This window comes from Sus scrofa, chromosome 4 (genome assembly GCF_054392235.1).
Source record: "Sus scrofa isolate SSC_HxYL_T2T_F1_AM1 chromosome 4, Sscrofa_HxYL_maternal_Yorkshire_Landrace_v2.0, whole genome shotgun sequence".
NCBI lineage: Eukaryota > Metazoa > Chordata > Mammalia > Artiodactyla > Suidae > Sus > Sus scrofa.
The window spans coordinates 66196213-66340391 of record NC_139386.1 but is presented as its reverse complement, the minus strand read 5'-3'; the positions used below and the strand labels follow the sequence as shown (position 1 = coordinate 66340391).

The 144179-nt window shown below is 43.0% G+C and overlaps 3 protein-coding genes across 9 annotated transcripts; 2 read left to right on the top strand and 1 right to left on the bottom strand.

The window, feature by feature from the left end:
• Nucleotides 1–26023: 26023 nt before the first annotated feature.
• Nucleotides 26024–44143, bottom strand: ELOC (elongin C). 4 transcript variants are annotated; one of them, XM_001927321.7, is made up of 4 exons: nt 44089–44143; nt 31384–31436; nt 30892–31035; nt 26024–27903 (listed from the first exon to the last, which is right to left on the bottom strand). In XM_001927321.7, exons 2-4 carry the CDS (start codon nt 31385–31387, stop codon nt 27713–27715), a joined length of 339 nt encoding a protein of 112 aa, XP_001927356.3. In that variant the 5' UTR covers nt 31388–31436; nt 44089–44143; the 3' UTR covers nt 26024–27712. The 4 variants fall into 4 exon arrangements, with proteins under 4 accessions (XP_001927356.3, XP_003355080.1, XP_020944849.1 ...); XM_003355032.5 differs by lacking the exon at nt 44089–44143 and adding an exon at nt 43913–44002; XM_021089190.2 differs by lacking the exon at nt 44089–44143 and adding an exon at nt 43381–43821.
• A 5274-nt stretch (nt 44144–49417) lies between these two features.
• TMEM70 (transmembrane protein 70) lies at nt 49418–56370 on the top strand. 2 transcript variants are annotated; one of them, XM_005663024.4, is made up of 3 exons: nt 49418–49685; nt 51180–51285; nt 55841–56370. In XM_005663024.4, exons 1-3 carry the CDS (start codon nt 49512–49514, stop codon nt 56296–56298), a joined length of 738 nt encoding a protein of 245 aa, XP_005663081.2. In that variant the 5' UTR covers nt 49418–49511; the 3' UTR covers nt 56299–56370. The 2 variants fall into 2 exon arrangements, with proteins under 2 accessions (XP_005663081.2, XP_001927531.2); XM_001927496.5 differs by having other exon boundaries at nt 49418–49697.
• Nucleotides 56371–64788: 8418 nt separating this feature from the next.
• Nucleotides 64789–113133, top strand: LY96 (lymphocyte antigen 96). 3 transcript variants are annotated; one of them, XR_014842707.1, is made up of 7 exons: nt 64794–64992; nt 74440–74529; nt 75957–76085; nt 86688–86740; nt 88928–89036; nt 95285–95342; nt 95606–96563. XR_014842707.1 is itself a non-coding variant. In XM_085020151.1 (6 exons), the coding sequence occupies exons 1-5, from the start codon at nt 64881–64883 to the stop codon at nt 89024–89026; spliced, it is 483 nt and encodes a 160-aa protein (XP_084876277.1). In that variant the 5' UTR covers nt 64794–64880; the 3' UTR covers nt 89027–89036; nt 110472–113133.
• The last annotated feature ends 31046 nt before the right edge of the window (nt 113134–144179 follow it).

The window sequence follows — 144179 nt, the reverse complement described above, 5'->3', positions numbered from 1 at the left end:
GCAAGCTAGAGATAATGCAGAGTTAATCTTTATAAAACTGCAATCGCGGATGCCATCTTTGCCTGGGGAAAAAAACCCCACCAAACTCCTTGAATTTGGAAAAAAGGAGTATATTAAGTTGGGAAACCAGAAAACCAGGCATTGCCAAGTCAGGTAGCTGTAACACGGGTTAACAAACGCCTCCTGCCAAACTAAGGTTCCACTAAAGATCTGGGGAAGAAGGGTTGTAGCCTTACCGCGACCGCAAGGGTGGGGCAGTGTTAGGGGAAAAAAAAAAAAAAAGATTTGAAGGCGAGCTACCTCGGGAGGTATAGGGAGCTGGAGACTTATCTCCCGGGAAGACTGCAATATTTAGGCGGCAAATGATTTTGACGGACTAAGGGCAGCTGCGAGGAGAGTGAGAAAATGCGCTGCCGGGCGTACGTTCGTTGAGAGTACAGAGGCTGATAAAGGAAGATACCCATGGGGCAAAGGACTAAGAGTCAAAAGGAGAGCCGAGGGGCCAAGCAGACAGGGAGGCCCGGCGTGGGAGGCCTGAGCAGAGGCCTCGAAGCGCCCCTGCAGCCAGCCGCCTTCTCCGGGAACGCCTTTTCGGCTCCCCGACACTCAGCCCCTCTTAGGGCCGCCCCTGCCCCAACGACAACGGCGAGAGCAGCTGTTTCCGCCCAGCCGGGGACCGCGGAGGAAAACGCATCCCTGGGGCGGGAGGTGTGTGGGGGGGGAGGCCAGCGGCAGCCGTCGGTGTGAGCTGGAAGTAATTCCGAGACCACTGCCGCTGAGGCAACATCAAACTTCGCCCTTTCCTCCCCTTAGTCTCTTTTATCCCCCAACTTCCTAGCCGGCTTGTGTCCGCTTCGACCGACCGAGACTCCCCCTTCTCGCAGCCTCTCACCCCTCCCAACGCCCTGACTCTGGGGAAGGACCGGCCACGGAGCCGCTCCGGGACCCGCCCGGGTGCCCCAGAGTCCCAGACACCCAGCTCAAAGAAACACTCGCATCCTCTGCACGGCTCCAGAGCCCGCCCAGATGCTGCAAACTCCTCTTACCTGCATTGACGCCATGATGGAACCATCCCCCCTAGGCCGGCGAGGCCAGAGACGCAGGGGGCGGAGCTGCCGTGCTCGCGTCACGCCGCGGGGGCCCAGCATCCCGGGCGCTGGGGGCGGGGCCTCCGATGGGAAGGAGATGGCGTGAGGGGATTGGCTGGTGCTCTAGGCGCCCAGGGGGAAGGGCAAGCTGAGGCGCGGTGAATGGCGCTGTCTATACCTTCGGTCACGTCCAACTCTCTGGCCTCCACGACGAGCCCACTCGCTACCCGGATCGCTTAGGAAACGCTGGTCGGGTTCTGATTCGAGCCCCATGGTTGTTTTTTTCTATCTATAACATAAGATCCTGATGATGTCCACACCCGTGGGCTTTGTGGGGGGGGGGGGTTGTTTTGTTCTTCCAATCAGAGGTGTATAGTTTATAGATTTTTTTCTTTCCGATGCCCTCTCTACACCACAGTGCCCACTTTCACAGCTTGGGGCAAGATAAAACTTCCGCAGGGCAGCTTTCTGGTCTTTACGCACCTGGAAGACTTCTCATATTCCTAATTTGGGGATGAGAGACACTGATTTGCTTATACAACGGGATGAGGATTGAGAGCAGAACAGAACTTTGATATTTTAAAGGCAAGGGCAGATTTGTAGAGCTGAATCTTGCCTGAAGGGAAAGAGAATGTTTTGAAGTTTTTTTGTGCAATTTCCACCTCTTTACCGCAACCCCTCAGTTTTAAACTGCGCATGTATCTGTAATAGTTATGTTGTTATGGCACTGACACTTGTTTAGAGGTTTCATCCTAAGCATGAGATTGTTTAATGTACCAGTGTCACTTATACTTTCTATCACATCCAGACTTCTCTTCAGCCTGTTTCGTGGTGGGCAGTTTTGTGGTCATTCCACCTAGAGATATATTTGAAGAGGGAGAGCTGAGTACACAGAATTTATTCTGGGAATGCACCAGTTCTGCCAAGATGTATGAGAAGCCACGTTTTTAAAATCTATTCCAAAACCGAAGATGTTATTGGTTTATTCCAGGAAAACTGGAAGCCAAAAGTTCGCACCTCCTGTTCTATTTTTTTTTTTTTTTTTAATGTAGGTGGCTGACGTGTTGAGTAGAAGGCTTTTACATTATCGGAATGAAAGCTTAAAATCTGTCATTTTATTAACTTGGAGTTCTTTTTAGAAATTTATATAAGATTTAAATATAAGAGCCCTGTGGGATATCATCCTTCCCACTCTAAAGATAGATCATTATGTTCTCTGTGAAATTCCCGAATGTAAAATGTGTTCAAAAATGGAAAAAGATCCTTAAAATACACTAATTATTCTATGGTATAATATTAAACACCCTATTCTTCATCACTAGAGAGGAAGTTAAATTGGTAACTCAGACTTCCACTGATCGCCAGAAATGGGCTGATTTTCCCTGTGTTGTGCAAAATGACTGTGTCCTTGAGGAAGATTTGGAGGCTCTTGGCAACCAGGAATGACCCAGAAGCACATCAGGTGTCAGCCCAGTTTTGTTGCCTATATTTCAACTGAGTAAAGTCCATATATCAATGAAAGAGGAAAGCTTTTCCAGATATATTTTCTGCTGGTGATCTCTCTCCCTATAATCTCAGGAAATTGCTCCAGAAGATCAGGTTTTTTTTGTTTGTTTATCTTTTGTCTTTTTAGGGCCGCAACCACAGTACATGGAGGTTCCCAGGCTAGGGGTCGAATCAGAGCTGCAGCTGCTGGCCTACACCACAGCACATCACAGCCACAGCAACGCCGGATCCTTAACCCACTGAGCAGGGCCAAAGATTGAACCTGTGTCCTCATGGATACTAGTCTGGTTCGTTAACCACTGAGCCTAGATGGCAACTCCCAGAAGATAAGGTTTTACAATCTCAGGTTTACTTTATTTAAAGGCCAATTCTTCCCAAGGTATAAGTGACTTTAAATGACCCCACAAAGAAAGCTTTATGACATCATCAGGGTCAACAACCTGCCATGACAAATACTAATAAGGAAGAAAAGGGATTACAGGACTCTTAACATCTCTTACAGTAAAATCAGCCTCTGGTCCCTTGGGTGTGATATGTGCTAAAGAAGATCTTTATAGGAGGGAAAAGTTAGTACCAGACTTATCTTTCCAGGAAATGTAAGATAATACATAATTACCTCAACTGTCTCTCCCTGTTCTTTCATTGATACATAAAAGAAAGATTCTGATGTACTCAGTAGCTGAAACAGTGGCTTTTAGGTAGGGTCGGAGCACATAATCATCTCCAAGAAAATGAACTTTTTTATATCTGAAACTCTTGATTATACAGTGTTTGGAGACTAGGCTCAGACCTCATTTTTTCAGGTTTTGTTTTGCTGTTTTTTTACTCATCTCCTTTCTTTTTGGAGTGGGGCTTACTATCAGATAGGCAAAAGATACAATACCTGACAATCGCAAATGTGGGAGAGGAGGTAGAGCTCTCATAAAATATACAAGTGAAATTGGTATGATCTCTTCAGAAAACAGTTCAGCAACAGTAAAGTTTCCCTTACCCTTAAAGAATAGGGTTTTTTTAGGGCCCCACCTGTGGCATATGGAGGTTCCCAAGCTAGCAGTTGAGTCAGAGCTACAGCTGCTGGCCACAGCCACAGCCACATCAGATCTGAGCCACGTCTGTGACCTACACCACAGCTCAAGGCAACTCCAGATCGTTAACCCAATGAGCAGGACCAGGGATGGAAACTGCAACCTCATAGATATTAGTCAGGTTCATTACAGTTACCACTGAGCCACAACAGGAACTCTCAAGAATCTTTTTAATACCACCCTTCCCCATAAAAGATACTTGAGGCATATTAAACAAATACAACATGTTAACCTTCTTTCCATCCTGATGCAAACAAACCATTGGAAAAAGGATATTCTGGAGACTACTGGAGAACATTTAAATATAAAATAGAGGAGTTCCGATCGTGGCACAGCGGAAACGAATCTGACTAGGAACCATGAGGTTGTGGGTTCGATCCCTGACCTCACTCAGTGGGTTAAGGATCTGGCATTGCTGTGAGCTGTGGTATGCTGTGGTATAGGTTGCAGACACGGCTCAGACACTGTGTCTGTGGTGTAGGTTGGCAGCTGGAGCTCCAGTTTGACCCCTAGCCTGGGAACTTCCATATGCTGCATATGCCTCGGGTGTGGCCCCATAAAGCACAAACAAACAACCAAACAAAAAATCATAAACTAGATATCTGAGAAATATACATCTGAGGAGTTCCCATCATGGCTCAGCAGAATCAAATCTGAATATCCATGAGGACGCAGGTTTGATCCCTGGCCTTGGCTAGTGGGTTTGGTGTAGGTTGCAGGTGTGGCTCTGATCCTGAGTTGCTGTGGCTGTGGTGTAGGCTGGCAGCTGTAGCTTCGATTCAACTCCTAGCCTGGGAACTTCCATATGCCACAGGTACAGCCCTAAAAAGACAAAAAAAAAAAAAAAAAAAAAAAAAAAAAAAGAAAGAAAGAAAGAAAAGATATCTGATCGTATTAAGGAATAATTATTACTTTTGTTTTTGATTGTTTTTTTGTTTTTGTTTTTGTTGTTTTTTACAGCCACACCTGGGGCATATGGAAGTTCCCAGGCTGGTGGTTAAATAGGAGCTGCAGCTGAGGCCTAAATCACAGCCAAGGCAACACCTGATCCAAGACATATCTGCAACCCACGATGCAGCTTACAGCAATGCCAGATCCTTAACCACCTTAACCCATTGATTGAGGCTAGCAATGGAAACCTTATCCTCATAGAGACAACATTGGGTCCTTAACTTGTTAAACCACAACAGGAACTCATGCTTGTCATTTTTAAATTTCCGCAACAATTAGAAATGAACATCAGGTTCAAGGAGGTGATTCTCCATCTCACAAAATACCCTCACTTCCAGCTCCCTGCAAGAAGAAAATAATAATAATAACAAAAACCAGGGTGTATACAAGTGTGTATGTGCTTGAGGCCTTCCCTGCCAAGGAAAAGGCAGAGGCTGTGACACAGGAGACCAAAAGCAGTTGGCTTTTCTGGCAGAAAAAGGGAGGAAATATGGGAAAGCAAATAGTCTAATTACTTGCAGGGCCCACAAAAGGCTCACTGGACAAAGCCTTCAATGTTGATAATGTTTCGTGATTTATGAGTTCTTGAATTCTAGTGAATTCTTGAATTCTAGGCTGGTGAGTTAGGAATAGTCCTATGAGAATATGCTTGTTGGATCATGAAAAAGCAGAGTTGACAAGTCCTTGCTTGACTCTGTGTCTCCCCAGAGTGATTTATTCTTAGTTTCCCACTGCCTGATCTCATCAGAGAAATAGAGGCAGTTTAGCAACCAACAGTTTTTTTATCGGATTCTGGAAAAGGCACCAAGCCGGAAGTCTAAGATTTATATTCTTGACTTAGCCCTGTCATTAGCAAGCTTGGTCAAGGCTCTTAACCCCTCTGGATTTATTTCCTTATAAATAAAATGAGAAAATCTGACTTATAATCTTCAAAATTTCCTCCAGATTTCAAATTCTATGCACCTATCAAAATGAGTCAAAATTTTAAATGATTTGTCTAAAATACTATGTTTAGCCTGGGAACCTCCATATGCCACTGGTGTAGTCCTAAAAAGAAAAAAAAAAGTCTAAGATAATGCAATGGAAATGACATACTATTTTGAGGGTTTATTTATTTATTTATTTTTTTGTCTTTTTGCCATTTCTTGGGCTGCTCCGTGGCATATGGACGTTCCCAGGCTAGGGGTCCAATCAGAGCTGTAGCCACCAGCCTACGCCAGAGCCACAGCAACACGGGATCTGAGCCACGTCTGCAACCTACACCACAGCTCAAGGCAACGCCAGATCCTTAACCCACTGAACAAGGCCAGGGATCGAACCCGAAACCTCATGGTTCCTAGTCAGATTCATTGACCTCTGAGCCACGACAGGAACTCCGAGGGTTTTTTAAAAATCACTTTTAGGAGTTCCCTCTGTGGCACAGCCAGCTAAGCATCTTGTCTCTGTAATGGTTTGGGTCACTGCTGAGGTGCAGATTCGATCCCTGACCCAGGAATTTCCACATGTTGCAAGCATGGCCCCCCAAAAAGTCACTTTTATAAATATAATAAGGAATGACCTGGGCTTCACTGCAATGTTTGTAGAATACTGGTGTGCTTCAGTTAACAATTTTAAAATGCTAGTGTAAGCCAACTGAGCTATAAACGGGATTTCAAAAAGTATCAAACACTTCAAATTCACAATTTAGAGTGATACTTTAAGAAAAGCACACCTACAAAAGTATATTATTTTTGTAAGTGTGAACCAAAACTAGTCTTTTCATGTGATCTTCTACTAAGGGACAAAGAAAATTAACAAAATACTAGATGGTTTATATTCTTGACCAGCTTTGTGTGACTTATTCTACATGTCAAAACCAATTAATTTAAATAAATTTATATATCTGGTTTGTAAATGAGATTGTGAATCAGAGAACTTTGTTCTCACTTTGTCCCCTTCCCCTGCTCCTCTTTAGCAAGAATTCTCTCACCCAGGTCTGCAGACCTTGATAACATTCTTTGCTTGCTTCTCTCCTAGATCTCTTAGAAAGTTATCCTTTTTAAGGGGTGGGGAGGAGGGGGGGCTTTAAAACCCAAATGAGGACTTCCCGTTGTGGCTCTGAGGAAACAAGTCTGACTGGTATCCATGAGGACGCAGGTTCAATCCCTGGCCTTGCTCAATGCGTTAATGATCTGACGTTGTCATGAGCTGTGGTGTAGTTTGCAGATGTGGCTCAGATCTGGCGTTGCTGTGGCTATGGCGTAGGCCAGAAGCTGCAGCTCCAATTTGACCTGTAGCCTGGGAACTTCCATATACTGTGGGTGTGGCTCTAAAACAACAACAAAAAAAAACAATGAAAACCATGGACCCAGTCCATGGGGTAAGTCTCATATTCTTTACATTCTTTTTTCAGTGTTTTGTTTTTTTTTTTTTGTCTTTTTGCTATTTCTTTGGGCCGCTCCCGAGGCATATGGAGGTTCCCAGGCTAGGGGTCGAATCGGAGCTGTAGCCACTGGCCTATGCCAGAAACACAGCAACGCAGGATCCGAGTCGCGTCTGCAACCTACACCTCAGCTCACAGCAATGCCGGATCCTTAACCCACTGAACAAGGCCAGGGATCGTACCTGAAACCTCATGGTTCCTAGTCGGATTCGTTAACCACTGTGCCACGACGGCAACTCCCACTTGTTTTTTTTTCTGGTCTTTCTTAAAAAGCAAGATTCTGTGTGAAATACTCTAAATTGGGAACCAGAAGAGTTGATCACTTGCCCTGATCCTTCCTGGGGTGATACCAAACTTATTCAACAAAAGATATGGCTCTGATACCAAACATGCAGAACAGAAGCTGCTGGGTGCTGGGGAAAGAGCCTGGACACTCCCTGCCCACAGGCCGGGTATGTGTAATTAGATCATGAGGAGGTCTGAGAGATTCTGAAGCCATAAAAGGGAGATTCTTTGGGGGGGTTCTGAGGGCAGTGGATATTTACCAACCACTGTAGAAGTTATTTCAGTGATGTCTTTTGGGGGTGATAGAAATATTCTAAAACTGGATTATGGTGATGGTTGCCCAATGGTATAAATTTACTGAAAATTATTGAGTAATTGTTATGGATGAAATTTATGGTATGTGAATTAAACCCTACTAAAGCTGTTCGAAAACAGAACATTTCAATATTTTAACACAGTCTTGACAGTAAGTCCTGGCTGGCCTTCAGACTGGCTCTCCCATTAATGGTATGAGAACAAAGACTGGTCAGGTGTCTCCCTGAGTCTAGATTTTTTTTTGTTTGTAAAATGGAGAGTCAAAGGAAAGCTTCAAAGCTTTCCAGATAAATTCTTTTTTCCATAACCGTCTCATCATCATGCACATTGTCTTTTTTTTTTTTAGAGCTGCATCCGTGGCATATGGAGGTTCCCAGGCTAGAGGTCGAATCAGAGCTACAGTGGCTGGCCTACTCCACAGCTACAGCAACTCAAGATCCTAGCCGCATCTCTGACCTACACCACAGCTCATGGCAATGGCCCAATCCTTAACCCACTGAATGAGGCCAGGGATCAAACCCACATCTTAATGGATACTAGTTGGGTTCTTAATCCACTGAGCCACAACAGGAACTCCCGCGTTATCTTTTTTTTTTTTTTTTTTTTGCTTTTCAGAGCCACACCTGTCGCACATGGAAGTTCCCAAACTAGGGGCTGAATCGGAGCTGTAGCCACCAGCCTACATCACAGCCACAGCAACACTGGATCCCTGACCCACTGAGTCTGGCGAGGGATCAAGCCCACGTCCTCATGGGCACTAGTCAGATTTTTTACCTGCATATAAAGCCATCATTGCACAAGTACATATTTATCCTTCCACTGCTACTTAGGAGGGACAGCAGCCTTAGTGATTTTGACCCTACCAGACTAACCAGACCATTCTTTCTTATCCTATGATTTTACCGCCTGCCTACCATTCCCATCCCTTTTTTGTGTCCCTTTTGGTCTGATTTCCATTTACCACATGTTAAAAAAAGGCACTAGACTTGCACTTAAAAGGGCTAGATTTTTTTTAACTGCAAATTGTTTTTATTCTCTAGCTTGATGATCTTTATGGATAAATTAGAAGAAAAAATAGCATCAAACAAGCAGAATCCAAAGAAGAAAATTAAATTTCAGTGACACAACACTAACTACTATTAATATTTCTTTTTCTTTTTACTTCTTCTTCTTCTTCTTTTTTTTTTTTTTTTTTTTTTGTCTTTTAGGGCCGCATTCTCAGCATATGGAGAGGTTCTCAGGCTAGGGAGCAAATCGGAGCTGTAGCTGCTGGCCTACACCACAGCCATAGCAATGCCAGATCTGAGCCGCTTCTACAACCTACACCACAGCTCATGGCAACACTCGATCCTTAACCGATTGAGCGAGGACAGGGATCAAACCTACCTCTTCGTGGATGCTAGTCAGATTCGTTTCCACTGAGCGACGATGGGAATTCCACAATATTTCTTTAACTAAAACCACAAAAACATTTGGACATTAATCCCAAAGTAGTCAACAAACAGCCAAGACTCATTTTGGGAAAAAAGTAAAAAAAGTAACTCTGGCCAGAATTAACTGCAGGGGAGTTCCCTGGTAGTCTAGTGGTTAGGACTCGAGCTGTCACCACTGTGGCCCAGGTTCAATGCAATGGTAAAAGAGCTAGATTTTAATCCTAACTCAGCTACTTCTTAGTTCTGTGACCTTGGTTGGTCAATTAAATTTCTCTAAACTTTAGTTCTGTTATCTGTAAATTGTGGATTAAATGCCAACATGTGGCATTCCCATCATGGCTCGGCAGTTAACAAACCTGACTAGAATCCATGAGGACGTGGGTTCGATCCCACGTCAGTGGGTTAAGGATCCAACATTGCCATGAGCTGTGGTGTAGGTTGCAGACACGACTCGGATCCCGAGTTGCTGTGGCTGTGGTGTAGACTGGTGGCTACAGCTCCAATTGGACAAGCCAATGGTATGTTGAGGTTCCCAGGCCAGGGATCAAACTGTGCCACAGAAGTGACCCAAGCTACAGCAGTGACAACACCAGGTCCTTAACTGAGCCACTAGGGAATTCCCCAAATCCATTCTCTTAATGACCCATACCAGTGAGATTTTAAAATAAAAGTAGCTCTAATCAAATTGACTCACTTTAAACTATGAAAACTACAACAGCAAAAAAACCAATCAATCAATGGAAAAATGGGCAAAAGACCTGAATAGACATTTCTCCAAAGAAGACATACAGATGGCCAACAAACACATGAAAAAATGCTCAACATTGCTGATTATAAGAGAAATGCAAATCAAAACTACCATGAGATATCACCTCACACCAGTCAGAATGGCCGTCATTAATAAATCCACAAATAACAAGTGCTGGAGGGGCTGTGGAGAAAAGGGAACCCTCCTGCACTGTTGGTGGGAATGTAAACTGGTTCAGCCACTATGGAGAACAGTTTGGAGATACCTTACAAATCTATACATAGAACTTCCATATGACCCCGCAATCCCACTCTTGGGCATCTATCTGGACAAAACTCTATTTAAAAGAGACACATGCACCCGCATGTTCATTGCAGCACTATTCACAATAGCCAGGACATGGAAACAACACAAATGTCCATCGACAGATGATTGGATTCGGAAGAGGTGGTATATATACACAATGGAATACTACTCAGCCATAAAAAAGAATGACATAATGCCATTTGCAGCAACATGGATGGAACTAGAGAATCTCATACTGAGTGAAATGAGCCAGAAAGACAAAGACAAATACCATAGGATATCACTTATAACTGGAATCTAATATCCAGCACAAATGAACATCTCCTCAGAAAAGAAAATCATGGACTTGGAGAAGAGACTTGTGGCTGCCTGATGGGAGGGGGAGGGAGTGGGAGGGATCGGGAGCTTGGGCTTATCAGACACAACTTAGAATAGATTTACAAGGAGATCCTGCTGAATAGCATTGAGAACTTTGTCTAGATACTCATGTTGCAACAGAAGAAAGGGTGGGGGAAAAATGTAATTGTAATGTATACATGTAAGGATAACCTGACCCCCTTGCTGTACAGTGGGAAAATAAAAAATAAATAAATAAATAAATAAATAAAGTGAAAAAAAAAAAAAAGAAAACTAATAGGCAAGGTAGATTTTTACATTTTGCCAAGAATATCTGACGCCCCTAAATATATCTGAGTTAAAAAAATATGTGGCAATTTTGTCCCCAAAGCATATATTGAATGCCAGGCACTGGAGATACAAACATAGAGTCCCTTACATTGCTAACAAATCAAGAAAACAGGTGAGGGAAGTTCTCTTGTGACTCTGAGGAAATGAACCTGACTAGTATCCAGGATGTTGCAGGTTCGATCCCTTGCCTTACTCAGTGAGTTAAGGATCTGGCTGGCATTACTGCAAGCTGCAGTGTAGGTCAGCACCCATGGCACATGGAAGTTCCCAGGCTAAGGGTTGAATCAGAGCTGCAGCTGCTGGCCTACGCCACAGCCACAGCAATGTGGGCTCCAAGCCCCGTCGGCAACCTACACCACAGCTCATAGCAATGCCAGATCCTTAACCCACTGAGCGAGGCTAGGGATTGAACCAGTGTGCTCACTGGATACCAGCCAGATTCCTTACCTCTAGGCCAGAACAGAACTCCTCTGAATAACTGATAAGAAAATTCTCCAGAAGTCTTGGAGCCTTCCTGAGATTTTATCTAGGGCAAGAAAATCCCATGGAGCAGGTGTGAAGGGACAATGGGTGACAGCATCACATGGAGTCCAGCTTATTCAGCAAAATTATTACATTTGAAACCATGAAAATAAAGAGATCAAAAAATTATGGTAAAAATAAAAATCATTGTTAAAAAAACAAAAAGAGAGAGAGAGATCCCCCCAAGAGAGAGTTTAAGAGAAAAAAGAACATAATGCTGAGGTCAGTGGCTAAAGGAACACCAATATTGAAGAGAATGTGGCCTAGAAGCCAGAAGAGTCTTGAGGAAGGAGTAAGTCATCATCAATAATGTAAATTCATTCAAAGAGTTCCCGTGGTGGCTCAGTGGTTAGCAAATCCAACCAGTGTCCATGAGGATGAAGGTTCGATCCCTGCCCTCACTCCTTGGGTTAAGGATCTGGCATTGCCACGTGCTGTGGTGTAGGTCGCAGATGCGGCTCGGATCTGGCGTTGCTGTGGTTGTGACTTACTCCTGTGGCTGTAGCCCCTGATTCAACCCCTAGCCTGGGAACCTCCATATGCCATGGATATGGCCCTAAACATCAAAAAAAAAAAAAAAAAAAAAACGAAGAAAGGCTTGGCTGAGAAAAAGGGGGTAAAACTACACTTGTGACAAATGTAAGATAGAGTAGGGGGATGTTGGAACGATGGTTTTTTATTGTTGAGTTGTATGAGCTATGTGTATATTTTGGAAAGAAAGTTGGTTGCATCATTTGCAAATATTTCCTCTCAGTTATAGGCTGTCATTTTGTTTTGCTAGATCCCACGTCAAGCCACTGTATGCCTCGGCCAAAAATAAATACATAAAAAATTAATAATAATAATAATCTATCATGGAGATGCTAAATTATAGAAATACATTTACTGTTGCTGTTCACGTGTATAGTAGTGAGAGCAGAGGTTAATATTTTAAATATTAACTGCAAAACTATTTGATGATTTTTTTTTTTTTTTTGGTCTTTTTGCCTTTTCTAAAGCTGCTCCCGTAGCATATGGAAGTTCTCAGGCTAGGGGTCTAATCAGAGCTGTAGCCACCGGCCTGAGCCAGAGCCACAGCAACGTGGGATCTGAGCCACATCTGTGACCTACACCACAGCTCACGGCAACGCCGGATCGTTAACCCACTGAGCAAGGCCAGGGATCGAACCCGCAACCTCATGGTTCCTAGTCGGATTCGTTAACCACTACACCACGACAGGAACTGCTATTTGATTATTTTAAATAAGGAATTTAAAACGATAGGATTTCTAGCATAAGAATTCCTAGGAGTTGGAGTTCCTGTCATAGAGTAGCAGAAACCAATCTGACTAGGAACCATGAGGTTTCTGGTTCAACTTGACCCCTAGCCTGAGAACTTCCATATGCCACAGGCACAGCCCTAAAAGACAAAAAAGACCAAAAAAAAAAAAAAAAGAATTTCTAGGAGTTTCCCTGTGGCTCAGTGGGTTAAGGATCCATTGTTGTCACTGCTGTGGCTCTGGTTACTATCCTTGGCCTGGTAACTTCTGCATGCTGTGAGTGCAGCCACACACAAAAATCTACTGTGAGACTACTATATGCTAGGTACTCATATATATTTTGGCACTTAGTAATAAGCTAGCAAAGTGTTTAATTATTCTCGTTTTTCCGGTGGAGGAAACAGGCTGAGAGAAATTAAGTGACTTGGCTAAGATCACACAGTTTGTAAATGAGTGGTAGAGCCAGTATTCAATGCTGTATTTTCCCTTATTCTATAAAGCCCCATAGATATCCAGTTTTCAGAGTTCGACTTGGTAAAGCCAGTCGATGTTCATAAACTCTGCTATGCACAAAACCCAATACTAGGATTTATGGGGAATAAAAATATTGTTTAGGAGTTCCCACTGTGGCTCAGTGGGTTAAGAACCCGACTAGTATCAAATCAAGAGAATGCAAGTTTGGGGAGTTCCCGTCGTGGCTCTGGTTAATGAATCTGACTAGGAACCATGAGGTTGCAGGTTCGATCCCTGGCCTTGCTCAGTGGGTTGAGGATCCAGTGTTGCCATGACCTGTGGTGTAAGTCACAGACACAGCTGGGATCCTGCGTTGCTGTGGCTGTGGTGTAGGCCAGTGGCTACAGCTCCAATTTGACCCCAAGCCTGGGAACTTCCATGTGATGAGGGTGCAGCACTAAAAAAAAAAAAAGCAAACCCCCCCCCAGTGATATGGAAAATAAATTTATACCATGATGTGTGTCACAACAAAATCAGGGGTGGGAGTGGGAAAGAACTAGCCCCTCCTTCCCCGAAGAGGAGCAATTCAGCATCTTGCCAATTTCTTTTTTCTTCTCTGGCCGCCCCAAGGCATATGGATGTCGAAGGCAAGGGATCAGATCGGAGCTGCAGTTTCCACCTACACTGCAGCAGTAGCAATGCCAGATCCTTTTTTTTGGGGGGGGGGGGGTTAGGGCCACACCCTCAGTATATGGAGGTTCCCAGGCTATGGGTCGAATTGGAGCTACAGTTGCCGGCCTACGCCACAGCCACAGCCACAACACCAGATCCGAGCCTTATCTGCGACCTACACCACAGCTCATGGCAAGGCCAGATCCTTAACCCGCTAAGCAAGGTCAGGGATGGAATCTTTGTCCTCATGGATGCTAGTCAGATTTGTTTCTGCTGAGCCACAACGGGAACTACCCAGATCCTTAACCCACTGTGCCAGACTGGCGATGGAACCTGCATCCTGGTGCTCCAGAGATTCTGTCGATCCTGTTGCACTATAGCAGGAACTCCAGCCAATTATTGAATTTAAAAAAGCCTGAGATATCTCTACATGGTATCAGCCTCTTGTCTAGCTCTCTTATGTCCTCTTAAGGACTAAGTGGAAAGTTAAACCTCCACAAGGCCCGAAAAAAAACAGTGTTGGAAAAGGAGATGGCATGGGAAAAAATAAAAGGAAAATAGTTAAAACATATAGATGTACCCAAGACCTAGCAGGGAAGAATATAAAAAAGAGGTTATGGAGTTCCCATGGTGGTGCGGTGGTAACGAATGCAGGTTCGACCCCTGGTGTTGCTGTGGCTGTGGTGTAGGCCAGCAGTTGCAGCTCTGATTTGACCCCTAGCTTGGAACTTCCATGAACTATGGATGTGGCCCTAAAAAGACAAAAATTAAATTAAATTAAATTAAAATTTAAAAAAATAAAAAAAGAAAACAGAAGAAAGAGATTGTAATTGTCGTTTCTACAATTGGTGGTAAGGCTGAAGCAGAATTTTATGATATCCCTCTGCTGTTACCATGTTTTCTTTCCTTCAGCCAGTAAATCTCCTGCTGGAGTTTTTTTTTTTTTTTTTTTTTTTACCTTGTGGGATGGCTTAAAATTTACTCCTGAGGGATCTGAGTTCCTGGTGATCTTGTCTTGATGGAGTTGGCAGTAATCTTCCACTACCCTTGATGCTGAAGCGCTGGAGTTCCCAGGGATCCACTGGTACTCCTAGTCTGAAACAATAGCAGGTGACACGAGAATTACCTCTCCCCAGAGGGTATCTCTGGGTATAAGGGAGTCCCTGCTTCTTTACAGAAGGTGGTGGCAGATTGATTTAGCTGTAGAGGAAGCTCATGAATTGTTCAAAATGATCCCCCCTTTTTTCTTTTTAGAGTCACACCTGTGGCATATGGAAGTTCCCTGGCGAGGGGTCAAATCGGAGCTGCAGATGCCAGCCTGCACCACAGCCACAGCGACTCGGGATCTGAACCATGTCTGTGACCTACACCACAGATGCTGGAAATGCTGGATCTTTTTTTCTTTTTTCTTTTTTTTAGGACCGCATCCATGGCATATGGAGGTTCCCAGGCTAGGGGTCCAAGCAGAGCTGTAGCCGCCGGCCTATGTTACAACCACAGCAATGCAGGACCCTAGCCGCATCTGCGACCTACACCACAGCTCAAGCAACACCAGATCCTTAACCCACTGAGCGAGGCCAGGGATTGAACCCAAAATCTCATGGTTCCTAGTCAGATTCATGGAAATGCTGGATCTTTAACCCACTGAGTAAGGCCAAGTATTGAACCCGAATCCTCTCAAACACTGTGTTGGGTTCTTAACCCACTGAGCCAAAAATGGGAACTCTTCTATTTTGATTTCTGTAGGAGGATGTGAGGCTTCAGCTCCATCTGGATTTAGATAATGGGTATTTCCCTAACCCAGGATGGGGATTTTTATGCTGTGCAGCCAAAAAACAAAAGAAAAAATAACATCCCAGCAATGTTCACTGTATTTTATACTTATTTCTTTTATTTTTTTTTCTACTTCTTTCCTCTAGATTTCGGAATTTTTCTGTGAGTTTTGCATTGCCTGTAGATACATAATTTTTTCTTTTTAGGGCTGCACGGGCCCTTGGAAGTTCCCAAGCTGGGGGTTGAATTGGAGCTGCAGCTGTCAGCCTATGCCACAGCCACAGCAACACCAGATCCAAGCCACAGCTCAAGCAAACAGGGATTGTTAACCCACTGAGCAAGTCCAGGAATCAAACCCACATCCTCATGGATAATAGGTTCGTTACTGCTGAGTCACAATGGGAATTTGCCTGTAGATGTTTTTGTCTCTTCTTTTCCAGTATTTGTACTGAAAACATTTACAACATTATCTAGATATTTCTAAGAAATGCTAGAATAGGAGTTCCCATTGTGGCTTAGTGGTTAACGAATCCGACTAGGAACCATGAGGTTGAGGGTTCGATCTCTGCCCTTGCTCAGTGGGTTAAGGATCCAGCATTGCCGTGAGCTGTGGTGTAGGTCCCAGACTCGGCTTGGATCCTGCCTTGCTGTGGCTCTGGTGTAGGCCAGCAGCTACAGCTCCGATTAGACCCCTAACCTGGGAACCTCCTTATGCTGAGGGTACAGCCCTAGAAAAGACAAAAAAAAAAAAAAAAAAGCTAAAATAGTGTGTTGATAGCAAGTATTCTTATTTTTTTTTATTTTGAGGTTTAATTGACATATAACATTGTATTACTTTTGGGTGTAAAACATAATGAGTCAATATTTGTATATATTGCAATGTGATCACCACAGTAAATCCAGTTAACATACGTCACCATACACAGAGAAAAATTTTTTCTTCTGATGAGAATTTTTTTTTCTTTTTTGGCTATCCCATGGCATATGGAGTTCCCAGTCCAGGGATCAGATTTGAGTTGCAGCTGCAATGTAAGCCACAGCTACAGCAACACCAGATCCTTAACCCACTGTGCCAGGACAAGGATCGAACCTGTGTCCCAGTGCTTCCAAGATGCTGCTGATCCTGTTTTGCCACAGTGGGAACTCCTGATGAGAACTTTTAAGATTAACTCTCTTAGCAAGTTTCAAATATACAATATATATTATTAACTACAGGCACCATGTTGTACATTACACCCCCATGACTTATTTATTTTATAATTGGAAGTTTGTACCTTTTGACCCCTTCACCCAAGTTGCTCACCCCCTAACCCCTACCCTTTGGCAACCACCAATCTGCTCTTTGTATGTGTGAGCTTGTTGTTTTTTTTTTTTTTAACGTGTAATTGAGATCACATGGTATTTGTCTTTCTCTGACTTATGTCACTTAGCATAATGCTCTCAAGGTTCATCTATATTACAAATGGCAAGATTTTCTTTTTTCTTTTTTTGCTTTTTAGGGCCGCACCCGCTTTTTATGGAGGCTCCCAGTCTAGAGGTCCAATTGGAGCTACAGCTGCCAGCCTACGCCACAGCCACAGCAACGCAGGACCCTAGCCGCATCTGTGACCTACACCACAGCTCACAGCAACACCAGATCCTTAACCCACTGAGCAAGGACAGGGATCACACCCGAAACCTCATGGTTCCTAGTCGGATTCGTTTCCACTGCACCACGACAGGAACTCCAAGATTTTCTTTTTTTTTTTTTAAGGCTGAATAATATTTCATTGTGTTTATATAGCATCCTTTGGTGGACACAAATTGTCTTCATATCTTAGGGAATGTAATAATGCTGCAATGAGCATGGGCAGTGCATTTTTTCTTTTTTGAGTTAATGTTCTTATTTTGGATAAATACCCATGTGTGGAAGTGCTGGCTTATATGGTAGTTGTATTTTTTTTTTTTCTTTTTACATCAACACTTGTGGCACACGGAAGTTCCCTGGCTAGGGTAGAATCAGAGCTGCAGCAGCAGGCCTACGCCACATCCATAGCAACACCAGGACCAAGCAGTATCTGGGATCTACAATGAAGCTTGCAGCAACACCAGATCCTTAACCCACAGTAGCATCACCATTATACATCTCTACCTGCAGTGTTGTTGCAATTTTTACACATCTTGGCCAATATTTGTTAGCGTCCATTGTTTTAATTATAGCTATCCTACGGAGTTCCCGTCGTGGCGCAGTGGTTAACGCATCCAACTAGGAACCATGAGGTTGCAGGTTCGATCCCTGGCCTTGCTCAGTGGGTTAAGGCTCCAGCGTTGCTGTGAGCTGTGGTGTAGGTCGCAGATGAGGCTTGGATCCTGCGTTGCTGTTGCTCCGGTGTAGGCTGGTGTCTACAGCTTTGATTAGACCCCTAGCCTGGGAACCTCCATATGCCAAGAGAGCAACACAAGAAATGGCAAAAAGACCAAAAAAAAAAAAAAATTATAGCTGTCCTAATGGATGTGAGGTATCTTGCTGTGGTTTTGAGCATTTTTCTAATGCCAGCTGACTTGAGCAGATTTTCATGTATTGTTGGTCAATTGTACATATTCTTTGGAGAAATGTTTGTTCAGAGACGGTTTTTCATGGGAAAATGCCAGGAATCCAGATCAGCTACAATAACCTCAAACCTAGCTTTCCTTCATTCCTGTTCAGTGTTCTTCCTTGCAAAGGGCAGATTGGATGATGTGCAGACATCTCCAGTTAGGCTCAGACAAATACTTTATTTCAACATTAGTAAAGACATAAAACTTTTTCTTTTTTGCTTTCTTAGGGCCGCACCCGCGGCATATGGAGGTTCCCAGGATAGAGTCAAATCAAAGCTACAGCCACTAGCCTACACCACAACCACAGCAATGAGAGATCCGAGCCTTGTCTGCAACCTACACCACAGCTCACAGCAACACAGGATCATTAACCCATTGAGCGAAGACAGGGATCGACCCCACAACCTCATGGTTACTTGTTGGATTCATTTACCTGCACCGCAACGGGAACTCCAAGACGTAAAACTTAAGGATCCAGTGGAATATGACTGAGGTACTACCTTTATACACCAATGAGCTTGATTTAACTCAAAGTTTATTGAACACCTACCATGTTCAAAGCACCCTGCTAAGCTCTGGGAGAGAGAATGTGAGAACATCATCTTAAAATATGAAATAATTTCCCCCTTTATTCCTGTTGTTTTACAATCTAGATTTGAGAAGATATACATAAGGCAACAATTGCCACTAGGAAAACAACAAAAACATAGTTGCATTTAAGAATAAATCACACAACAAAAAAACAAACCACCCAATTGAAATATGGACAGAAGACCTAAATAGACATTTCTCAAGAAAGACACACAAATGGGAGTTCCCATCGTGGCTCAGTGGAAAAGAATCTGACTAGTATCCACGAGGATACCGGTTCAATCCCTGGCCTTGCTCACTGTGTCTGGGATCCAGTGTTGCCATGAGCTGTGGTGTAGGTTGCAGATATGGTTTGGATCCCAAGTTGCTGTGGCTGTGGTGTAGGCCGGCAGCTGCAGCTCTGATTTGACCCCTAGCCTGGGAACTACCATGTGCTATGGTGCAGGTGTTGGTGTATATGGGGGGGAACAGACATACCAATGGCCAACAGGCTCAGCATAGCTAATTATTAGAGAAATGCAAATCAAAACTACAATGAGGTACCACTGCACACTGGTCAGAATGGCCATCACTAAAAATCTACAAATAACAAATGCTAGAGAGGATGTGGAGAAAACAGAACACTCTTACCCTGTTGGTGGAAATGTAAATTGGTGCAGCCACTATTTAAAATAGTACGGAGTTTCCTCAAAAAACACTAAATATAGAATTACCATATCAAGAGTTCCCATGTGGCTTAGTGGGTTAAACATCTGGCATCGTCACTTCAGCGTCTGAGGTCATTGCTGTGGTATAAGTTTGATCCCTGGCCCAGGAATTTGCACATGCTGTAGGTGCAGCCAAAAATAAATAATAAATAAATAAATAAAATATGACACAAATGAACTTACCTAAGAAACAGCCACAGACACACAGAGAACACACTTGTGGTTGCCAAGAGAGTGGGGAGGGGGAGGGATGGATTGGGAGTTTGGGATTAGCAGATGCAAACTATTATATATAGAATGGAAAACAAGGTCCTACCGTATACAACAGGGAACTATATTCAGTATCCTATGGTAAACCGTAAAGGAAAAAATATGAAAAAGAATGTATATATAGATATAACTGAATCACTTTGCTGTACAGCAGAAATAAACACAACATTGTCAATTAACTACACTTCAAAACATTTTTTAAAAAAGAGAGCAAATCACATAACCTAAATTGTGGTTTTGGCGTTCCTATTGTGGCTCAGCGGAAAAGAATCTGACTAGTAGCCAAGGGGACCCAAGTTCAATCCCTGGCCTCGCTTAGTGGGTGAAGGGAGCTGTGGTGTAGGTCGCAGACGCAGTTTGGATCCCGAGTTGTAGTGGCTGTGGTGTAGGCTGGCAGCTGCTGCTGCATATTGACCCCAAGGCTGGGAATCTCCATATGCCACGAGTGTGGCCCTAAAAAGATGTAAGATTAAAAAAAAAAAGTGATTTCATTAGTTTCACAAGTTCTTGGCTTTTCATGACTTTAATATTGCCATTCCGCCAGTCAATGTAACTTCATCAACCTAACTCTTCAGGAATCTAAGTTTTCATTGGAGAGTTCCTTCAGTATTTATGGATGGAATGGTACTTTACAAGTAGATCATATTCTTGCTCATAACAGGAAAACTGTCTTTCAATATGATGTTGCAAAGAATCCCAAAAGCCAGAGGCACAATGCTTAAAACTTGCCTACTTTTAACAAAGTAACACAGATGATGTTTTGCACTGTAAGATAGCAATTTTAGGAGTTCCCGTTGTGGCGCAGTGGTTAACGAATCTGACCAGGAACCATGAAGTTGCGGGTTCGATCCCTGGCCTTGCTCAGTGGGTTAAGGATCCGGCGTTGCCATGGGCTGTGGTGTAGGTTGCAGACGTGGCTCGGATCCCGAGTTGCTGTGTCTCTGGCATAGGCCAGTGGCTACAGCTCCGATTAGACCCCTAGCCTCGGAACCTCCATGTGCCAAGGGAGTGGTCCAAGAAATGGCAAAAAGACAATAAATAAATAAATAAGATAGCAATTTTATAAAATCCATTTGAAATTAAGACTTTGACAAATCTTTTTTTTTTTTTTTTTTGGCAGCAGCGTGTAGCAGCCTGATGGGGGTTTTCACTTCCCAGGCCACGGATTGAACGCAGGCAGCAGGAGTGAAAGCACTGAATCCTAACCACTAGACCATCAGGGAACTCCCCTGCAGCTGCATGAGAAAGGTAACTCCAACTCCTTTAATTATATATCTTCTTCCTGATCTGACTTGGCGTATCATTTTTATTCAGTAGGTTTGGATCAAAAATATTTATTGACTGGACTTACTGTCATGGCACAGGGGAAACAAATCCGACAAGGAATGATGAGGTTTCAGGTTCGATCCCTGGCCTTGCTCAGGGAGTTGAGGATCTGGTGTTGCCATGAGCTGTGGTGTAGGTCGCAAACATAGCTCAGATCCTGTGTTGCTGTGGCTGTGGCATAGACCAGCAGCCATAGCTCCACTTGGACCCCTAGCTTGGGAACCTCCATATGTCACGCGTATGGCCATAAAAAGCTAAAAAAAGAAAAAAAAATTATTGACTGTTGCAAAACATTTAAAGAAAAGCATTTCCCACCACTGAGGCTATTCAAAAGAACATTTATTATAAGCTCTAAAGTCAGTTCCAGAAACATTTTTGAGCACAATAGCCCAACTAGTGAAGGATGATGTTCATTTGGATAGAAATGTTATATATTGTAAAAAGCATCTTTTTTTTTTTTTTGTCTTTTCTAGGACCGCTCCCAAGGCATATGGAGGTTCCCAGGCTAGGGGTTGAATCGGAGCTGTAGCCACTGGCCTATGCCAGAGTCACAGCAACATGGGATCCGAGCTGGTCTGCGACCTACACCACAGCTCATGGCAACGCCGGATCCTTAAGCCACTGAGCAAGGACAGGGATCGAACCTGCAACCTCATGGTTCCTAGTCAGATTCGTTAACCACCGCACCACCAAGGGATCTCCAAAAAGCGTCTATTGTTTTTAAAGCACATCTCACGTATTAACTCTACCCCATTCCACCACATCACTATCTTGTATATCATTTTCTTTAGAACTCTTGACAAACATGACTTCCTTCCCTGGATGTAGCATTCATAGGTTGTTTCTAGAATCTAAGCACCATGTTTGTTCTAATTTGAACTATAAACTGGATCTAGAATCTCACCACAAATTAGCTTAAATACAACTTTTGTTTTGGATCTTCATTAAAACAAAAACCAAATACAAAAAGGGATGTGTTGGCTGACTCAAATGGCAGTTGTAGGAGTTTCTGCTGTGATACAACCGGATCAGTGCCATCTCTGTAGCGCTGGGATGTAGGTTCGATCCCAGGCCTGGCACAGTGGGTTAAGGACCCTACATTGCTGCAGGTGCGGCATAGGTCACAACTGTGACCCAGATCTGACCTTCGGCCTGGAAGTCCGTATGCTGTGTGGTGGCCAAAAAAGATAAAGGAAAAAAAAAAAAAAAAAAGGCAGCTCTAAGAAACTAAGGAAACATGCATTTTCAAAAATAACTGAATGAAATTATGGAAAGACAAAAATTTTTGATGGTCTGAAGAAAATGAACTTTGCAATTCAAAATTATACTTGAGATAATTGCACAGGTTTTTTTTTTTTTTTTTTGGCAGCATCTATGGCATGTGGAAGTTCCAGGGCCAGGGACTGAACCCATGCCACAGCAACACCACCCACAGTGGTGACAATGCAGGATCCTTAAGCACTGAGCCGCCAGGGAACTGCAGATGCACAGACTCTTCAAGTTTTCTACAGCAGAAATGACACTATATTGATTCAAAAGGGGAAAAAATTGATGTCCACATCAAAATATAGTATGCCTATAGTTAAATTCCTATCAATGGATTAAAAAAAAATTTAGGGAGTTCCTGTCGTGGCGCAGTGGTTAACGAATCCGACTAGGAACCATGAGGTTGCGGGTTCGGTCCCTGCCCTTGCTCAGTGGGTTAACGATCCAGCGTTGCCGTGAGCTGTGTTGTAGGTTGCAGACGCGGCTCAGATCCCGCGTTGCTGTGGCTCTGGCGTAGGCTGGTGGCTACAGCTCCGATTCAACCCCTAGCCTGGGAACCTCCATATGCCGTGGGAGCGGCCCAAGAAATAGCAACAACAACAACAACAACAAAAAAGACAAAAAAAAAGAAAAAAAAAATTTAACAGTGGATCTAGGCCGGTTGGTAGTCATAGGCAGAATTAGTTACAAGCTGTACTTCATGATGTAAAAGGCAGCTCAAATTAAAATGTCTTAGACAGTTCTGTAGTTTCCCTTGTGGCTCAGTGGGAACGAATCTGGCTGATATACATGAGGATGTGGGTTCAATCCTTGGCTTTGCTCAGCGGGTTGATGATCCGGTGTTGCCATGAACTGTGGTGTAGGTTGCAGATGCAGTTGGGATCTGGTGTTGCTGTGGCTATGGTGTAGAGCAGCAGCTGTAGCTATTCGACCCCTAGCCTGGGAAACTCCATATGTCACAGGCATGCCCCTAAAAAGCAAAAAAAAAAAAAAGATCTTGAGACAATTCCAGTTGAATCGATGTCATCAAATTTTTTTTTTTTTTTTTTTTTTGTCTTTTGTCTTTTTGTTGTTGTTGTTGTTGTTGCTATTTCTTGGGCCGCTCCCGTGGCATATGGAGGTTCCCAGGCTAGGGGTTGAATTGGAGCTGTAGCCACTGGCCTACGCCAGAGCCACAGCAACGCGGGATCCGAGCCACGTCTGCATCCTACACCACAGCTCACGGCAACGCTGGATCATTAACCCACTGAGCAAGGGCAGGGACCGAACCCGCAACCTCATGGTTCCTAGTCGGATTCGTTAACCACTGCGCCACGATGGGAACTCCGATGTCATCAAATTTGAATTTTTCTTATCCTAAGCTGTCCTCTTATACCTGCTTCTCTAAATAATGAAGCGACAAATCCTATCACAAATAAAAGGTCTTAGCATATAAATATAATACATTTTTATATTAAAAATGACTGTAAACATCTAGTACTATAAAAACAATACTCATGCACCTGTGTCCTACATAAGAGTAGTAACATTAACACAAAACTTAGAGAACAATTTGGTGATTAAGACCATAAGTTCTACCTCAAAGCAACTTTAAAAATTTCCCGATTTGAAGTTCCCGTCGTGGTGCAGTGGTTAACGAATCCGACTAGGAACCATGAGGTTTCAGGTTCAATTCCTGGCCTTGCTCAGTGGGTTAAGGATCCGGTGTTGCCATGAGCTGTGGTGTAGGTCAGATGTGGCTCAGATCCTGTGTTGCTGTGGCTGTGGTGTAGGCTGGTGGCTACAGCTCCGATTTGACCCCTAGCCTGGGAACCTCCATATGCCGTGGGTGCAGCCCTAGTAAAGATGAAAAGACAAAAAAATATTCCCAGTTAAAAAAATATACAGCGTGTGCTGGGAGTTCCTTTTGTGGCACAGTGGTTAACGAATCTGACTGGGAACCATGAGGTTGCGGGTTCGATCCCTGGCGTTGCTCAGTGGGTTAAGGATCCGGCGTTGCTGTGAGCTGTGATGTGGGTCACAGACCCGGCTGGGATCTTGCGTTGTTGTGACTCTGGCGTAGGCCAGTGGCTACAACTCTGATTCAACCCCTAGCCTTGGAACCTCCATATGCCCTGGGATGGAGCGGCTCAAGAAAAGACAAAAAAAGAAAAAAAAAAAAATACAGTGTGTGCGTGTGTACCAACTAAGGGAAAGTGAAAAGTGGAAGCTAAATATTCCACGGGGCATTAAAAAAAGTCTTCAGAGTTCCTTGGTGGCTCAGCAGGTTAAGTATCCGGCATTGTCACTGCCATAGCGTGTGGGTTCCATCCCTGGTTCAGAAACTTCCATATGCCACAAGTGTGGCCAAAAATAAAAAGATGCAGCAAGAAAGAAATTTTCTCTCATTTATAATTATTCTAATCTCATTAGCTGTAAAGTTAAAATCTTAGATGTAAGCAACAACCACACATGATCTGGTTCATTTTTTTAAAATGTGGTAAACATCAACCTATTGATGCATGGTCTCCAAATTTCCTAGATGTGAAATTAAGACCCAGTTACTTTTGCAAAATTACGTGGCTTATTAGCAAGCACAAGATTTTAGACTTTTTAACTCTCCGCCTGGTGCTATAATATACCAAAATACTACTAGACTAATAAGTATTTGTTTAAACTAGCAAACCACTTGGTATAATATTTACTTTATTTTTTGTCTTTTTGCCATTTCTTGGGCTGCACCCGGGCATATGGAGGTTCCCAGGCTAGGGGTCAAATCGGAGCTGCAGCCACCCTCCTACGCCAGGGCCACAGCAACGCAGAATTGGAGCCTAGTCTGCGACCTACACCACAGCTGGCGGCAACGCCAGATCCCCAACCCACTGAGCAAGGTCAGGGATCGAACCTGCAACCTCATGGTTCCTAGTCGAATTCGTTAGCCACTGAGCCACAACGGGAACTCCACCATTTAGTATAATATTTAAACGTTAAGCCTAATAGGAATATAAAAAGCCTTAGCACAAATATGACGAGCCTGGAATTAAAACAGATTTATATATTGTAAATAATCCACTATATATAAAATCAATTGCATCTACTGATTTCCAGATCTTATGTGTTTTACCAAACTTGGACATAACTAAATAGAAGCTCAACTTAGCACTGCTAAGTTTAAATACATTCAAGCTTTGTTAATTTGTATGAATTTTCCTCTACATAGATAGGAATTACTGGGGTTAAATACTCTTCAATCTTTATCGGCAACTGTATTATTTCTCAGAATATCTGCTTTATTTTGAAAGAAGTGATAAATTTAGCAAAACAACTCACAGCTAAGATATGTAGTTCCACACACAGCAAGGTATCTCTAAATTTATCTTTTAACATGAGCTGAATTTAGTGTTTAAAGTAAATTGTATTTCTCAATAGTAACTCTTCAAAAGAAAAGTATCACCCAAAAATAACTGCAAGAAAAGATAAGCAATCTAAAAAGCAAAAAATAATCTAGACAATGTAAAAACGAAATATTTACTGAATAAAACAAAGGATTTTGTGGTAGTATTTTCTGTGCAGAAGAAAAATACTCAGATTTGCACATAATTTGAAAAGTATGCTAAATACCAAGTGTCAGAAAACTGTTAAGTTTTCATACTGGATAAAATCATCCCTGAAATTTAAGCAAATAGAATTTTTCTGCTATTCAATCGTATGGCAAGATGTCCTGAAGCAAATAGTTTCAAACATCCTCAGGAAAAGAGAAAATTAAAGCTAAAAAGATCAAACACCAAGTGTTCATCAAACCTTTCAGTCAATAATAGTCTTTATTAACATGCAGGTATCATTTGCCGCAAGATATACAAGTTTTCCTAATCTTTCAGTTCTATTTCAATATTTTAAACCTAAGGTTACTTCCGGACCTAACATATAAAGGAACCTACTAAAATGGATCAAGGTTAAACTTTGTTCTAGCTATCACCTTGACCTTTAAGATCACGATTTAGGTTTATAATTGGCACTATTTGTCACCAAGTAGCAGAATATAATTCTTGTACCTGATAATCTTCTATACTAAAATATGTACCAGTATGTCTTAGGAAGTTACTAAAATATACGCAATTAACACATATTTAATTACTTTCAATAAGCTGGAAAGTACAATGTTAGGTCTTCTAAGAGGAAAAATTATTTCATAGATCTTGGTTGTTTATGGTTTTTGTAGGTTCCAGAAAAAACTGGTCCATATTAAACCAGTCTTGTAGAAGTAAGCTGAAGACTTAAACTAATAGACCCTATAATAACAGCTTTGTTTTACTCTTAAGATAGGTAATAATCAACACAACTCTAGTGCTTCTTTTCCCCATGCCTAAGCAGAGATGCTCTGCGAAAGTTCCTCAAACTTTTCTTGTCTTGGTATAACCTGAATGACCTCTTTCTAAGTTTGATTTTTGGTAGAAGACCCAGATTATGGATATATTTATTGGGACATACTTTAATTAATAGAAGATAATTAATATACTATATCAAAGTGCATTATAGGATTTGCACTGCATCTCTCCACATGTTTCATATCTTATAACATTTCAGGTGGATGGAGGAAGACTGCAATAGTTCAGAAAGTCTTGCACTTAGGATCTAGATAAAATTCATAGTGAACCTTTTCAAACATTTAAATAATGAGAAGTATAATCACCACAAGGGACTATGTAAGAATGAATATTGCAAAGGAAACTTTATAGTCCATGAAAGTACAGTACTTTGGATTGGTGGAAATGCACACTGCACATGAAACCAAAGTCATGTAGTTCACTCGTTAACCATGTGGCTAGAGTTCAAAAGTCATTGCTCCAAAAGCTGTACCTAGTAATCGTCCAAAATTGATTTTAAATAAAGTTCTTAAATTGTAGCAATAAACAAAAAGACAAGATACACTTAAACAATGCTGCAGTTTATCAAAAGACACATAAGAAATTTCAACTCTTATGTCTTTGACAGTTATAAAAATCAATATTTTGGCTAAGTTATAAACATGTTTATAATGCAGTTATTTGCAATTATATGCAATTGCATAACTCTAGTAACACTAATGACAACTATAATATCAGAATAGGTTTTTAAAAAAACACTAAAAACATAAAAATATGTAGCCCCATTATTTACCTGTAGAACGTGTTCAATTTATGCCTAAGTTTCAACATTTACTGTATCACCACTGCTCTAATTTTAAAAATCACATCCAAAGGATAAGGCAAAACCACCTACGAATTGGCATATTTGTTTATTTCTCAGTTTGTGAAAATGTCCTTAATTTGTTGATGTAGCAAACAAATTTCAACTCTGATTGCTATGCAAAAGAACAGAAGATAATCTGCTTTGCAACGAACTTTAAAGTTCAATTGCACACAGGCAACATGCTATATATGAAAAAATTACTAACTGAACTACAGGTATTAAATACTGAAAAAAGTTAACAGTTTATTATAATTTATTTTATTTAACAATCTAGGAAGTTCGCAGCCATCAGCAGTTCCAGTGCAATTTCAGGTGCAATTGGGAATTCAGGAATCTCCGTGGAGCTGTTAGTGTAGCGAACCTTGTAGGTAAAATACATGCACACTTTTGATAGCACATGTGAAGGGATCTCTCTAAAATTGACTTCATTAGTTTCATTCTCAGCAAACTGACCTGAAAAAGAAAAGGAATGTTTGTCATATATGGGCCGAACTGTGTTCCTCCGAAATTCATACGTTTAAGATCTAAATTCCTAGTACTTTGGAATGTGACTATATTTGGAGAGAGGTAATTAAGGCAAAATGGGCTTATTAGGGTGGGTCCTAATCCAAGATGACTGGTATCCTTATCAGAATAGGAGACTAGGTTGCAGATACACAGAGCTAAGACAATATGAAGACACAGAGAAGAAAGTCATCTAAAAGGCAGAGAAAGAGGCCTCAGAGGAAACCAAATCTCTTCACAATTGTGAGAAAATAAATTTCTGTTTATTTATTTTTTGTCTTTTGGGGGCCACACCCATGGCATATAGAGGTTCCCTGGCTAGGGGTACAATCAGAGCTGTAGCTGCCGGCCTACACCACAGCCAGAGTAATGTGGGATCTGAGCTGCATCTGCAACCTACACCACAGTTCAAGGTGAGGGCAGGGATTGAACCTACATCCTCATGGATGCTAGTTGGGTTCATTAACCACTGAGCCACGACAGGAACTCCATGAATTTCCGTTTAAATCACCCAGTCAACTGTACTTTGTTATGGCAGCCCTTGCAAATTTATAATTAATGCAAAAATGAACCCAACTATCATTAAATGAAATATCTAGCTCTAACTTTCCCACTGAAATATTAAAAAAAAAAACCTCTTCATTAAGAATCAGGAGAACAGGAGTTCCTGTAGTGGCTCAGTGGTTAATGAATCTAAGAACCATCAAGTTGTGGATTCAATCCCTGGCCTTGCTCAGGGAGTTGAGGATCCCGTGTTGCCGTCAGCTGTGGTGTAAGTCACAGATGTGGCTCAGATCCAGCGTTGCTGTGGCTCTGGCACAGGCCGGCAGCTACAGCTCCGATTAGACCCCTAGCCTGGGAACCTCCAGATGTCTCGGGTGCAGCCCTATAAAGGACAAAAAAAAAAAAAAAAAAAAAAAAAAAAGATTAAGGAGAACAAAAAAGAAGATGATTCAGGAGGGGTTCCCTTGTGGTGAGCAGTTTAAGGATTCTTCAACAAAGAAGCCATGAATATAAAATGGGAAAAAGACAGTCTTTTCATTAAGTGGTGCTGGGAAAACTGGACAGCCGCATGTAAATCAATGAAACTGGAGGTACCTCCTCACAGCAGTCAGAATGGCTATCATTAACAAGTCAACAAATAACATATATCGCAACAGAACAATGGAAGGAAAAAGACTGTATACATGTATGTGTAACTTGGTCCCCATGCTGTACAACAGGAAAAAAAAATTGAATCAAATGATATCTAGCAAAATAAATAAATAAATAACAAATCCTGAAAAGGGTGTGGAGAAAAGGGTATCCTCCTACAGTCTTGGGGGGAATATAAATTGGTACAACCACTGTGGAGAGGTACCTCAGAAAACTAAATATAGAAACTATCATATGATCCAGCAACCCCACTCTTGGGCATTTATCCAGACAAAACTTTCATTCAAAAAGACACATGTGCTGAGGGGGAGGGAGTGGGGTGGATTAGGAGCTTGGAGTTAAAAGATGCAAACTCTTCGCTTTGGAATAGATTAGCAATGAGATCCTGCTGTGTAGCACTGGGAACTAAGTCCAGTCACTTATGATGGAGCATGATAATATGAGAAAATAGAATGTGTACATGTGTAACTGCGTCACCATGCTGTACAGTAGGGAAAAAAATTGTATTGGGGAAGTAACAATTAAAAAAATAATAATAAAAAGAGAAAAAAAAAAAAAAAAAAAAAAAAGACATATGCACCCATATGTTCACTGCAGCACTATTCACAATAGCCGAGACATGGAAACAACCTAAATGTCCATCGACAGATGAATGGATTAAGAAAATGTGGTATATATACACAATAGAATACTACTCAGCCATAAAAAAGAACAAAATAATGCTATTTGCAGCAACATGGATGGAATTAGAGACTCTCATATTAAATGAAGTCAGAAAGAGAAAAACAAATACCATGTGATGTCACTTATATCGAGAATCTAATATATGGCACAAATGAACCTTTCCATGAAAAGAAACTCATGGACTTAGAGAACAGGCTTGTGGTTGCCAAGGGGGTCGGGGGCAGGGATTGGAATGGACATGGAATTTGGGGGTTAATAGAAGCAAACTATTGCATTGCATTTGGAATGGATAAGCAATGAGATCCTAGAAAAAAAAAGATGGTGATTCAGGAAGAGTTCCCTTGTGGTACAGCAGGTTAAGGACCTGTTGTTGCCATTGCAGCAGTTCATGGTCACTGATGTGGCGCAGGTTCAATCCCTGCCTTGGGAACTTCTACATGGCTAGAGCCTGGCCAAAAAAAAAAAAGGATATTTGGGAGGCACTTAACTTCTACAGAAGAAAAACTTTATGTAATACTTTTGTAACCAGGAGCACAAATTACCAGAGTCCTGTGATGAAGAAAGTGACCATGGAAACTAACACAGGGAAATGATCCCTATTATAAAATACTCAATTTGGTTTTACTGAAACTATGGTAAATAACTGAAAACAGGAAATAGCAGAAACTATTTTTTCCCCAATGCAACGTAATCCTTCAGTAATTCATATTAGAACGGTTATCTGTCTTTCTTTTAATACCATGAGTGATTTAATTCAGTTTTAAAACATTAGATCAAACATTAAAAGTGAAAACAGGAGTTCCTGTCATGGCGCAGTGAAAATGAATCTGACTAGGAACCATGAGGTTATGGGTTTGATCCCTGGCCTCATTCACTGGGTTAAGGATCCAGCATTGCTGTGAGCTGTGGTGTAAATCGCAGACTCGGCTCGGATCCTGCATTGCTGTGGCTGTGGTGTAAGCCAGCAGCTGTAGCTCGACTGGACCCTTAGCCTGGGAACCTCCATATGTCATGGGTGCAGCCCTGAAAAAGCAAAATAAATAAATAAATAAATAAAAAGTGAAAATATGTTAAGAGGAAAAAAAGAAATGTACCTACCAGGGCCACTCAACATGGCTTTTATTGTTCCTGATGTTAGCGCGTGTTCTCTTTTTACAATAAATTCATGACCATCTGAAGATATCAATTTGACATACATGGCATCAGGGCCCTCACAGCCACCATAGGTTTTCTCTTCTCCATCTAAAGTAAAGTAAGTAGTAAAAGGATTTTTGAATCACAAAAATAAGAAGAATTATCAATTATTTAAATTTATACTTCTAGTATTTTTTTTGCAAGCCAAACCATTTTATATGTCTGCTGGGGTAGCCTTACTAATTTCTTAAGGTACAATTATGCCCTAGCAATCACAAAGTAAATCTGGCACAGTAGTGTTACCAATCTTGCCTTTCAGAAATATATAGTCTGTTGATTTAAACAACTAATTTCACTCTATTTTCTTACTTGCATTCATTAACTTTGAAGGTCTTTAAAAACAAAAACCACCTTCGACTAATTTAACTACAGAAGTTTTAGTTTTATATAACTTACCCATTATGTTCTTATGAAATTCTACTTTGCGTCCACAGGAACTTAGTAGCTTCCTAAAAATACAACAATGCTATATTGAGATTACTGCTAGAAAAACATGTTTTCACCCCTATTATTTAATATGTCCTTGGTGTTACAAGTGCAAGGACACTTGCTCTCTCTGCTATGCAAGGGTTGCCCAGCCACCACAATATGGAACAGTATCAAGTTTCTGAACATCTGAGACAAGATGATCATCTCCAGGTCAGTGAAGTCTAAATACAGATTTGCACCCCCGCCCCCACACACACAGGTCGTTAAAGAACCAGCATTGTCATTGCTGTAGCTTGGGTCATTGCTATGGCCCTGGTTTGATACCTGGCTCAGGAACTTCTGTATGCCGTGGGCATGGCCAAAAAATAAACAAAAACAATTCAAAAATAGAGATGTTGGGAGTTCCCATCATGGCTCAGTGGTTAACGAATCTGACTAGAAAGCATGAGGTTGCGGGTTTGCTCCCTGGCCTTACTCAGTGGGTTAAAGATCTGGCTGTGGTGTAGGTCGCAGACGCGGTTCAGACCCCAAGTTGCTGTGGCTCTGGTGTAGGCCGGCAGTTACAGCTCTGACTCAACCCCTAGCCTGGGAACCTCCACATGCCGCAGGAGCAGCCCTAGAAAAGGCAAAAAGACAAACAAATAAACAAACAAACAAAAAAAACAAAAATACAGATGTTGTTCCTTAGGAGCTGAAGTGAACTTGGAGACCCTTGGCTTTAATCATCTTTGTATACTTTATCTACTAGATACTGACAGATACCAAAGCAAGTATTTGCTAAATGAATGACATGAAAAATCCAAGGACATGAAGTAGCTTTCATGAGCATAAAAAACATAAGGTTTGCTGCCCCCATCTTGTAAGTAAGTGTGCACATCTATAATAAACTTTACGGTTCCATTCCTTCTGCATAGAGGCCACTAAAGTTCTGAGATTTAACCAATAAAGTGGTAAACATTTTAATTTTTGAAAAATCTTAAATTTTACAAAATCAATCATTGCTAAAGGAAAAGAGTTCATGTTTTCAGTAATTTGTCTTTCCTTCCTTCACTCCCTCCTTGTTTTTCTTTCTTTGGCTTTTCAGGGTTGTACCTGTGGCGTATAGGGGTGAATTGGAACTGCAGCTGCCAGCCTACTCCACAGCCACAACACCTCGGGATTCAAGCCAATTCTGCAAATTTCATCACAGCTCACGGCAACACCAGATCCTTAACCCACTGAGGCCAGAGATCAAATCCACATCCTCATGGATACTAGTTGGGTTCATAACCTGCTGAGCCACAATGGAAATGCCAATATTTGTATTTCAATAGCATTTCTTCAAAGGAGGATTTTACTTATACCAATACTATTTTTAACGTCATTATCAGAAAAGCAGCATATTCAAATTATCCCGTTCTCTAAGAAATTCCTGACCAATTAGCCTATGTAATCCCTCACCTTAAAAAAATGTTATCATGGAGTTCCCTTTGTGGCTCATTGGTTAACGAGCCTGACTAGGATCCATGAGGACGCAGGTTCAATCCCTAGCCTTGCTCAGTAGGTTAAGGATCTGGCGTTGCCGTGAGCTGTGGTACAGGTCACAGACATGGCTTGGATCCCGTGGTGCTGTGGCTATGGTGTAGGTTGGCAAATACAGCTCTGATTCGACTCCTAGCCTGGGAACTTCCATGTGCTGTGGGTATGGCCCAAAAAGGCAAAAAAAAAAAAAAAAAAGGATCGTTGATGTATAAAGAGGCTGAATGATTTGCTCTAGGCAATGATGGAGTGGTAGTAAAAATTAAATCTGTTAGTCTAGGATTAGGCTACTTCCTAAGCACAGAGGGAAACCTTAAAGTAGTAAGTCTAATGTGAGAGCAAGGCAGAGGGGCAATGTAACATCACCAACAATGAACGCCGAATAAGGGCAAACACTGCACTAAACATCTTACATACATTATTCTATTTTAAAACAACACTTCCACAGGGAAATTATCATTCCCATTTTAGAGATGAGGAAACATGAAGAGGCAGGTACCTGCTCAAGGTTTCTACAGCTTAAGTGGTAAATGTGAATTTAAACCTTGGGAGGTTTGCTTAGAGCCCACACTCCTTTCCATTACTCCACACCAGCATGGTAATAATCTGGCTCCTGTAAAAACTTCTTTTCACTACCACTGAGAGGTGCTGATATAACTCCTTAAGACAGTTATCTAAGATTTAAAAACAGTACTATTTCATTTTATGGTAATAATAGTAGGCAATTAAAAAATGTATCAGTCATTATTAAAAAAAAAGCAAAAATAAGCATCAGTCATTATTATTTTCTTCTGTTCTTACTGTTTTGTACTCATTCTTCTAAAAAACAAAAAAAAGGAAAAATGCTAGAAAAGCCAGAAGAAGAATTTCAAATGCTAACTGCTCTGGAAAATGTCCAGAGCAAAACATCTAGGATGTTTATTTAACTAGCAGTAACTAAGCAACCATGAAAAGTCACACCTTAGAAGCCCTTTGGGTAGCAACGGTTTTTCTACTGACTTCTTAATATAGTAAATCAATTGTATCATTTATACAAGGGTTAAAGGGTTGGGTGGGGGAGGGAACGCCCCACCACTAACAAAAGAAAGAGTAAGTCAACATTAACTGTTAAGAGTAAATCCTGATTCTTAGGGAGAAGTTAAAAATAAGGTTAAATTTGGTCTTAACTCTCAAATAATTTACACCAATCTAAGTTTGGGGTTATGCAATAATCTCAGTGTAGGAGTTCTCGTTGTGGCTCAGCAGAAATGAAACCAACAGGTATCCAGGAGGATGCAGGTTCAATCCCCAGCCTTGCTCAGTGGGTTAAGGATCTGGTGTTGCCCTGAGATGCGGTGTAGGTCACAGATGTGGCTTAGATCCCATGTTGCTGTGGCTGTGGCTGGCAGCAGCTGTGGCTCCAATTCAAGCCCTGGCCTGGGAACTTCCACATGCTGCAGGTTCCGCCCTAAAAAAGCAAAAACAAACAAACAAACAAACAAAAAACAATAAAAAACCAAACACCTCAGTGTAAACATTTGAACATCTATTCCATAATTGAGCTGGGTTCTGGAAATATGAACTAGGCAGTGATTGAACAGTTGGTTAGAACAGTTCTAGGCAGAAGACATGAACAAGGCCCAATGTCATCGTGCTTTCACAGTGTTATATATAAACATTATTCTTTTATAATTTTTTGGTAACAAATAGTTAGAAATTCAAGGGAAGCCTAGTGTCTACACTGAAATCAGTTTTTAACCTAGTATCATTAACACTGAAAAGATCTTTGAACAACCCATCCCTTTTGATTTGAAATGCCACCTTTATCATACATTGTATCATTACCTGGGCTTCTAGACTGTACTCTGTTCCATCTGTTTATACCTGACCAACATCCCCAGTTTTCATTACGACTGTGTGACAAATATGTTTTTGCTAAAGGTTGGTTAAGTCCCTACTTTTTTATTACACATTTCTTGTTGGGTTTACTTTTAGGTACTTCACAGATTATGAACGGGATCTGTTTTCCTATTACACTTTCGGAAAGGTTATTGCTGGTGTTTTAAACCTTTTAAATTAGGTAAGTTGATCTTGTATTCCATCATCTTCACAGATCTCTCTTACTAGTTTTCTAGTAGTTTTTCAGTTGACTTACTTGGATGATCTAAGCAGATGAGAGCAACAGCTGCAAATCTATTTTTTCTATCTTTTTGCCTTTTTTACATTGGCTATTTACCCAGAAAAAATCAGGTTCGATGTCTAACTGACATCACTCACAACACTACAGATTAAAGAACCAAATGTAAAAACCCCCAGTGAATTCTGAAAAAATAGAAGAAAAAACACAAATAGCTCACAGACCTGTAAAAAAATGCTTAATCTAATGGTAATACTGAAAACAAAAACTAAAACATTAACACCTGCTAAGAATCAAGTGCTGGAGGAGAGGGGAAATGGATGATACTCAACAAAAAAAACCCTGTATATTTATACTTAGAAAATAATGTAAGGCAGCGAAGAGGAATAAGTAAAATCTATGCATGCAATAACATGGAAATACCACCCAGATAAACTGTTAATTTTTTACTATTTCTTCCCCCTCCCCCCTTTTTTTTAGGGCTGCACCCTTGGCACATGGGGGTTCCCAGGGTATGGGTCCAATCAGAGCTGTAGCTGCTGGCCTATGCCACAGCTACAACAATGCCAGATCTGAACCGTGTCTGCGACCTACACCACAGCTCACAGCAACACCAGATCCTTAATCCACCGAGTGAGGCCAGGGATGGAACCTGCGTTCTCATGGATGCTAGTCGGATTCGTTTCCAAGGCACCATGAGGAGAACTCCCCTAGACTGTTAATTTTTTAAAAAGTAGATTAGGAAAGTAGGTACAGTCTGATGCCATTAATGTAAAATAAGGGGCTTCTGACATTCATCTCATGATTTCTGCAGGAAAAAAAGGATAAAAATAACCTTGAAGAGCCAAAACAATTCTGAGAAAGGCCAGACCTGAAGGTGTCATGTTCCCTGATCTCAAACTATACTACAAGCTACACTAATCCAAACAGCATGTAAAAACAGTCACATAGATCAATGGCACAGAACAGAGAGCCCAGAAATTGGCCCACACTTACATGGCCTATGATACAAGAGGCAAGAATATCCAATGGGGTAGTTTCCATTGCGGCACAGCAGGAATGAATCTGACTAGGAACCATGAGGTTGCGGGTTCGATCCCTGGCCACGCTCAGTGGGTTAAGGATCCAGTGTTGCCGTGAGCTGTGGTGTAGGTCGCAGATGCAGCTCGGATCCCGTGTGGCTGTGGCTGTGGTGTAGGCCAGTAGCTACCCTCTGATTAGACCTCTAGCCTGGGAACCTCCATATGCCACCAGTGCGGCCCTAAAAAGACAAAAGTAAAAAAAAAAGTGTAAAAAATAAAAATAAAAAAAAAGCATCCAGTAGGAAAAAGCCTCTTCAATAAATGCTGTTGGGAAAACTGGACAGCTACATGCAAAAGAATCAAATGGAACTACTTTCTTACACCTGATACAAAAATAAACTCAAAAAAAAAGGATCAAAGATTTAAATGTAATACCTGAAATCATAAAACTCCTTGAAGAAAACATAGGCAGTACATTCTCTGATATTCTTAGCAGTATTTTTGGGTCATGTCTCCTCAGGCAATGGAACAAATGGGACTATCTCAAACTAAATAAAAAGCCTTTGCATAGCAAATGAAACTATCAACAAAATTAGTGAATGCTAGGAAATGCCTGTAAACAATATGTACGGTAAGGGGTTAGAACCCTAAATATATAACACTAAAAAAACCCAAACCCAATTAAAGAATAAGTAGAGGACCTGAACAGACATTTTCCCCAGGACACACAGATGGCCAACAGATACATGAAAAGATGCTCAACATCACCAATCACCAGGAAAACGCAAACTGAAACGAGATACACCTCAGACTGTCAGAATGGCTACTGTCAAAAAGACAACAAATAGGAGTTCCCGTTGTGGCTCAGTGGAAACGAACTGGACTAGTATCCCTGAGGATGTGGGTTGGATCCCTGGCCTCGCTCAGTGGGTTAAGGACCCAGCATTGCTGTGAGCTATGGTGTAGGTTGCAGATGCAGCTCATTTCCAGTGTTGCTGTGGCTCTGGAGTAGGCCGGCAGCTACACCTCAGATTTGACCCCTAACCTGGGAACTTCCATATGCCACAGATGCGGCCCTTAAAAAAAAGAGAGAGAGAGAGAGAGAGAGAGAGTTCCCACGGTGGTGTAGTAGAGAGAGAGAGAGAGAGAGTTCCCACGGTGGTGTAGTAGGTTAATGATTTGGCTTGTCTCTGTGGAGGCACTGGTTTAACCCCAGCCAGGTGCAGTAGATTAAGGATCCAGTGTTGCTGCAGCTGTGGCATAGGTCACAGCTCTGGCTCAGATCCCTGAGGATGTAGAGAAAAGGGAACTCTTATGCACTGTTGGTGGGACTGTAAATTGTTGCAGCCACTATGGAAAATAGCATGGAAGTTCCTCAAAAATTGAAAATAGCACTATTACAGATGTAGCATTCCACTTGTGCATACTTTTTCTGAAGAAAACAAAAACACTAATTCAGAAAGATACAAGCACCCCTAAGTTCATGGAGGTATTATTTATAATAGTCAAGATAAGTTAGGGAGTTCTTGCTGTGGCACAGAGGGTTAGGGATGGGGTGTTGTTTCTGCATAGCAGCACAGGTCGCTGCTGAGGTGTGGGTTTGATCCTCAGCTGGCTGCAGTGGGTTAAGGATCTGGTGTTGCCACAGCAGCTGTGGCACAAGTTGCAGTTGCAGGTCGGATCTGATCCCTGGCTCAGGAACTTCCACATGCCACAGTGTGGCCAAAAAAAAAAAAAAGAGAGAGAGAGAGAGAGATAGAAACAACCTAAATGCCTATCAATAGATGAATGGATAATGATGTAACACACACACACACTGTCACTTATATAACAGAATATTACTCAGCCATAAAAAAGAACAAAATCTTGCCATTTGTGACAGCATGGGTATTATGGAAGTGAAATAAATCAGACAGTGAAAAAAAAATACCACATGATTTCACTTATATGTGGAATCTAAAAAAGATAAATGAGCAAACATGACAAAAGAGAACCAGATTCACAGATACAGAACAAACCAGTGGTTGCCACAGGGGAGGGGGGCGGGGAATGAGCAACACAGGCAAGGGAGATTAGGAGGCACAAACTTCCAGTTACAAAACAAATGAATCATGGGGATCAATGTAAAGCATGGGGAGTAGAGTCAATATTTTACTATCTTTGTACAGTAACAGATGGTACCAAACTTACTGCAGTGATCATTTTGTAATATATACAAGTACTGAATCACTGTGCTATGCACCTGAAACTAACATAGTGTTTCAGGTCAATTATACTTCAATTAAAAAAAAATGCATTTAGGAGTTCCCGTCATGGCTCAGTGGTTAACAAATCCGACTAGGAACCATGAGGTTGCGGGTTCGATCTCTGGCCTTGCTCAGGGCATTTAGGATCCAGCGTTGCCGTGAGCTGTGGTGTAGGTTGCAGACACGGCTCGGATCCCACGTTGCTGTAGCTGTGGTGTAGGCTGGCAGTTGCAGCTCCAATTTGACCCCTGGCCTGGGAACCTCCATATGCCGCAGGTGTGGACCTAAAAAGCAAAATAAATAAATGAATTAAAAAGGCATTCGGTGACAAGGACCTACTATATAGCTTGGGGGAAAGTCTATTCAATTGTCTATGAAGGCCTAAATGGGGAAAGAATCTGAAAAAGAATGTATGTATATATAAATATAAATGTACACGTAAGCCTAATTCACTTTGCTGTATACCAGAAACCATCACAACATCCTAAGTCACCTATATTCCAATAAAATTTATATTAAAAAAGCACAAAAATGTTTGAAAGTATACATGACCAGAAGCTTTTTTTTTTAGGGCTGCCCCCACAGCACACGGAAATTTCCAGGCTAGGGGTCGAATCGAAGATGCAGCTGCTGGCCTAGGCCACAGCCATGGCCTCGGCCACAGCCACATGGGATCTGAGCTGTGTCTGCAACCTACAGCACAGCTCACAGCAATGCCTGATCCTTAACCACCAAGTGAGGCCAGGGATTATACCCACATCCTCATGGATACTACTTGGGTTGGTTACCACTGTGCCACCAACAGGAACTCCTGGAAAGCTGTGATTTAAAAATGATTTCGAATTTGCAAGGGTGGGGAGCTTACCTACGGTATGTGGAAGTTCCCTGGCTAGGGACTGAACCTGCGCCAAAGCTATAACCAGAGCCACAGCAAGAACAATGCTGGATCTTAACCTGCAGAGCCATGAGGGAACTCCTAAAACTGATTTTTAAAAATAAATAAGTAATGGGAGTTCCCGTCTTGGTCCAGTGGAAACGAATCCAAATAGGAACCGTGAGGTTGTGGGTTCAATCCCTGGCCTTGCTCAGTGGGTTAAGGATCCGGCGTTGCCGTGAGCTGTGGTATAGGTTGCAGACATGGCTTGGTGGTGTTGCTGTGGCTCTGGCATAGGCTAGCAGCAACAGCTCTAATTAGACCCCTAGCCTGGGAACCTCCATATGCCGTGAGTGTGGCCCTAAAAAAGACAAATAAAATAAAAATAAAATAAAATAAAATAAAATAAAATAAAATAAAATAAAATAAAATAAACAAGTAAGTGTGTGGAACCAAACTGCTCATGAAGGAGACGATGGTCAGTCAGCCTGATTATTTAATTATATGTAAGAATATGATTAATTTGGAAAACAAAGTGAATTATATTAACCAAAAATTATCTAATGTTCAGGCCTATCTGAACAGGCAAGAAGAGAAGCACTGGCCATTGAATAACAAATTGACAAAAGTCACACAATTCCTATTTGCAATAAGCCATCAAAATATTCCATCGTGGAAACGAATCTGACTAGCATCCGTGAGGACACAGGTTGGATCCTTGGCCTCACTCAGTGGTTTAAGGATCCAGCTGTGCTATGGCTGTGGCGTAGGTCACACCATTTTGAATGGACTCGACCCCTGGCCTGGGAACCTTCATATGCTGAAGGTGGGGCCCTAAAACAAACACACTCACACACACACACACACACACACACACACACACACACACACACACACACACACACACATCTCATTCTGGCTCATCAACTTAGAAGAAGAATGTTCCTATAGTACTTCACTCTTGTGTGGGCAGTCTTAATTCTTTTAGCAAAGTAACTCAGCATCACTGGAAGTCCATATTTTAATTTCTACTCTCTGCATTTCTATCTTGAGACCCAGATAGGTTAAGTGATAAGACTTTTGTTCTTTATCTCCCAAATGAGGAAACTGGACTACATTGTGTCTCAAGTCCCTTCCAGCTTTATCATGCCATGATCAAACCCATTTGAAATGCACCTTCCTCTACAACAAATGCCCTAACTCCCAATTTCCCTCTTCATCAAGCAGTCACTCCCACACAGTACAAAACTTGGAGCACCAGAGTGCTAGGTTCCCACTGCATCTGTCTTCTCTCCCTCACCCCTGTACAATGATCTCCAAACTCCTTTGTTGTGGTTTAAAAAGAATGAAGAAATACTTCACTATACAGTGTGTATCTAATTATGGATTCTATCCGCTATATAATAAAAAGAACCTTTAAATGATGGGCTACAAATAACAAATTCTGCCCTTGCTTCATCCCACTGTGAAGAGTTCCTCAGGATTGGCACATGCATGCCTCACAGCCCTCAGACCCTGAACTCCCTGCCCTCACCTCTGGGGAGCTACCCACCCCAACCCCAATCCTGGCCAAACCCGATTCTCCACTCAGGCCTCGACCGAGCTGAATCGGGTGAAGCAAAGTCACAACCATTGTGACTGGTCTCAATTTTAAAATTGTGGCTACATACTTTAAACAGGCACTTGATGCCTTAGTGACCCTCTTACCTACCTAGCGAACTGGCCTTCCTACTCTTAGAAAATGTACAGTTTCTCCTAAACATCCAACACCCCTCTCCTCCCTACCCTTCATTTTACCGATAAAACAGAAGTAAAGCACCTCAACTGCCTTGTTTCCATCTTCTTCCTACCTGCATCCATATACCAGATACTCTGTCCACCGTCCTGTTTCAAAAGTTGAAGAAAAATCATCCTTCCTATCTAAGGCCAACGTTCCCACTTAAGCACTTTGTCCTGCCACTATTCCCATCAATGCATCAAAATGCTGGAAATCATCATTGTGATCCACTTCTCCGTAACCCAGGCTTTTTAGCTCACTAGTCCATTCAAAGCCCTCTTGTCAAATTTCAACTACTTTACTCCGTCACTGGGTCAATTTTTAATCTTCATCTTACTCTTAGGGTTTTACAGTTGACCCCACCCACCCTCTTTCCTTCACATTAGGCGCCACACCCTCCTGGCTCTTCTGCTTCCACCCATCTTTGCTCCTCTTCTGACTAGAATGCTCCTAGCTACCTGCCCTCTTCTGCATTAATACTCTTTCCTTGATGTCCTCTGGTCCATAGTTTTAAATATCACCTACAAAATATGACTGTCTCTGGCCCGACTTCTCCCCTGAGCAACAGTAGTGGATATCCCACTTGCCTACTGTACATTTTCTGAGCTGTAAAAGCCATCCAACTCAGTACACTCTATGCAGAACGCCTGCTTTATTCCTCAGAAACCAGTGTGCTCCTTCCAGTCTTCCTCATTTCAGGAAATGATACTACTGTCCAGGCAGATGCTCCCCAGCAAAACAGTTGAGTCCTCCAAATTCTTCTGTGCTGGAGTGAAAGTAAGAAGACCTATTTGGCTCAGTCTTCAAATGACATTCTAGCTCAGACCACGTCTCACTAAGTTCCAACTCTACAGCTCTAGTTCAAGCCACCATCTCAAGTGAACTACAAGGTTCCTCAGGAGCTGGTTTTTCCACTTTCCTCCAAATCAGTCAATTGGCCACTCAGCAGCTAGTCATCAAAAGCATAAACCAAATGTTACTCCCTTGCACAAAATCCTCTAATGGCTTCTCATTACGGGACAGAACAAGAACTATCTTATTTAGTCTTTGCTACCCACTCTGATCTCATCTCCCATCACTCTTCTTTCATTATGCTTTAGCCACACTGGCCTTCTAAGTATTCTAATAGGTTAGGTTCATTCCCCCTTAAGGTCTAGGCATTTGCGGTTACTGCTCTCTTAAAAGCTCTTCCTTCAGATCTTCATTATTTTGGTCTCCGGGCAAAATATCAACTCCTCAAAGAGGTAGGTCTCCCTCCCTCTCCCTTTCAGAATTCGACACCCCCACCCTAGTCACTCTAACTTAATCTAACTCTAATCTTGCTACAGTCATTTCACATTTACGCCACCTGAAACTAAATATTTTCTTACTTAACATATAGCCTGTTTCTTCAAGCTCCATGAGGGTAGGCGCATAGAGTGCCTAGCACATATAAGATGCTCAGTAAATATTTGAGTGAATGGCACTATTGTTTTCTTAGTCACCAAGCCTTGAAATTTCAAGCATTACTGGGTGGGCTTTTTCTGATCTTATTTAATAATGAAACAGTAAACATTTAGGACGGGCTAGCTAAAATGCATTAATGCATATCAATGTAAATACAAAGATTTCCCAGATTATTTTCAAGTACTGAAAAATCTACCAAAAAATCACAAACAAGCAATTTATAAAGTATAAATATTACTTTAGAACTAAACAGACTCACAGACATAGAGAACAGACTTGCGGTTGCCAAGGTGGAGGGGTTGGGAGTTTGGGATTAGCAGAGGCACACTATAACTGAATCACTTTGCCGTAGAGCAGAAATTAACACATCGTAAATCAACTATACTTCAATAAATTTTAAAACTATTACTTTAGAACCTGATACATAGGACTGACTGTAACTTCTGACTACAAACAATTGCCTAATTACATTACAGAATTACCATAAGGTAATGAAATCAGCATCCTCCATTTAAAATAAATTTATCCATGTATATTTTGGAATGGTAGAGAGTTACTATGTTATCTCATACTTAACGGAAAAAAGAACAGTCATTTAAAAATTAAACATGAATCCCAAACTATCACTGGCAATAAGTAATTAATAACCAAGGTGACAAGGAACCATAGTTGTCTCCTTGCCACTGTGTCTCCACAATGAATGAACCAACGTGTGAACCGTGGATTGTATTATGAATTATATTACATTTATAACATAAACGAGATTAGAGATGTATCATTTTAGTCCGCTAAACGAAAAAGGAAATTAGTCGGGGATCAAAAAGCAAATTTGGCAGTGTGAAAATTAGGTTTTAAAACCCTAAAAGGATTTCGGTTGTTTCTTATACTGAAGGCGATGCAGAGTAGAAATGCTCGCACTGAAAACTCGAACTAGTTCCATCAGAGTAACTTAATGGCCACTGTACTTTACACGAGATACCGCCTTTCAGATGAGCCTGGGAGGCAGATGCACGACAGCCCCAAATCACCACGTCAGGCTGAGATCACCCGACAAGTTGCCCAAAAGATGAACTTCTCCGGGTCCCGCAGCTGCAAAGAGTGAAGGACCCTCTCCTGTGACTAGGAGCTGACTCCAAGAAAAGGACGAAATCTTGAGTGCACCCGGGGAAAGCAAAAAGGAAAAGCGACAGGGCTGCCATGCTACTCACTCCACCCTCCCCGCTCACAACCCCGAGGAGGCCCAGTCTCGCCGGCCGCCGCCCCTCCTTTTCCCTCTTTTCCAAGCCCACGGATCTGCGCCAGGAAAGGTCCCGCCGCCCTCCTCTCCCCTCCCCCAAACCAGGAGCTGAAGACGCCAGGGGGAGGTTAAGAGCTTCCGTTCCTTCCCCGCCCAAATGGGAAGAGGTGGGAAGTGAGGTTGCAAGCGAGCCCAGTACGAGCTTCCCTTGTCCCCCACGCGAACCCGGAGCTCCGGTCCCACCCCAGCCCGAGACTCACTCGTCAGCCCCGCAGCCACCGCAGCCACCGCACCGGGTCCCCGCGCACCGCCACAGCCCCTACACCAGGGCCACCCCCCCACCCCCAGCCGCCTGCCGCCGTGGGTTCCGGGGCAGTTAGAGGAATCACTTCCGCTGGGTCACGGACGCTTTCTACGACGCGCGGGAGATTAGTACCTGGCGAGGCAGGGACGCGCTGAGTCCGTCGCTTGCCGGCGTCCACAGGAAGTGTGCAGCGCCCCCTCCCTTCACCCCCAGGCCAGCCTGGAAGGACGGCGGTCCTCGGCAAGTCTCAACCAATCCTATTCTGGGTATTCTGATTCCCAGCATGCAGCACCGACCCCGATCTGATTGCGGAGGGTTAGAGCATCCTCAAGAAGGTGGTGGGAGAGGAGAGGGGAGGGGGGTGGAGGGTGGAGGGGGGGGGGCCTGAGGCAGCACTGCATCTCGGGATTTGTAGTTTCCCTGGAGGGTACTGTCGTGATTGGCCGAGGCAGCACTGCATCCTGGGACTTGTAGTTCCTCACGCTGAGTTTTGCTCTTAGTTATTTTGGAGGTTGTCCCAGCTTCTCATTGGGGCTGCGCCTGGAGGTCGGAGACTACCTTTAGAGGAAAGGTTGCAGAGTGGGAGTGTAGTTTCTTTCCTAACAAGAACGTGTTCTTTATGGAACAGCTTCGCTCTTTTCTGAAAAGTTGTAGAGCTTGTTGAAGAGCATCTCAGCTCGCGAAATCGCTGGCCTCATTTCCTCTCTTCCCGGTATCTTTCAGTGTTTACCGAAAACTAACCACGCCCTCCACCCCCGCTCTGGGGCCTTTCCCCCACCCCCTGTCCACCTCCCAGCCACCGGGGTGCTCAGCTTCTGGATTCTGAAGTTACTCTGACACCAGCTTTGTCACTCCACGCCCCCTCTGCTTCTCCTTCCTCGAGCTCTCTGGGCGGTGCGCTCTCCCCTCAACACCCATTCGCCTATTCTCTTTACAGATTTTACCTCCACTTCAGATGGGATTATGTCTTGATAAACCCATGGGAAGTTGAAAATATTGTAAGTGGAAAATGCATTTAACAGGCCTAACATACCCAACATAGTTCAGCCTAGCCTACCTTAAAACGTGGTTAGAATGCTTACATTAATTTACAGTTAGGCAAAAATCATCTAATGCAAAGCTTTTTTATAACAGTGTTGATTATCTCATGTAATTTATTGATTATTGTACTGAAAAGGAAAAACAGAAGGGTTGTAAAGGTATTTTTTACCCTCTTGACTGGGTGGCCGATTAGGACCTTCAACATGGAGGGAGAGAGTATCATACTGCATATGGGTAACCCAAGAAAAGATGAAAATTCAAAACTATGTGTGGTTCCTACTAAGTATGTGTAGTTTTCATACCATCATCAAGTCGAAAAATCGTAGGTTGAACCACTTTAAGTCAGAGCCGTCTCTACTTGCTTTCCCGTGGTGAAATTCAGGCACCCTTCCAGGAAGGGTGAAACAGCTAAATAAAGTTCACCCTCTGTTTACCAGACAGTGGCACGAAAGGAATGTAGGGCCAAGACTCTCACCATTACAAGTTGCTCAACTAGGACTGTTGTGTAACAGTGTCCGCAAAAGGAAAACAGATATAGGCAATCCAAAGTTTATTGACCCAATTAACGCTTTGGGCCTGAAAGACATTTTTAGTTGATTGGGCAGATAAAAAGTATTCAAAGCTTTTGTAAAAATTATTAAACAGTTTTTTAGATTATGATAGTAGCTCAGAATAGAGTTTGGTGGGGAGAAGAGGAGGCTGTGGGCTCATTTTCTTTTTTCTTTTTTTTTTTGTCTTTTGTCTTTTTTTAAGGCTGCACTCACTGCCTGTGGAGGTTCTCAGGCTAGGGTTCCAATCAGAGCTGCACCTGCCAGCCTATGCCACAGCCATAGCAACACCAGATCTGGGCCACGTCTGTGACCTACACCACAGCTCACGGCAACACCAAATCCTTAACCCACTGAGTGAAGCCACAACCTCATGGTTCCTAGTCGGATTCATTTCCACTGCACCACGAGGGGAACTCCTTTGGGCTCTTTTTCAATTATACCTTTACTCCTTTATTCAGAAGTGTTGTTTTCTCTCCTTATAACTTCCCCTTTTCTTCTCTGCATTATTGCCTTCTTAAAAGATCTCTATAGTAATTGCTTAATGATAGAATTTTCCAGGTGAGGATACTGAGGCTAGCTAATCCCAGATTTAGGGTTAGAATGTAGTCTAGATGATTTTTTTGCTATGACCAAAAATTTTGGCCATACCTGAGGCTATGGAAATTCCTGGGCCAAGGAATCCAAACTGCAGCTTCAACCACATCTTTAACCCACTGGGCCAGGCTAGTGCAGAGACAAGCCTGGATCCTTAACCTGCTAGCCACAGTGGGAACTCTTGTTAATTATAGTTGATTTACAATGTTGTGTTAGTTTCGGGTTGTATACCAGAGTGATTCAGCTATGTGTGTATATATATTCTTTTTCACATTCTTTTCCATTGTAGATTATTACAGGATTTCGAATATAGTTCCATGTGCAATAGAGTAGGTCGCTGTTGTTTACCTGTTTTTTATATAGTAGGGTATATGTGTTAATCCTAAACTCCTAATTTATCCCTCCTTTCCTCCTTCCCCTTTGGTAACCATAAGTTTCTTTTCTATGTCTGTGGGTCTGTTTCTGGAAGTGATACCCATTCTCAATTTTTCCACCAGTCTCCATTTTTTCTTTTTTTTGGCAGAAGTTTCTGGGCCAGGTTTCAAACCTGAGACACAGCAGTGACAACACAGGATCCTTAACCTGCTGAGCTACGAGGAAACTGTCATCAACCTCCATTTTTATTTTTATTTTATTTTATTTATTGTATTTTTTTATGGCCACACCCAAGGCATATGGAAGTCCCTGGGCCAGGGATTGAATCTGAGACACAGCTGTGAACTATGCCGCAGCTGTGGGAATGCCAGATCTTAAAAACCACTGCAGCGAGCAGGGGATCAAACCTGCACCTCCAAAGCAACTATGCAAGCCGTTGCAGTTGGATTTTAAACCCAGTGGGCCACAGCAGGAGCTCCCACCCTCCATTTTTATTTTCTTTTTCTTTTTCTTTTTAGGGCCCACCCTCTATTTTTCAAGGGAACCTGTCAGATGATGTGAATGGGGAATCAAGGAAGGCTTCTAACAACCTTAGTATCATTACAAAATACCATGCAATAGTTTCTATTCAATAAAGGTCTCTAAATTACTAGAATTAGGAAATTATTTAATAAGCATGAGTAACAATTCCATGTAATTCAATAGCACAGTTCTCAGAATATGATCTCATTTTAGCTATTTAGTAACCTTGACAGGTAGACCAAATGTTATTATTTTCATTTGCTTACAGTTTGTGTAGGAAGAAACTAAGCTTAATAGAAGATAAAAATTCAGGCTTTCAGAGTTCCTGTCATGGCGCAGTGGTTAGCAAATCCAACTAGGAACCATGAGGTTTTAGGTTCGATCCCTGGCCTTGCTCAGTGGGTTAAGGATCCGGCGTTGCCGTGAGCCGTGGCTCCCGATTAGACCCCTGCCTGGGAACCTCCATATGCCACGGGAGCGGCCCTAGAAAAGACCCCCCAAAAAAAAAATTGCTTTCATAGCATATTTTTGCGTATTCATACGAGGCCATTAGACTGAGATGGCTCTGATGCCTTCATAGTTTAGTGAGCAAATGAAACCTAAGCCAAAGTCAATTCTTTTTGTATTTTTTTTTCTTTCTTCTTTTTTTTTTTTTAGGGCTGCACCTGTGGCACATGGAGGTGCCCAGGCTAGGGGTTGAATTGGAGCTGTAGCTGCCAGCCTGTGCCACAGCCACAGCAATGTGGGATCTGAGCCGCATCCTTGACCTACACCACAGCTTATGGCAACGCCAGATCCTTAACCCACTGAGCAAGGCCAGGGGTCAAACCCGCATCCTCATGGATACTAGTCGGGTTCGTTAACCGCTGAGCTATAACAGAACTCTCAAAGTCAATTCTTACAAATGCCTCAAAGATAGGGACAACCAGTCACAAAGAGCCAACTAGATTTTCTCAAATAATGCAACAGTATAAGCTATAACTAGTCAAATAATTTCCTTGCGATTCATGTTCATCTTCTCTGCAAAAACCTTGCATCTGTCCATGGAGTACTCCTCATCACTTCCAGTTTGGTGTTGCCTGATTCAAATAAATTTTTGCTTAAATAAACTCAATTTTAACATAATTCAGTTTATTTATTTATTTTTTTGACATTTATTTATTTATTTCACAGGATCTGAGCAGGGTCTGAGCCTTGTCTGTGACCTACACCACAGCTCATGGCAACGCTGGATCCTTAACCCACTGAGCAAGGCCAGAGATCAAACCTGCATCCTCATGATTACTAGTAGGTTTTGCTACTGCTGAGCCACAACGGGAACTCCTGTTTATCTTTTTAAAACTAATTAAAAAAAAAACCCGTTTATATGAACAGACCAATTTCAATTCATATCCATACAGTAAAGGATAATTGATGTTGTTTGTAACATGAGTAACACTAAAACGAATTTTTAAAAAGTAAGAGGGTGATAACTTGAAAGAGAAGTTATCCATAAAGAAGTGGTGTAATTTTACCCTTCTGGATACTAAGAAAAAAACAGGATTTAGATTTGCAAAGTTGATATTATTTTGGACTATTTGTTTCTCTCCTATGCAAATAATATTTTGAGTCAAAAACTGTTCTTAAATAGTAATCAGTAATAGTAAACTGTATTTACAAGCTGGATGCTCATCTCTCAAGATTCAGCTGAACCTGAAGCCTTTGGACGTTGAGGCCAACTTAATCATTTTATCTTTTGGGCTTCTGCAGCATTTTGAATTGGTATATTTTAATTATATTACAGCATTATATTTTAGCTTATTTTTAGGTGTTTCCTTCACTATGTAAGCACTGTGTAATATTGGATTCCCAATATTATCCAGTGTCTTTGTATCCTCTGCTTCCAGTTTAATCCTGACAATAGGCGAGGGGTCCAATGCCTTTATAACAAATGACGAACGAATGTATATATGGATGAAAATGATTTCCGATGACAAATTTGACAAGTATCAACATTACATGAACGAGTTCCACTTATTTTCTACTAAACCATTGCTTGGATTAAATTACCATTGATTTTCGTTCAAATGAATGATATATTATTCCTCTGTGCCAATAGATTAGAATCACTTTCCGTAAAGGAAATAGTTTTTTTTAGAAAATGAGGCCCACGAAAAGGAAAGATTTAACCCTGGCTTCCAGGCTTTGTCTTTCGCGCGTGGCTCAGCCCTCAGTCCTTCCAGTTAAAAAGAGCGCCAGACTCTTACTAGGGAAGCGGCGCGCAGGCTGGGCGTTTGCTAATTCCTGCTGTGCGGGGGGCGGGTTCACTCGGAGAGGTAGTGCGAGAGACCGGGTGGCTGCAGGCGGGCCGCACATTCTGCGCATGCGCGGGCTGCTGCGCGGCTCGTCCAGGCCTTGGTCGTGTGAGGAACCGCGCACCGGGGTACCCGGTTGCCGCAGCAGTGTGGTCCGCAGTATCTTATCACTTACGGGATGCTGTTTCTGGCGTTGGGCGGCCCGTGGGCTGCCGGATTGCGCCTCGGCGGGAAGAGGACGGTGCCGTGGGCGGCCACCATGCTCCGAAGCCCCAGGGCGGCCGTCTCGCGGGCGGCCTCCTGCAGCCGCTCCTCGGGGCTGTGGGGAGCCGCGTCGCTTCTGCCGTGTCGGGTGCGAGCGCAGGTCGGCGGTCCGAGGGCTTGCGGACCAGAGTGGGAGTGGGGGTGGGGGTGGGGTGGGAGTAGCGTGGGAGTAGCATCGGACCTGGGGATCACAGCTCTCCCACAGCTTCTGCCGGGCCTGCGCCGTGGCTCCTGTCCGACAGTAGCAGGCTTGGGCCTCGGGCACAGGTGGTGGTCTCGGGGTTCACGACACCCCGAGTCTGCAGTGTTTGTTGGAGAGTGGTTATTTTTTGGGCTGTTAACATTCACTTTCTAGGTGGTTGCAAATACAATGGGTTTGTAGGACTGTTTCTTTCTAACCGTGAGCGTGGCAGACTGAACTGAAAAAATTTGGAGATTCTGACTTGGAGTTTGTTCTGTTTTTTTTGTTTTTGTTTTTCGTTTTTTTTTTAATTAGGTGGTTCCCTTTTTAAGGAATTTTTTTGCCACCTGGAAAAAAAGGAATGGAGACGATATCCTCATTTTAATCTGGGTAAATCGTCTCCTAATCCTGCCCTGTAAAACATTAGGGGATTAGCAAACATGATTGAAACATGGAGGAAAGGCCAACATAGGAATTGGAATCTAATTACATTTAAACGTAAAGGAATTAGGCATGGCTTTAACATTTGAAGAGTATATGTTGTGAAAGTCATTTTCAGAGGTTCAGGGAACTCTTTGTTCCCGTGAAATTTGATTTTCAAGTAAAATATTTCAAGTAAAGGATTTCAAGTAAAATACTTTCAAGAAACAAGGAATGGATACAAGGTCTTTGGGAAGAAGTCATTTAAAAAATATCTCTAGTATAAATAGAAGTATTAAAAATGAACTGGACTTTTTTTTTTTTTTTTTTTGCTTTTTTAGGGCCACACCCGCAGCATATGGAAGTTCCCGGGCTAGGAGTCTAAGCCACCGGCCTAGGCAAGAGCTACAGCAACATCAGATCGAAGCTGCATCTGTGACCTACACCACAGCTCACAGCAACGCCAGATCCTCAACCCACTGAGTGAGGCCAGGGATCGAACCCACAACCTCACAGTTCCTAGTCAGATTCATTCTACTGCATCATGACGGGAACTCCGATCTGGACTTTAAACAATCTAAATTTGCAGTGTTTGACTTAGGTAATTAAAATTATTTTTTTGAAAAAGCTAATGCATTTAAATCTTGTGACAGTAGAACAAGAGTGATGAGGAATAGAAGAAACTGTTCCGTTAACCTTATATTTGTTTAAGTTCACACTTTATCTAAAAAGCTTCTAGCTGAGATGCAAACCTAGGTCTTTACATTCTAGTGTCTACTTGTGAATGGAATTAAGGAAAGCAGTTATTACTCAGTTTGATTTCTTTAGGTCTGAATTAGTTGGAGAAATTCCTAAGTCACCTCATATGATAAGTTCTCTTTTACTCTTTATTATATTTAACAAAAATAAGCTTAAAAAATTAAAAGTTGGTCTAAAATACAATTTATTATGTACTTACATTATTGTGGTCTGTTTCAATAGATACCTGTTTGTTGGGAAAGATGTGTTCGATGTTTACACACACAGCTTGAAAACCCAGAAGATGGAAGGCTGATTTATACTGGGAATCTGGCCCGAACAGTGTTTGGTGGGTAATCACAAGTGAGGATATTCCCCACCTCCCCCTTAATTGTAAAAAAGGCTCTTAACGTAAGTTTTTAGCACCTTGTAACTGCAAGAAAAGTTATAATTTTTTTCTTGTGGCTTGTTGCTGAAAGATTTAGAGGTTGAGACTTTTGCACATTTAGGAGATTTCTAAAAGTTTTTTTTCTTTGTTCATTTGTTTTTGCTTTGTAGGGCCACACCCGCGGCACATGGAGATTCCCGAGCTAGGGTTAGACGGGAGCTGCAGTTGTCAGCCTACACCACAGCCACAGCAATGCCAGATCCAAGCCGAGTCTGTGACCTACGGCACAGCTCACCGCAGCGCTGGATCCTCAACCCACTGAGTGAGGCCAGGAATCAAACCTGCATCCTCATGGATACTAGTCTAATTGTTTCCACTGAGTCATGATAGAGCTCTCCAAAAGGTTTTGGAATGACTTTGTGATGCTATGGCTGGGCACTCCAGATTCCATTCTTTGGTCACCTCTTGGGATGTTTAACAAGACACTAGAACAAAAAGTGTATATTTATGTAACGTTTAAATATGCAGGAGTTCCTATCGTGGCGCAGTAGAAACTAATCTGACTAGTATCCATGAGGGTGCAAGTTTGATCCCTGGCCTCACTCAGTGGGTTGAGGATCTGGTGTAGCTGTAGGTCACAGATTCGGCTTGGCTCCTGTGTTGCTGTGGCTGTGGTATAGGCTGGCAGTTGTAGCTCTGATTCAACCCCTAGCTTGGGAACTTTGATATGCTGCCCTAAAAAGCAGCAAAAAAAAAAAAAAAAAAAAAAAAAAAAAAAAGCAGAGAAAATCGTGGACTAATATCTCTTAGTACTTTGGGTAAGTAGACATTTACTCTATATGTTTTTAGATTTGGCAGTTAAAATGATTATGTAATACTTTTATAATTCAAAGGTATATTAATCTTATATTTTTAAAGTCATCTTAGAATTTTCAACAAACACCTTTACATAGTGGCTTTTCCAAGTGATAGTTAATCATGGAGAAGGAAAAGACAGTGTATTAAAAGCTACAAGTTTAGGGAGTTCCTGTCGTGGCTCAGTGGTTAGGAGTCTGACTAGGAACCATGAGGTTGCGGGTTCGATCCCTGGCCTTGCTCAGTGGGTTAACGATCCGGCATTGCCGTGAGCTGTGGTGTAGGTCACAGACATGGCTGGGATCCCGAGTTGCTGTGCCTCTGGCATAGGCCAGTGGCAACAGCTCCGATTAGACCTCTGGCCTGGGAACCTCCATATGCCGCAGAAGCGGCCCTAGAAATGGCAAAAAGACAAAAATAAAAAATAAAAATAAATAGTAATTAAAAAAGACGTTTGAAAGGACTTCTAGGTGACAGTTCTTGTTAATTCAGCAACAATAATTTATGATGTCATAGCGTTCTCATTTTACGATGAAGTGGAGTTTGAACATGAAGAGGTGTGAAAGAAGGGTGTCCCTGGCATGGAAGTAGTGCAAGCAAAGGCCTGAAGCTGAGGAAGCCCAGAATATGTTTAGAAAATAGCAATTACTTCAATCCAGGCAAAGTGAATTATTTGTATTAGTTTCCTAGGGCTCTTGCAATATGTTCCCACAAATTTGGTGGCTTAAAACAACAAAAATTTCTTCTCACAGTTCTGAAGGCTAGAAGTCTGAAATTGAGGCTTTAGGCATCAGCTTCTGGTGGCTCCAGAAGTCCTTTGTGTTCCTTGGCTTGTAACTGCATAACTCCACTCCCTGCCTCTTGCTTCACACGGCCTTTTCTGTGTTTCTACTTGTTCCGTGGTGTCCTTTTAAGGACACTCTCTTTGGATGTAGGGCCCACCCTAATCCAGCACGATCTCATTTCAACTTTCACTGCCTGCAAAGACCCTGTTTCCAAATAAGGTCACGTTCTGAAGTTCTGGGTTGACATGAATTTTTGGGAGGGGCATTATTCAGCCTACTCTAGTGTGCAAAGAGTAATGGAGAACAAAGAGGTAGTTGGAAGGGCTAAGGAGGCTTTTGTATAGAAAGCAGCTTGGTCCCCATTGACTCCCACGTGTACCGATGTCATAGTAACTACCTGTGGGAAGAAGGAATTATTTTTAAATTACTGATGCAAGATAATTAAGCCTTCAACCAACAGCAGTGTATGAGAGTGCTTTGTTACAGCCTCACCAACAGTGTAGGATGTCAGATTTTTGGTTCTTTCCAATTTGGGGAAAAATAGTATCTCACTGTGGTTTTAATTGCATGTTTCTTATTGAGTTTAGCGTCTTCTGTTAAAGGGACCATGGTGCATTTTTGTTTCATTGAACTGTCTGCTTATATTTCTTGCATGCTTGTTTATTGGGTTTTTGGTCTTTTTCTTCTCGTATATTAGAAACCTTTTATATAATAACCTTTGTGGCAGAAGATGCAAATATTTTCCTTGTCTCTTTGTTTATGGTATTTATGGTGCATTTTAACAATGTGATCAAATTTATTGACTTTCCCCTTGAGTGCCTCTGTATTTGGAGTCATAAGTAGAAAAGTTTCCCTATTTTTAGATTATACAGGAACTTCACTGATATTTTCTTATATCTTATTTTATACATTTAAATTTAGGATTATTTGAAATTTCCCTGGTGTAAGATAGTTGTCCCAGCACTACTTGTTTTAGATTACATCTTTAGGAGTTCCCTTTGTGGCGCAGTGGGAAGGAATCCGACTAGGAACCATGAGGTTTTGGGTTTGATCCCTGGCCTCGCCCAGTAGGTTAAGGATCTAGTGTTGCCATGAGCTGCGGTGTAGCCAGCAGCTGTAGCTACGATTCGACCCCTAGCCTGGGAACCTCCATATGCTGTGGGTGCAGCCCTAAAAAGCAAAAAAAAAAAAAAAGATTACATCTTTAGTCTGTACTACATTTTCATATGCAATTAGGTTTGTTTCTAGATTTTCCATTTTGTTCCATTGATCTGTTTATTTGTGAATCAGTACCACACTATTTTAATTAAGAGTCTTGTTTTAGTATTTAATTCCCTCTCCCCCTGACTTTTTTCCTCTCATCTATTTTTCCAAATTAACTTTGTAATCAACTCATCTAGGATCTTGTCTGTTTTCCAAACAGATGGTATTTGATCATTTTAAAATTATACATTCAAATGAAGAAAGTTTCCATTTTAAGTCATTTATTTGTTGTGGTAAAATAGACAACAAAATTTATCTTTTTTGTTGTTGTTGTTTTCTTTTGCGGGCGGCACCTGCAGCATATGAAAGTTCCTAGGCCAGGGATTGAATCAGAGCTGCAGCTGCTGGCCTATACCACAGCCACAGCAACTCAGGATTTGAGCCGTGTCTGGGACCTACACCACAGCTTGTGGCAATGCCTAATCCCTAACCCATGGAGAGGGACAAGGAATTGACCCACATCCTCATGGATTCTATTGGGTTCGTTGGGTTCATTTCTGCTGAGCCACAATGGGAACTCTCATTTTGACCATTTTTAAGTATGCAGTTCAGAAGTCACTGAGTTTTAATCATTTAATGTGATAAGTAAAAATATCTCCCGATTTTAACTTGATTGAATGTCTTTCCTTGGAAAAGAAGTCAATTACCTTTCCCATATTTTTCTTAACCGCTGGTGTTATTTTGTAGCAGCTTGATGTGAGATCTCAGTGACTGAACTCAGGCTGCAGTGCTCTTATTTTTTAATTCACACTTATTCTGATAAAGTTAGTCCTATATTTGGGCGATTTATGTTAGACACGTGGAAGTATTTGTTAATGGAAAGTTTTATTTGATTATCTTCTGGCTGAATTAACTTTTATAGAATCCATAAGGATTTTTAAGTAATATTAAATCTTACTGGGAACTGAAGTAGAAGCCAGCTAACCCTGGAGTTCCGTTGTGGCGCAGTGGTTAACGAATCTGACTAGGAACCATGAGGTTGTGGGTTCCGTCCCTGGCCTTGCTCGTTGGGTTAAGAATCCAGCGTTGCTGTGAGCTGTGGTGTAGGTTGCTGACTCGACCCGGATCCCGCATTGCTGTGGCTCTGGCGTAGGCCGATGGCTGCAGCTCCGATTAGACCCCTAGCCTGGGAACCTCCACATGCCATGGAAGCGGCCCTAGAAAAGGCAAAAAGACAAAAATAAATAAATAAATAAATAAATAAAGCCAGCTAACCCTAAAGTAGATTTCCTACCCAGAGAGGCAAGCAGTGCATTGTAATGGCCAACAGCCTGGACTCTAGAGTCAGATTGCCCAGATTTGAATCCCAACACAGCTACTTGGTAACTACGTGACACTGAGCAGGTGCCTTATATTTTCTCATCTTTTAAATGGGGGTGATGGGGATGATAATTACACATCTATCTCATAGGTCTTTTTTGTAGATTTCATGAATAAAACATGTAAAGTTCTTAAAATAGAGCCTGGAGTATAATAAGCACTATGTGTGTGTTCAGTTTTATTGTTTTAATGATGATATGGTAGGAAGAAAGGTGGAAGAATTAATTGGATAGATTGAATCTTTTGTAAACATTAAAAGTGTTAATCGTCTCCCATTTTTTTTTCCCATTTAGGTGTGAAGTGTTTCTCTTACTCTACCAGTGTGATCAGCCTTGTGTTTCTTCCATACATTTTTGCACAAAATAATATGCTGTTTGGAAATCTGCCTTTGCAGATCTTATTTTATGGCATCATAGGAAGCTTTACAGTGATCACTCCAGCACTGCTTCACTTTCTGACAAAAGGCTATGTCATTCGGTTGTACCATGAGGCCACAACAGACACTTACAAAGCCATCACTTACAGTGTTGTCCTTTCAGAAAAAAGTACAGTGTTTCACCAGAACGATGTGAAGGTTCCGAACAGCACACATGTGTTTACCACATTTTACGCTAAAACAAAATCACTGTTAGTTAATCCAGCGCTCTTTCCAAACCCTAAAGACTATGACCATCTAATGGGCTATGACAAACCATTCACTTTTGATATGGAAGAAGACAGTGAAAAGAAACAGCTTAAAGAAGACAAATGAATCTGTTGTTTTTGTGTATATACTCAGATGTTATTTATGTTCAATGTGTAATTACATTGCTTTTACTTTTGATTTCTGTTAGTGACTGTTAAAAATAACTTGGGCATGCTCTTGTGGTGCAGTGGGCTCATGATCCGGTGATGTCAGTTCAGCAACTCGGGTTTGATCCCTGGCCTGGGAGCTTCCACATGCCACAGGCACAGCCAGAAATAATAGTTTGGAACTTTATCAAACAACTTTTAATTTTCAAGGAATTATCTTCCTTTATAATAAAATATTTGAAAAAAAAATGTGATATTCTACCATTTGTGTTAAAGTATGAAGATGGATTTTTATGCTGCCATGTGCATGGATACTTTTATGTATAAGTGTTACTGCCTCTCAGCTGGGGATTGGATGTCAGAAGCAAATGGAAGAGCTATTTTTCCTGTCTATTTGGACTTTTCTAAGGATGTAGTACTACCTTTTCCCACATGAAAAGCTCTTTAAAAATTCATAAATTCTGGGAAGCAGTGTTCATCTGTTTTTGGTTTAGAATGCCTATCTTCTCTGCTGTGGTTGCCCATGATAAGGATCTCCAGGTCCAGGAGTTCCCATTGTGGCTCGGTGGAAATGAATCTGACTAGCATCCAGGATCTCTAGGTCCAGTGGAGTGTGGTTAGCTACAGGGGCAATGGTGACCTAGGTAGTGTCTTCAGTGGCTCCTTTTGTACCTCCATGTGCACTCCTTTGATAGATACCCTGTCACAGTAGAACTGCATGTGCTAAATAGAAGGTAATGCCTTTTATTAAAAAAAAGCTGTCTCCGGAGTTCTGTTGTGGCACAGCAGAAACAAATCCAACTAGGAACGGTGAGGTTGCAGGTTCGATCCCTGGCCTTGCTCAGTGGATTAAGGATCTGGCGTTGCTGTGATCTGTGGTGTAGGTCACAGATGTGGCTCAGATCTGATGTTGCGTGGCTGTGGTGTAGGCTGGCAGCTGTAGCTCCAATTCGACCCCTAGCCTGGGAACCTCCATGGGTGTGGCCCTAAAAAAAAAAAAAAAAAAAAAAAAAGCTGTCTCCATGCTAACTATCAAGTGTTGGCATTTAAAGATTTTTAGCTCTTTTTTTTTTTTTTTTTTTTTTTGGTCTTTCTACCTTTTCTAGGGCCGCTCCCACAGGATGTGGAGGTTCCCAGGCTAGGGGTCTAATGGGAGCTGTAGCCACCGGCCTACACCACGGCCACAGCAACACCAGATCCTTAATCCACTGAGCAAGGCCAGGGATCGAACCTGCAACCTCACCGTTCCTAGTTGGATTTGTTTCTGCTGTGCCACAACAGAACTCCGGAGACAGCTTTTTTTTAATAAAAGGCATTACCTTCTATTTAGCACATGCAGTTCTACTGTGACAGGGTATCTATCAAAGGAGTGCACATGGAGGTACAAAAGGAGCCACTGAAGACACTAGTCAGATTCGTTAACCACTGCACCACGATGGGAACTCCTAAAGATTTTTTCTACCTCGTTTGTAGAAAGAAAGTCGATCCTTATGCAGGATTTTCAGCCAGGAGCAAAAAGCCTCGGATCATGCTGTTTAGATAAGTATATAGTGATTAAGTGCCCGTACTGTGCCAGTTACTGTGTTAGTTTGCCAGTCAAACAAAACATCCAGTCTGTATGGAGCTGCCTGAGATTTCCTACCACCTACCCTCAGGGTAAATCCAATTTTTACCATGAGGTAAAAATTACGTGTATAAGGGAGGTGAGTTAGGAAGCAGCACAGTCATCACTAAGTCTTGGGGTAAAAGATCATGTAAGTCCGAAGCTCCTAGAAGCTTATAGGAGACAGCTTACGGTAGGAAAGTGTTCATCTTTCTAGTCCTAGAGCCTGCCCTATGCTGGTACCAGCCAGCTTATGGTCCTAGTAAAGGATGGGCTCTATTCTCAGATAAAGAAGCTGGTGCCACCTCTGAACTCATCTTGGGCCTCTGCCTGCCTGCTCTTCTGTCCTCTGTCACCTGGATATATACCTGCTGCTATCTTAGCAGTTAATGAGACGTCTTTCTATTAAAAGGTTGTGCTATAATCAAATACTCATTATCAAATATTCACTAATGATAGGTGATGATTTTAAAGATTTCTCTCAGAGTCTATTTTTTTCATAACTTGCTTTGGGTACATCGTATCTTTCTTTAAACGTCCTGTGTCCATGTAACCATTTTGTTACCTGTGTAGTGGAGTGAAAAACATATTTTTTTATTAGTCTCAGAAATGTTCGTCAGAAGACAACGTATAGGGAAAAGGAAAAAAAGGCGTAAAACACTGACAAAGATGGCTTCTCAAGGGCATGATCTGGAGTGAGACCAAGATGTAGAAAAGGATCAACATGCATAGAATACCATGACGATTCGTCACTGAAATAAGTCTGCAGACAACTCAGACCAAGGTAAGGAGAAATACATGTATGCCCCTCCACAGCATTTCACTACCCTCTCCCTGGGCAGAGTGGACACTGGACAGACTGGGCACTATCTATGGGGAGGATATTGAGTCTGTTTTATTTGCATCTCAAAAGGCAGAATGATCCTGCATGACATCTGGGTTACATGAAATAATATGCCCTGCGTCGATACGTTGCAATCCTTTCCTTCAGTGCAGATTTCATGATACTGAGAGACTGCATCTTTTGGAAGCAAAAGTAAGAAAAGGGTCCTTAGGTTTGAATGACAGCCTTAGTTTGGATGCATTTGTTAACATCTGATTTTTTCGGAACAACATGACCATTCTCCAGATTCAACACTCACCAATTTGTGGTCAATATTGTTTTCATCTAGACCCCAGCCGCTTCCCCTCTACTTTTATTTGGAAGCAAATCCCAGTCATGACATTTCTTTCTTAAATATTTAATTTTGTGATTCTGTAAGATAAAGACTTAAAAAAAATAGCAATGTCATTATACTACCTAAGCTGCCCCACCCCCAGTGTTATCAAATATCCAGTTTGTTCAAATCTCCAATTGTTTCATAATGTCCTCCCCTCAACACATTTTGTTTGGATGAAGATCTAAGTTCCCACCTTATTTACACCTATTTTTGAAATCTCTTTTAAGACTTTTCTAATCTTGGGCCTCTCTATTTCTTTCACTTTCGTTTTTTTCCTCCCGCAATTATCTGTTGAAGAAACTGAGTTTTTTTGTCCTATGCATGTTTTCATTGTCTCAATTTTCTGATCGTATCCCCAAGGAGTAGTTTAACGTGCTTCTCTGTCTACTGTAGTTCCTATAAATTGGTAGTGGGGCTTGAGGCTTCATCAGATTGAGGTTTGAGTATTTTGGACTAGACTGATTCATAGTTGATGCTGTTTGTATCAGTTATCTATTGTTGCATGACAAACTACCCCTAAAACTTAGAGGTTTAAAATATCAACAAACATCATGTTGCACAGTGTCTGTTGGTCAGGTGTTTGGGAATGGCTTAGCTGAGTGGGTCTGGCATAGGTTCTCTGGTGCTCCAGTCCCTTGAAGGCTGGACTTCCAAGGAGGAACTGCTTCCAAGATGGGTCACTTACGCGACTGACAACTTGGTGCTGGCCTTGGTTCTTTTAAAAAATTTTTTATTAAAGGATAGTTAATTTATAATGTGCCAATTTCTGCTGTACAGCAAAGCGACCCAGTTATATATATATATATATATATATAAAACTTATATGATACTTATATTGTCTTCCATCACAGTCTATCCCAAGAGACTGGATACAGTTTGCTGTGCTATATAGTAGGACCATTGACTTCTTTTTTTACTCTTTTTTTTTTTTAAATGGCTGCACCTGTAGCATATGGAAATTCCTAGGCTAGGGGTAGAATCAGAGCTGCAGCTGTCGGCCTACACCACAGCCACAGCAATGCCAGATCCAGCCCTTGTCTGTGAACTACACCACAGCTCACAGTAGCACTGGATCCTTAACCCACTGAGCAAGGCCAGGGGTCAAACCTACATCCTCATGAATACTAGTCAGATTCCTTTCCCCTGAGCCACGATGGGAACTCCAGACCATCAACCTCTAACTGAACCCACTGGAACTGAATGTGTTTCTTCCAATGGCGGTAAGTTTCCTTCCTGCTCAGAAATACTCAAGATATGTGTACTGTTTCATTGAGCTACCAGTCACTTTGCAAGGTGCCAAGGGGAAAAAAATGAGGCTCAGGAAGCTTAATTCAATCACCAGAGTCTCAGGTCACAAACAGCAACACCAGGATTTGAATGTATAGATCTGACTCTGAATCTCATCTTCTTCCCTGCCAGGGCTCTGCCTTGATTTCCTGCTGCCCCACCACTTACATTTCCATGGGATGGTGTAAAGGGACCAGTGGTTCTGGCCTTTCAGGAGGAGTCTTGATTTCTTACCACATGAATCTTTTTTTTTTTTTTTTTTTTTTTAGAGCTGCTTGTTTTCCCCAAAACAATTGATCCAGGAGAGCAAGGTAGAGGGCACAATGTCATTTATGATCTACCTTGGAAATTTCATTTTGTCATTTGCAATATTTTCTTAGTGACACAGTGACCTTTATTCGATTTTGGAAGGCACTATGCAGGGATTTGTATACCAAGAAGTAAGGACCATTGAAAGTCACCCTAGAGGGCGGCTACTCCAGTGTTCATCCATCAAGAAGCACCTGTCTCACTTTATGATGTTAGCAACTGTTGTTAGCATCTCAGTCCACTAATTCATTAGGTATTGAAAAATGGCTATGTCTGGAGTTCCTGTTGTGGCGAAGCAGAAACGAATCCGACTAGGAACCATGAGGTTGCGGGTTCGATCCCTGGCCTCGCTCAGTGGGTTAAGGATCCGGCGTTGCCATGCGCTGGGGTGTAGGTCGCAAACGTGGCTCGGATCCTGCATTGCTGTGGCTGTGGTGTAGGCCGGCAGCTACGGCTCTGAATGGACCCCTAGCCTGGGAACCTCCATATGCCGCAGGTGCGGCCCTAAAAAGACAAAAGACAACAACAAAAAAATGGTTATGTTCTATTATTCTTTTTTCATATATTAGTCGAAATATTTCCAAAAGTAGAGAAAAGAGTACAGGAAGGCAAGGGGAACTTTACTAGTACTATTTGGTTACCACTAGTTCAGTTTCTATAGAAAAGTCGTGATGAATGCTTGATTCTTTCCCTTTAACAGTTTTCAAAACAGAGTTGGTTTCCTAGCGTTATCTGATGATTAGACTTTAAAAATACTATGAATAAAACTGGGTTGTGATGATTGTTGTACAACTATCAGTGTAATAAAATTCATTGAGTAAAAAAAATAAACCTAGGCTCCTTCAAGTTAAAAAAAATATCAGCTCATGGATTGGAATATATTTGATGTATTTCAATTCATTGCAGTTACTCTCTTATAAATGTTCAGAATAGTCTACGTGTAGGCTGAATAATGGTTTCCTGGAATGTTCATGTCTGAAATCTGTGAATGTCACATTAAATGGCAAAAGGGATTTTACAGGCAGATCTTGAATTAGAGGGAGATTATTCTGTATTATCTAAATGGTTCCAGTGTAATCACAGGATCCTTATAAGAGGGAGGCAGGAGATCAGAGGAGAGGGTGTGATAATGGAAGCAGAGATTGGAGTGCTGGACCTTGAAGATAAAGGAATGAAAAGGGCAATGGATTCTTCCCCTAGAGTCTCTGGAAAACCCAGCTGTGCTTGATTTTAGCCCATTGAAACTGATTTCAGATTTCTGACCTCCAGAACTGTATCTTACATTTGTATTGTCTTAAGGCACTAAGTTTGTGGTTATCTGTTAAAGCAGCAGTAGGAAACCCACCTTTGGTCAATGGGACTGTCTTCAGATTGGTAATTCAATGTGAGCAGATGTTCTAGGCTCATCTTTTCTGCCTCCAACCTGGAAGCAGCAATTTCTCTAGAGTCTTTGCTCCTTTTAGTGAGAATTGGTATTTTGAGACTACTAGGAGCACTCATGGAGTTTTCCTCTTTTTTTTGCCGTATATATATATATATATATATATATATATATATATATATATATATATATATATATATATATATAATGGCTACACCCACAGCATATGGAAGTCCCCCATATGGAAGGGATTGAATTTGAGCTACAGCTGTAATCTGTGCTACAGCTGTGGCAAGGCTGGATCTTTTAACCCAAAGCACTGGTCTGGGAATTAAATCCACACCTCTGCAGTGACCCAAACTGTTGCATCAGATTCTTTTTTTTTTTTTGTCTTTTGGTCGTTGTTGTTGTTGTTGCTATTTCTTGGGCCGCTCCCGCGGCATATGGAGATTCCCAGGCTAGGGGTTGGATCGGAGCTGTAGCCACCGGCCTACGCCAGAGCCACAGCAACGCAGGATCCGAGCCGCGTCTGCAACCTACACCACAGCTCACGGCAACGCTGGATCGTTAACCCACTGAGCAAGGGCAGGGACCAAACCCTCAACCTCATGGTTCCTAGTCGGATTCGTTAACCACTGCGCCACGACGGGAACTCCTTTTCTTTTTTTTTCTTTTTTTTTTTTTTTTGTCTTTTGGTCGTTGTTGTTGTTGCATCAGATTCTTAAACCACTGGGCCACAGCAGTCACTCCTAAATATATATATATATATATATATATATATATATATATATATATATATATTTTTAAGGCCGTACCTGTGGAAGTTCCCAGGCTAGTGGCCTAATATAAGCTGCAGCTGCCGGCCTACCCCACAGCCACAGCAACATGGGGTCCAAGCTGTACCTGCAACCTAGACCACAGCTCAGGCAACACTGGATCCGTAACTCACTGAAGGAGGCCAGGGATTGAACTTGCGTTCTCATGGATACTGGTCTAGTTCGTAACTTGTTGAGCCACATCAAGAACTCTCCTAAAATATTTTTTTAAATTGTGGTAAAAATATATAACATAAAATTTACCATCTTAACCAAATGTACAGTTCGGGACTGTTAATTATATTTACATTGGTATGCAACAGCTCTCTAAAAGTTTTTCATTTTGCTGAAACTCACTCCCATCGAGAAACCCCCCATTTCCCCAGATTCTCCCACCCCCTGATAGATTTTCACCTTTTAAAAAAATGGTGAAGTAGTACAGATCTTCAGTCAAACCTTTTACAAATATTATTTTCCTCTAAACTTGTAGATGTTTAGAGCTTGAACTCCATGCCATTTTTGGCTACAAATCCCAAACCTCGTCCTATAAAGGATTTCAGGTAGCAAAGCATCTAAAGGGCTATCTGTTTTTCTAGAACAGAGTGAAATAACAGTGAAATATTTCCACTCACAAAATAATGACCATTTCATTACTAGAGCTCAAAGTAGCCCCTGGACCTGTAGTTTGCTAAAGTGAGTGAATCTCACGCCTGGTGGGACCCCTGCCCGCAATTACAGAACCACAGCTAGTGTCCTGTGCTTAGAGTCTCCTCCAGCTGAGCTCCATCCTTTGGCTGAAACTTTCTCTGAGCAGAAACAGCATGAGACTGTTCAGTTCAGATCTACAGGTCCTGCTCTCTGGGTCCAGAGAATTGTTGTATAACAAACTTGTGGAAGAGAAAGTTCCCGTTGTGGCTCAGTGGTAATGAACCCAACTCGTATCCATGAGGATACAAGTTTGATCCCTGGCCCTGCTCAGTGAGTTAAGGATCCAGTGTTGCCACGAGCTGTGGTGTAGGTTGCAGACTCGGCTGAGATCTGGTGTTGGCTGTGGCTGTGGCATAGGTTGGCAACTGCAGCTCTGATTTGACCCCTAGCCTGGGAACTTCCATACACTGTAGGTGCAATCCTAAACAGACGAAAAAACAAACAAACAAAAAAAACTTGTGGGAGAGAACAGCAATGCAGAGGGATAAAGAGTGCTAATGTTTTTGGGGATTTTTTTTTGGAATATAGTTGTTTTACAATGTTGTGTTAGTTTCAGGGGTATAGCAAAGTGATTTAGTTATATATATGGATATATTCATTCTTTCTCCCATATAGCTTATTACAGGATAGTGAGTAGAGTTTCCTGAGCTATGCAGTAGGTCCTTGTTGGTTATCTATTTTGAATATAGTAGTGTGTATCTGTTAATCCCAAACTCCTAATTTATCCCCCTCCCACCCACATTTCCCCTTTGGTAACCATAAATTGATTTTTGAAATCTGTTTCTTTTTTGTAAATAGGTTCATTTGTATCATTTTAAAAATGAGATTCCACATATAACTGATATCTTATGATTTCTCTAGGTCCATCCAAGCTGCTGCAGGGCATGCTGGTTTTTTAAGCTTCTAAAAAAGACCCACAGACTGGTTTTGTTAGTAGTGACTGGGAAGTACCTGGTTTTGTTTTTAAAGCGCTGTGCTCGCCTTTGTATCACGTGTTTGAAGAGTACATTACAAATCATTTTCCTCTCCTCTTGCAGGAAGTGCTCAAATATTCAACACACACATGCACACACACTCAAAAGAGGAACAGTCGGGTAGCGACTCAGAAATCATGTGACTGATGACTAAGTTAAATCTTTTCTGCTTATTAAAAGGGAAGAGTCTGATGATTAGTTACTGATTCTCCTTACATTTTTAACATTTTGGAGATATTGAAGCATGTTTCCATTTATGCTGTTTTCCACCTTGTTTTCTTCCATATTTACTGAACCTAGGGAGAAAATGTGGATCTGCAATTCCTCTGATGCAAGTCTTTGGTACAACTACTGTGGTAAGTAAAAGGGCAAAGCAGGGACGAACAACTGTTTTCAGGGTACGTTTTCACAAAAACCTTCTGCTGTTGCTGGGCGGGACACAGGAAATGACTGCCTGTACCAGCTGCTGGCAGCAAAAATGATGTCTAGTTACTGCCCCGGGTGGATTTTCTTGATCCTTTACAGACCTCACGAGTCTGAACTTCGTTGTACTTGACCTCCAAGTGCGTCTGTTTCAGATTCTTTGCAGTTTTGCTAGAACTGCCTGCTTCGGACTCATTTTGCCTCAGCTGTAAGGCTGACTGGTTCTTCTTGAGAAGGTAGAAGGGTCCTAGCTGCTTCCCAGAATTGATTATTGCTCCGGGCTGTGTTTTTTTGTTTGTTTGTTTTTTGGTTTTTGGGTTTTTTTCCCAGCACAATGTTGGGCATGTAACAGGGGCTCTGTAAGTGTTTCAGCCTGTGGTTTTTGAAGACTCTTGGAATTGCCTCCCTGATTAGATGTAAGCCTGATTCTGTCAGTTAGATCCTTAACCACTGAGCGAGGCCAGGGATCAAATCTGTGTCCTAGTGGATACTAGTCAGATTCATTTCTGCTGAGCCAAGACGGGAACTCCTGAAAGTGGTTTCTGAACCTTTTTTATGTGGATTGTTTTGAAGCAGATTTTTCTCTCTATGTGGCACAGAGCCACATAGAAATACTAATACTGATTATTTAAAAAAAAAAAAAATCGGAGTTCCCGTTGTGGCACGGTGATTGACGAATCTGACTAGGAACCATGAGGTTGCGGGTTCAATCCCTGCCCTTGCTCAGTGGGTTAACGATCCGGTGTTGCCGTGAGCTGTGGTGTAGTTCGCAGACGCAGATCGGATACTGCGCTGCAGTGGCTCTGGCTTAGGCTGGCAGCTACAGCTCCGATTGGACTCCTAGCCTGGGAACCTCCATATGCTGCAGGAGCGGCCCAAGAAATGGCAAAAAGACAATAAATAAATAAATAAATAAGTAAATAAATAAAATAAAATAAATTTTTAAAAAAATCAAGACTTCCCTTTGGTGCAATGAGTTTAGGATCCTGGTTTGTCACTGCAGTGGCTTGAGTGACTGCTGTGACATGAGTTTGATCCCTGGCCTGGGAACTTCCACATGCCTTGCATGCAGCCAAAAAAAAAAAAAAGAAAAATCAGCCACATTCTAATGCTATTAACTGGTTGGATCACTATTATTTTCTTTTGTCTTGTTTTGTGTTGCCCTCTTTCTCTACAAATATTTGCTTGGGGGTTGCCTGTTTGGTTTGGTGCTCTCCATGGATTGGTTGGTCTTTTCTATCCACTAGTGATATCAAGAAGGTTTAATGGAATCCTTTGGAAAATACTAGTTCTTTGAGACTCTCTGGGGAACAAGGATTTATGGTCTAATCGTTTGGGGGAGATTTACAAATGTACTTTGTGTTCTGAGAAGTTCTGTGATAAAGAAACCCATTTCATCTCCCAATTTTCAGATTTATTTATTTATTTATTTATTTATTTATTTACTCACTTATTTATTTTTGTCTTTTTAGGTCTGCACCCGTGACATATGGAGGTTCCCAGGCTAGGGGTCGAATTGGAGCTGTAGCCGCTGTCCTACGCACAGCTGCATCTGCGACCTACACCACAGCTCATGGCACTTAACCCACTCTGTGAGGCCAGGGATCGAACCTGGGTCCTCATGGATGCGAGTCAGATTTGTTTCCCCTGAGCCATGAAGGGAGCTCCTGTTTTATTTCATTTTATTTTTTGAGTGTGTGTTTACAGTCCTGCAAACTGTGGCAAATGTTAATATGAAGTTACTTCCGGGAAAGTAGGGTAACTGCCAGATGTGAAACAAGACTTAGGTGTATGGCCAGACTCGTGCTGGTGGCTTTTTCCTGTATGTGGTTGTGCTGAATTCCCTCTCAGCTTACCCCTGAGGATTCTCCATCCCCAACGTCAGGTTCCTTTCCCCGTTTCCAGGCTCTGGTGCCCTTGGCCCTCTTCTCTCCTGCCCTAGGTCTTTTTCCCCACACACCTTCCCTGTGCTGTGTCTCCTCTGGCTTTGACTTATATAACACTCCCTATTATTATTTAGCTTTTAATCTTCTAGTAACAGTAATCCAATTTGTCTTTTGATATGATCATTGAGGAGGGATCTTACTTGTTTCTCTGAAATGCTGAGAAATTCTGTGGTCCTTTCCAGCTGCTCCATGGATGTAGGGACCATGGGGAGCAAGTAGGGTGCAGAGCTACAGCGAGACTCTGTTTGCTGCCATCCACCCCCCCTACCCCCACCCCCCGCCAAGGCATCCCTTCCCTGCCTTCAAGAATCCATCCTGGGGGTTTCCTTTGTGGCTCAGCAGTTATGAACCCAACTAGTATCCATGAGGATGTGGGTTTGATCCCTGGCCTTGCTCAGTGGGTTAAGGATCCAGCAGCCGTGAGCTGTGGTGTAGTTCAAAGTCATGGCTTGGATCTGGCATTGCTGTGGCTCTAGCTGTGACTGGCAGCTGCAGCTCCAATTTGACCCCTAGCCTGGTCATCTATGTGTCGTGGATGTGTCCCTAAACAACAAAATAAAGTAAAATAAAACCCATCCTGGCTGAGATGGAAACACACCATGTGGGGAAGCATTGACTCCTCTCCATATTACTGTCAGGATGTTGGTGCTCCAGTCCTTTCTGTGAGGATGATTTCCATTTGGACAGGCTACCGGGCACATACAGAACAGTCATGTGCTAGGGCTGCCATAACAAAACACTACAGACTAGGCGACTTAAACAATAGGAATTTATTTCTCATCGTTCTGGAGGCTGGAGGTCCAAGATCAAGCTGGTTTGGTTTCCTGGGAACTTCCATATGCTGCATCTGTGGCCCTAAACAAAAAACCAGGATGGTCAAGGAAGCCCTCTCTGAGAAGGTGACATTTAGCAAGGACCAGAAGAGTTGAGGGAGTGAGCCTCGCTGACAGCCAAGGGAAGGGGTGGAGGAAAGAGCAAACACGATGGCCTTGAGGTGGGAACATGGCTGGTGATGGAGAGATGGCAAGGAGGCCCGTATGGCTGCCATGGAGTGAGTGCAGGGGACGTGGTAGAAGACGACATCATAGAAGGAAGTGGGGAGGGGATGGGGTTCAGGAGGACCTATCTTTTACTGTGAGCAAAGCTCGTCCTGCTGTGTAGCACTGGGAACTATGTCTAGTCACTTATGATGGAGTGTGATAATGTGAGAAAAAAGAATGTGTACACATATGTGTAACTGGGTCACCTTGCCACACAGTAGAACATTGACAGAACACTATAAACCAGCTATAATGGAAAAAATAAAAATCATTATTTAAAAAAAAGGAGTTTTTTCAGTGGAAATGAATCCGATTAGGAACCATGAAGTTGCGGGTTTGATCCCTGGCCTCGCTCAGTGGGTTAAGGATCCGGCGTTGCTGTGAGCTGTGGTGTAGATCGCAGGTGCAGCTTGGATCCTGCATTACTGTGGCTGTGGTGTAAGCCAGCAGCTATAGCTCTGATTAGACCCCTACCCTGGGAACCTCCATATGCCGTGGGTGTGGCCCTAAAAGTACAAAAAGAAAAAAAAAAAGCTCTGTCTGGCTCCCTTGTTGATGATAATCTGTAAGGCTGTGGCAAAGGTGGAAGTGGGCAACATTTTGGGAGGCTGTTGCAACAATCCAGGTGATCGAGAGAATGGTGACCTGGACCGGGGTGGGTGGCAGTGAGGTGGTGAGAGGGGTCAGACTCCGGAAGTGTTCTGAAGATGGAGTTGACAGAACTTGTTGATTGATTGGATGGGTGGTTGCAGTGTGGTCTTCCTGGCTAAGTGTGTTTGTCTTGGCATCTGGAATGTCCCCCCAACGCCAAGTAGACCAGCCTCTTTACCAGCCTTTAGAGTCTTACTCTTCTCTGAAATATTCTTGTCCATCTTCCTGTTTTATGCAAACCTTTTGCCGTCCATTCAAAGGCCTACCTGCCCTCCGGAACCTAGTTGAGTCAGTTGAATTTAATTCAGTTTAATAAGTCTTTCTTTAGGTTTAGTTATGTTGAGAAATACTGAGAATGCAATCGTTACATGAGATAGAGTGGAATCCTCAAGGAACATCTGACTTTTGTCTCATGCATGTGTAGTAGGAAGGACAATGATATAACACCAGGATTCAGTTGTTTATTCTACAAATTCAGCATGGCCACTGGGAAGTCTAATGGCCATTTGAAGCCAGAGCTCTTGCCTTAGACTCCTTTCCAAATCTATTTCTTCCTAAATCTTCTCTATCTTATCATTCATCTAATTCCTTAGCCCCCAAACTAGGGGTATCCTTAATTATCTCTTTCTCTGATCTCCCACAATCACCTTATGGATGATTCTGCTTTCATTAATCCCAGAATATATTCTAAAGCCAAATACTTCTCACTGTCCTCTGCTTACTGCTCATGTCACCCTCATCTGGTCTCTGGCCTCTGCAGTATCCTCTTAAATTGTCCTTGTTCCACTTCACTTCTTGCCCCCATACAATCTGTTCTCGCCATAGAGACCAGAGAAATTTGTTTTGTTTTGTTTGCTTTTTAGGGCCGAACCGACAGCATATGCAAATTCTCAGGCTAGGGGTCGAATCAGAGCTGCAGCTGCGGGGCTACACCACAGCCACAGTCAACGCCAGATCCAAGGCACGTCTGCAATCTATGCTGAAGCTCATGGGCAACACTGGATCCTTAACCCACTGAGCGAGGCCAAGAATCTAAACTGCATCCTCATAGATACTAGTTGGGTTTGTTATCGCTGAGCTACAATGGGTATTCCTGAAAAATCTTTTTTTTTTGTCTTTTTGCCTTTTTTAGGGCTGCTCCCACGGCATATGGAGGTTCCCAGGCTAGGGGTCTGTTTGGAGCTATAGCTGCTGGCCTACACCACAGCCACAGCAACGCGGGATCCAAGTCACATCTGCGACCTACATCACAGCTCGAGGCAACGCCAGATCCTTAACCCACTGAGTGAGGCCAGGGATCGAACCTACCCCCTCATGGATGTTGGTCGGGTTCGTTAACCACTGAACCACGACAGGAACTCCCAGTCAAGCTATGTCTACCCACTGCCATACCCCACTCCTCCATCCCCACTGTACACTCCCTCTGTCTCTCATGACCTTGTTTGATTTCTTTACCTGGGTGTACGTTTACCAAGAGCAGGGCCATTGACTGCCCTGTTCATTGTTTCTCTACTGCCTAGAGCAACGTTTGGCACATATTTGGTGCTAAGTAGGAGTGAATAAACACACATTTGTTATCTACAGTGTACTGTGTGCCAGAGACGCGAAAAATGAATGAGACCTGCTTCCTACCCTCAAGGCTTGTGCTGTTTGTGTGAAGCCTGACATGTAAGCAAAGCATCGCAGTGCACATTTTGAATGAACACTGAAGGGTGATCAAGAACTATGAATGGGAGTTCCCGTCGTGGCCCAGTGGTTAACGAATCCGATTAGGAACCATGAGGTTGCGGGTTCGATCCCTGGCCTTGCTCAGTGGGTTAAGGATCCGGCATTGCCGTGAGCTGTGGTGTAGGTTGCAGACGGGGCTCGGATCCCGCGTTGCGGTGGTTCTGGCGGAGGCTGGCGGCTACAGCTCCGATTGGACCCCTAGCTTGGGAACCTCCATATGCCGCGGGAGCAGCCCAAGAAATGGCAAAAAGACAAAAAAAAAAAAAAAAAAAAGAACTATGAATGATGGTGTATTTATGGTTGTGGGGGTGGGGAGGCATGGAGGAATCAAAGAAGGTTTAACAGAATTGTTGATATATTGGTACAGTTTGAAGGCAGAAAAGGAGTTTCTAGACTGAGGAGGACAAGGGCATTCTTGTTAGATGGAACTGCCTATTTACGAAATGGAAATTCTGTCGAAGAGACAAAACAAAGAGCTGAGGTGGTTCAACTCCAGCCAGGGCTTCCTCCGTTAACCGCCAAGAGCACTAAAGGCCAGTACTTAGAGTAGCACTGGTTTCATTTCCAGTGCCAACTGCAGTTGTCTGGAATGCTGGGTTATGAAGGATTCTGGGAGGAGTTCCCATCATGGCTCAGTGGTTAACGAACCTGACTAGGAACCATGAGGTTGCGGGTTCGGTCCCTGGCCTTGCTCAGTGGGTTAAGGATCTGGCGTTGCCCTGAGCTGTGGTGTAGGTCGCCAACGCGGCTTGGATCCCGAGTTGCTGTGGCTCTAGCATAGGCCAGTGGCTATAGCTCTGATTAGACGCATAGCCTGGGAACCTCCACATGCCTCAGGTGTGGACACCCCCCCCCAAAAAAAAAGACAAAAAAAAAAAAAACAAAGAAGGATTCTGAGATTTCCCACTGTGACTCAGCAGGTTAGGAACCCAACAGAGTCTCCATGAGGATGTGGGTTTTGATCCCTGGTCTCACTCAGCAAATTAAGGACCTGGCATTGCTGCAGTCTGTGGTGTGGGTCCCACATGTGGCTCAGTTCCGGCGTTGCCGTGGTTGTGGTGTAGGCCGGCAGCTGCAGCTCCAAATGGACCCCTAGCCCAGGAACTTCCACATGCCACAGGTGAGGTCGCAAAAAGAAAAAAAAATTCAGTTTCCTAATATTTTATGAGGATTTTTGCATCTAAATTCATCAGGGATATTGGCCTATAGTTTTCTTTTCTTGTAGTGTCTTTGTCTGGCTTTAGTATCAGGGTAATACTACCCTAATAAGATGTTTGGAAGTGTGTTCTCCTCTTCATTTTTTTGGAAGAGTTTGAGAAGGATTGGTGTTAATTCTTATTTAAGTCTTTGGTAGAATTCATCTGTGAAGCTATGTGGTCCTGGACTTTTCTTTGGGAATTGTTTTTGTTTTTTGTTTTTTTGTCTTTTTAGGGCTACACCCATGGCATATGGAAATTCCCAGGCTAGGGGTCTAATTGGAGATGTAACTGCTGGCCTACACCACAGCCACGGCAAGGCCAGATCTAAGCTGTGTCTGCTACCAACACCGCAGCTCACAGCAATGCCGGATCCTTAACCTGCCAAGTGAAGCCAGGGATTGAACCTGCCTTCTCATAGATACTAGTCGGATTTGTTACTTCTGAGCCGTAACTCCCTTCTTTGGGAAAATTTTGATTACTGATTCTATCCCCTTACTAATTATAGGACTGTTTAGACCATTTCTTTAATCCTTTGGGGATCCCGTTGGAAAATTTGAGGCTTTGCATGCCTGGATCAATCTCTTCCCTTTTAAATGAAGTTGAGGTGTAGGGTCTCTCTTCCAAATTAAGCCAAGCCAGGAGCAGTGTCTCTAGTGAGAGAGTGTTCTGAATCTCCTTACTGACTCTGTGAGTCAGGTTTTACATTCTCTTGGATGCAGGAAACTTTTGTTTGGATTCCAATGGGCCTCCTATTCTGCCACTTGGCTGATTTCACTCCCCTGGGGAGGGAGATTTTCTTTCTTGGCCACACCCCACTGCGTGCGGAAGTTCCCAGGTGAGGAATCGAACCTTCACCACAGCAGTGATCCAAGCCACAGCAGTGAAAATGCTGAGTCCTTAACCACTAGACCAACAGGGAACTCCTGGGAGGGAGATATATTTTTTTTAATTTTTATTTTTTTTACAAAATAAAATACATATATTTAAACACAATTACATTCACATAGATTATTATATCATGGATCTTAAGAAACAGATTAAGTGGCTCCCTCTGGAGAAGTGGAATGGAAAATATGCTGAGACAAATAGGAAATTTATTCTATACTTTATCCCATTTTGTGTGGCTTTCATCTTTACTATTTAGTATTATCTATTACATTTCAATTTTTCTTTAAAAATTAGCATTATATTAAAATTGTGTATATTATGCAACTAAAATTTATAAAGAAGAAAGCCTTATATACCATTAAATATTTTATATAGCATAATAAAAAGAATAACTTAACTGGTAAGAATAACAAAAATAATACACCCTCTGAAAATAAGTAAAATATAAAATGCATAAATTTGTTAAAAAACAGTGTAACTGTATAAATATGTCCTCACAATTTGTTACATCTTATTGATTCTTCAATGTAGGCATTACACCATTCTAGGTGATGTGATAAACAAGACATTATAGACTTTACATTGTACCATGGAGAGAAATGGTTATTAATAATACAATTGTAGAACTGTATTATTTAATTGTACAGTTGCATTATTTAATTATAATTATCACAAATTCTTTGATGGAGAGGAAATCAGAATCAGTTCTAAGAAGACTTCAGCATTCCAAGAATGATGTCAAATGACCCCCTTCATGGTGGATTATGCACTTATTTACTATGAGGTATATTTTTCTTCAGAGATTCCTTGATTGTGTATCCAATTGTAGATTTTTGGTTTGCAGTCATTCTGAAATTTCGATATGAGTCTATATGTATATGAGATTGTTTTAAGCTGTTGTTCTCTTAATTGCAAGTTCATCTCCAGTGTCCTCCATTTGTACCCACCTCTTCTCATGATTTCTGATTTTGGTGGTATAATTGTGCATGGATGATATCATATCTTTACTGTATATATACCTTTACTGGTGAGCCTTGTCATTTGTGGAATTTTTGTTTCCTGTTGTTGTCTTTTCTTTTCTGCCTAGAGAAGTTCCTTTAGTATTTGTTGTAAGGCTGGTTTAGTGTTGCTGAATTCTCTCAACTTTTGCTTATTTGTGAAGGTTTTGCTTTCTCCTTCAAATCTGAATGAGAGCCTGCTGGGTAGAGTAATCTTGGTTGGAGGTTTTTTCCTTTCATCACGTTAAGTTTATCATGCCACTCCCTTCTTGCCTGCAGAGTTTCTGCTGAAAAATCTGCCAATAACCTTATTGGGGTTCCCTTGTATGTTACTTGTTTCTTTTCCCTACCTGCTTTCAAGATTTTCTCTTTGTCTTTAATTTTGGTTAGTTTGACTAATATGTGTCTCAGTGTATTCCTCCTTGGGTTTATTTTATATGGTACTCATTGTGCTTCCTGGATTTGAGCGAGTGGTTCCTTTCCCATGTTAGGGAAATTTTCGGCTATTATCTCTTGGAATATTTTTTCTGTCCCATTCTCTCTCTCTGCTCCTTCTAGCACCCCTATAATACAGATGTTGTTGCATTTCATGTTGTTCCAGAGTTCTCTGAGACTCTCTTCATTTGTTTTCAATCTTCTTTCTCTTTTCTGTTCTGCATCCGTAATTTCCACTAATCTGTCCTCCACCTTGCTTATTTGTTCTTCTGCCTCCTGTATTCTGCTGTTAGCTGCTTCAAGTGAATTTTTTATTTCAGTTATTGTATTTTGCATCTCTGGAAGGGAGATATTTTTAACTACCCTCAATTTTTCTCGTTATAAAATTTTAGTGCCAAAGGTAGGTTTTTTGGGGAAGGGCTAATGTTAAGAATACTCTTACTTATTGTAAATGATTTATAATAATTTTATTGACATTTTCTTTATTCTCTTTAGATGACATGAAATTCCCTATTTCAGTAAAGGTTGAGCCCTGTGTAACAATAAAGGGAACCAAGGGGAAATTGCATCTTTACTACATTGCACGTAAGTCCAAAGTTTTGTTTTTGTAGATCAATTAAAAGGGTTACAGAAATCTCCATGATAAATGATGGTGTTCTAAATGTATGCATATTCGTTTTCTGCTGCTATGTAACATCACAGTCTTTTTTTGCTGCTTATAATTTTTCAATTTAAATTTTATCGAAGTATAATTGATTTACAAGTTTGTGATAATTTCTGCTGTACCACAAAGTGATTCAGTTATACATGGACATATGTCCATTCTCTTTCAGATTCTTCTTTTTCTTTCTTTCTTTCTTTAGTGGTACACCGATACCAAAGGAAGGACAGGATTTTGAGGAAGGAGTAGCAGTTTTGTTAAGTATAGCCAAGTTCAAGGGAAACATGGAAAAACATTTTTTTTTCTTTTTATTATGGCTACAGAGAGTCTTAGTGATCATATTAGGAAAACAGTTTCTGTAAATTAGTAGTTACAATAATTGTTTTCATTATAAAAAAGATCATGTGTCTTTTCCAGCTGGGCCAACAGAATTACTTAAAAGAGTTGAGCAAAATGCATTTCTTCCTGGTATTTTCCATGTTCACTGATAATAGGGAGATCATGAGGAAATAATAAATAGTTCATTTACTTTATTTTTAGTCGAAGGGTTCAATGTCATTCTCTAAGACATCATTCATCAAAACTATAAAAAGTGGGCATGAGTTGGTTATCATCACTTCCTTTCCCTTCCCTTTCTTTTGAATTTCCTAGTGGAACTGACACTACACTTCACATCTTCACTTGATAGTTTTCACAAAAATACAGGTTCCTGTATTTTAGGCGTAGCACTCATAATTCTCACTGTGGAACCTGCTATTTATTTTATTTTACTATTTTATTTTATTTTATTTTATTTTATTTTATTTTATTTTATTTTATTTTACTTTACTTTACTTTATTTTATTTTATTTTATTTTATTTTATTTTATTTTATTTTATTTTATTTTATTTTTGTCTTTTCTAGGGCCGCACCTATAGATGGAGGTTCCCAGGCTAGAGGTCTAATCAGAGCTGTAGCCACCGGCCTTCACCAGAGCTACAGCAATGCAGGATCCAAGCCACGTCTGCAACCTACACCACAGCTGAAGGCAACACCGGATCCTTAACCCACTGAGCAAGGCCAGGGATCGAACCCTCATGATTGCTCGTCGGAATTGTTAACCACTGAGCCACAATGGGAACTCCAGAATCTGCTATTTGATTGCAATCAACCAGCAAGCCCTCTCAGAACTTCAGTTTTCTCATCTGCAAAACAAGAATAACAATATCCTCAATTAAAGGTAGTTGTGATGATTAAATGAATTAACATAGGAAAAGCACAGGGCATATTTTAAGTATACACTAAATGTTACTGGTTATTTATAAAAGAGTATCTTGTTTGTAGAGCTAATAAAATTTTTTTCTTTTAAAGGAAGAGACATACAAAAATTATATCTCAACCTCCATATATCTATTAAGTCCATGACTTTACCAATGCGCAAAGAAGTTATTTGCCGAGAATATGGTGGTGATTATTCTTTTTGCGGAGCTCTGAAGGGAGGTAAGCCTTCAAGTCAAATTACTCTCAGAATCAAGTGTAATACCTTATGAGAATGCTCTGAAAATTAAATACATTGAAAATGTGAAGTTCCTTTTCTGATGTAATTCTTTATTTCCATCCAAAGTTTTTCTTTTAGCAGCTTAAACATTTTTTGCTTATGTTACTGGGTTATTAGTAAGATGACATTTGGGTAAGTTTGAAGGGATATTAGCATTTTACCTTGTTCAGATTAATAGCATATGTTTATCCTTGGTTATGGTTCCCTCTTTATAAACATTGCATTTATTATTTTTCATAAAAACTCAGTAGATTTTCTTTGCAGCTACATTGATTCCTTCAATTCTTTTCTCTCCTTTTTTTCCACCCTAGAATTATTCATAGCCTCATAAAATTTCAAAGTTTAGGGACTTAAAGGTCATTTATTGCAAACCTATGAATTTTTCCTTAATAATTTTAAGCTAACATTTTAAATAGTTAGAAAATTCTATGTATCATATTGTCACATTACCAAAAATTGGAAAATATAAAATGAAAAAGTCACAGAATCATACTTCTAAGGATATTTTGGAGTATTTTTGTCTCATTTTAAAACTTGTACATATTGTTTAGTAGTTGTAAGTATACTATACTCTTCATGGTATATAATATAGTATACTTACATATACATATACTGTAGTCTACATAGTATATAATGACTATAGTTGTAAGTATACTATACAATTACTTTCTTTTTAAAAATTAATTAATTTAATTCCTTGACCAATAATCCATGTGATTTGAAAATCAGAGTATAGACGTTCCATAATGAAATGTCGTCCCTAGTGGGGTGCTCTGGTTTCATTCTCTTATTGGACAGTTTCCTTCTGATGTATTTACTATTATAAGTAGTATTATACATATTTTATCATATTTTAGATTTGAAGAATCCTATATTTGGAAGAAGGAGTGCATATAACTCCCAGGGAGATTTCTGAGCTTAAATGGTTTGAATATTTGTGGTTTTGTTTACATAAAGCCAAATTGCTTTTCTAAAGGATTGTATCAATTTATACATTGTACCACCAGCAGTGCATATGTATAGTAGTTTAATCTCTGTCCTGTTAACACTGGGCATTTTCATTTTAAAAAAAAGGACTAAAAAAAGACTTTGTAAGGGAGTTTCCTCATATGGCAGCAAGTCAAGGCTCCAGCATTGTCATTGCAGTGGCTGAGGTCACTGCTGTGGTGCAGGTTCCATCCCTGGCCCAAGGACTTCCACATGCAGGGAGCATGGCCAAAAAAAACCCAAAAAGACTTTACTGGGTAAAAAACTTATGCCTAATTTTTTTCGGCCACTTTCGTGGCATATAGAAACTCCTGGGCCAAAGATTGAACCCATGCTACTGCAGCAACCTAGGCCACTGCAGTGACAATACTGGATCCTTAACGGCTATGCCACAAGGGAATTTCCCTAATTTATTTTTTTATTTTTTTATTTTAGGGCCACACCCACAGCATACAGAAGTTCCCAGGCAAGGGTTTGAATCAGAGCTACAGCTGCCAGCCTACGCCACAGCCACAGCAACACGGGATCCGAGCCATGTCTGTGACCTACACTACAGCTCATGGCAACGCTGAATCCCTGACCCATTGAGCAAGGCCAGGGATCGGGGATCAAACCCACATGCTCATGGATACTAATCAGATTTGTTTCCACTGCACCACAATGGGAACTCCTCCCTAATTGTTTTTTTATTAATATTTTTTATTACTATTGAAGTTGAATGTTTTCCCATATAATTATTTACCATTAATCAGTGCCCTCTCTTGTTTTAAAAAAGATTTCAGGTAGTTTATATGTATTCGTTAATTTAAGCAACTTAACAGAAATAGATGAGACACAATTTGAAAATAAGGGTCAAGAATTAATGGAATGAGAGTAATATGAAAATTCATAACAGAAAGGCTTATACTTTGACAGGTGCATCAATTTGATTATACATTTTCTAGCAGTCATTAAAAAATAGTTTCTAAAGTAAATCAGTGTGCTTGCTCTGCAAAGGAAACTTCAAGATGTGTCTCCCAGCCTACCATCTTTCATCTCAAACTTGCCCGCCATCCCCTACTAGTCATGGAGCTGGCATTGCCTTAGAGTCTACGCTCAGAGTCATAAGACCTGAATCCGTGTCCCAGTTTTTCCACTGACCAGCAGTGTGACTTTGGCGTGTTATTTAAACTTCATCAACCTCATTTTCCTCTTCTGTGAAATGGGAACAGTGAAACCTGCTTCACATGGTCTTCAGGATTAAATTAAAGAATGTGTGTGAAAAAGCTTGGTACTCAGCATAAGAATTTGTGAGTTATGGTGAATAGACATTAAATATTCATGTGGCTATTAGGCCCCTTCTTTTGTTCCTAACTTGACAGTGCTGTCATTTTTTATACTCAAGGAAACAAATACCTGCCGTGGTTCAGTAATGAGCCCTTGGTTATTTGGAGATCTGGTTACAGAGTAGTCACCTGTCTCCTAAGAACTCCTCCTCCGCTGTATCCTGTTTTCTTTCTCTTTGAAAGAAATCCTCTTGGCAGATTGCTCTTGTTTAAAAAGTGTCCATTTCTCTCATACAACTGTTTTAACAATTATTGCACTTACTTTCTGTGGTATTATGTTGAGATTTATGTGAATTTTCCAAGTTTTAGTTTCTCGAGTTGTATCAGACTCAACCCAGCCTGCCTGTTTCTTCCCACCCTCCTTCTTGCCCTTCCTTCCGTAAACATCTGTGGAACTTAATTTGAACAAATCATGATTTAGCTTGTGGTGATCCCAAGCTGAATGATAGGGTCTCCCTCTTCAGAAGGTTCTGGGAGAGAGAGTCATGGGAAGAAATGTTACCGTGAAATGTCACAAATGCAAATAGATTATATGTTCTTAGTTTTCATTGCATAGTTATCAACTTACTGGGACAGGAGAATTCTGATAAGGCTTCAGAGAGCATTTTATTAGAGTCTTGAATCTTAGAACATAAGAGAACAAGGGAAAAAGGACCCTCGCTAGAGAATAAACAGCATAGGCAAACATACCTAGCCATGAAAGAGTATGGTTTATTTGGAGAACAGGTTTTTTTTTTTTTTTTTTTTTTTGTGGCGGGAGCAGAATGTGCTTGTGAGGAATTGCTAGAGATGAGCCTACAGAAGGGGGCAGGAGCCAACATTTGAGTCATGCATAAAACATTGGCCTGCATCTTGTCATTCGTGGGTAGGGATGACCCACTGAGATGTCCATTTCTGCAGATAACTAGTGTCCCTACGGACGGAGGTGGGGGTTGGCTGAGGCAAGAAACTTGGATAGAAAGGAGGCTGAGTGAGAGGCCATGAGGGCTGAACAAAGATGATGGCCCTGGGAGTAAAGAGGAGATGGAAGCGAATGTCTTGGGAGACAGAACTGGCCAGACATGCTGACTGATTCGATGTGTCAGGCAGATATTAGATAAATCAGGAACTTCTCAGGGGCCGTCGACTGGGATGGATGGAAGTGCTGTTATCTGAAATGAGGTGTGCCAAAAGAAGGAGTAGATTTTTATTTTATTTTTTGTCTTTCTAGGGCCAGAACCGTGGCATATGGACGTTTCCAGGTTAGGGGTCCAGTTGGAGCTGTAGCTGCTGGCCTATGCCAGAGCCATAGCAACATGGGATCTGAGCCTTGTCTGCATCCTACACCACAGCTCATGGCAACTCAGGATCCTTAACCCACTGAGCAAGGCCAGGGATCAATCCTGAGTCCTCCTGGATACTAGTTGGGTTCATTACCACTGAGCCACGATGGGAACTCCCCAAGGCAATTTTGGAACATTCCAATAAGCATGTCCATCAGGGCCCAGAGGTCAGGACATTCTGATTTAAGAAGCTTTGAAACTATCGATGGACCCCTGAAAATTTGGGAATCAAATGAGTAAGGAACATACTCATTTAAAATAATTTTCCTGTTTATTGTTACACAGGTCATACATTTTTAGGAGATGATATTTAGAAAATATGGAAAAGTAAAGATAAAATTTAAATTACCCATTCAACAAAAATTGACAAAATGAAAAAAAAGTTTAAAAATTTTTTAAAAATTAAAAAAATTGCCCATAATTGTACTACTTCTTACATACACACACCCCTTCTTTTCTTTCAAAAACACACTTATGAATAATAAATGGATATTTCCAAAATATTTTAAACTTATTAAGTCTGTTAGTTCTGTTTTCAGGTTTGTTCTAGGGTTGCTGTGACAAAGTACCACCAACTGGGTGGCTTAGGACAACAGAAATTGGAATTCCCATCGTGGCTCAGTGGGTTAAGAACATAACTAGCATCCATGAGGACGCAGGTTCGATCCCTGGCCTCACTCATTGGGTTAAGGACCTGGCATTGCTGTGACCTGCCAGAGTAGTTTGCAGACACAGCTCGGATCTGACTTGCTATGGCTGTGGTGTAGGCTGGCAGCTACAGCTCTGATTCAACCCGTAGCCTGGGAACTGCCATATGCCATGAGTATAGCCCCAAAAAGCAAAACAAACAAACAAACAAAAAACAACAACAACAGAAATTTGTTGTCTAACAGTTCTGGAAGCTGGAAGTCCAAGATCCAGCTGTGCCCTCTCTGAAGGCTCCAGGCCTCTCCTGTAGCCTTTGGGGGCCCCAGGAGTCTGTTGCGTAGATGGCCACTTCTTCCTGCGCCTTCTCATGTCCCATTTCCCCTTTTATAAGGACGCAGTTATATGCAATTAGGGCCCACTTTAATCACCTCATCTGCAAAGATCCCATTTCCAAATAAGGCCATGTTCACAGGTACTGGGACACTATGCAACCGGTAGCACCCCCTGAGACTTGGTTTATGCATCCTGTGTAGTTGCCAGGAGAACTGGACTGGACCACTGGGAGCTGCATGGATACCTTTTGGGAAGAGCAGAGAAGGGCTTAAGCAGAGGTTCTGTCTTCCTTTCCTGACTCTGCCTTGTGTCTCTCTTGGCTTCTTCAAGAGGCTTCAGGTGAACTTCCTATAAGGGGAGAATGGGAGATATTAGCAAAACATGAGCTTTCCAAGAAAGTCAAAACAGGGAGTTCCTGTTGTGGCTCAGCGGTAACGAACCCAACTAGTATCCATGAAGGTACGGGTTCAATCCCTGGCCTTGCTCAGTGAAGGATCTGGTGTTGCTGTGAGCTGTGGTGTAGGTTGCAGACGCATCTTGGATCTCATGTGGCTGTGGCTGTGGCATAGGCTGGAGGCCCTAAAAAGACCAAAAAAAAAAAAAAAAAAAAAAAAAAAAAGGAAAAAAGGAAAAAAAAAAAAGAGAGAGAGAGAGAAAAGAGAGTCAAAACAGTTGAAAAAGAGGGCTATCCCGCAGAAAAGCTGAGAGCTGTTTCTTCTCACCTGACCTGGGAAACATTGGGACAGCTTCCCCAAATAGAAATCTAGGTGTTACTCTTGATTTCTTCTTCAAACCCAAGTCCCATCCATCTCCCTCCCTCCCTCCTAAAAGTTGACAGCTTTGGCTTCACAAGCAGGGCCCCATACTCAGAAGGGCTTCACATTTGGGGGTGAATATTCTGGGATCACAGCCTTGAGATTCTTAGTTATTTTATCTTTGAGTGTGTGTTTTGTACACAGAGTGTGATGGGATAGTAGGACATGTGCCCGCCTCCCCTGGACAGGTTCTTAGCTTCCTACTGCTCACTCTCCTGCTGGCATCTTGGGTCCTGGGGGGCATTCTCCCCTCTAGTCCCATCCAGTGAAACCTGCTGCCCTCTGCCCCTGGTGGACATCTGCAGCAGGGAGGGTCAGGGTCAGGTCTGGGCATCCTGCAGTGTCAGGTGTGGGGTATGCAGTGACCAGCCCACCTGGGCTGGCAGCAGCATGGTACTGTTCAGTGTGTGACTAAGTGGGGGCAAGATGGCCTCCCACACAACAAGTAGCTTGTGGAGGTATTGCATGGAGGTTGCAAAACCTTTGAGGGTCACTCGTGGGTCTGCAGTCCTGTGGGAAAGAAAGATGCCAGATTTGACTTCTCTGACCCCCTCTGGGGCATCTGATAGCATGTGAGAGGGGGACCCTGTCAGGCCCAAACTTTGCACAGGTGTACCTTGCCATTGTGGAGCAGCCCCTTGGTACCTGTGAACTTCCAGGCTCACCTTGTGCCCTATGGCAGGGAACATTCCCTCAGGTTGTTCCACACTTGGGGGGACCTACTCTTCCTCCTTCCTAGTCTGGCTGTGTCAGTTTCCTCTGACCAGCTTCAGGTACCTTCTGGGGACGAGCCACAAAATATAAACTGTGAAACTTCAGTGATTCTACCTCAGAGTTAAATGCCCTGACATTTGTGTTTAAAACTGGCATTGTACCATGGAAAAAAGAATGGTGAAATTCATGCTAATAATTAAAATTTCTGTTTTATTTTGAATATGTTAAATATCAAATAAAAAGCATGGTAGTGATTGTAGTTAGCGCTGCTGTGTGGTATATTTGAAAGTTGCTAAGAGAATAGATCCTAAAAGTTCTTTTTTTTTTTTTTTTTGTCTTTTTAGGGCTATACCAGCAGTATATGGAGGTTCCCAGGCTAGGGGGTCAAATTGGAGCTCTAGCTGTTGGCCTACACCACAGCTCACGGCAACGCTGGATCCTTAACTCACTGAGCAAGGCCAGGGATTGAACCCGTGTCCTCATGGGTACTAGTCAGATTTGTTTCCACTGAGCCACCATGGGAGCTCCTATATGTCAATTTATATCTCAATAAAATTGAAAGAAAGAACGTTTTAAAAATATAGCAAGTCCAGAGAGAGAGGTGGGGTGGGAGGAGAGACTATGAGAGAGAGAAAGGAAAAAACTTTATATTTTAGTTCTCTACTGGATATTTCCCCTACTTTTTGAATAAGTGGTCCCCCATTTTCATTTTGTGCTTGGCCTTGCAAATTACAGTTCTTAGAGCCAAGGTGTGCAGGCACCAGGTGGTACCAGGAGCTGGAAATTCAGAAGCAACCAAAGCGAGGGCCCTATTCTCATGGAGCTTGTAGAGGAGTCGAGGAAACAAGAGAGTTAAGTCTTGAAATAAGAGGAAGGTGAAATGAAATAAGATTCAGCTTATGATGAGTGCTCTCAGGGACAGCAGCAGGATAATGAGACTAGAGCATGACGGGGGAGGGTCCCTGAGATGCAGATCCCGAGAAGCCTTTCCTTCCTCTTTTCTCCGCTTCTATCACTGCCTCCCGGGCTCTAACTGGTCTCCTTGACTTTCAGTGCCCCCCTTAAACCCAGCTACAGTACAGTCATGTGACTCATCTCTCTAAACAAAACCCAACCATTTTACATCCTTGGATATCTTCCTATCACCTCCATCCTCTTACATGTGGAACCTGAGCCAATTCACATTTACTTCTTCGAACTTACTTTTTTTTTTTTTTTTTTTTTTTTTTGTCTTTTTGCCTTTTCTTGGGCTGCTCCCATGGCATATGGAGGTTCCCAGGCTAGGGGTTGAATCGGAGTGTAGCCGCCAGCCTATGCCAGAGCCACAGCAAGACAGATCCGATCCACATCTGCAACCTACAGCACAGCTCATGGCAACGCCGGATCCTTAGCCCACTGAGCAAGGCCAGGGATTGAACCCGCAACCTCATGGTTCCCAGTCGGATTCGTTAACCACTGAGCCATGACAGGAACTCCCAAACTCCCAAACTTACTTCTTAGCACTCCTATTGCTCTAAGAACATTGAATCCCTTGCAGGCATGTGCAGAAGGCACATTGATGTTCTGCCTTTGCTCCTCTTTTTCCAGCCACCTAGAATGTCCCCCCAACCCCTGTCTCCGGCCCTTGCCACCTGCCCTCCTTCCCTTCCTTTATGATAGTTCCCATGGTCAAAATAAAAATGGCGTTAATGCCAATGATACTATTAATCACATTATCTTTATTACTCACAAGATGCCAATGGAGGGAGGTCTGGAAAGGAATAACATTTAATGTTATAATAAATAGTGTTTTAATGTTAATAATGGCTAACGAGTGCTCTGTTCCAAGGCGTTGTTCTGAGCACTTACATGAATTAACTTACATAGCCCTTGTGGACAAAGTAGGTCACCTGCCATACCAGTAAAAGAGGATGTTGTGACGAGCAAGCCATCAGCCACTGCATCCCCCGTCCCTACCCCTCCCTGCCTGAGAGGATTCAGGGTGGAGAAAACAGAATACTGGCCCAGGATAATTAAGGTGTATATCAAAGAAATGATTTCAATGAATCCAAACTCTTGCATCTTCCTATACAGAGAAAAGTGCCAATTTCATTACCTTGAGATGTCTGTTTTTTTTTTTAATGAACAGCCGTCTTTGGATGTTCCAACTACCTGGTGTTTTTTGCAAAAAACTCCTGTATATCCTGGGCCTTCATTTCCCTCTTTTCTATTTTTTTTAGGGCCGCACCTGCAGCATATGGAGGTTCCCAGGCTAGGGGTTGAATCAGAGTTCTAGCTGCCAGCCTACGCCAGAGCCACAGCAACACCAGATCTGAGCTGCACCTGCAACCTACACCACAGCTCACGGCAACGCTGGATCCTTAACCCACTGAGCAAGGCCAGGGATCGAACCTGTAACCTCATGGTTCCTGGTCGGATTCGTTTCCACTGCGCCACTATGGAAACTCCATTGTCCTTATCTTTACTGTATCTTTTCATTGCACATTTTATTTGGAATTTTTGTTTTGTTTTGTTTTTTGCATGTCTATATGCCCAGGGAAAGGATGTTCTACCAAACCTTGTCTCCCCAGCCTCTGGTACATTTAGTAAGCTTTCAGGAAATATTTGTTGAACTGTTAAGTTTGAATTGGATTAGCTTTGAATGAAAGTGAACCTGACAGAACACATCTTAGGTTTTAGTAAAGTGTAGGTTCTTCTTGGTGCAGAAAGAATTCAACAAGAGGCAGAGTGACAGGTAAGGAAGGAGTTTATTAGGTAGGATGCTTGGGAAAAATACAAGCAGGTGGGTGGGGAGTGCTGTGCCCTGAGAACTTAGTGAGTTACAGTTTTTTTATTAAAGGAAAAGTGGGGAGGAGGAGAAGACCCCCTTCTTCCTCATCCCTCATCAGCTCCTCCTTCATGTCAGGCAGGGAGTTTTCTTGTCCCTACATGGTCAAACTGGGACCGTCATTGCACAATGGAAATGAGCAAAAGGGCGGTAACATATACTAAAATATGGTACATCATCTCAGATTTTAGTATAATGTCACCTTTTCTTATATTTTTTGCCTTTGGTATGTCCTAGGGATCATTAACTTATTAACCTCGCTAGGCATGATGTGGGTCTTATTCCACCATTGTTTTATGGCTCAGAACATGTCTTACGCTTCTGTTGCTTGGTTTTGTTGCTAAGCAAGCCTGCTTTCTTTCTTTCTTTCTTTCTTTTTTTTTTTTTTTTTTTTTTTTTTTTTTTTTTTTTTTTGCTTTTTAGGGCCAAACCTGAGGCATATGGAAGTCCCTAGGCTAAGAGTTGAATCGGAGCTACAGCTACTTGCCTACACCACAGCCACAGCTACTTGGAATCTGAACCTCATCTGCGACCCTACACCACAGCTCACGGCAATGCCGGATCCCCGACCCACTGAGCAAGGCCAGGGGTCCAACCCACATCCTCATGGATACTAGTTGGGTTCGTAGCCTGGTGAGCCACAATGGAAACTCCAAGCAAGTCTGCTCTCTTGAGTGAGCCTCAGCTCACAGGGGTCTCCCATTTTCTTTTCTACTTACAGTCCTCTAGTGGGATTAACTCTTTAATCACCTACTTTGGCCCTTTACTCTGTCCCTATCAAAAGATCCTAAGATCATGAGCATATGATCACTTTACTAAGGTCAAGAATGAACATGTCAGTGTATTGGCGCTCCTAATAAGAATGTACCCAGCAGGAAATAAGGAAATGCATATTTGTGAGAAAAGAAGGTATGCATACAGACACAGTCTGATCATTTGCTAGGATCATCTTTAGCCAGTCTGGAGAACAATAACCATTCTAGTTTGGCATTTGACTATTTATATACCTTTAAAAATGATTTTGGTCTCTGTTGCTTTTACTAGAGATGGAAAACATTTCTTTGTATCCCTGACCCTGTAAGTTCATGCCTTTGTTGTTTCTGACTGGATCAGTGGAGTGTGGTTTTGTTCTGCACTTGACTCTGTGCTCCACCGCTTCTGCAGGGCCAGGCCCACGGCCGTGCCTTTCAACAGTGACTATCTCCCTAGGCTTCTCTGTGGGGGGATTGGAAGGAGCTTTGCTATCTTGGCTGCCTCCTCAATCTCTCCTCTACCTTTTGCACTAGCTTGTTCATCATTCATTCATTATTGAATTCAGGGGGCCTTGCAAGTTTGTATCCATGAAAGGATGAGATGTAACCTTGTGCTGAGAAGGGCTGGCTGAAGAAGCCACAGGAGAATGGTGACCAGGGTATAAGATTCATTATTTCTCTTCAATTTTGCTTGGGATTGCTTCTGCTGGCAGTAAAATTATAAAGGGTTCATTCCATGCTACCAAAAGTAAAAGAAAAAAGAAAAAAAATTCCCCTAACGTTGGCTAATAATTTTTTTGTACTTTGTGTTTTTGTTGCAGAGACTGTGAATACAACAATACCATTCTCCTTCCAGGGAATACGATTTTCTCCGGTATTGTTCAAGTCATTTTGTACTTTCTTAACCTTTGGCAGTAACAGATGTGCTAAGAATTTGAAACAAGCAATTCACAACTTCTAAAAATATTGATTCAAGATTAAGATATAAATTTTTTTTGATTCTTTTGGCTTTGGATATTTTGCTATTTTTCCTTTCTGTAAAATACGGAAAAATAGAAAACTTGTACAAAAGAAAGCCCCCCCCCCTTTTTTTCCTCTTAGGGCCACACCTGCAGCATATGAAAGTTCCCAGGCTACTGTCAAATCTGAACTACAGCTGCCAGCCTAAGCCACAACCACAGCAACATAGGATCCAAACCGTGTCTGTGACCTACACCGCAGCCACAGCAATGCTAGATCCAAGCCACAATCTTTGAGCTACACCGCAGCTCATGGCAACGCCGATCCTTAACCCACTGATCAAGGTCAGGGATCAAACCCCCATCCTCATGGATACTAGTTGGGTTCTTAATCTGCTGAGTCAATGGGAACGCCAAAAAAACCCTTTTTTATTTTATTTTTTTCTTCCAACATACATTAATGCAAAATTGGAGTTCTCTTGTGGGAACTTTCATATGTGGTGGGCATGGCCAAAAAAAAAAGTAATGCAAATGCTCAGTTGGTTAAATGTTGAATGATCTTTGGGTGAAAGACATTATATAACACTGTGTTTAACTAAGTAACTGCCACCATGAATGATAATGATATAATTTTAGATATGTGTAATTCTAGATATCTAGCAATGAAATTTTACACATTTCACTTTTGGGGACTATTTTAAAATAAACATTAATAATGCATATTCTTTATCTATTTTGTCACAGATTATATCTAGTATTTGAAAAATCTATGAGTTCCCACTGTGGTGTAGGGGAAGCAAATCCGACTAGTATCCATGAGGATGCGGGTTCTATCCCTGGCCTTGCTCAGTGGGTGGGGGATCTGGCATTGCCACGAGCTGTGGTGTAGACTGCAGATGCAGCTTGGATCCCATGTCACTGTGGCTGTGGTGTAGGCCAGCAACTGTAGCTTCAGTTCGACTCCTAGCCTGGGAACCTCCATATGCTGCAGGTGTGGCCCTAAAATAAAGGAAAGAAAGAAAGAAAGAAAGAAAGAAAGAAAGAAAGAAAGAAAGAAAGAAAGAAAGAAAGAAAGAAAATCTCATAAGCTAGTTTCAAAAAATTGAAAAATCCTCTCATGGGAGTTCCTGCTATGACACAGTGGGTTAAGGACCTGGTGCTGCTGAAGCTGTGGTGTAGGTCATAGCTGTGGCTGGGATTCAGTCCCTGGCCTGGGAGCTCCCATATGCTGCAGGTGTGGCCAAAAAGAAAAAAAAATTGGGACCTAAATAAGTTTCATGCTCGCTGAATTTTAGAGCATACAACATTTCATCTCATTAGAAAACTGAGAAAATGATAATTCAATTTTTTTTTAATTTTTAAATTTTTTTATGGCAGCACCCCAGCATATGGAAGTTCCTGGACTAGGGACTGAATCCAAGTTTATGCCATAGCTGTGGCAATGCTGGATCCTTTTAACCCACTGCACTGGCCTGGGAGTCGAACCTGCACCTCCGAAGTGACCCAAACCCATGCAGTCGGATTCTTAGCCCACTGCACCACAGTGGGAACTCCATAGCCAATTCAGTTTAAATGGCTTCCTCCTAGTAGGACAAAATTCTTATAAAAGACTTACAGGAGTTCCTGTCGTGGCGCAGTGGTTAACGAATCCGACTAGGAACCATGAGGTTGCGGGTTCGGTCCCTGCCCCTGCTCAGTGGGTTAATGATCCGGCGTTGCCGTGAGCTGTGGTGTAGGTTGCAGACGTGGCTTGGATCCCGCGTTGCTGTGGCTCTGGCGTAGGCCAGTGGCCACAGCTCCGATTAGACCCCTAGCCTGGGAACCTCCATATGCCACGGGAGCGGCCCAAGAAATAGCAAAAAGACAAAAAAAGAAAAAAAGAAAGAAAAAAAAAAAAAAAAGAAAAATTAGCGTTGCTGTGGCTCTGGTGTAGGCTGGCGGCAACAGCTCCAATTCAACCCTAGCCTGGGAACCACTATATGCCGCGAGTGCGGCCCTAAAAAACAAAACAAAACAAAAATAAAAAAAAATAAAAAAAAAAAAAGACTTACAAAAGGAAAGCATCTAACATTTTGTATTGTATTTCTTATTACTTGTTTCAGGGACAATACCATTGTGTTGTAGAAGCCATCTCTGGGAATAGTGAAGAAATGCTGTTTTGCCTGAACTTCACCATCATACATTACTCCAGTTTAAATTAGAATAAATCAAGTATGTGCTTTTATTTTTCAAAGGTTTTATTCTTTTTTTACATATGATTTTTATTCCATTGTAGCTGGTTTACAGTGTTCTGTCAATGTTCTACTGTACAGCATGGTGACCCAGGTACACATACATGTATACGTTCTTTTTTCTCACATTATCATGCTCCATCATAAGTGACCGGACATTATTCCCAGCGCTACACAGCTCAAAGTTTTTATTCTTCATTTTTTTTTTTTGCACATAGCAAATATCACAGACCAGTTGCCTAGACAACAAATTTATCTTTCACAGGTCTGGAGGCTAGAAATCCAAGATCAGAGTGTCAGTAGATTTGATTCCTTGAGGCCTCTTTCCTTGGTGTGTAGATGGCCACCTTCTCCCACTGTCTTCATGCCATCCTCCCTCTGTGCATGTGTCCTAACCTCCTCATCTAAGGGCACCAGTCATGTTGGTTTAGGGCTCACCTGGGTGGCATTATTTGACCTTAATTACCTCTTTAAAGACCCTGTCTCGGAGTTCCCGTTGTGGCTCAGTGGAAACGAATCTGACTGGCACCCATGAGGACACAGGTTCGATCCCTGGCCTCGCTCAGTGGGTTAAGGATCCGGAGTTGTCCTGAACTGTGGTGTAGGTCGCAGATGCAACTTGGATCCCACATTGCTGTGGCTGTGGTGTAGGCTGGCAGCCATAGCTCCGATTTGACCCCCAGCCCGGGAACCTCCATATGCCTCAGGTGTGAACCTAAAAAGACAACAACAACAAAAAGAACCTGTCTCCAAATCCAGTCACATTTGGAGGTACTCAGGGTTAGTGTTTCCACCTGTGAATTTTGACAGTACATACTGCAGCCCATAACACACAGGGAATACAATCTCTTCACTTGGTCGACATCACTCTCCAGGCCCTGCCTCTGGGGCAGGCTGCCGGCATTGCTCCCCTGGATGACTCCACAGCCTCCTGACTCATCTTCCTGCACCTGGCCAGGTGCCTCAGGTAAAGGCATCTCTACAAAGGCAGTTTCAATAATACTTTCAAAATATGCATTTGATCTTGTCAGAGTGCAAATGAAACAAAACAAAACAAGAACAAATAAGGCCCTTCTTGTGGCTTTTGATTCCTTTCATGATAAAGTTGGAATCTTATGGAGGGTCTGCCCCCCTTTCCTTCTCCAGCTCCTTCTCCCATCCCTCCCCTTGCTCTCCGTGTTCTGGACCCTCCTCCAAAACCTTCGTCCACACGGTCCCCTCTGCCTCGGCTCCACGCCTCCTCGCTTCCTGACCCTTATCCCTTCATCTTTGTAACAAGTGTGGCTCTTCCCTGGCTCAGGTGCTACTTTCTCAGGGAATTATCATTAGGTAGCATGCAGCACACTTCTTACACTTTTGATACTGGGCAGAGGCAGGCCTGAGTAAAACCCTGTAGAAACTATATAACACGGAGCCAGACTTCCGGTCTCCGTGGCTTTCTTGTCCTCATATCCCTTCCCTCACCCACCCGCCTTTAACCTCACCCAAGCAGGGCCAGCTTTCTTTGTGACATACTCCCGTAGGCCTGGGTCTCTTTCTTTCAGTACTTAGCACTCATTTTGTCATTATATGGATCACCCATCACCAGACTGAGCTCCATGAGCCCAGGCAGCGTAGTCAGCTCAGTTTTGCTTAACAGTTTTGACCTAGTACCTAGCCTAGTACTGAGGCGTGAATTTGCTCTGCATCCATGTTTCTTGAATGGATAAACGAATATTTTCTTCTTATAAAATATTCAAATAATACATTAACCACAGCAAGAAATATTCATGTGATCATCACTTAATACTTATTGAGCACCTGCTATATGTTAGATCCTGCTCTAGATGGTGGGCACACAGCATTTAGCCACCCAGGCAAGAAATATCCCTGTCCTCATGGAGTTGATATTTTTGTGGGAAGAGACTGACAACTAAATGACAGACTTTTTAAGAAGCAAGCATGCTGTGTATGTGCTTTGAAAAACGATAAAGCAGGGAAGGGCTATGATAAGTTCCCAGGAGGATGGATACAGACCCACCCCCTCCCTAAATGTGACTGTTGATCTTGGAGGCCTGCTGCCAACAAGGGTACAACCCAGCACTTTCCTGGAATGTGGAGCATAGATTAACCACCTACAAGGATTCACTGCCCTCTGTCATGGGACTCGACCACCTACTCCTCCCTTGACCTTCCCCTCCTCTTTCATCATTCCTGTCACACGTTTCCACCATGAACTTCCTCCCCAGATTCCCCCGCAGAGCCTTTATAAGCTCAGCACCTCCTCACAGTCAGAGCCGGCACCATCTTGAGCTCAGCCCATCCTCCTCTGATGCCTTCATAAATCTCTTTTGCTTTACCAACTAGGCCTTGCACGTTCTTCCCTCCGCAAACCTAACAGGGTAGAGACCAGGGGGAGAGCTGGTCATGGTTGCACTTTCAGATAGGGTGGTCAGGAAAGCTGCTGCTGAGAAGATGAGATGTGTGAGGGAGCCAGCCATGTGGCTTTCTTTGGTAAAGGCAGTGTAGTTGAGAGAATAGCTGATGTCAACACTCAGCAGTTGGAGTGTGTCTGGTGTGTTTGAGGACGAACAGGGAGCTGTTTAAATGGAGTGAGTAAGAGGAGATGAGTCAGAGCAGTGGGGTCATTGGGGGTGGGTAGGCACGTGCTTTCAAGTTGGATAGGCTGTCAGGACTTTGGCTGTTGCTCTGAATGAGATGGAAAGCTCCCAGGACATAAGCTCACATTGAGAAAAGGCTTATTCAGGCAGCCATCCACTTAAACGTGGGAAAAAACTGGGGACAGTTTGTGATCATCTAGGTAGGGAAGGAAGGAGGCAGTTGGAGGCTTTTGAGCAATCCAGATAAAAGATGATGGCGCAAGTGGTGAGGAGTGATCTATGCTGGATATATTCCGAAAGTAGGGACAACTTTAAAAATACTTTTGTCAATGGGTTGGGTGTAGGCTATGAGACAGAGGAGTGAGAGATGATTCCAACTTTTTTGCTTGAGCAAATGGAAGGATGCAGTTGTCATTACTTGAGATGGGAAGTCATGGAAGAGCAAGTTTTAGGGGAGAAAGTCAAGAACTTGGTTTTAGACGTGTTGAGAATCTATTCGACATCCAAGTGGAGATTTTGCAAGGGCAGTGGAGAACTGAATTTGAAGTTCGGAAGAGAGTTCTGGGCTGGAGATCAACATTGGGAAGTTGGCAGCATGTAGACAGGAGTGTCAGTAAAGAAGAAATAAGGGGTCCAAGGATTGAGCCCTGGGGTTCTCCCTCATTAGGGTTGAGAGGCTTAGCAGGAGCCAGCAAAGGAGAGGGAGTGGCTGTGGAGGTAGGAGGAAAACCTGGAATGCTGGCCTATTGGAAGTCAGGCGAAGAAACACTCAATGATTTTCATCTGCTGATCTGTTAAATAGGATGAAGACAGAGTATTGACCTTTGGATTTTGCAATGTGGAGGTCTGTGATATGATAATGACAGTCCTCTGATTTTTCCAACGGTCAGTTCCAACCACATGCCACCCAAATGTGGGAGTCATATGTTAAGCTCTCTGGATGCCCTGGCCATCCCCACTCACTAAGGTTTGAGGTAGGGGGGCAGGTTCTTACCTACATCCATTTCATCCCTTAAGCAAAGGGGTTTGGAGGTGGGGATCACAAGACAATTTTGTCTAAAAACAGGTCCACAGATCTTCTCCTTAAAGATCCTCCCTTGGATAAAAGGTTGCTGGACCTTTTTAAATACCTGATGTAAATACTTTTTACTACTTGATGTAAATACTGTATGTACTTGATGTAACTATTTTTTACATACCTCATGTTGATAGCTCATTCTGTAACTCCTGAAGGGGTTCAGGAGCTGTGGAATGGGTTATCAGACATTTCCTCTTCCCTGATGTTCTGGTGTATGCTGCAGCCTTAGCTCCAAGGATGGGTCCTGATTTGCCGGATCAGCCAGTGTGGGGTACTCTCTGGGGAATGACTGGTCCATTTGGGCACATGACTGAAGTTGGCTCAGGCTGCAGGGAAGAACCACACTTCCTTGGCTGTCTCACAGGATGTAAGTAAGGAGGATGTCGCCTCCATTCCTGCTGAGCATCATCTGGTGACCGTAAGGGGAAATAGACTTGGGATGAAGCCAGTGCTGTGGACGGAAACATGGAGAATTAGAAGCCGAAACTGCAGACACTGCTGAGTCATTGAATCAACTAAGCCAGACCCTGCCATACCTTGGATGGTTTTGTTATTGGTTTAGTGTGTTGGAGTTCAGGACTTTCTTACTTGCTGCTGAAAGCCTTATGGTTGATTTACAGTTACATTGTCTGACTCATCCCAGAAGTCAGGCTAATTTCAGATTCTAGCCCTCCTTTGAGCCTTTATTCCCTTCTGACTTTTTCCATTGTCTTTTTTTTTTTTTTTTTGGCCGTGCCTATAGCATGTGGAAGTTCTATGACAGTGATTGAACCTGTGCCACAGCAGTGACCCAAACTGCTGTAGTGACAATGCCAGATCCTTAACTGGCTATGCTGCAAAATAATGCCAACATTGCTTTTTTAAAAACTTTGATTTTTAAATTAAGTTTTAAAAATCGAAGCAACATTTATGTTATATATTTCATGTGTACAACATTATATTTCTACTTCTGGAAACCCTGCAGCCTGCTCACCCCTAAAGATTCAGTTTCCATCTCTCTCCATGTGGTTGGTCCCCTTTACCATTTCACCCTCCGCCAACCCCTCCCCTCTGCTAACCACCACTCTGTTCTCCAAAGCTATGTATTATTGTTTTTTCCATGGCTTTTAACACTTCCATTGCTGATACTTGTGGGGCCAACTTATTTATTAGGTCTAATGGACACAGGGCTTAGGGCCCTCAAAAATGTTTTAATTTTTCTTAAAATCAGAATTTAAAAAATGAATATAACAATGAACAATAATACTGACTGTACTCTGGGTTATATTCATGTTTATGCTAAGGCAGGTATAAAATGTACTTTTCAATATGTGCTTTTTTTTTTTTTTTTTTGTCTTGTCTGTCTTTTTAGGGCCGCAGCTGCGGCATATGGAGGTTTCCAGGCTAGGGGTCTAATCAGAGCTGTTGCTGCCTGCCTATGCCAGAGCCACAGCATCGCCAGATCCGAGTCAAGTCTGTGACCTATACCACAGATCACGGCAATGCTGGATCCTTAACCCACTGAGCGAGGTGAGGGATCGAACCAGCAACCTCATGGTTCCTAGTCGAATTCATTTCCACTGTGCCACCATGGGAACTCCAATATATGCATTTTTTAAAAAATGTGGAACGTAGCCCATGAAAGCAAAAGCACCAGGACCCAAGAAAGTCATAATGTGGCCCTGAGTGCTTGGTTACGACATTCTCTGCTTTGGGAACTTTTGCTAATATTAGAAGTTTGCTAGGTGAATAGAGTTTTTTAGCATTTATTTAATGACTGTTGTTTTCCCAGCACTGTGCTAGGCCTTGAAGGTACAGGGTTGTGCATGATAAACAAGAATAGTTCCTCCCTTCATAGATTTTTTGATCTAGTAGGGAAATCAAACAACAAAACAAGTGATTATTGTAAAATAGGATGGGGGCGTCCTTGTTGGAGGGGAATATATGGGGGTGGGGCAAGAGACAAGAGGAGAATTCAATCTAGTCTAGAGGATCAGATGCAGGAGGTAGGAACATGGGGGCTGAGCACTGGGGGGGACTAGGAATTAAACAAAGTGCTATATTCCAGGCATAGGAAAGAGCAGGTGCCAGCATTTAGAGGTGAGAGGAGTTTCCGTTGTGGCTCAGTGGTTAATGAATCCCACTAGGAACCATGAGGTTGCGGGTTTGATCCCGGCCTTGCTCAGTGGGTTAAAGATCCGGCATTGCCGTGAGCTGTGGTGTAGGGTGCAGACGCGGCTTGGATCCCGTGTTGCTGTGGCTCTGGCGTAGGCCGGTGGCTATGGCTCCGATTCAACCCCTAGCCTGGGAACCTCCATATGCCGAGGGAGCGGCCCTAGAAAAGGCAAAAAGACAAAAAATAATAAATAAATAAAAATAAATAAAATAGAGGTGAGAGAGACACAGCACGTTCAAGATGTTGAGAAAATCTAACAGTATGACTTGCTAACAGGTACTGATGCTCATCATGCCAGATGGCAGGCACTTTTCTAGATATATTGCAAGCATAAAAGCATTTTAAGCCTCATGGCAATCTAAGAGATAGATATTAATATTATCCCCACTTCACAGATGAAGGAGATAGAGAAGCACAGAAAATCAAAGTCACTTCTTCAAGTTTGTATACCTGGTAAGTGGCAGAGCTCCGGTCAAGTCCTAATAGATAACAGATTGGCTCCGGGCTTATATTTCTTTCTTTCTTTCTTTTTTTTTTTTTTCTTTTTTTTGGCCGCACCCATGGCATATGAAAGTTCCCAGGGCAGGGATTGAATCTGAGCCATAGCTATGATTCAATTCACAGATTGACCTATGCCATAGCTATGGCAATGCTAGATCCTTAACAAGCTGCACCACATTGGGAAGCCAGGCTGAGGTTTCTCATCTCCTTTTCAGGTATAACTGGGAGGTAGAAGGTGAGAGAGAGTTGTTGGAGGTGAGACAGGAGACAGCGCTGCTTGGCGGGTGGTCCTAGTCCTGACCCCCAGCTCTGAGTGTGAGCCCTGCTTCTTGACCACCATGTTTATCTCACCACGTCCATCACATCCTCTCTCCTAGACCACTGTAGTCACCCTCTTAACTGACACCTACTCTTCTACTCTTGTCTCTCACTTTCCAAACCTTCACAGCCCATCTAATCATCCTTGGAATGAAACCCTTCTATCTGGCCCCTAACACCTGACATCTTCTGGTCTTCAGAGTCCATCCTTTAACTCCATGGCCTCTTTCTCTTGGCTTCTTTCATTTGGTTCTGGCCACACAATCTCCTCCCTCCTCCTCCAAAATGTTTAACACGTTCTTATCTCAGATCTTTGGAATCTTCCCTCCCAGAGCATGGAATGTCTTCCAGACATGTACTAATTTATTCGTTCTTTTCATTCAATTTTCTGCTCCAATATAACTTCTTCAGAGAGTTCTTCCCTGACCCGTCTATATAAAATAGAGCTCATTACTTTCTGCCACCTTCTCTAGCTTACACAATATACATTTGTTTCTTTTTTCTTTTTCTTTTTCTTTTTTTTTTTTTTTTGTCTTTTCAGAGCCACGCCCACGGCATATGGAAGTTCCAAGGCTAGAGCTTGAATCAGAGTTAGAGCTGCCGGCCTATGCCCCAGCCACAGCAACTCAGGATCCGAGTCGTGTCTGTGACCCACACCGCAGCTCACGGCAACACCTGATCCTTAAGGCATGTCCTCATGCGTACTCGTTGGATTCATTACCACTGAACTACAACGTGAACTCCCTGTTTATTTCTTTATTGTCCGATTCTGTGATTAAAATGTACTCTCTGAGTGCAGGAACTTTTATTATCCTATGCCCTGGGATTATAAGGCCAATAAAGCTGGAGCACTTCTATCTTGGCCCACTCATTGTTTCCTAGGCTAAGACAAACAGGGAAGGGTGTCAGATAGGAGGCACCAGCTTTCAAACGCTATGAAAGTCCCATGCTAAGATTGAGGAGCTGAAAATTAGGAGCCTGAGCTTCTGATATTTTTATGGAGTTGGACGTCATAACAGCTCTAGACTGCTCACTCTTGCCTTCTGGTTTTGAGGAAAGATTTACCTCAACCTACTTAAGCCACCTTAGTATGTTCCTCTAACATGCAACCAAACACAGTCCTAACATATGTAGCAACTGCTCATTACAGGACATAAGGAGAAGAATTCAAATATAACTGAGTTTTCAAGCTCGTGTGACAAGGGAGAATCATGATGCCCCAAACATAAATAGGACAATTTGGTGGAGGAGATAATTTTAACAGATTAGTGAGGGGATACACACACACACACACACACACACACACACACACACACACACATACACACATGTTTGTGCTTGTGTTTATACATATACATATATATATATATATATATATATATAATTTCTCATTAGCTGTCTTTCAGTTTCATTTGTAAATGCTAGGGAGCCACCCAAATTTCACTGACAGCTCATTTACATGCCTTTCTTGCAGTGTGGGTGATGACTTTGGAGAGAAATGTCCCCTTGATTGGGTGGTAATGTCTTGGCGAGAGTGCCCTGGTCTGGCAGCACAATCCTCTGTTTTACTGATGAAAAGAACACCCTCAGTTTTTTCAGTATAATCAGACCTCATCAGTATTAGTTGGGATGCAATTTTGGCTCCTGGGACAAAGACCCCATAAAATAGTGACTCAAGTCAGATATGAGCTTATTTTTCTCTCATCAAGGCTGATGTGTCACCTGGAGGAACCAGGAGCCATCTAGCTGGCTCTGGTCTGAATGGTCCAAATGGCTCTTCAGTATATCTGTAACCCAGATTGCACCTTTCCATTAACAAAACCATTTAAAAGACAATTTATAAAGTTGGCAGACATCACTCATTTTAATTCTTATTTATTATTGTTCTTTCCTTGCTTATAAAGAGTAACTGACTTGTAAAAATATTGCTTAGATATTGACTTTTTTTTTTTTTTTTGGTCTTTTTAGGGCCTCACCCACAGCATATGGAGGTTCCAAGACTAGGGCTCCCAGCAATGCTGGATCTGAGAGAGGCCAGGTATCGAACCTGCATCCTCATGGGTGCTAGTCAGATTCATTTCCCCTGAGTCGTGACGGGAACTCCCAGATATTGACTTTTCATTCTTTCTCTTGGAGTCATTTTAGGGTTTTCAGCATGATAGCTCTTTGGATTTCTTCACTGTATTTTATCCTCTCCTAACTGGCTTAGTTGATCTCAGATTTCAATTCATCCCATATGTCCCACTATTAAGAAAAAGGAAAGTGTATGAAGATGAATTTTTCCTGCACCTGAACTATTTTATGATCTCATATTTTTCCTACTAATCTTCTCCCCTGCCCCCTTCAAATAATTGGTTTCACTTTATGATGAATTCCTCATTTGAGCTTTATAAGAGTGGTTATGTTGCCCATGGGAGAGTAAATGTCATGTGTGAAGTTATGAAGTAATGTGTAGCTATTGTGTTGGGCTAGCTTTCCGAAGTTATTTTAAAAGGAATTAGGAAATTCCAAATTTCCATCTCTTCTCCAGTGAATAAATATAACTGTTTTTACAAGCTGCTTCTTGATCTACAAATGTAATTCAAGGAAATCCTGAGAATAGCAATTATTTGAATTTGATTAGCTTATGGCAGCATCATAAGTGTATTACGGAAAACTCCAAGATTTGTGGAAGTAGCCTTTTCCTCACCATTGATTTCCTCTCGGTTACTTGTGTGGCCCGGGGCAGCTGAGGTTAAGAGATTTGCATGGATTTCTGTGCCTCACGGAGAGAGCTGGGTTGGCTCTCTTTCAAATGAGCCGAAAGACCCAGATTAATAAAAGCCAGGACAGATCTAGCAGGTGGTTATTCTATCCAAGGTCCATCCCTTGAGGTCAGAAGATTCAGGTCAACCTCACAAGTCCTCCCGCAGATCTGTGTTAATATAAACCTTTTCCAGTATTACTTTAGGGTGAGCACAACTGGAAGGTTTTAGAAGACCTATTTGCTATATTTAATTTAAAGTTGTTGCTCATAGGGCGTTGTTAAGTTTCCAAAAACAACAGGTGGAAGGTTCTGGCAAGCGATTCTGCAGTTAAAATTTATTTTTCTTTTTAAAATTAGAATTTCTTTTTATATTAAAAACAAATCTTTGTTGGCTCCTCATTTTTTTGGGCTATATCCAAGGCATGCAGAAGTTCCCAGGACAGGAATCAAACCTGTGCCACAGCAGCAACCTGAGCCGCAGCAGTGACAACACCATGTCCTTAACCTATTGAGCCACAGAGGAACTCCTGTTGGCTTTTTATTTATTTTATTTATTTTTAGGCCTACACCTGCAACATAAGGAAGTTCCCAGGCTGGGGTCTAATTGGAGCTAAAGCTGCCAGCCTACGCCACAGCCACAGTAATATGAGATCAGAGCTGTGTCTGCGACCTACCCCACAGCTCACAGCAACGCCGGGTCCCCCACCCACTGAGCGAGGCCAGGGATCGAACCTGCATCCTCATGGATATTAGTCAGATTCCTTTCTGCTGTGCCACAGTGGGAATTCCCTTTTGGCTTCTTAATCACAAAACAATGCATCTTATTGTAACAATTTCACACAGGCCATAAGTGCAAGGAGCAGTGAGTAGATTTTCTCTTTTCATTTCTTTCTCTACACTGCTTCCCCAAAACCATTTTTACAGTTTAGTATGTGACTTTTCAGACTTTGGTTTCATATGTTTAGCACACTATTCAAGCTATTTTTTTCCCTTTTTTAGGGCCACACCCATGGCATGTGGAGGTCCCCAGGTTAGGGGTCTAATTGGAGCCACAGCTGCTGGCCTACACCAGAACCACAGCAACATGGGATCTGAGCCGTTTGCAACCCACACCACCGCTCACGCAAAGCAGGATCTTTTAACTCACTGAGTGAGGCCAGGGATTGAACCCGCAACCTCATGGTTTCTAGTTGGATTAGTTTCCACTGCACTATGACAGGAACTCCCATGCTATTTTTATACACATGTATATAAACATGAAGATTTAAAATATGAAATTACTATATATTATTTTCATTTTTAAAATTTTTATTTTTTGGCTATGCTTATGGCATGTAGAAGTTCTTGGGCCTGGGATTGAACCTGAGCCACAGTAGTGACCAGAAGTGCAACAGTGACAATACTAAGTCCTTAACTTCTAGGCCACCAGGGAACTCCCTTTATATTGTTTTTAAATTTGAATCTGGGAAATACTTCCAAGTCAGAACGTATAGATCAACCTCATTATTTTTGATGGCTGCAAAAATTAGTATTTTAGCATGTAACACAGTTTAGTTACCCATTTCCCTAGAGAATCTATAGTATAGAATATAGCACAGATGTAGAATATAGTGCTAAACACTATACAAAGTAATATCTCATTTAATTCTCACAAAACCTCCAAGAGGTAGATTTTATTGTCTTCATTTTCTAGGTGAGGAAACTAAGTGTTTTACGCAGTTCCTTTCATGGCTCAGCGGTAATAAAACCAACTGGTTGTCCGTTAGGGTGCAGGTTCAATTCCTGACCTTGATCAGTGGGTCGGGGATCTGGCGTTACCATGAGCTGTGCTGTAGGTTGCAAACACGGCTTGGATCTGGTGTTGCTGTGGCTCCGATTAGACCCCTAGTATGGGAACCTCCATGTTCCGTGAATGCAGCCCTAAAAAGACAAAAGACCAAAATAAATACATAAAAATAAAAAAATAAAATTTTTAAATGTTTTGGGAAAAAAAAAAAAAGCCTGAACTTGGAGTTCCCGCTGTGGTACAGTGGGATATTAGCATCTTAGGGGCGCTGGAATGCAGGTTTGATCCCCAGCCTGGCCTAGTAGGTTAAGGATCTGATGTTGTTGCAGCTATGGCTTAGGTCACAGCTGTGGCTTGGATCAGATCCCTGGTCTAGGACCTCCATATGCCACAGGGTGGCCAAAAAGGAAAAAAGAAATTAATTAAAGTAAATTACCTGAACTTGGATCTGACTCCACACATGGGTTGATTGCATTATCTTGGTTATCATTACCATCCTCATAGCCATCATTTATGGAGAGATGACTGCATTTCTGACACTGGCACTTAACACACATAGGGATGTTCATCTTGAACCCTACCTGAACAGGTCAATGTTACCAGCTATATTTTATTTTATTTTATTTATTTATTTATTTGTCTGTCTTTTTAGGGCCGCACCTGTGGCATATGGAGGTTCCCAGGCTAGGGTCTAATTGGATCTGTTGCTGCCAGTCTACACCAGAGCCACAGCAATGCCAGATCCGAGCCCCATCTGCGATCTACACCACAGTTCATGGCAACGCTGAATCCTTAACCCACTGAGCGAGGCCAGGGATTGAACCGTCAAACTCATGGTTCCTAGTCAGATTCGTTAACCATTGAGCCACCATGGGAACTCCATCAGCTATATTTTAGAGTTGAAAACTGAGGCATAAGTCAGTTAGTGGCTGAGCCAAGATGCAAAGCCAGATTTCACCAGTACTGGCAGAATTGATGCACCAGTCCTCTGTTACCAGACTCGGGTAGCAGAATAGCTTTTCTCTTGTGTCCTTTGCACAAAGATTGTGTTACCGCGCACTATGCTTTTGCCCAACTTTCAACATGAGACAAGCAATTTGACCCTTTGAGATCTTCTTCCATCCTTCAGTCACTCTATGCTGGGTCTTTCTACCTGTTTCTGCTGGAGAAATGCTCCTGGTCAGCCTCTTGCTCATTCATAAGTCATGGGGCAAGAAGCACAGTGTGAGGGGTAGGCTTGGCCATGCCTCTTTAGCCTTGTAAAGAAGACAAGGGTAAGTTACAACTAATACATCTAGATTTAGTTTAAGCCACAATATATAAGCACTAGTGGGTGTTTGGGAGTGTATGGTCTTAGCCAATAGCTCCTCCCTAAAATGGAAAAAAATAACAGTGCTTGCCTCAAAAAGAAAAAAAAAAAAAAGAAGAGAAAGAAGTGTAGTTACTGTTTTCTAGTTTCTTCATTGGATAGTTACTGTTTTCTACTTTCTTCACTGGATAGTTCCTTTTCTAAAGAAACGCTCACTGGGGCTACAACGTAGGCAAAATTACCACCATTCTGTTACCAAACACAGGTCCATGAACCTCATGCACAGGGAGGCCAAACAATCAGATGTGTTGAAGTTTGGGGCAGAGAAAGGGTCATTGCGAGGCCAAGCAAGGAGAGTGGGTGGCTTGTGCTCAAAACCCCTGAACTCCCTGATGGCTGTGGGGAAGGTATTTATAGGGAAAATTTGGGGTGAGGGCTGCCTGATGTGTGGCTTCCTTCTGATTGGTTGGTGCTAAGGTAACAGGGCGGTGCTCCAGGAATCTTGTTCTAGAGTTGCCATCCTCCACCTGGGTGGGAGCTTCAGTTCCTGCAGAAGAACTCAAAGGTATTGTTATGTATATTCCTTGAGGAGGAACTGGGACCCTGCCCCAAGGCTGCACTACTGGAAATTCTCCAGCCAGGGATGGAATCCTTGCCATGGCAGTGACCTGAGCCACAGCAGTGACAATGCTGGATCCCTAACCACCAGGCCACCAGGGAATTCCTGCACTCCTGTCTCTTGAGTGCTCCTCCCTGGTCTCTGCCTCCCCTCCCTTTCCTGATTAGCAACTCTTTGAATCTGCTCTTTGGAACTCAGGGAAGGTCAAGGAGCCTGCAAGAAGCCTATTTCCTACACACAGGAACAGAGGACACGGAAAGGCTTGCTCCTAGGAGGATCCAAGAGGGTCCAGCTCAGGGTTCAGTTTCTTTCTCGACTATTCAATATAATCCAAACACCAAGCCTAACCCTAATCCCAATTGAAGCAGTATGTTTGAAATACAAATCTGACCATTTTATGCTCCTGCTTAGAACATTTTAATGGCTTCCTGATATTCTTAGGCTAAAGATCCACATCTCTGATACAGCTTTCATACCCTTGAAATCCAGTGTCAACTTCCATCATTCTTTTTTTTTTTTTTTTTTTTTTTTTTTAATTTTATGGCTGTATTTGCGGCCATAAAATTCAATCCCAACCCTGGGCCAGGGATTGAATCCAAGTCACAGGTGCAGTCTACATCGCAGCTGCGGCAATGCCAGATCTGTTAACCCACTGCACCTGGCCAAGGATTAAACTACTTCCTCTTTGGCAACTGAGCTGCTATAGTCAGGTTCTTAACCCATAGCACCATGGCGGGAACTCCCCATCATTATTTTTATATATTCTTCTAGGCTCAACAGCTACAGTAGTCTTCTTTCAGTTTTTTTAGCCTCCCTAGGCCACTCCTACTCACTCCGCCCCATTCTCCAGCCTGGTTAAATTCGCCCATGCCTCAATGCAAGCTCTCACCTCAATTCTTCAACTGAGCCCTCCTCCCTCCCTGCATAAGTCATGACCCTCTCCTGTGTCTCCTCGGAGAACACTCTTCTGTTTAAAACACGTATTAGCTGCAGAGACACTGGTGATCTTAATATGACAGAAGTTTATTTTTTACTCACAATGAAGTGTGTGCCTAAGTAGCCCAGGACTTGTCTGGAGGCTCTGTGATGTCGGGAGCTCCGGATCCTTCTCTCTTGTTGTGTTGACATCTCTAGGATGTTGCCGGCCAGCCTGCTCTAAGATGATTCACCACCATTCCCCATTCCAGCAGGTGGAAGGGAAGAAAAGGGGAAGCATTCTCACTCCTTTTAAGTGCATGACTCAGGAGTTGCAATGATTACTTTTGCTCGCTTCTCACTGAGAACTGGGTCATGAGGTGGCCACACCTAGCTGTAAAGGAGCTGGGAAAAGTAGCCTTTGCTTTGGCTGCCAGAGCGAATGGATATGGGGACACCTAGTGGTCTCTTTGGCACAACACTCAACCCAGGATCCAATGACACATTAATTAGTGCCATCGTTTGATTGATGTCTATCCATCCCACTAGACAGTGGTAATCTCTACAAGAGCAGGGACCATATCTATTTTTGCTCACCATTGTATCCCCTTCATCTATCCCCTTGCCTGATATATAGTAAGACCTTAATAAGTATTCATTATATAGTGAATATTCATGCATAAATGAATAGATTGGATCTCTGGCTCCGTCTTGCTATTTCCAGTCTCATGGTGGACGCTCCAGCCAGACTGAACCACTTGTGGTTGCCTTAATTCATTATCTATTTAAAAAGCTGTATTTTGATAATCTGGTAAGCAAAGTAGTTATTGCACTGTTTAAAATTTTTTGATTTTTGAGATTACATACATTTCACTTCTTGCTTTGGGATTTGATATGACTCATTCTAACAATATCCTTTGATGTACACTAACAGCTTGACACAGCAGATTTTAGGAATTCCCTGTTGTAGGTCAGCGGTAACGAATCCCACTAGTATCCACGAGGACGCAGGTTCGATCCCTGGCCTCACTCAGTGTGTTAGGGACCTGGCGTTGCTGTGAGCTGCTGTGTAGGTCACAGATGAGGCTTGGATCTGGCCTGCTGTGGCTGTGGTATAGGCTAGAAGCTGCAGCTCCAATTCCACCCCTAGCCTGGGAACTTCCATATACCCTACACCATGAATGCTGCCCTAAAAACAAACAAACAAACAAACAAACAAACACACAACAACAAAAACTCAGCAGTTTTTAGTCATAGCAATAAGATCCCAGTTAGGCAGCATCTCAGGCATTTGCTTGATGAGGAGTAAATTCTAATGCTTGAATTAGGGCTTTCACACAGTTCTACCTAAATGCTAATTCTCAAACCTGAACTTTCCACAAGAGTTGAGAAGCAAAGAGTTAAAAGGTACTTTCTCTGTTTAGAATCTGGAAGCTTGGTGTGATATGATTTATAATGCAAAATCTATTATTTGGTTTTCCTCTTGTTTCTGGCACAGAAACTCTTGGAATGTCCTAAATGTTAAGAGCAATAAAGAGATCTTAATATTGGTAACAAGCCCCTTTAACCACACCTGAGCTTATGTCAATGAGGTTCCTTTAGGAAGGACCTAAGGTTGAGGGTTGGTTGCCAGGGGAATCAACCATGTGATTGGAGGGGGGGAACTTTCAGTCCCACCCCCTCCCCTCTGGGGAGTGGAGGGGGCAGAAGTTGAATCTCTGGGCTGGCCAATGGCCAATGGTTTGATCAATCATGCTTGTGTAATCAAGCCTCCATAAAAAATGCCAAAGGAAGGGCTTTCTAGAGCATCCAGGTTGGTGAAGTAGAACCCATCCGCACCCTGGTGACCCAAACTCCATGGGGCCAGAAGCTCTGCACTGAGGAGCTCGCCTTATGCTTCTCTTCATCTGGCTGTTCATCCACGTCTTTTACTATCCTGCATAATAAACCGGTGATCTAGTAAGTAGACTGGTTCCCGGATTTCTGTGCGCCTCTCTAGCAAATTAAACCTGGAGGAGGAGCTTATGGGGACTTCTGATTTATAGTGAGTTGGTCAGAAGCAAGCTGGACCCATGACCGGCCTCTCGAGTGGGTGCAGTCTGGCGATATTTGGCTATTAGCTTGTAGAATCTGATACTGTCTCCAGGTGGATAGTGTCAGAATTGAGTTAAATTTGTGGAACACCTGGTTGTTCTCTGATAATTCCTTCCTTCCTTCCGTCCTTCCCCCCCTCTTTCTTTCCTTCCTTTCTTCCTCCTTCCCCTCCCCGTTCCTTCCCTGCCTCAGGTGCTGCATATGGAAGTTCCCAGGTTAGGGGTCGAATCAGAGCTATGGCTGCGGGCCTGCACCACAGTCACAGCAACATGGGGTCTGGGCCATATCTGTGACCTACACCACAGCTCATGGCAACGCCGGATCCTTAACCCACTGATTGAGGCCAGGGATTAAGCCTGTGTCCTCATGGATGCTAGTCAGGTTCGTTTCCACTGAGCCACAAGGGGAACTCCTTAATTTCTTGATAGTGTGGAAAAAACACACACATTGGAGATGGTATTTTAAATTGCTATTTAAGGAAATAATTCTTGAGTTTCAGCAGTCAGTCAAGACTGACGTTGTATTGATAACTGAATAAGTCTTGATAACTGAATAAGTCTAATCAAGACTTGGCTGTGGGACTTCCCGATGTGGCACAGAAGGTTAATGATCTCTTTTGTCTCTGTGGAGGCACCAGTTCGATCCCTGGCCTGGTGCAGTGGGTTAAGGATCCAGCATTGCTGCAGCTGTTGTGTAGTTTGCAGCTCTGATTCGGATTTGATCCTTAGCCCAGGAACTTCCTAAGCCACAGGGGTGGCCCCAAAAGAAAAACAAACACACATGATTTGCTGTGAATGATGGCCAACTTGCCTATAATCACCTGACCACACCACCCACTACTAGACACGAATGTTTTACTTTTCATATATTAAGAGATAAGACTATAAAAGTATAAACTACTGAATTCCCATTGTGGCTCAGTGGGTTAAGAACCTGACATAGTGTCCATGAGGATGCAGCTTTGATCCCTGGCTCTGTGGGTTAAGGACCGGGAGTTGTTATGAGCTGCGGTGTAGGTTGCAGATGTGGCTTGGATTCTAAGTTGCTGTGGTCTAGGCCAGCAGCTGCAGCTCCAATTTGACCTCTAGTCTGGGGACCTCCATATGCTGCAGTTGTGGCTGTAAAAAAAAAAAAAAAAAAAAAAAGATTAAAAATCATAGCACCATTACCATCACTAAAACATCAGCCTCACCACCACCAATACTGTAAACAATGGCCATTTAAAAATACCTAAAACCTGGAGTTCCCTTCGTGGCTCAGCAGTTAACGAACCTGATTAGGATCCATGAGGATGTGGGTTAAGGATCCGGTGTCACACTGAGCTGTGGTGTAGGTCACAGATGTGGCTCGGATCCTGCATTGCTGTAGCTGTGGCGTGGGCCGGCAGGTGTAGCTCTGATTTGACCCCTCATCTAGGAACCTCCCTATGCAGGTGCAGCCCTAAAAAAGCAAAAAAAAACCAACCCCCCCCAAACCAAAGTAAAAACAAAACACGAAGACCTATAAGATATTGTGGGTCCTAGAGAAAAGAAGGGGGGCGTTCTAAATAGAAATGTGATTGTGGCTGATGTGCGGAAGACACATTTTCCTGTGTCAGATTCAATTATAATTCTGAAAGCCAAAAGAGGAAGCAATAATTCCAGGGAAAGGAAGTGAAGGGCTTCTATTTCCTCAGTGTTCACCAGTAGCCCTGATACTGCCGTGACCAATAATGAGAATAGCATGCTTTCAGATTTAAAGTACCTTCCTTCCTTCTGAGGTCCCAAATCCGTGCCCTCAACATCCTAAATAGTATTTAAGGTGAAGGTTTCAGCCATTTGGGCGAGTTACTCAGTTTTCCTGCGTTTCTCCCAGGTATACACATTATTAAACGTCTGTGTGATTTTTCTCCTGTTAATCTGTCTCACGTCAATTTAACTCACACCAGCCAGAAGAACCAAGAATGGTAGAGAAAAATGTATTCCTCTCCAACATTATCATATGAAAATACTGGCCTGATGCATTCAGATCTGCTGATTTTTTTTTTCAAGAGAAAGTACAAATTTGAATTTTTTGTGCAAAAAATTTAATCACAAAATGTTGGCGATTAATTTTAAAAGTTTAAAAGTACCCTGCGGGACAGACACTGTTGTATCTGCCAAACAACACTTGCACAGCCCCCCAACCTCAGTACATCAAAAGTGGAACTCATGGGAACTCAGCCTTAACGAACCAGACTGGTATTCAGGAGGATGCAGCTTTGATCTCTGGCCTCACTCAATGGGTTAAGGATCCAGCGTTGCTGTGAGCTGTGGTGTAGGTCGCAGACAAGGCTCAGATCCTGCGTGGCTGTGGTGTAGGCTGGCAGCTGTTACTCCAATTCAACCCCTAGTCTGGGAACTTTCGTATGCCATGGGTATAGCCCTAAAAAGGCACAAAAAATGGAACTCATTAGTCTGTATTCCCCATTTCAGTGAATGGGGCCACTGACAGCCAGGAGCTCAAGCCAGAGAAGGGTGAGCATCAGCTGCCCTCCTTCCTCTCCTTTACTCCTTACATCCGATAGGTGTCCCAGCGTGTGGATTCAGCCTCTGAAATCTCTGTTTGTCCCCTTGTTACAGCAGCTGCCCAGCAGCCCTGCGCCGCAGTGTACCACCTCTGGTGACAGCCCTGTGGCTGTAGCGTACCAGCTCCAGCAGCTCTGTGGCTGCAGTGGATCAGCTCTTTTACCCCACGAGAAACCAAGCGAGCACTCGGAGAGGTGGAGAACTCAGGTTTATTACGCCAGCGGGCTCAGAGGATATCGCTTCCTGGAGTCTGAGCCCCGAAGAAGGATTTCACAAGGCTTTTATGGGCTCCGTCTTCCTGGTCCATGCTTGGCTGGTCAGACCAGAGTGAGGTCAGGCAAGGGAGTAATTGTAGAAACAAGTTTACAGAAGTGGATGCGTGGGGGAGAGGTGGTTAGGGGCAGTTGGCTGGACTTTGCTTAGTCATCATGGCCGGGGTCTCTCTTTTCTACCTTTTTATTGGGACATTTTCTCCTACACCCTAACCTACTCTCATTGGCTTTGTTTAGGTTTTCACAATGTCTTTCTCAGTCTCTAGTTTCACCGAGTTCTAATCCCGTAGCAACCCGTCTAAAATAAAAAAATGAAGCAAGTCATTGCTCTGTGCAAGAAATTCCATTTTACCCTAGTACCTCTTGGGTAAAGTCGATGTGTGATTGCATGGCTCACAGCTCCTGTCTACATCTGCTTACTTATATGTCTTTGTAGACTGAAAAAAGAAAAGAAAAAAAAAAAACGACAAAAAAACCCCACAACATAAAGTTGAGAGTTATCTTTTATTCAGTTGCCTCACTGAAGACTAAAGCCCCGGTAGCTCTGAGGAGCTGTTTCAAAGCAATGCGTGATCTGAGCTGTGTCTGCCACCCACACCACAACTCATGGCAACTCTGGATCCTTAACCACTGAGTGAGGCCAGGGATAGAACCCCCATCATCATGGATACTAGTCGGGTTTGTAAGCCACTGAGACACAATGGGAACACCCTTTTCCCCCCGTTCTTGTTTATTTCTGGGTTGAATAGTGTCATCATATCATCACAGAATTCTGAAGTCATAAAGGAACTTAGACATTATCTACTTACATATGAGAACACAATACCAGGCAAGTTAAATGTAATCACAGCTAGCTTTAGTAGGCACATAGTGAAAAATATTGATCATTTGGTAGTCATTAATATAAGATCATGTTAATCATATATTGATTGATTAATAATGATAATTATTGTTAATTGGTGATTTCGGTTCAATAAATCACTGGTTTCTTTTTTTGTTTGTTTTGTTCGGCCACCAGCGGCATATGGGAGTTTCCAGGCCATCAAACCTGCGCCATAGCGGCGACCCGAGCACATGTAAAGGTGCTCAGTATCACTAATCATTAGACTGCAAATCAAAATCACAAAAAGATACCATCACCTACTAGGATGGCAATAATAATAATAATAATTAATAGTGAAAAAGAAGGTGTTAAGGATACAGAGAAGTTAGGACCTTCCTATATTGTTCCTGGAAATACAAAAATGGTGCAGCCACTGTGAAAACCAGTTGGCAGTTTCTCACAAAGCTAGTCATTGAATTACCATATGACCCAGCAATTCCACTCCAAGGTATACCCTACAAAATCAAAAACAGGGTCTCAAACAGATAACTGGTATACCAATGTTTATTTGCAGGCTTATTCATGATCACCAAAAGGTGGAAACAAGCTATCCACTCCTCATCAGTAGAGGAGTGGATAAACAAAATGTGGTATTTACATACAATGGAATATTATTCATCAAGAAGAATAGGGTTTTAGGAGTTCCCATCGTGGTGCAGAGGAAACGAATCTGACTAGGAACCATGAGGTTGCAGGTTTGATCCCTGGCCTTGCTCAGTGGGTTAAGGATCTGGCCTTGCTGTGAGCTGTGGTGTAGGCCAGTGACTATAGCTCTGATTAGACCCCTAGCTTGGGAACCTGCATATGCCACGGGTGCAGCCCTAAAAAAACAAAAAGACAAATATATATATATATATATATATATATATTCTTCGCTGTATTCACAGACACTAAACAATGCTTGAAACACACACACAAAGAAGAATAAAGTTTTAGACATGGCTTTGAAAACTTGAATGAAACAAAAATAATACGCTAAATGAAATAAGTTGGACACAAAAGGACAAGATTGCATGATTCACTTATATGAGATACTGAAAGTAATTAAATTCATAGAAAAAGAAAATAGAACAGAGGTTACCAAAGGCTGTGGGAAATAGGAAGGAAGAGTTTTGTTCTTGTTTTTTGTTTTGGCTTTCAAGGCATGTGGAAGTTCCCAGTCTAGGGGTCTAATCAGAGCTGCAGCTGACAGCCTACACCACTGCTGCAGCAACGATGGATACTTAACCCATTGATCAAGGCCAGGGATCAAACCCATGTCCTTAGGAATACTAGTCAGGTTTGTTACCACTGAGCTAAAACCAGAATTCCCAAGTTATTTTTTTTAATGGTTATTATTTAAGAGTTTCTGTGTGGGGTAATGAAAAAGCTTTGGAAATAGATGTGATGGTTGCACTATGTTGTGAATATAATTCATGAGAATGAATTGGATTCCTAAAAAAATGGTTAGAATGGCAAATTTTATGATACCTGTATTTTACCATGAAAAAATAATTTTTTTAAAGTACTGGATTTCTTGTAAGACAATTGTCTTTCCCACTCTCTTTTCTGCCCCTGTCACAACTGTTTTTTTTCTTTTTTTCCTTTTTTTAGCCACCCCCATGACATATGGAGTTCCTGGGCAAGGCATCGGCTCCAAGCTACAGTTGCAACTCCCCAGCTGTGGCAATTGGGCTCCTTAACCCGCTGTACTGGGCTGGGGATCGAACCTATGTCCTGGTGCTGCAGAGATGTACGTCCCCAGTCCCATTGCAGTACAGTGGGAACTCTGCATTCTTAATTCATTTTCAGATTTTGAGTCCTTCTCCCTTTAAAGAAAAAGTTGATTACTGTTTTGTCTAGAAATTCTCCTTTTCAGAGGCACATACAGAGTGCTCTGCATGCCAGGCATATTTTACATGCTGTCCCGAGGCTGGAAGCAGAATGATCTTTTCTCTCTGTTATGTTAGACTTTTTAAGCCTATCAGTGGGTTCAGGGTCCCAGAATTTTATGGCTGCATCAAATGCTTCCCTTCTGCCCCACCTTGACATCTTAACAGGAATGGAAGTTTAAAGAAGACACAGGAAAATGGACAGTGAATGTCTATATTCTATGATTCAGGTAAAACTTTACTTGTGAATGTTCATCTTTGCTAGTATTACCAAACTGCTCTTCAGAATAGCTGTACCAAGTTATGCTTCTGCCAGCAAGATATAAGAGCTCTTGGGTCCCAGTCTTTGCTAGCTTTTGACACGGAGAGGGCATTTTCTGGGGTAAGAGTGGAGCGAGGGAGAGGACTGGTTTTTGTGTGGATTGTGTAATTCATTCATTCATTCATTTTTGGCCACCCCATGGCACATGGAGTTCCCGGGCTCGGAATCAGATCCGAGCTGAAGTTGTGACCTAAGCCATGGCTGTGGCAATGCTGGATCCTTAACCCGCTGTGCTGGGCTGGGAATCGAACCTGCATTCCAGTGCTCCTAAGATGCCCCCAATCCGGTTGCTCCCCCAAGGGAACACCTGTGTGTTTTTTTTTGTTTGTTTGTTTGTTTTTTATTTTTTTTTAACTGTTGAATTGAAGAGTGATATACTTGCAAAATAAAAATGTGCTCCTATCAGGCATAGACACCTTGGCAGTGAGCATGCCCACATTATCATCCCTCAAGCTATAAGCTTATGCTTTTTGCTGATTTTATGGGGAACAAACAGGTCTCACTGTAACTTGACTTTGTTTCCCAATTTCTAGTGAGGTTGAGCATCCAATTTCCATTCATATTTACTCTTTTGTAAATTGATACCAACAGCTAACACTTCTCGAAGGTTTCCCATGAGCCAGATATTCTTCTAGGTGCTTTGCTCGCATCAACTCACACAATCCTCACAGTGGTCCTTTATGATATGCTGTTATTATCTGCACTTTGCTGGGGAGGAAACTGAGGCAGTTACATGGCTAGTTACTTCCCATAGTTACATAATTAGTCAGTGGTGAAGCCAGAATTTGAATCTGGACAGTCTGGTTCAGTGTTTGGGTTCATAATCTCTGTGCTATCCCTATATATATATATATGATTCATGTTTTAGGGATCTGTTACTGTATAACTCATGACTCCTAGACTTAGCTGGAAATGGCAACCATGTATTAGCTCATAATTTCTGAGTATCAGAGATCGGGGAGGGGCTTCGCTATGTTGCTCTGTGTGTCAGAATGTCTCATGAAGTCAAGTTGTCAGCTGCGGCTGTGGTCATCTGAAGATTTGACTGGGGCTGGAGAATCTGCTTCCATGGTGGGTCACGACATGGCTACTGCATCCTCAGTTCCTTGCTGCATGGACCATTCCATAGAAATCAGGTCAGTAGTGTGGGCTCTGCCGTGAAACTCTGTGGATTCAAATTCCGGTGCTCCCCTGCTTGGTTACTATATAACCTTGTCTAAGTTCTGTAGCTTCTCCATGCTTTGGTTTCCTCTTCTCTAAAATGAAAATTAATAACATGACCTATCTTATAGGAGAATTGAGATGATAAGGCAGAATGCAAATGAATCACTTAGCCTAGTCTTAGCACAGACTATCATTAGCTAGTAAAACAGTCTTTGCAGCTGACAGTGCATGTCTGCATTTCCAGGACCTACATTTCTGTGACATTTAAAGCAAGAGGTCACATTCTTTTTTTTTTCTTTTTCTTTTTTTTTTTAATGGCTGCACCCACAACATATGGAAGTTCCCAGGCTAAGGGTCAAATTGGAACTACAGCTGCCGGCCTACGCCACAGCCACAACAACGCCAGATCTGAGCTGCGTCTGCGACCTACACCACAGCTCACGGCAATGCCAAATCCTTAACGCACTGAGCTGAGGCCAGGGATCGAATCCGCATCCTCGTGGATACTAGTCAGGTTTGTTACCGCTGAGCCACAACGGGAACTCCAAGGGGTCACGTTCTGTGTTCTGGTGCAGGAGGAATGTTCCTGGAGTTGAGTGACAGCCCTGAATGTTATTGGCAGATACAAAGTTGATTGTTAAACTGCTGTGTGTTAACGTGTCCATAGACGCATAGGACAATTCCAGTCTCTTTGGTAACCTATGTTTTTATTTGCTAAATCTAGTGACCCTGGATGTGAGGGAAGGGGCCTGGAGGCAGGAAGGAAAACGGTGTCTGTGGGAAGATCACAGGGCTCAGAGGCCTTAGCATAATGTGGGTGTGAGGAAAACAGACGTGCATTTGCATTTCCTGTGTGGGTACAGTGTGAGAAAAGCATGAAGTAAAGCTTCAAAATAGGTAGAGTCCAGTTTTTTACTTTTTCTTTTCTTTGTAGGGCCGCGCTTGCAGCATATGGAGGTTCCCAGGCTAAATGTCAGATCAGAGGTGTAGCTGCCAGCCTATGCCACAGCCACAGCCCCGTGGGATCCAAGCATGTCTACGACCTACACCATAGCTCATGGCAATGCTAGATCCTTAACCCACTGAATAAGTCCAGGGATCGAACTGAATCCTCACAAAGACAACATTGGATTCTTCACCTGCTGAGCCACAATAGGAACTCTGAGTCAAGGGATTTTTTTGTTTGTTTGTTTGTTTGTTTGTTTTGTTTTTGGTCTTTTTGAGGGCCACACATATGGAGGTTCCCAGGCTAAGGGGTGAATCGGAGCTGTGGCTGCCGGCTACACCACAGCCACAGCAACACCAGATCTGAGCTGCGTCTGTGACCTATACCACAGCTCACGGCAACGCTGGATCCTTAACCCACTGAGTGAGGCCAGGGTTCGAACCTGTGTCCTCATGGATGCTAGTCAGATTTGTTTCCACTGAGCCACGATGGGAACTCCCATGAGTCCATGTTTTTTAACCTCCTATCATATAAAGGAATTTGTACTCGGACCTGTTGGCACTGAGAGAGTCAAGCAGGCAAGTAAGTAACATGAACAGATCTTTGTGTTAAAAGATCTCCTGGGAGGCAGAGTTGGGTGAAGGCAAGAGACTGGGGGCAGGAGGACCAGCAGCTACAGTTCAGGTGAGAAAGGATGGAGGCTTAATGGAAACAGTGGAAGATGAGGAGCGCCCAGATTGAGCTGACCCTTGAGACTGAGCAGAACTTAAGACTGAGAAATAAAATGTTGCCTGCCGTATCAGTAAACAGAGGATGTCACAGTCATCATTGATTGCCGCCACTTCCAAGGTGAGCTGGAAAGATGAGCCCTGAGAAAACTTGGGAAGGAAACAAAGAATACCTGCCATCTAGCAGCCATCAGACTGCAGCCGCTCCCAACATCTGCCACTCCCAACATCTGCCACTGTTTCCATTAAGCCTCCATCCTCTCTCACCTGTACTGTAGCTACTGGTCCTCCTGCCCCCAGTCTCTTGCCTTCACCCCTGAGGAAATGCAGGATGGGAAAACACAGGATACTGACCCCAGATGGCTGAGGTACATATTAAAAGACTGATTTCGAGAAACCTAGACTCTTGCATCTTGCCATATATAAAAAAGCACTAAATTCCTTAACTTGAGATATCTGGTCTTCCGTTATTAGCAGTAAAGTCTTTTGTTCCTACTCCCTGCCCTTTATTGCAAAAGTCCTGGGGATCCTAGTTCCCCCCTCGCCTCCTCTGAGCAGTTTTCTCAAGGTTACTTAAGATGCTGCCTCCCAGGCTTAAGTCCTCAGTTTTGTCCACCAAATAAAACACAACTCTCAACTGTTTATGTTGTGCATATTTTTTAAGTCGACAAGGCCATTTGGATAACGTGGTGGTGAGGAGACCGAGGCATGGAGGTGGATTCTGAGGTCAGTGCCTTGGCCCTCCGTTTTGCAGGAAGGGGGTCCCTTCCAGGGCCCGAGAGTGGGCTCTCGTCTGATGCTAGGAAATGAATTGTCTGAAGAGACACATGTGCTGACAAAGCAAAATACTTTATTGGGAAGGGGTGCCCCAGCGGAGAACAGCAGTGTAAAGGAACCCAGGAGAACTGCTCTGCCACGTGGCTCACAGTCTCTGGTTTTATGGAAATGGGGTTAGTTTCTGGGCTGTCTCAGGCCAGATCGTCCTGCTTGGCCATTGGTCTTACCTGACCTCACTTGGTCTGGCCCAGGGTCCTTCCTGGTGGTGCAAGCATCTCTCAGCCAAGATGGATTCCAGCGCTAAGCATCCTGGGAGGATGATGGTCTCCTTTCTCCTATAGACCCCTCCCAAATCCTGCTTGGTCTTCAGGGCAGTACCAAGTTCTTTACCAGGGCCTCCTGCTGTGAGTCAGCACATGCAAGTGGCTATTATTGTGCTTGGCCAAGGTAGGCAGTTGCAGTCAATGGTCCCCAATGGTCACTGTGAGGCATAGTCTAAGGAAGGGATCTGTGAGGGAGAGACAGTACCTTCCGTCTGGGGCTGTGCTGAAGTGGGAGAGAGGTGGATGCTGGGGGTGGGAGCCATCAGTGTCTAATCCTGGCTGCAGCCACCAGGGTACCCGGGATTCCATCTGGGAGAGAGGAACCTGAGGTGAGCATTGAAGATGCAGAGAGAGAGACCTGTAAAGACAAATAGCACAAAAGCTAGGTGAGCAGTGGGTAGCAAAAGAGGTGCCAGCTATGAAGCCAGCCATTGGTTAGACTGAAAAGTCATCACTGGCCAGCTGGGGTGGCCCTGGTGACCTTACAGAGAGTAGTTTTACCCGAGTGCCGGAGGGCAGAAGCCAGAAGGAATGATAGATGCAACATAACTGGATCCCAGTAATTACCCTCTTCTAAACAGAGAAAGACACTCAAAAGGACAGAGAGGAATTCCCGTCGTGGCGCAGTGGTTAACGAATCTGACTAGGAACCATGAGGTTGCCGGTTCGGTCCCTGCCCTTGCTCAGTGGGTTAACGATCCGGCGTTGCCGTGAGCTGTGGTGTAGGTTGCAGACGCGGCTCGGATCCCACGTTGCTGTGGCTCTGGCGTAGGCCGGTGGCTACAGCTCCGATTCAACCCCTAGCCTGGGAACCTCCATATGCCGCGGGAGCGGCCCAAGAAATAGCAACAACAACAACAACAACAAAAGACAAAAAGACAAAAAAAAAAAAAGGACAGAGATACTGAGTGATTAGCAATATGATGACTCACAAGCAGTGGCAACTTGTTTTAAGTTGTGCTCTGATATAAACGGCTGACTCACAGTTAGCCAGTCTCCCCCAATTTTGTTGCAAAATCAACTGATTTTGTTTACCTCTTCCCATTAGTCTTCTGAGAAAACAATTTTCTGGGTCTTTATTCAAAATGTATTGGCTGAAAAAAATGCGCAGCTTAAAAGTTGAGGATTTTGTGGGATTTCTGTCTTTTGTTTTTTTAGGGCTGCACCTGCAGCAAATGGAGGTTCCTAGGCTAGGGGTCTGATTGGAGCTTCAGCTGCCAGCCTACACCACATGCACAGCAACGCAGGATCCGAGCCATGTCTGTGATCTACACCACAGCTCACGGCAATGCCAGATCCTTAACCCACTGAGCGAGGCCAGGGATTGAACCCGTGTTCTCATGGATACTAGTCAGGTTCATTAACCGCTGAGCCAGAACAGGAACTCCTGAGAATTGTGTTTTATTTGGCAGACATTCTGAGGGCTTCAACCTGGGACATAGCCCCTCAGATAATGTGAGAAACTGTTTCAAGGAGGAAGACATGATATATAGGAGATTTTGCAAAAAAAAAAAAACAAAAAAAAACAAAAAAAACAAACAAACAGAAAAGACCAAGTAGTCGGAATGTCAAAAGATTACTGTTAATAAAAGAAAACCAGATATCTCAAGTTAAGGAAGTTATTCTTTTCTATGTATGGGAAGATGGAAGAGTCTGGGCTCACTGAACTCATTCCTTTGATATGCACCTGAGCCATCTGGGGCCAGGATGCTGTGTTTGCTCATTCTGAGTTTTCTCAGGGTGCACTGTCGGGGGTGACTGCAGCAACTGACTGCCAGATGAACTTGGCAGTGGGCAGCCCCGCTGTCTCCATCCTGAGTTCCCTCAGGGCTCACTGTCCAGGCGGCTGTCATGTGATGGTTTGATGGCCACAACATCCTTTGATTACTGATATGGCAGGCGATAATTTTTAGTTCTCAGTATTTTTTTTTTCATGGCTGCACCTATGGCATATGGAAATTCCTGGGCTAGGAGTCAAATGGGAGCTGCAGCTGCAGGCTCATCCATCACAGCCATGGCAATGTGGGATCCCAGTGGCATCTGTGACCTATACCACAGCTTGTGGCTACACTGGATCTTTAACCCACTGAGTGAGGCCAGGGATCAAACGCGCATCCTCATAGAGACAACATCAAGTCATTAACCCACATCAGGAACTCCAGTTCTCAGTATTTTATACCCTAATTAGAAACTTTGCTGTGACAATTCCCAGCCATGAGTAAACTGCTGAATTTTTTATGACAATGTGCATTCGAAGAAGATCTGATAATACAATGATAAACACAAAATGTAGAGAATAAAATATATTTAAGGAGACAGTTTATCTCTCCTATATGACAAATTAAATCCCTAGAAGATGACATGATTTCATTAAAAAAAAAGTCAGCTGTGTCTGCAACCTACACCACAGCTCACGGCAACGCTGGATCCTTAAGCCACTGACCGAGGCCAGGGATCGAACTGACAACCTCATGGTTCCTAGTCAGATTCGTTTCTGCTGCACCATGACAGGAACTCCTCTTTTTACCAAGTTTTAAAAATTCTTAAAAAAAAAAAAAAATGGAGTTCCTGTCGTGGCGCAGTGGTTAACAAATCCGACTAGGAACCATGAGGTTGCAGGTTCGGTCCCTGCCCTTGCTCAGTGGGTTAACGATCCGGCGTTGCCGTGAGCTGTGGTGTAGGTTGCAGACGCAGCTCGGATCCTGCGTTGCTGTGGCCCTGGCGTAGGCTGGTGGCTACAGCTCTGATTCAACCCCTAGCCTGGGAACCTCCATATGCTGCAGAAGCGGCCCAAGAAATAGCAAAAAGACAAAAAATAAATAAATAAATAAAAATTCTTTAGATATTCTGAATACAAGTCTTTTGTCATCAACCTGTATTGTGAATATTTTCTCTGTGTGATTTGTCCTTTTCTTTAACGATATCCTCTGAGGAGTAAGTTTTTCATTTTCATGAAATCCGATTTATTATTTAAAGAATTCATTTATGGCTTTTGTCTTTCCCGAGGTCATGAAAATGTTCTCCAATGTTTTCTTCTAAAATTTTATCCTTTTAAGTTTTGGTCTGGGATTTATTTCAAGCTAAAGTTATAAGTTGGTTACTTTACTGTTTGTGTGTGTCAGAAGTGTGGCTGTGAACTTTGTATCCGTATTGTTGGAGATCTGGATATTGGCGGCCAGCAGCCTGATCTCTTGACTGAACAGTGACATTCCTTGCTTGTGACCAAGAGTCTATGTGATGTTACTTTACCAATGGATGAATGTCCAGTTCCTTATCAACCACTCTACTATTCTTTTAACACCCATTGGTCAACAGTCAGTTCATTCATTTGTTGAAAACAGATCAATAATTTCAGTAATCGCTGTGAATGAAGATTTTTAATTAATCCCGTTATTCCGTCTGTATTTATTAGCTGGCATTCTTCTGTAAAATAGAGCATTTGGCTCTCCCTAAATACATTGTATACTGCAATGCCAAGATAAATGTTTAATTCTTTCCCTCTACCAATTTTCACAGCAAGAATTTTGTTTAATAGCTTCTTTAGATAGTGACTCATGAGTCCTTCTTCCTCCCCTTCCCTGCCCAGCTTTATTTTATGTAATGGAATTTTTGGTTTTAATATATTCATTGTATGTCTTTCACCTTTAATCATCCTTTTTGATGCTTTTATTGTCACTATTAGGGCCTTAAGATCCCCTTCAACTTACTCTTGTGTTCTTTTGTTATGATTCCATTATTCTTTGAAATTTCTTTGGTGTCAAGCACTACAACAATGTCACAGGCTCACTTTTTATCCTTCCTGTCTTCCCTCTGGAATCAGTTTTTTCTCCAAGGAGTTCTAATTTCTTTTCTTGGGAAATAGTACCAGAAACCAAAATCAGGATATGAGTTGTTTTTATCATCTTGCCAGTTTATGGATGCATCTTAAAAAATCTGAAAATACGGAGTTCCCATCCTGGCCTAGCAGAAATGAATCCGACTAGGAACCATGAGGTTGTGGGTTTGATCCCTGGCCTTGCTCAGTGGGTTAAGGATCCTGCATTGCCATGAGCTGTGGTGTAGGTCGCAGATGAGGCTCGGATCTGGTGGTGTTGTGGCTCTGGCATAGGTCGGCGGCAACAGCTCTGATTAGACCCTTAGCCTGGGAACCTCCATATGCCGCAGGTGTGGCCCTAAAAGGACAAAAAAGGCAAAAAGATATGAAAATATTTTATACGACATGCTTTTTGTGTTTCTTTGGTCTTTTTTTGTTCATGGCAATGTTGGATCCTTAACTTGTTGAGCGAGACCAGGGATCAATCCTGTGTCCTCATGGATGCTAGTGGCGTTTGCTAACCACTGAGCCATGACAGGAACTCTGATACAACATGCTTTTGAGTTTGTTTTTAGCAGGAGTGTTGTTCTGGGTACTAGTGAACCATAGTGCCAGAAATGAAAATTTCCTTACCAAGTATCCAGTATCAAGCATTTGCCTACACAAAATATTTATTGTCACACCAGTGAGATATAGTGGGACTCTTATTAGCATGCTCATATTTATTTTTTAATTTTATTTTTGTCTTTTGTCTTTATAGGGTCAAATTCATGGCATATGGAGGTTCCCAGGCCAGGGGTCAAATCAGAGCTGCAGCAGCTGGCTTACATCATAGCAACGCCAGATCCAAACCAGCTGTGACCTACACCACATCTCACAGCAATGCCGGATCCTTAACCCCTGAGCAAGACCAGGGATTAAACCTACAACCTCATGGTTCCTAGCTGGATTCCTTTCTGCTGTGCCACAACGGGAACTCCCTATCATGCTCATTTTAAAGATGACAAAATCTCATTTTGAGAGAGTAAATAACTTACTTCAGGTCACACAGCTAGTCAGTGGTAGGGTGGGCTTTGGAGCCAGGCAGCTGGACTTCAGAACATGGAGTTGTTACCATGATGCTATGATGCTATTCAGCTGCTCAGCAGTATTACTCATAGGAGACTTGGCAGGAAGTAACTTACATGGCATGGATTGCCTGGCAATAATTTTTTTTTTTTGGAAAAGCAAAACTTATGAAATAGGCAGAAATAGGGTTAGAAGGAACCGATAAAGGTGTTTCTATAGAACAAGGAACTCCTCCTAAACAGTCTTCCTTCTTTCAGGATTTTAAGTGATCCTCCAACCAACCCTCCTGTGGCCACTCTCAAAATTGAACCCTCCTGACTCCAGAATGTCTTGTAATTAAAAAAAAAAAAAAAAAAAAAAAATATATATATATATATATATATATATATATATATATATATATATATATATATACAAGAGTTCCCACTATGGTGCAATGGGATTGATGGCACCCCTGCTGTGCCAAGATGCAGGTTCAATGCCAGGCCCAGCACAGTGGTTAAAGGATCTGGTGTTGATGCAGATGTGGCAGAGGCTGCAATGGCAGCTGGGATCTGATCTCTGGCCTGGAAACTCCATTTACTGTGGGGCAGCCAACAAAGGAAAAAAAACTATGTTTCTAAAAGATTACATGTAACTTGGATGTTAGTTACCAAGATAACAATATAATGAATACAGTGTACCCACCACCTAATCCAAGAACTAGGACATTACCAAAAACTTCTATCTTCCTTTCCCCAGCCGAATCTCCAACCTCTCATCCCCAGGCCCATGTTTTAAGTGAAATTTGGTTTTACCCCAATGTAAATAGGTCCTAATACTCATCTTTGGTTCATTTGTTTAAGAACCACATTGTTCATCTTGCTTGTTTTGTGCACTGAGTAGATGATACATAGTCTTCCAACACCTGCCTTTTCCTCTTCAACATAATGTTTCTAATATTTAATCCATATCATGTGTAGCAGGGGTTCACTTTCTCTGCCATATCATGTTGCATTTTGTGGATATACACAATTTACTTTCCTGTTGGTGGCCACTTGGGTTGTTGTCAGTTTTTTGCTGATGTAAATATTGCCGTAATCCTATATATATGTACTCTGGCACACAAGTGCCAACATTTCTATGGGATGTGCAGCCAGAAAGGAAATTACTGGTTTGGAAGTTGTGTGACTGTTCACTTGTCAAGATAATGCCAAACAAATTTCTAAAGTGGCTGCACCAGTTTATACTCTACCAGTCATTGATCCAAAATATCTCTAATAGGTGATCTTGTCAAACATCTAAATTTTGCTAAACTAATTGTTATAACATTGCATCTTGTTTAAATTCTGGTTTGCTTTTATGTAAATCCTAATGAAATTAGCATTTTTCATATTTTTATAGGCTATATGTATTTCCTCTTTTGTGAAAAGCCTGCTTCTTGCATCTTGCAATTTATTTTTTTAATCTTTCTTTTTCTTTCTCCCTTTCCTTCCTTCCTTCTTTCTTTCTTTCCTTCTTTCCTTCTCTCTCTCTCCCTCCCTCTCTCTCTGTCTTTGTCTTTCTTTCTTCCTTCCTTTCTTTCTTTCCTTCTCTCTCTCTCCCTCCCTTTTTTCTTTCTTTCTTTCTTTCTTTCTTTCTTTCTTTCTTTCTTTCCTTCTCTCTCTCTCCCTCTTTCTTTTTTCTCTTTCTTTCCTTCCTTCCTTCCTTCCTTCCTTCCTTCCTTCCTTCCTTCCTTCCTTCTCTCTCTCTCTCTCCCTCTCTCTCTCTCTCTTTCTTTCTTTCAGTTGTTCCCTTGGCATGTGGAAGTTCCCAGGTCAGAGATCAAACCCATACCTCAGTGGCGACCTTTCCCTTGGCATGTGGAAGTTCCCAGGTCAGAGATCAAACCCATACCTCAGTGGTGACCTGAGCCACAGCAGTGACAATGCCAGATTCTTAACTACAAGGCCACCAGGGAACACCCTCTATTACTATTTTTTTTTTTTTTGTCTTTTTCTTTTTCTAGGGCCACTCCCGTGGCATGTGGAGGTTTCCCAGGCTAGGGGTCAAATAGGAGCTGTAGCTGCTGGCCTACACCACAGCCACAGCAACAAGGGATCTAAGCCGCATCTGCGACCTATACCACAGCTCACAGCAATGCCAGATCCTTAACCCACCGAGTGAGGCGAGGGATCGAACCCACAACCTCATGGTTCCTAGTCGGATTCGTTAACCACTGAGCCACGATGGGAACTCCTCTATTACTATTTTTAATGGATGCATAATAATCCACCATATGGTTAAAATATACTCAGTCCTCTAAAATTTTCTCAATGTTTTGCCACTACAAATTAAACTGACATAGTCCTTTGTGTACATCCAAGATTGTGTCTTTCAAATAAGTCTTAAGGGTGGAGCAGGCTGCAGTAGCAGATATGCTCACTTTGAAAAGGTTTTGGTACACACTGACAAATTACCTTCTGAAATGGTGGCCATCTACATGGAGGGATTTTAAACCTGTGAAAAATCTAAGCAGCGTTATGGCCTTTGACAAAGTTGCTATAAAAAGAGGAAAACCTTTTTTTTTTTTTTTTTTTTTTCCTCTTCTAGGGCTGCTTCCTCGGCATATGGAGGTTCCCAGGCTAGGGGTCAAATCGGAGCTGTAGCCACTGGCCTACGCCAGAGCCACAGCAACTCGAGATCCAAGCTGTGTCTGCAACCTACACCACAGCTCATGGCCACGTTAGATCCTCAACCCACTGAGCGAGGCCAGGGATTGAACCCACAAACTCATGGTTCCCAGTCAGATTCATTAACCACTGCACCATGACGAGAACTCTGAGGAAGAGCTTGCCAATACAGGGAGGTCCTAGGAGAAGCTGCAAGGCGCTGAGGCCATGCTCCTGATAGCTCCTCTGAGGGAGGTGGAAAGTGTGCCTGAGTATGGAGGTGAATGTGTGGGTGCATCAGATCTGGTGCAGGCAGAGGAGCAGAACCACTAGCACATGCACTCAAAGAGACGTGGCCTTCTGCAATCATGGGAGGTGGCTAAGCACTTTCTGTAAGGCTGTTGTCACTGGTCTCTCTGATATTGGAGCCTGCAGTCCCTGGGGCAGGTGGTCAGGAATCAAAGAGTGATGGAAAGATGGGGAGAGCAGGGGAAGTCTGAACCCTGCAAACATGGGCAAGAACTGAACCCACGTCACCTTCATGGTGGGGGCATCCCGTGGAAGCCTGGGATATTTGTCAAGGACGTAAACATGCACACCTGGCTCAGGAGACCTTGAAAGTGAGAAGGGGAAGGTGGACTATTTGCAGGTGCAGTTGCTGCTTCCTACCTACAAGGTGAGTCAGCAGCATAACTCTGTGTATATATGTGTGTGTGCCTGTCCCCACCCGCGTGGGTGCGTGGGTGGGTGCAAGGATTTACAGCTGTGGGTATGTAGCAGCACTGAAAAGCTGCTTTCTCATGCATCATCCCATCCAACCCTCACAAGAGCCCCCGGGGAAGTTGGAAATGCAGTCATTTCTGATTTTCAGGTGAGTCAGATGAGATTTTGGAGGGAAGGCAGCTTGCTCATTTATCTGAGGAGGGATGAGAGTGAGGCAGCTTTGGGTCAGGCAACTTTTACTGCTAGGACAGGGTACTCCAGGACAGGTTTGAATTCATATTCCTGCACTTTCCCTCCAACCTGTGGTTGCTCCAATTGGCTCTTGCTATATTAGGGGTAAGAATGAGATTGATGAACCTGTAATAATTTTCACATGACAATAGCTTTTAACAGAAATGTAGACTCTTTTTCCTTTGTGACTTATCTTAGTGATGTCAGCAGTTTGATTGAAATCTATCTGAAATGGGTTAGCTTCTTTTAGAAAATAAAATGGAAGTGTTAAGTTATGTTGTATTTATCTTTGATTTCTTTTGGTTTTAGTTGATCAGAAATTCCTTTTAGTTGAAAATGAGAATATTTGGCTTATAATTCCTGCTCTTGAGAAATGAATGTGGGATGCTGAAATGAGTATTTATTAATGTATATAAGTGACGTATAACACTATACAACATAATGATTCAGTATTTGTATATACTGCAAAATGACCAACACAGAAAGTCTCATTACCACTTTTTTTTTTTTTTTTTTTTTTTTTTTTTTGGCTTTTATAGTTTTACAACCACACTGAAGTTGCCAGGCCAGGGATCGAATCTAAGCTGCATTTGTGACCTATGCCATAGCTGCAGCAATGATGGATCCTTAACCCATTGTGTCAGACTGGGCATCAAACCTTGGCAATGCCACAGAGACAAGCTGGATCATTAACCCATTGTGTCACAGCGGGAACTCCCTAGGGGACAGTTCATTTACATTTTATTTATTTATTTTTTGTCTTTTGTCCTTTTTGGGCCGTATCCGTGGCACAAGGAGGTTGTCAAGCTAGGGGTTTAATTGGAGCTGTTGCTGCCGGCCTGTGACCTACACCACAGCTCAAGGCAACACCTGATCCTTAACACACTGAGCAAGGCCAGGGATCGAACCCACAACCTCATGGTTCCTAGTTGGATTCATTTCCGCTGCGCCACAACGACGGGAACTCCCATTTACATTTTAAAACGTAAGTTTCTCTAACTAGTCAGGATTACAGAAAGGGAAGAGAACTTTGCAAATTGCCTTCTCTAGAAGAAACTACCAAGACACATTTTGGGGACAAGATGATTAATAAGGATCAGCATCTTTAACACAAGGGGCTGGGATGCAGAGGGAAAAAACCCCACGTGACACAGGCCTGGCAAAGCCTTGGCCAATCCTGTGGGAATCTCTGAGGCCAAGGCTGTCCATCTGAATTGTCTGTTCTGCGTCAGGGCAAGAGGCTGGGCCTTTCTACCCTGCCTTGAATGTGGGCTGTTTGGGGAAGGGCGTGACCTTGGGTGAAGAGGCCTTTGGCACTGACCTCATGCTCTGCAGCTGGGCTGCAGGTTCTCGTTGAGGGGATCTGTGTGTTGCACTCTGAGGCTGCCACAAGACCCGTTATAGATTAAAGAAGACTTAAGGAACATTAACCAGATACAGGGGATTCCTGATTCTGAGAAACAATCATAAGAAAACATTTTTGAAACAGTTGGGGGAATATGGACTGGGTATCACATGATAGGGTTTTTATTTTATTGATTGTGATAATGGTATTGTGGTTTTGATAGAAAATGTCCTTATCTGTTACTGATATATTGTAAAGGACTTAAACGGTGGTATAATAAGGTGTCTGGAAAAAACAATAATGACAACAAAATTGGGTTACTGGTGAAACCAGAATGCTAAGTTTTTGATAACCATTAAAGCTAGAGATGGGCTTGGGCAGCTATTTTGTAGCATAATTTCTACAAAGGTATCTGAAATTTTAAGTATAATAAACGATTTTTTTTTTTAAGGAGTTCCTGTTGTGGCACAGTGGAAATGAATCTGACTAGCATCCATGAGGACAAAGGTTCGATCCCTGACCTTGCTCAGTAGGTTAAGGATCCATAGTTGCTGTGAGCTGTGCTGTAGGTTGCAGCGGAAGCTTGGATCTGCTGTGGCGGTGGCTGTGGCGTAGGGTAGCAGCCACAGCTCCGATTTGATCCCTAGCCTGGAAACTTCCATATGCCGTGGGTGCACCCCTAAAAAGACAAAAAACATTTTTTAAAAAAACACGCCGAACATCATTTAAGTAAATGCACCTTTTTGCCTTTTCAGCGACTGAGAAGCTGAGAGATCCCTGCTGGGAGAAAGACATCAGCTCTTATTATCCTCCCAGCCTTTCCATCCCCTTGGCCCCCTTGGTCCTCAATAAAATGGCTGGATCTCAAGGGGAAAAAACAGAATAAGTACTTTTCTTCTGGTGAAAGAATTATCATAACGGGGTATATGTTATTAGCTGTCTCATATTCTAGAGCCAGACAGCTGAATCCGGAAAGAAGTCACATTTGAGGATCATGTTGATTTGCCCTCTTTAGGAAACAAAGCCTCCTGGAACGTCAGCCCAAAACTTCCGGTGGAATCTGAGGATTTTCCAGCTGAGTGGAGCCAAATGAATAATCGGGAGAGACTGAAATAATAGGATGGCGGTAAGGCAGGGAAGAAAGAAAACTACTTAGGAGTTCCCGTCGTGGCGCAGTGGTTAACGAATCCGACTAGGAACCATGAGGTTGCGGGTTCGATCCCTGCCCTTGCTCAGTGGGTTAACCATCTGGCGTTGCCATGAGCTGTGGTGTAGGTCGCAAACGCGGCTCGGATCCTGCATTGCTGTGGCTCTGGCATAGGCTGGCAGCTACAGCTCCGATTCGACCCCTAGCCTGGGAACCTCCATATGCCGCCAGAGCGGCCCAAGAAATGGCAAAAAGACAAAAACAAAACAAAACAAAACAAAACTGGAGTTCCCGTCGTGGCGCAGTGGTTAACGAATCTGACTAGGAACCATGAGGTTGCGGGTTCGGTCCCTGCCCTTGCTCAGTGGGTTAATGATCCGGCGGCGTTGCCGTGAGCTGTGGTGTAGGTCACAAACGCGGCTCGGATCCTGCGTTGCTGTGGCTCTGGTGTAGGCTGGTGGCTATGGCTCCGATTAGACCCCTAGCCTGGGAACCTCCATATGCCGCAGGAGCGGCCCAAGAAATAGCAAAAAACAAAACAAAACAAAACAAAAAAACAAAAAGAAAAACTACTTAATTCCGAGAGCAACCAGCCACAGTCCTAGGCATGTCCCACGCATCCTCATATTTGATTCTCACAAAAACCACCCCATGCTCTTGTTGAAGACTGCCTAGAATACGATTCTCATTTTGTGAATTAGAATATTAAGACCAAGCATTCCCACTGTGGTGCATCAGGATCAGCAGCATCTCTGGAATCCTGGGATGCAGGTTCGATCCCCGACCGGACATATTGGGTTAAAGATCTGGTGTTGCAGCTGCTGTGGCCGTAGATTGAACCTGCGGCTTAGGTATGATCCCTGACCCGGGAACTCCACATGCCGCAGGGTTCCAAGTCTGACCTTGGAATGTCTGATCTCTAGGTCCTGGTCGTGGGCCACTGGTGATCAGAGCTGGTTACTTCTCAGGCTCCTAAGATACCCGGCAGTATTGTGGGAGAATGGGGGAGTCAGAGAACCATCATGTCCCAGGTCTCTGAAGGTCTGAGATGGGCCACCAAGTGAGGGTCCTTGGAATCTTGCTGGAAAGCATTCAAGAGCAAGCCACAGTACAGTAGCAGTGAGTTTATTTGGAGAGATACACGTCCCATAGGCAGAATCTCAAAAGGTGAGAAATGCCCCCAGGGCATGGGGTGGTTCATTTTTGTGGGCTGGGTGATTTGATAGACTGTTAGGGGTACGTGGGGGCTCATTGTGCTGACCTCACAAACAAAACATGAGGTCACAGTGACCCATGAGACTGACCACTTTGCTCAAGCACATCCTACTTTTCCAAGACCAGGAGACCACCCGACTATGTGACGTCACACACCTCTGGCTTTCTCAAGACTACCACCACCAGCCTCCAGCTGCAGGCTAAAGATAAACTAACCCGGAGTTCCCGTCGTGGCGCAGTGGTTAACGAATCCGACTAGGAACCGTGAGGTTGCGGGTTCGATCCCTGGCCTTGCTCAGTGGGTTAACCATCCGGCGTTGCTGCGAGCTGTGGTGTAGGTTGCAGACTCGGCTCGGATCCTGTATTGCTGTGGCTCTGGCGTAGGCTGGCAGCTACAGCTCCGATTCGACCCCTAGCCTGGGAACCTCCATATGCCGCCAGAGCGGCCCAAGAAATGGCAAAAAGACAAAAAAAAAAAAAAAAAAGATAAACTAACCCCCCTTCAGGGGATCAAAATTTCTGTCCACAGGATACTGGAAGGCAGAGTGCTGGCTCTTCTCAAGGGTCAGTCATCCTCCCGTTTCCCTTTAATAAATGTCCTTCTCTTTGCCGGACCACCTGGCTCATTCTGTTTTTCTCTGCACTCACCTTACATCAACAAGTGGGAAGATTATTGCAACTATTTTGGAGAAGGGGCAGGGATTTCCAGGACTTGGGCCGCCACCCATTTTTTGACCTTTTATGATTGGCCTCAGAACGGTCTTGGCACTGGTGAGGGTGTAGCTTAGCCTGCTCATTACACGAGAAAATAACGAGGCTCAAGCTTTACAGGAAGTTGAACCTTCCGCCATCTTGGGCCTAATTGACTCTAACTCGTGTTTGTTGCATCTTCAGCAGCTGTTTCATTGGTTTAATGGTTGTGCCCTGCCCTCTTCCTTCCTGCCTCAGCAGGACCCCTCAGGCAGCCAATTCTCTCTTTTGGAAAATGCCAGAAATACACATTCTCCCACAGCTACCAGGCCCACACCTTCCAAGGCCTGGTATCACCCTCCCTGATCATGACACTCCTGCCTTATTTCCCCAAACTGGAAAAATTAAAGAGGAGAAGATAGAGAAAGATACCATTCTGAACTTTGATCAGAAGTTGTGAGGATTTTGAGTTCCCGCTGTGGCCCAGCAGGATCTGTGGCGTCTTGGGAGCACTGGGATGCAGGTTTGATGTCTAGCTCTGCACAGTGGGTTATCTGTGTTGCTGCAGGTATGACATAGGTGGCAACTGTGGCTTGGATTTGATCCCTGGCCCCAGAACTCCATATGCTGGGGGAGCAGCCAAAAAGGGGAAGAAAAAGTTGTGAGGTTTCCCTCATCCTTGGGAACTTTTCCTATTTCTTGTTCGCTCATCTGCCCACCTTCAGGCAATGCCCTTGGTGATGGGCAACCAGTAGACTGTTTTTGTTTGCTTAGGGCCGCACCTGAGGCACGTGGAAGTTCCCAGGCAAGGGTCAAATTACACCATAGCCACCGCAACGCCAGATCCTTAATCCACTGAGTGAGTCCAGGGATTGAACCTGTGTCTTCATGGATGCTACTTGGGTTCATTACTGCTGAGCCACAACAGGAACTCCCTAGACTCTGGTCTTTTGTTTGTTTGCTTGCTTTTTGTTTTTAAAAGAACTTTTATTTAAAAAAAGGAAATACTTTGATATAAATCTGAAAAATGTGTGCAGGAGCTATATGCTTAAAAATTTTAAAAAAAGCTAATGAAAAAGATCAAAAGACATCTAAAAATCTAAATAAATGGAGAGATATATTATGCTCATGGAATGAAAAATTAAATATGGTTAAGATGTTAATTTTTTAAAAAGTGACCTATAGATTTAACACAACTCCAGTCAAAATCCCAGGATCACTCATTGTACATATTGACAACTTAATTTTAAATTCTATATAGAAAGTGATAGGAACTTGAACAGCCAAACTAATTTTGAAAAGAAGACAATCTGATTTTAAGACTTAATATAAAATCACAGTTATCAAGACAGTATGGTAATAGTAAGAGGATAACCAGACACAAACACATAGATCAAAGGAACAGAACAGATTACAGGTATGAATCCACACAAATGTAAGCTTTATCATTGAGGTACATTTACATAACATGAAATTCGTCATTTTAACTCTTTTTTTTTTTTTTTAAGTCATTTTAGGGCCGCATCCGTGGAACATGGAGGTTCTCAAGTCAGGGGTCAAATCATAGCTACAGCTGCCAGCCCGAACCACAGCCATAGCAACTTGGGCTTTGAGGCATCTCTACAACACCACAGCTCACGGCAGTGCTGGATCCTTAACCTACTCAGCAAGGCCAGAGATCGAACCTGTGTCCTCATGGATTCTAGTCAGATTTGTTTCTGCTGAGCCATGACAGGAATTCCTCATCATTTTGTCCATTTTTAAGAGTACAGTTCAATGCTATCTTTGGAATTAAGGTCCGTAGTAATTTCCTCACTTTTGTTTCTTATTTTAATTGGAGTCTTTTCTCAAAGATTTGTCAATTTTGTCGCTCTGTTAAAATATCTTTGGTTCATTTATTTTCTCTCTTGTTTCTCTGTTCTTTATCTCCACTCTAATCTTTATTATTACCTTCCTTCTGCTAGTTTTGTGTTTTTCCAAGTGCTTTAAGGTGCCAACTTAAGTGGCTAATTTGAGACATTTTTTAATGTAGGAACGTAGGCATTTAAAGCTACAAATTTCCTTCTGACCATATTTCACTGCATCACAAAAATTTTTGGTATAGCATGTTTGTGTTTCTTTCATTTGTCTCTTCTAATTTGTCTTGTGATCTTGTCTTTAGTCCACTGGTTGTTTAAGAGCATATTTTTTTAGGGCCGCACCCACAGCATATGGAGGTTCCTACGCTAGGGGTCCAATCAGACCTGTAGCCGCCAGGCTACACCACAGCCACAGCAATGCCAGATCCGAGCCCCATCTGCGACCTACTTACACCACAGCTCACAGCAACACCAGATCTTTACCCCACTGAACAAGGCCAGGGATCGAAGCTTCGTCCTCATGGATGCTAGTAAGTTTCGTTAACTGCTGAGCCCACGACGGGAACTCCCTAGACTTTGGTTTATTTATTTATTTATTTTAATTTTTTTGTCTTTTTGGCATTTCTTGGGCCGCTCCCACGGCATATGGAGGTTCCCGGGCTAGGGGTCGAATCAGAGCTGTAGCCGCCAGCCTACGCCAGAGCCATAGCAACGCAGGATCCGAGCCGCGTCTGCGACCTACACCACAGCTCACGGCAACGCCGGAACCTTGACCCACTGAGCAAGGGCAGGGATCGAACCCGCAACCTCATAGTTCCTAGTCGGATTCGTTAACCACTGCGCCATGACGAGAACTCCTACACTTTGGTTTTTAATAAAGATTATCAGACAACTCTGAGAGAGGGGCATGAGAGTGTTGTCATGAGATAGCAGTTGTGTCTGACGTCAGAAACTAAACACTGTGTTTTATGGGGAAGGAAATGATGATCTTTTCCTACATCCAGGCTGTAGGATACCCAGTGGGGACAAGTGGAAAGAGAAAAATCAAGGAGGGCAACTTCTTCAGGGGAAGGGGGAAGGGATGGAGGCGGTTCACCTGAAATGAAGGGAAAGCGCATGTCTGCAGATGAGGTCAGACGTGAGGTTGAAGCCCCCTCGGTGTGTAGGAAACAAGCCCTTCCTCAGTGGGAGAGGGGTGGGTGCCCGCTCTAGGTCCACCTGGGATGGCCCCAGGGCTTGGAAGCAACTGGCAAGGTCTGTGCCTAAGTGGTTCTGTATTTAACCTGATGGCTTATTCCCAAGGCCCCAGCGTCTCATCAGAAGTTTTTTTTTTGTTTGTTTGTTTTTTGTTTTCCTGCTTATGGCGTTGGTCGGAGAAAGCAACAAGGAGTCCAGGGAGGAGATCTTCAGTAAGAAACTGACGCTTAAAGTGCTTTCAGATGAGTTTGCAGAATTGCCCAGATGCTAGGAATTAGGTTTTGACACGCAGTTAAGTGGCTATGCGCATGCGCTGAGAGGGAACCTCAGCAGAACGCTTTTGGACTGAAGTCTGGATAAGTGCAGATTTTTAGGATGTTTATATGAAACACTTTCCACGTGGGATACTCGCCCTTCTCGGCTACCACGTTGTCACGGCCGGGTTTCTTCCTCCCACACTGCTATCGATTTCCTGCTTCCCATCATTCCTCCAAAAAGCTCCTTAAACGCTTCTTCTTGCCCAGTGAAAACACGGACACAAAGGATGGAAGTGACCAGCAGGAAATGCTGGGGCCCGCCTGGCTCAGGTGGGGCCAGCTTCTCTTGTGACATGAACTCTTTGCTGCCCCCTGCGGGTGAAGGCTTCGTTTACCTTCAAGGCCCTTGAGTTCCCAGATTCACCTGCTCTCATTGCAGAAGAAAAACTAAACTGGTTTAAAGGCGGAGGCCCCACATCCCCTGGTTACTGACTTCCTTACGGTTTTGGCTTTCTTGTGGGATTCACCCTAGAGGTAGGTTGAGTGGAGTCTTGTCCCTTCACTGTTTCGTGGCAAATCCAAGCAGATTGGCCTCAGCTTCCTTTTCCCAGCTGTAGAGGTCAGAATCCCTCGCACCCTCTGTATTTCCGCGTTTTCCTGCCTCCACATTTAGTGATGCTGCTCCGTGGGAGGCTTGGTAATTGGATGGGTAATGGGGAGATGAATAAAACGTGGTTCTCTGGTTTCAGCTGCTCACAGTGAGTTGGGGGAGACGGAAATGGAAGTGTAACTCGTGGTGAGTGACGCCTTATCTTTTTTCTGTTTGTTGTTTGTTTCTCTGTGTTTTTACCGTGCTGCTGCATCAGTTTTCCTGCGGGGCATGTTCTTGGGCTGGTTTTAATTCAATGTCTAGGTTATTAAGAAACGTCACTTACATCATTATTACTGGTATGCCCCATGGCAAAAGCTTTTAAATGCCTCGAACTCAAGTAGAGTGTGAATGTGTGTAGGGAAACAGTAACCCTAAGGAAAACTATAAAATCATCTTTAGGTAGTTCTGATTTTATTTTAGTTTTTGCTATTTTTGTGTTATTCTTAAAAATCAATCCCCCCCCCCCCCCGTCTCCCTACTGGATTAGTTTGAAGCAAATCTCAGATAGCATAAGTATTTCACATGTAAATATATGTGTAAATGTCTATAAACCTATGTATGTAAATGTAAGTATTTCATTATATATCTCTAAAAGAGGACTTTTTTCTATTATTTTTTTTTTTTTCCGCTGTACAGCATGGGGACCAAGTTACTCTTACATGTATACATTTTTTTTCTCCCGCTCTTTGTTCTGTTGCAATATAAGTATCTAGACATAGTTCTCAATGCTATTCAGCAGGATCTCCTTGTAAATCCATTCCAAGTTGTATCCAATAATCCCAAGCTCCTAATCCCTCCCACTTCTCCCTCTTCCTCCCAATCTATAAATTTAGCAGTAATTTCTTCATATTGTCAAATACCCAGTTAAGTTTCACTGATTTTTATCATCAGCTTTTAATTTTTTTTTTTTTTTTTTTTTTGTCTCTTTGCCATTTCTTGGGCCACACCCGAGGCATATGGAGATTCCCAGGCTAGGGGTCGAATCAGAGCTGTAGCTGCCAGCCTACACCACAGCCAGGGCAATGCGGGATCTGAGCCGAGTCTGCAACCTACACCACAGCTCATGGCAACGCCGGACCCTTAACCCACTGAGCAAGGCCAGGGATCGAACCGGAAACCTCATGGTTCCTAGTCGGATTCGTTAACCACTGCGTCATGATGGGAACTCCAGTTTTCAATTTTATAGTTGGTGTGTGTGTGTGATTCAGGATCTTTTGATAAGTCCCTGTGTCAAGGTGCCTCTTAAATCTTTTTATTTTAAAACTACAAATCTCCCCTCGGGTTCTTTATATTTTTCCTTGAAATTTATTTGTTAAAGAAACAAGGTAACTTATCCAAGAGGATTTTTTTGTAGCCTGGATTTTGCTGATTGCTTCCCCTTGATTTTTAATATGTTCCTCTGTTCTCTGTAGTTCCATAACTGATAGAACTAAAGGTTTAGGGCAGAAACACCTCATAAGTGGTGCTGTGTGCACTTCTGTCAGGAGACAAAAAATGCTCGCTTCTGCCTGTGATGTGAGGAGCCTTTCATAGCCATTACCTTGACCCATTAGCTTGTTAGAAGTTTGCTAAATAGTAATACTTTAATTCTATGATCACTTCTTGTGGCTTAGTGGAATATTTTTTATAAAGAGAAACTTCTCACATCAACATTTGGTTACCCTGAAATGTGGTCTGTACAGGAAAGGAAAGCCTTGATTCTTTTCCTTTATTAATAGTCTTTAAGGAGGTCCCCTCGTGGTGCAGTGGTTAACTAATCCGACTAGGAACGATGAGGTTGCGGGTTCGATCCCTGGCCTCGCTCAGTATGGGTTAAGGATCCGGTGTAGCTGTGAGCTGTGGTGTAGGTCGAAGACATGGCTCAGATCCCGCATTGCTCCAGCTGTGGTATAGGCCGGCGGCTACAGCTCTGATTCGACCCCTAGCCTGGGAATCTCCATATGCTGTGGGTGCGGCCCTAGAAAAAGACAGGGAAAAAAAAAAGGTTTTTAAAGAATTTAAACAATGTGAAGATCTCAGAGGCCATAGCCCTCCCTCTCCCCTTTAGTTTCCTCCTCTTTCCTTCGGTTCCTCTGAAATCTAGAATTTCTCATTCATTCTCTCTCTCTTATCCAACTTTGTGGGGCTTTGGAGAAAGAACTGCAGACTCATTCATACTAAAGCACAAATGACTAATAACTTACTGTGTGACTGTTCCAGAGAGATTTTCTGTTGAACTTGCATGAATGTCTTAAATTAGAGAAGTGAAATGAAGCTTCTTGGATATCAATAGAATTTGTCTGCACTCGCTGTCCTGGGTCAGCTGCTCTAATAAATGTTTTACATATGTTGTCTCCTAGAATGCCTAGCATGGCCCTATGAGTTAGGAATTTATATCACCCCCATTTTACAGATGTGAAAGACAAGGCTCAGGTTGTTGAGGCTCAGCTAAAATGTGGTGGAGGTGAAACTAAAACAAACCTGGCCCTGAGCCTACCTTGTCCATATAACTTCAGGCATCTTGAACGGGGGAAGAGGGGATGGGGGAGAGAAGAGCTTTCCAAGCTTGAAGTCATCAACCCAGCAGACCCAAGTTACTCATTGTGTCCGTGTGCAAGGCCGAGCCAGGCCATCACCCACAAAACCCAAGATTTGCCCCTGGGAGTGTTAACTGTGGAACTGTCATCTGACACCATAGCATCATTATTATGATGCCTTTGCCCCTTCTTCTGGATCCTGTTCTCTTTTCCAGCATCTCCTCCAGCTTCATCACTTGGTCCAGCCCCACGGGCCTCCCTCAAACATGCTAAGCTCATCTTTACATGCCTGGCTTCTTCTTGACACTTAGGTCTTGGAGTTCCCCTTGTGGCACAGTATCCGACAGTATCCATGAGGATGTGGGTTTCGATCCCTGGCCTCATTCATGGGTTGGGGATCCGGTTTTGCTGTGAGCTGTGGTGCAGATCGCAGACACGGCTCAGATCCTGTGTTGTTGCGGTGTAATTCAACAGCTGTACCTCCCTAGTCTGGGAACTTCCGTATGCTTCAGGTGCGGCCCTAAAAAGCTCTCCCCCCAAAAAAACACCCACAAACAAACAAACAGACATGTAGGTCTTCGCTATCATTCTTGCAGATAATTCCTCTGACCATCCTACTTAAAGCAGCCACTCCCTACCTCCCAACCAATAGGGATGGAGTAGGATAGTTGCACAGGTAGATGTCCCAATAAGGGACCATAAGATAGAGAGGGAAACCAAGGGAACTTTGGGAGATCATTGTAAGTTACTAATTAAGAAAGCCATCGGAATGAGGGAGGCGTGCTTGACTAGTGGAGGTGTGAGACATGCCTCACGTCATTGGGTGGGGGATGGTGTGAGACCTGCATTCAGGTTCAGACCAAGGGCAGGAGTTTAAGGACCACCCTTCTGCTGATTTGAATAAGCACCAGGACAGACCTAGTTTGACCTTATAGGGTCAAATACTCTCTTACGGGATACCAAGGAGGAGCTACTACTTGAAGAAAGAGGAAGAGGTGGTCCTTCCCCACCCCCTCTCCCCTTGGATGATAATCGTGTAGCCCACCTGATCCTTGGGGCAGAGCCTCCTCACCTGCCCACTGGCCTCTCTCACAAGCATCCTATCTTAATAAATCTATTCCTTGCCTATCACTTTGTCTCTTGCTGAATTCCTTCTGTGCAGAGGCACAGAAAACTTGAACCTCAGTAAGTCCAGACACTGGGTGAGTGATTCTAATTTAAAAACTATGGGTTCATGGACTCCTGTCGTGGTGCAGTGGAAACAAACCCAACTAGGAACCGTGAGGTTTCGGGTTCATCCCTGGCCTCGCTCAGTGGGTTAAGAATCCCACGTTGTTTGAGCTGTGGTGTAGGTCACAGACACAGCTTTGATCCAGCGTTGCTATGCCTCTGGCCTAGGCTGGCGGCTACACCTCTGATTCAACCCCTAGCCTGGGAACCTCCATATGCTGAGGGTGCAGCCCTAAAAATAAATACAAAATAAAAACTTGGGTTCAAGTCCCAATCTGGGTTTTGGCTAAATTCCAGCCATTAGTGCTGTCAGTTTCACAACCTCTAGCTTTTTCCCCCTTCTCAGTGTCTTTTCTAGCTCTTATTACCACTTGAAAGTATCTTCCATCTTTCCCCTCCCAGAATGTAGGGAGAACATGGCTGGCTTTGTCCCTTGCTGGGACTCTGGGGCCTGGCACTTTTGGAAAGGCTTTGTTGAATGAATGTATCCTTTGCTCAATGCACCCTACCCGGAGGCCTGTCTCACTACCCCAAATCCATTACCCCTGGTTCCAGTTAATCATGGGAACAGCCACAGCTGCTACAATTTGCACTCCCATCTAGAAAGTCAAAGCTTTCTGCCCTAGTATTTATAACCAAAGCTTAACAGAAATGGCCAGATTGAGTTCCAGTTGTGCATAAGGCTGAGGTCCAAGGTGATACCTATTTTAACTAAAACCCATTGGCTTAGTCTATTTCCTCTGAACTAGACAGTGCTGGGAATAGTAAAGTGTTGGGGGAACGTGTTTCGAGGCCACTTTTCATGGCAGATCCATTGTACTCCTTGGTTTTGAAATGTGGCATCTATCTTCATTGGCTCTGGCTGCTATAACCAACTACCTAGGCTGCTGGCTTAAATAACAGACATTTATTTTTCACAGTTCTGGAGGCTGGCAAGTCCGAGGTCAAGGTTCTGGCAGATTTAGTTCCTGGTGAGAGCTGTCTTCCTGGCCTGCAGGTGAGCATCTCCTTGCTGGGTCCTCAGAGGGCAGAGAGAGAAAGAATCCTGGATCTTAGAAGGTAGGTAACCCCTCACGGGGGTCCCACTCTCATGACCTCATCTAAACCTAATTACCTCTCAAAGGCCTCACATCTGGATACCATCACTTAGGGAGTTCAGACTTCATCATATGGATTTGGGGCGGGGGGAACACAAACAGTTCGTAACTGCATCTCTCAGATTCTCCCTTCTTGATGTATTGTCCCTTCTTGATGTAAGCATTGAATGCCTCTAGATGAAAGAAAGTTAGGACAGAAATGGAAGCATCTCAGGCATCTTCCAAAGCTGGGATGGCAAAAGCTCCTGATATCCTACAAAACTAAATCGGTTTGCCTAGAGTTGACCAATGGCTTGGGAGACAATTTCCGGAGCAGTCAAAAATCTAGTCCTAGACTCACCTGGCAGGGGGAGGGGGCGGTTTAAAATGCAAATTACTGGAGTTCCCGTGGTGGTGCAGTGGTTAACGAATCCGACTAGGAACCATGAGGTTGCGGGTTCGATCCCTGCCCTTGCTCAGTGGGTTAATGATCCGGCATTGCTGTGAGCTGTGGTGTAGGTCACAGACCTGGCTCGGATCCTGCACTGCTGTGGCTCTGGCGTAGGCCGGCGGCCACAGCTCCGATTAGACCCCTAGCCTGGGAACCGCCATATGCCACGGGAGTGGCCCAAGAAATGGCAAAAAAGACACACACACATGCACAAAATGCAAATTACTAAACCAACAGGAGATCTGCTGATTCAGCACCCTGAGGGATGGAATCTTCAGACCACAAGTACTCAGGTATGTCTTATGTTCCCTGGGGTTCGAGGACCACTGTCATTAAAAAATGAGATTATACTTTGGCACAACCTACTTCTCCCAAGGCGCTGAGGTAAGTCACTTCAATCACAGCGCGCCATTTCACTCTGGGGTTTTTGCCTCTCGCCTTCCTTGTTTGGCTGGGGTGGGAAAGGGGTGGGGGTGTGCAAAGTGAGACTTCCTGACCGACCAAAGATACCGCCAAACATTGCTAGAAGCCTCTCCAGTCCCAGGAACTTCCTTTGCTCTTTTAGATGCTGCCTTTATGTATAGTTTTTGCCGAAGGAAAGGCATAGTTTATTCTCACCTTGACTACAATATTGTTGAATATTCAGAGTAGTCATTGGTCTCCAACATCTCTCCTGTTTCTTTGTTCCCATCCCTGTGGATCTTTCTCTGAAAGATTCTACCTCCACCCCCAGCACACATCTCTCATTTTTCTTCCCTCCCCCCCATGCTCCTCTGAATCCTCTCTATCTTTCAAGAACAAATTCAAGTCTGTCTTCACCCACTAAACTCCCATCAACCTCAGGCTGTTCTTCTCCCTTGAATTCCCAAAGTAATTGAACCCTGTTTTTGAGTACTTAACTGTGTTCCCCTGTGCTGTTAATTTGAAGACAAAGAGCTCGCAGGTACTCTGTTGAGTGCCTAGAGGCAGGTTGTTGATGGGGTCTTTAGGTGAATTGGACAAGAATGACACTGGATGCAGCTGAGTTGAGTAAAAAAGACTTCAGCTCCTGAAGGAGGGAAGTTCAAAAGGAAACATCAGGAAGTTTCTGGTATATATTTATACCATTGATTGGTGGGGGGATGGATTTTTGGCAGCTGTAGACTTGTAAGTCTACCTGATAGATTTTAAATCAGGTCTTGTCTTGGAAGCATAAATCTTCATGCCTTTATTTCCTCAAATTTAGTAGAGATGCGAGACCAATTTATAGTCACAAAACTGTTTTTTAGACAGAAATGAAGCAAAGACTTTTAAGGAAAAACTGTAGCAAGGACGTCACAGTGAATTCCTGTGCGTGGGAAATAACATAATGTCTTTTCTGTCAGAGGAAATCTTGGTTACTCCATTTTGCTGAAATGCCTTCCTGGGACCCCCACTTCTCCCCGTAACAATGTGTTTCAAATTAGCCAACGGGGCAGAGTGTGCGCCCTGACCTGACCCGTGGGAAGGGGACAGGTAAATCACCTGCATTAGGGATAAATAGGGGAGTGTCCTTTGTTCCGCACGCACACTTTTTGGAGAGCCCGAGCCCTTCTGCAGAAATAAAGAGCCTTGTCGAGATTTCTCCTTGTCCATGTGTCTCACTTTCTGACGCTGACGACCTGAGCCAGAGTTATTATCATTTCCAACATGTGTCATGGTTAAGGTTATATAAATTTTCATGTTCCAACCTAAAAAGGTTTAAACAGATTTCCGCAGAATTCTATCCAGGTACATTTCTTTGGATCTAATGAAAATGAAATCTAATTTTCACCTTATGTTTTGTGTTGCTCAGGGCTGACTAGGGAATGTACTGCTAACTACTCTAAGTGTAAAAAGTGCCTTTTTGGAGTACTCTGGTGGCCTAGGGGATTAAGGAGCTGGCATTGGCAGTGCAGTGGCTTGGGTTCGATCCCTTGCCCGGGAGCCTCCACATGCTGTGGGCACAGCCAAAAAAAAAAAAGTTCCTTTTCTGTCTGGCAACTTGTCATGACTGTCTTCACTCAGGGAGGGAGGAGAGAAGGAAACTGAGAGGCAAAGTAAATATCTTAACAGTTTGTGTTTCTATTTCACAGTTGCAGACTGTAGTGGTTTAGTCAGGACTTGAGTCTCAAAGAGGTGATGCTCTTATACCACTGTACCCCCTCTCTGGAAACATGAGCTTCTGTTCCCCTTCGTGCTTCTGCATGAACCAAATCATTGCTCTGTTAAGAGAAATAGGTTTAACAGTGTTCTTATTCACGACTTAACACTTCCCTGACTCCCAGGGATCTGGCCTGTCCTGGGTGCATCCATCATTCTGGAAAAACCCTTCGAGCCCTTGCCAGCCCTGGGCACTTGGAGATTTCCTTCGAGAGCCAGCAGGGGTCAGCTGGAGCAGCGGCTACTCTGGCCACTTTTGTTGCCGAGACCAGGGCGGCACAGGGAACCATGCCTTGGCTCCCTGAGCTGAGACAAAGCATGCCTAAGTCTTTAGAGATGTTTTATGTGCCTTCCCTAGCTTTCCTCACTGTCCCCTGCTTTGCACCACATACCCTTAGGCATTTGGTCTTTGCTGGGCTCAATATACCCTTTCTTCTCTCCCATCAGCCTCGAAGCTAACAGGACAAACCATCTCTTTCCCACTGGAATGGAGGGTTTCTATTTCCAATGTAACTCAGTAATAGTTAACTTTACAACTTTGTCCATGTGAACACGCTATGGCCTCTCTCTGGTCATCTGACATTGACCCCAGTGGTGGGGAATTCCAGCTTGTGGCCTGGTAGGAGGCGGGCAGGGGGTGAGAAAGGTGCAGAGAAGACAACTTCTGGGAACAATCTGATGATTCACCAAAGGGTGTGGCCGTCCTAGTCTGAAGAGAGCAAAAGGAAAATCCCATATGTCACAGGGGCCAAGCTCCCTTCTTTGAATCCCTAGTGATGAAATAGCTGCTGGCTCTGACCTGCCCAAAGGGTCGTGCATTGTGAAAACTGTTGTCTTTCAGTGGATGTTCTCCGGGGGCTATTTTGCTGAGACCTCTCTTATCCCAAACCTTCAAAACAGGACCAGCTTACATCATTAGCGGGGTCCAGTGCAAGATGAAAACGTAGGTCCCCTTGTTCAAAAACTAAGAACTTCAGGTTGGTGACTGCAGAGCATTAAGCCAAGCACAAGGCCCCTCTGAGCATGGAGGCCAGTGGGACTGCCTGACCTACACCTGTGACGTCATCCCTGTCCCCAAACACACACATAGGAAAAGGTCTTCCTTGTCCTGGTCCAGGGCAGACCTGACTTTTCCCCATCCTCCGGAACCAGGGTCCTGGAGGGTGAGAGGGGTGCACGGGGAAGTGTGTGAGATTTTCTTCAACACTTAAGGGATAGACACTGTTTTATTGGAGATTCTGCAGGAAACCAAATTCCTGCCCTCACTGAACTTGAAATTGGTGCAGAAGACAACAAACAAACAGGCAAATACTTGCATATAGCATGTCAGATAGTGACAGGTACCATGGAGAAAAGTAACACAAAACAGGGTACGGGGGCTGAGAGGTGGCAACCTGGAGGGGTGAGGCCTTGTAAGGTCAAGAGGGTCTGTTGGAGAAAAGGCTTGGAGGGAGTGAAGGAGTTGGTCAGGTGGGTATCTGAGGGGTGAGCGTTCAGGCAGAGGGTCTAGCAAGTGCAAAGGTTCTGAGGTCTCTCAAGCTTGAGGAGGAGCCAGGAAGACAGTGTGGCTGGTGTGGACATGGGACCTGGAGCAGGTAGAGGTAGAGAGGGGTGGTGAGATCTCATGCAGTAAGAACTTTGGATTTGACCCTGGGTGAGATGGAAGCTTTGGGCATTTAGTACAAAGCAGGCTCATCATCTGACTCAGGTTCAAGGGCTAAGGTAGGTAACCTTCTCATGGGGGTCCTACCCTTTGGAGGTTAAAGGGCTCCCTCTATACTCTGTTGAGAAGAAATTGTGGGGGTGGAAGAGTGAAATCAGGGTGACCAGTGAGAAGGCTCTTATAATAACCCAGGTGGCTTTGCCCAAGCTGTTCATGGTGGAGGTGACGAGAAGCCATCAGATTCTAGACATTCTAATCTTAAAAGGACAAGGGGGAGTTCCCTGGTGGTCCAGTGGTTAGGACTCCTCACTTTTACTGCTATGGCTTTGGCTCAGTCCCTGGTCTGAGGGTTGAGACCATGCATCAAGCTGCTGCATGCCACAGTGCCCCTTCTCCAAAAAACAAACAAAAAAAAAACCCAACAAAAAAACACTTTTATCACTGTAATCCTATTGCTTTTGCCATGTAAGTGCTCAATAAATATGCATTTAATGAGCCAGTGAGAGAATATAAATTAACACAAAATTTTCTTTTTGTCTTATTAGGGCCACACCTGCAGCATATGGAGGTTCCCAAGTTAAGGGTCCATTCGGAGCTGTAGCTGCCGGCTTACGCCACAGCCACAGTAACGCCTGATCCTTAACCCACTGAGCAAGGCCAGGGATTGAACCTGTAACCTTATGGTTCTCAGTTGGATTCACTAACTGCTGAGCCACAATGAGAAATCCAACACAATTTCTTATAATAAGAGATGTAACATGAGAATAGTGAAATGTCAGTGTTTTATAATTTTGGTTCCCACTTTGCTTCAATGAAATTTGCAACAATATTAAAGTTCAGCTCATATGAAATAAATTATGCGTCCCCAGGCCCCCTGGCCTGTCAGCCTGAATACGTGAAAATGGACAGTAAGGCTGTAGTTATAGTGTGTGGTCAATAGGTGGCGCTGTATCTTGTTTGGCTTCCTCCCTACCAGGTCCTGTGTGTGGAGGCCACTAACTGAGTGTTAAATGCAGTTTTAACTGGAGTTTACACTTAAAATTGATTGTCTTCCCCAGTAATTTGGAAAGCCTTTCTCGAAATTGTAGTACAAAACTGACTTTTGAAAACCGCATTCTTCCTTAATGGCACACATAGATATTATTTAAATGGTAGAAAGTTGGTCTCACTCTCGGAAATAGAGCAGTGCCCGCTTTTTCCACTGCTTGATGACAATTTTATTTCCTTCTCTGTGTGATTCTGGTATACGAATATGTATATAGAATTTTTTAGGGGTTAGAGGGGCTGCTTTTGTAAGAAGACCACAGAAGCTATGATGAGATTTATTGTCCTTATTTGAATGTGTACAGGGAGGTAGAAGTACAGGAGCGGGTGGTGTCGGGAGGGGGTGTTCAGGGGAAGATGAGGCAGCAGAAACCTGTAGGAGGCTGTGAGGTTTTGTGGGAAATTCTCGGAACACTTTTCACAAGGCACGTTTCCTCTAAGAGTGGGCTTTCAGCTGCTGAGCCGCCTTCCACTACCCGGAAAGCGCTGAAGCAGCGCCGCCTTGCTTCCCCTGGAACCGTGAAACTGGCTAGTTCTTGCTTGTCCAGCGCGTACCTTCCTGCCATTGGAGTTGGTCATCACAGATGAAATGTAGCCAAAGCCAGGTGATCTGAGACTCCTGTCTTGGCAGACTTGAGGACTCGGATGTTCAAGGATGCTGGTGGATCCATAGCTTTCCTCTGAGTCAGGCTGAGGTAAACATCATCCTCTGAGAGGTGACTTGTGTCCCCTAAGGGTCCCTGAGTGGGGTTTTTTTTTGTTGTTGTTGTTGTTGTTTTTTTTTTAATTAAAAAAAAATACTGAGGTATAGTTGCTTGCTTGACAATGTTGTGTTGATTTCTGCTGTACAGCAAAGTGATTCAGTTATACACATATCCATTCTTTTTCAGATTCTTTTGCCATCTAGGTTATCACAGAATACCAAGAAGAGTTCCTTGTGCTATAAACAGGTCCCCGTTGACTATCCACTCCATATACCATAGGGTGCATATTCCATTTCAAGCTCCCAATACTTCCCTCTCCTGACCTCTTACCTTTAGTAACCATAGGTTTTTTCTTTATCTTTCTTTTTTTCCTAGCTTCTATTTTTTAATCTTATTTTTCTAAAGTATAGTTGATATACAATGTTGTGCCAGTTTCTGCTGTACAGCAAAGTGACCTGTCATAATACCCCCGCCCCCCCACATACACATTCCCTTTCTTATATTATTTTCTACCATGTTCTATCTCAAGTAACTGGATGTAGTTCCCTGGGCTACACAGCAGGACCGCATTGCTTATCCATTCTAAATGTAATAGTCTGCATTTGCTGACCCCAAGCTTCCAATCTACCCACTCCCTCCCTTCCCTCTTGGCAAGCACAAGTATGTCCTCCATGTCCGTGGGTCTGTTTCTGTTCTATGGATAGGTTCATCTGTGCAATATATATATATATATATATTTTGTCTTTTTGCCATTTCTTGGGCCGCTCCCGTGGCATATGGAAGTTCCTAGGCTAGGGGTTGAATTGGAGCTGGAGCCACCGGCCTATGCCAGGGCCACAGCAACGCAGGATCCGAGCTGCATCTGCAACCTTCACCACAGCTCACAGCAACGCTGGATCTTTAACCCACTGAGCGAGGCCAGGGACCGAACCCACAACCTCATGGTTCCTAGTCGGATTCGTTAACCACTGCGCCACGACGGGAACTCCTGTGCAATATTTTAGATTTTACATATCATAGTGTTATATAGTATTTGTCTTTCTGACTTACTTCATTTAGTATGAGTCTCTAGTTTCAACCATGTTGATGCAAATGGCATTATTTTGTTCTTTTTATGGCTGAGTAGTATTCCATTGCATACATGTACCACATTTTCTTAAATCCATTCAACTATCAAGGGACATTCAGGTTGTTTCCATGTCCTGGCTATTGAAAATAGTGCTGCAATGAACATAGGGGTGAATGTATCTTTTTGAAGGAAAGTTTTGTCCAGAGAGAGGCCCAGGAGTGGGATTGCTGGATTATGTGGTATCCTACATTTAATTTTCTGAGGTACCTTCCTACTGTTCTCCATAGTGGTTGTACTAGTTTACATTCCCACCAACAGTGAAGGAAGGTTCCCTTTTCTCCACACTCCCTCCAGCATTTGTTCTTTGTAGACTTACTAATGATGGCCATTCTGACTGGTGTGAGGTGGTATCTCATAGTAGTTTTGACT

Excerpts from the sequence above, each read along its gene's own strand:
- ELOC (XM_001927321.7), bottom strand. Across the intron at positions 27,904-30,891 it reads AGCCATGTTGAGTGGCCCTG|GTCAGTTTGCTGAGAATGAA; the intron begins GTAGGTACATTT and ends TTTCTTTTTCAG.
- TMEM70 (XM_001927496.5), top strand. The coding sequence starts at position 49,512 with ATGCTGTTTCTGGCGTTGGGCGGCCCGTGGGCTGCCGGATTGCGCCTC. Across the intron at positions 49,698-51,179 it reads CGTGTCGGGTGCGAGCGCAG|ATACCTGTTTGTTGGGAAAG; the intron begins GTCGGCGGTCCG and ends CTGTTTCAATAG. Across the intron at positions 51,286-55,840 it reads TCTGGCCCGAACAGTGTTTG|GTGTGAAGTGTTTCTCTTAC; the intron begins GTGGGTAATCAC and ends TTTCCCATTTAG.
- LY96 (XM_085020151.1), top strand. The coding sequence starts at position 64,881 with ATGTTTCCATTTATGCTGTTTTCCACCTTGTTTTCTTCCATATTTACT. Across the intron at positions 64,993-74,439 it reads TCTTTGGTACAACTACTGTG|ATGACATGAAATTCCCTATT; the intron begins GTAAGTAAAAGG and ends TATTCTCTTTAG. Across the intron at positions 86,741-88,927 it reads AGGGAATACGATTTTCTCCG|GGACAATACCATTGTGTTGT; the intron begins GTATTGTTCAAG and ends TACTTGTTTCAG.